Source organism: Mchenga conophoros, linkage group LG20, assembly GCF_057382185.1.
Source record: "Mchenga conophoros isolate Kocher_MC1m ecotype Shallow Benthic linkage group LG20, M_conophoros_male_GT1.1, whole genome shotgun sequence".
Classification (NCBI taxonomy): domain Eukaryota; kingdom Metazoa; phylum Chordata; class Actinopteri; order Cichliformes; family Cichlidae; genus Mchenga; species Mchenga conophoros.
Genome location: NC_140545.1, coordinates 28,185,737 through 28,329,915, shown reverse-complemented (window position 1 = coordinate 28,329,915; position 144,179 = coordinate 28,185,737). Strand labels below are relative to the sequence as shown.

The window sequence follows — 144,179 nt, the reverse complement described above, 5'->3', positions numbered from 1 at the left end:
TGGGAACCCTGAAAATGAATGTAAAATTTAAGTAGTAGTTCAAGTATCACCACATCATAAATTAAGTTTTGGTCATCCTGATACCTGCAATTTTGTGGAATCCCTCTTTGATGAATCTTGTGGGTCTGTGACCGGGGAACACCACAAACGTGTACAGGAGACATTTCAGTGCAACTGTAACATTCCTGACTGCCCGACAGACGGTAGCCTTGGAAACGTGCTCAGCTTCACCAGTATTATACAGAAAGCTCCCGTTTGCAAAAAACCGAAGTGCAATACAAATAATATGTACAGAACTGAGAGCATGTCCGCGATGTGTCACATGCGTAATATATGGCCTGAGGATGTTATCCAAATAAATTATAGATTGTGCTGAGAAACGGTAACGTTCGCACAGACAATCATCAGTAAATGATAAAATGTCCAAACGCGCTCTGATCACTCTCTCCCGGCGGAGAGCTCTGCGGAGAATTTGGGCTTCACGATCTACTGGCTCTTCAAGGAAGGGACACGCCATGTCTGACACTTCCTACAGTCAGGTTTCCGACAAAGGGGCGGAGACAGTCAGGGTTAGTTGTAGTAAACCTGCTAGGGGGCAGGTTAGCTTCACGGCGTGTGTCGTCATAGTGACTCACTCAGGCTTCATCTGAACTCGCTTTGTGAAACCGAAAACCCAGAGTTTTCGTTAACTCAGGGTATACTTACTCAGTTTTTCCACTAAACCGGCTTCCTGAAACAGGGCCCTGGTTAAGAACCAGGTGTAAATGTGGGACTAAGTTAGTTTTAACATTAAGACAAACTATGAATTCCTGCCTGTTGGCTATGATATATAAATATATGGGAAGCTATCTCTCTCTCTCTCTCTCTCTCTCTCTCTCTATATATATATATATATATATATATATATATATATATATATATATATATATATATATATACTAGGGGTGCAACGATACACAAAATTCACGGTTCGGTTCGATACTTTGGTGTCACGGTTCGATATTTTTTCGATACAAAAAAATGTTCATGCATTTTTAATTTGTCATTTATTAAAATTATAAATAGATATTTTAACTCAAAAGTACAGTTTTTAAATTTAACCCTAACCCTTGTGCGTGTTTTTTATTTTGACAGCGAATGCGCACCTGCGGACCACTTATGTGCAGCCCTGGTTATTTAGCTCATCATATTGCAGCCACAGAAATTCTTTTGTCCATGAAACCATAAAGCTGCACTTTCTTTTTGCCTTATAGTCTGATTTGTCATAACTTCTCCGTTTTGTGGTAAGCTTTTCTTTGGCTGTCACTTCTTCACCCCGACCTGTCTTATTTGGCTCAGCAGAACTGAAATGCTTTTACACACGCACTCACATAACGCTCAGCGATTCTCTGCGCGATCAACCTCTCACATGTTTAAGCTTGCTGCGGGAGATTTCACTTGTCATGTTTGCATAGTAAGCTAACGATTAATAAGACGATGTCAGAGGAATTGGTGCACAAATTATCATCACTCACAGATCAGTGCTGTCGCTCTCTATACACAGTTCGCACGATTGCAAAGTGAAAGCAAAAAAACAAGCGCAAATTCAAACGCGACTTCAATATGTCACATATTGACAGTGGCTCACCGATGCCAATGACATAATTACCCAGCTACATTTCTGAAAGAATGCAAAAGCATTGACATATATTTTTCCTACAATAGCCCGACGGGCAGGGAAGAGATAGATTTTGGTAGCCCGACTGAAAAAATCGCTAGCTCCGGGACGTCGGGCTAGCGATATTGCAAGCCCTGTATCTGATTGAGGAATCACTCATCTTTGGAAAAGAGAGTTTACTACAGAGAAATGTCTCTTTCCAAAATAAAAGCTATACTATCCGCTTCTTCTGGGCTATATTCTCAGCAGCATAAGGAGAATCACGTGCTAACAGCTGTCTAAATGACTCGGCTAGTTAGTAGCATGCTTGCTTTTTTTTGTCTGCTTCCACTTGTCTTTGCACTAGGATGATGTCGGCGTGAATGTGCAGTCATATTCGTTGTGTTCCCACTAGTGCTTTCAGGTTAATCTCGTTGAAATGACCTTAACGCCACAACACGGCAAATCTCCGTTAACGAGCTACCGCCGATCGCTCCGTGCATGGGGCTAGACGGCCAACACGTTAACGAGCTAACTGCGCTAACACACTAGTTCACACCAATGTAATTGAGCATTGCATGGCACATCCAACATACTGTTTTACTTTAGTCCATGACTCGCTTACCTTCAGGGTCATACGTCACATGAAAACCAAAATAATTCCAAACGCCAGATCTGAATGAGGTTCAATTTGCCTGTTGCAAGGAGAGCTTAACTTCTGTCTCGCTAGCTTGCCCTGCGCTCTTCCTTCTGACTATGCTGTCTGTGTTGAGCGCTCAGTGGATCTGCGCTCAACACAGACAGCATCATCAGAAGGAAAATTGATAAAATAAATTACAAATGTTGTATTGTTCGATACATATGCGTACCGAACCGAAAGCACTGTATCGAACGGTTTAATATCGATACGAATATTGTTGCACCCCTAATATATACAGGGGGGCAAAAAAGTATTTAGTCAGCCACCGATTGTGCAAGTTCCCCCACTTAAAATGATGACAGAGGTCAGTAATTTGCACCAGAGGTACACTTCAACTGTGAGAGACAGAATGTGAAAAAAAAAATCCATGAATCCACATGGTAGGATTTGTAAAGAATTTATTCGTAAATCAGGGTGGAAAATAAGTATTTGGTCAATAACAAAAATACAACTCAATACTTTGTAACATAACCTTTGTTGGCAATAACAGAGGTCAAACGTTCACTATAGGTCTTTACCAGGTTTGCACACACAGTAGCTGGTATTTTGGCCCATTCCTCCATGTAGATCTTCTCGAGAGCAGTGATGTTTTGGGGCTGTCGCCAAGCAACACGGACTTTCAACTCCCGCCACAGATTTTCTATGGGGTTGAGGTCTGGAGACTGGCTAGGCCACTCCAGGACTTTCAAATGCTTCTTACGGAGCCACTCCTTTGTTGCCCAGGCGGTGTGTTTTGGATCATTGTCATGTTGGAAGACCCAGCCTCGTTTCTGTTGTAATAGTAATTTTACAATGAATGTTGAAGAGATATTACTGCCCTCTGTTGGTGTGTCTGTGCATTACAAGCAATAAAAGGTGTTCGTTAAAAACATCAGGTTATGGGCCCAGAGGTCGCCAAGGGAAGCTGCTAACACGTTTTCTTTTGGGAGTCATAAACAGAATTGTGGGATTCACAATGGAAGATAGACTGTTTATTGACAAGCTGAGCGGACCGGAGAATTGGGCAACGTGGAAATTTCAACTGGAGCACCTGTTGAAGGCAAAAGGACTGTGGGGTATGGTACAGGAGACGGAGCAGTTAGCTGCGGATGCTAATGCCCAAGCGCGAGCTGAATTTGAACGGAAGAAAGAAAAGGCATTTTCAGTGCTGGTACTGAATGTAAGTACACCCCAATTGTACTTGATAACAAACTGTAAGACCCCCAAAGAAGCATGGGAGATGCTAAAAGCACAGTTTGAAAGAGATACTGTTGCTAACAAGCTATTTCTGAAGAAGAAGTACTTCCGGTGTGAAATGAAGGAAGGAGAACATCTCAATGATCATTTAAAGAGGATGAAGGAACTTACTGATCAGCTAGGGGCAATAGGTTCTGTAATTGAAGAGGAAGATCAAATTGTCACCCTTCTAGGTAGTTTGCCACCCAGCTATGCAACTGTTGTTACTGCTTTGGAGACAAAGATGGACAGTCTGACACTACAGTTTGTTCAACAAGCCTTGATAAATGAGGAACAAAAGCGAGTGCTCACTGACAACACCACTGTGTCCAGTAGTGTATCAGCGATGTCATCTCAGATGCATAGAAATGAACAGAGTGGATCAAAAACAGTGGGAGCAAACAGCTCCGACTCATGGAGATGTTACAAATGTGGGAAGGAAGGACATATCAAGCGTGATTGTCCAAGCATTAAAAAGAAATACAAGGCCCACAAGGCTAAAAGCGTGGTGTATAAGGACAAAGAGGACTCATATGAGGGAGCTTTTGTTGTAAATGAGTCATGTAAAAGTGATGCACAACAAGAAGAATGGTTAATTGATTCAGGAGCGTCAAAACACATGACATGGAATAAAGAAGCTCTACAAAACTACCAAGAGTTTTCAGAACCACAAACAGTGAAACTCGGTGATGGCAGAGTAGTTGAGGCTTTAGGTCTGGGCAACATAACAATGAAAATGTCATTCAGAGTTAGTAATGGAAAAGATGTCACAATGTATGATGTGCTGTATGTTCCCAAATTATCAATGAACCTTTTCTCAGTGGGAGCTGCTGCCAAGAAGGGAAACACAGTGAAGTTCAAAAGGACTCATTGCTACATAAGAGGAAAGAATGGAGCTCTCCATGGAATGGGAACACAAAGATCTGACGGATTGTATCAGCTGGATATTGAGGGAAACTGCACAACCTGTCATGGAGCGTCAACTGCTTCAGTTCCAGCAAGTATGTGGCATCAGCGTCTAGGTCACACTACAAATCTGAAAAAAGTCAAAAACTTGGTAAAAGGGGTTAGCTTTACAAATGAAGAGGAGGACATTTTTTGTGAAGCTTGTGTTGAGGGCAAATTATCAAGAAAACCTTACAAATCAGTGGGAGAAATACGAACAAAACGCAAGTTGCAATTAGTGCATAGTGACGTTTGTGGTCCTTTTCAAACTGAGTCACTTGGAGGAAAAAAGTACTTTGTGACTTTCATTGATGACTACTCCAGATATTGTAAAGTGTATTTCATAAGAGAAAAAACGGAAGTCCTGAGCAAGTTCAAAGAGTTTGAAAGAATCTTCTCAAATGAATGTGGACAGGGAGTAATAAGACTCAGAACCAGTGATGCCGGTAACGCGTTGCTTAGTAACGCGTTACTCCGAATATGACCACTTTTTCAGTAACGACTAATCTAACGCGTTACTATTTCCATAACAGTAGTCAGATTAAAGTTACTTGTCCAAACCACTGTGCGTTACTATTTTTTTAAGCAAAAAGATTTGGCTTCTTCTTTTCGTCTCAGCGGATGACAAACGCATACGTGTCGTGAAACGTCACATAAGCGACAGGTCACGTTTCCCGCTCACAAGCAGCCAGCGACGTAAAAAAGTGTAAACAACAATGGAGGGAGAGAGATGTTCGTTCTTTAGCTGGAAATATGGTCACTATTTTGAGTTTCTGTCAACTAAAGATTTAAATATTAAGGTTCGTTGTACACTCTGTGTTGGCGAAAAAGTGTTATCTACCTTCAAAAACACTACGTCAAACTTAAAGAAACATTTGGAGTCGCAGCACAGCACAGTCAAACTCACAGAGAGAGTCCCACCAAGTGGTCCGAAGCAGAGAGCCGTGACTTCCGCAGAAGGTCCTACACCCCCCAAACAACAAAAGTTGGACTTTGGTGCAAAACCAGTAAGTGATGAAGAATTGAAGAAGTTGGTCGCGCAGTATATTGTAGAAGAAATGCTACCTATAAACACTGTTGACTCGCCCTCGTTTCGTGCCATAATAAAAAAGATCCCTACTTCTGTTAATGCCGAGCTGCCTCACCGAACGACTTTTACTTCTTACTTGGAGAAGGAGTTTACAGAAATGGAGAGAAATTTGAAGGCCACACTGAATGAGATTGACTTTGTTTCAACTACCGCGGATATTTGGACTGCTAACAACAGAAGCTATATGGGAGTAACGCTCCACTGGATCAGTAGAACCACATTAGAGCGTCACAAGGTTGCATTAGCATGTAGGCGAATTCGTGGTAGACACACGTATGATGTCATTGGTACAGAAATCGAAAACATCCACTCCTCTTATGGATTACTCAACAAAGTAGTTGCAACAGTTACTGATAATGGATCCAACTTTGTTAAGGCGTTTCAAGTTTATCATCCTGTCACGGAGTCCGATGATGAGACGGAGGAGGAAGAGTCCAGCCCCAAAGACGATGATGTCACTTTTTCTGATCTGTCAGAAATCCTCTCGGCTGAGAATGAAAGTGATGGTCAGCTGTCTCTTCCCCCGCACCGCAGGTGTGCTTCGCACACCATCAACATAATTTGCACACGTGATGTGGAGAAACATTTAACAACCAATGCAGAGAGCAGGGCTGTGTATAGGAGCAGCACAGCAAAATGCACAGCTCTTTGGACCAAATCGAGTAGATCTACACTTGCATCAGAAACAGTGGAAGAAATCAGCAAAAGAAAGCTCCTAATACCAACATCCACAAGGTGGAATTCCTTTTTTGATGCTGTAAAGAGAATTGCAGAAATCCCCATGGGTGAGCTGAATACTCTGTGCACAAAGCTAGGACTGAAGTGCTTCAAAGATCAAGAATACCAGTTCCTGCATGAGTACTGCATGGCCATGAAACCTCTGACTGCAGCACTGGACATTTTACAAGGCGACTGTCCATATGGAACTTTACTACCAACACTTGAAGTTCTGATGCAGAAGACCCAGGCTGTGAAAGATGACCTCTCCAGGATGACTGCAGGCCTTCCAGATGCCATTGTACAGGTACGCTCTATCTTGAAATTAGTCAGATTTTTTGCTTCATACAATTCACAAACATGGAACAGAATATTAATTATCATTGAAAAATAAGATTAAAACAATTAAAATGTTTACAAGTAACCTAAAACAAAATAAATCCATAATACTGATCTCATATTAGGCATGGTTTGCAAATAATTCAATAACATAATAAATTGTAGGCATAAAAATATCAATTATGTTTTTTAGGCTATTCAGACTCGTTTCGCTGGTGTGCTGGATGACAAAGATGCCCTTCTTGCAGCTGCCAGTTGTCCAAAATTCAAACTCTGATGGCTGAGAGATGCAGGAAGGAGGGAGTGAGTAAAACAGCTTCTGACAGCAGAGTGTTGCACCACTGCTCCTCTGGCAAAAAACCCTGCCAGTGTGCCCAGTGCTACTACATCTAGCAGCCAAGGTGAGATGGACTTTTTCACTTTTGAGGCAGAGCCAGAGGAGGAGACCTATTCTGCAGAAAAAGAAGTCATGGACTACCTGATGTCAGGCTACGACCTTCAGATTCTGCATAAATTTTCAAGCATAAAGACAATTTTTTTAAAGTATAACACTCCAACCCCATCAAGTGCTCCTGTGGAGCGACTTTTTAGTCTGGGAGGTTTGGTGCTCACGCCTAAAAGAAATCGACTTTCTGACAAAAGGTTTGAGAAGCTTCTGTTAATGAGGTACAACCACTGGTTTACTCGCTCCACTCTACTGTTTCCCCCATAACATGCGATGACAACATATACTGAAAAAACAGAGAATGGGGAATCCAATTTAAATAACTATTTACAAGTAATTGAATTAAGTTTATCAAAGTCACTTAATAAACTTATTAAAGTTTTCAAGTTGATTAACTTAAAACAATTACCTGCAAGGAAGTAAGGCAATTTAAGTTGGACCTGCAGTCTCTTTTTTTTTTTCTTCATAAGATTAGTCCAAAGTTACAAAAGCGGACAATAGTGCTTACATGTGGATGGTATAAAAAGTATCTTAAGGGAAGTCAAGAAAGACTCTTTGTTTGTTTGTTTGTTTGTTTTTTTATAAAAAGTATTTATGTTAAGTGAAGTAACAAGACTGTCTTTATTTTCATACAAACAAGTATTTCTGTCAGGAAAAAAGTTTTAAGTTCAACTTCAAATGTCAGGAGATATATTGTTGACATTACTGTTAAAATACACTTCCAATAAAGTGAGTATTGGCAAAATCGGTTGATGTTTTTATGTTGAGGCAGTGGGGAGTGTTATTGGCAGCTTCTGAAAGTAACTAATAAAGTAACTAGTAATCTAACTTAGTTACTTTAAAATAAAGTAATCAGTAAAGTAACTAAGTTACTTTTGGAAGGAGTAATCAGTAGTCCGTAATATATTACTTTTTCAAAGTAACTGTGGCAACACTGCTCAGAACTGACAATGGTGGGGAATACACATCTAAAGAGTTTCAAGAATATTTGAAAGCTCAAGGCATCCACCATGAAATTACTGTACCACACACACCACAGCAAAATGGTGTTGCAGAAAGAAAAAACAGAACTCTAGTGGAATCAGCTAGAAGCATGCTATCACATGCAAAGTTGCCAAACACATTCTGGGCAGAAGCTGTTGCTACTGCAGCTTACACACAGAATAGGCTCCCAACATCTGCTTTAAAGAACGAAACACCCTATCAGAGATGGTATGAAAAAAAACCAGACATTAGCCATATGAAAGTATTTGGTTGTGTTGCTTATGCTCATGTTCCAGACACAGAGAGAAAGAAGCTGGACAAAAAGGCAGTGAAAGTCCGTTTCCTGGGATATGCAACCAATGCAAAAGGCTACCGACTGTGGGATGAGGAAAAAGGAAAAATACTGATTCGACGAGATGTGGTCTTCAATGAAACAGAGTTTAAATGCAAACAAAGTGAAAAAGATCTTGGTTTGGGGAATGAGGTGACACTACACACGGGTGAAAGACAAACAAGTACTGAGGAGACTGTCACCAGTGAGGCTGCAAAAGGAGCTCAGCGGATCAGAAGACCTCCAAAGAGATATGGATTTGAGGAGTTTGCTGATGCAGCTACAGTTGATCATTATGCAAACATCTGTTGTGTCACAGAACCAAATACACTAGAAGAGGCTATGTCAAGTCCAAATGCAAAGGAGTGGAAAGAAGCAGCTGATTTGGAATATGAGTCACTGCTAGAAAATGGCACATGGGATTTAGTGGATCTACCAAAGGATCGCAAAGCAGTTGGATCAAAATGGGTCTTTAAAGTTAAGCATCACAGTGATGGACAAGTGGAAAGATACAAGTGCAGACTTGTTGCCAAAGGCTATTCACAGATTTATGGTGCAGACTATGATGAAACATTCTCTCCAGTTGTACGATTTGGTTCAATTCGTACATTGTTGTCATTTGCTGTGCAAAACAATCTAAATGTGCATCAAATGGATGTTGTGACTGCATTCTTGAATGGACACCTGGAAGAGGAAATCTACATGGAGCAGCCAGAGGGTTACATCAAACCTGGGCAGGAACATCTAGTGTGCAAACTAAACAAGTCAATATATGGACTGAAGCAGTCTCCACGTTGCTTGAGCAAAGCTTTTACAGAGTTCATGAAAAGTATTGGTTTTACACAGAGTACTTCAGATCAGTGTGTGTTTTTTAGAACAGGTCAGGAGTTGGAAATATTGGCTGTGTATGTTGATGATCTGACTTTGATTACAGAATCAGCAGAGAGCATGAAGACCTTAAAGGACACTCTGAAGAAACACTACAAAATGAAGGACATGGGTGAGCTATCCTACATTCTGGGCATCTCAGTGGTCCAAGACAAGGACAAAAACCATGTTATGCTTCATCAGAGGCAGTATATTGAAAACATACTACAAAAGTATGGAATGGACAGTGCCAATCCAGTAGCAACTCCAGCTGACACAAATGTCAAATTAAGAAAGAGTGATAATGTCAGTCAACCTGTAAACCCAAGCATGTATCAGTCAATGGTTGGAAGTTTATTGTATGCTGCCATGGCCACACGACCAGATATTGCACAAGCAGTGAGTGTGGTGTCAAGGTTCAATGCAAACCCAAACACTACACACCTGACAGCTGTGAAAAGAATCCTGAGATATTTGAAAGGAACTCTAGGGCTCAAATATCAAAGAACAGAAACAGGAACCTTGGTTGGGTATTCAGATGCTGATTGGGCAGGTGATCAGGACGATCGACGTTCTACAACTGGAAACATCTTTCTATTTGCAGGAGGTGCAGTCAGTTGGCTTAGCAAGAAACAAGCAACAGTTGCACTTTCAACTGCAGAGGCTGAGTATATTGCTTTGAGCCAAGCTGCACAAGAAGGAGTTTGGTTAAGACGACTACTAACTGAGCTTGGAATGGAAACCACAGCAACAGTGATCCTGGAGGACAATCAAGGAGCAATTGCAATCGCAAAAAATCCAGTCGATCATGCAAGAACAAAGCACATAGACATTCGTTACCACTACATTTGTGAATGTGTGCAAAATGGACAAATCCAGCTGAAGTACTGCTGTACAGAAAACATGAAGGCTGATATGTTAACCAAACCGCTGCCTAGACAAAAGTTTGAGTATCTCAGAGGGAAGATTGGACTGTGTTCAGTTTAAAAGGGTTATCATATGCTTAACATGCCTATACTATGCTTATGTTAAGATGGTGAGCATTTAACTGTAATGAAGAATAATAGTTTTGTCTAAGATGGACACAGTACATTTTTTGTGTGAGTTCAAAACAAAAGAGAAAATTTTTATTTTCTAGTAACACCGTGATATAGGTGCATAATGTTGTTTTTTGAAAGAAATAAGCAATGGCAGTCAAGTAAGTGAACTCCATGGTAAAATTAAGTGGGAGTGTTGTAATAGTAATTTTACAATGTATGTTGAAGAGATATTACTGCCCTCTGTTGGTGTGTCTGTGCATTACAAGCAATAAAAGGTGTTCGTTAAAAACATCAGTTTCATCTTCAAAGTTCTCACTGATGGAAGGAGGTTTTGGCTCAAAACCTCACGATACATGGCCCCATTCATTCTGTCCTTAACACGGATCAGTCGTCCTGTCCCCTTGGCAGAAAAACAGCCCCATAGCATGATGTTTCCACCCCCATGCTTCACAGTAGGTATGGTGTTCTTGGGATGCAACTCAGTATTCTTCTTCCTCCAAACACGACGAGTTGAGTTTATACCAAAAAGTTCTACTTTGGTTTCATCTGACCACATGACATTCTCCCAATCCTCTGCTGTATCATCCATGTGCTCTCTGGCAAACTTCAGACGGGCCTGGACATGCACTGGCTTCAGCAGCGGAACACGTCTGGCACTGCGGGATTTGATTCCCTGCCGTTGTAGTGTGTTACTGATGGTGACCTTTGTTACTTTGGTCCCAGCTCTCTGCAGGTCATTCACCAGGTCCCCCCGTGTGGTTCTGGGATCTTTGCTCACCGTTCTCATGATCATTTTGACCCCACGGGATGAGATCTTGCGTGGAGCCCCAGATCGAGGTAGATTATCAGTGGTCTTGTATGTCTTCCATTTTCTGATGATTGCTCCCACAGTTGATTTTTTCACACCAAGCTGCTTGCCTATTGTAGATTCACTCTTCCCAGTCTGGTGCAGGTCTACAATACTTTTCCTGGTGTCCTTCGAAAGCTCTTTGGTCTTGGCCATGGCGGAGTTTGGAGTCTGACTGTTTGAGGCTGTGGACAGGTGTCTTTTATACAGATGATGAGTTCAAACAGGTGCCATTCATACAGGTAACGAGTGGGGGACAGAAAAGCTTCTTACAGAAGACGTTACAGGTCTGTGAGAGCCAGAGATTTTCCTTGTTTGAGGTGACCAAATACTTATTTTCCACCCTGATTTACGAATAAATTCTTTACAAATCCTACCATGTGGATTCATGGATTTTTTTTTTCACATTCTGTCTCTCACAGTTGAAGTGTACCTCTGGTGCAAATTACTGACCTCTGTCATCATTTTAAGTGGGGGAACTTGCACAATCGGTGGCTGACTAAATACTTTTTTGCCCCACTGTATGTGTGTGTGTGTGTGTGTGTGTATACTTTTCTTCCCCTCTTGCCCCTGTGGGCAGTCTATCCTTCAAGCCTGGGTCCTCTACCAGAGGCCTGAGAGCTTGAGTCCTGTGCTATTCTGGACAGAGATCTCCGATGTTGTTCCTATATATATATATATATATATATATATACACACACACACACACACACACACACACACACACACACACACACACACACACACACACACTTTATTTCTTCATATGTTGTCATATTTATGTCAGCTGCTACTTGGACTGTGTAAAATATAAATTAGTGTTAAATAATCACAGAGGCTCACAGAGTTTATTGTGAAATCTAAACTGGCTCTAAGTGGTTATAAATGTATTTGGCAGCCAGATGACTTTAATGTCACAGTGAATTAAAGTCATCTGACTGACCTGGTGGCCTCCATACGGAATGTTTCCGTACTGATAACTCTTTGTCATAAAGTACCCCCTGGTGGCTGAGTGTTTAATGTTCCCTGTTTGGTGGATATAAACCTTCATGTTTTATGGTACAGATATTGTACCAGATGGAGTTGCCAGAAAGGCCATACAAAGAAAAGTACTAGTGAACCGATGGATTTAAACCCATCAACCTGTTGCATAATAACATGGTTGTTGTACCAATGTTTGTCTAAATCCACTCCACAAAAACGAGTTTGAAACAATGAATCCAATTCTTTGTCACCAAAGTGTTTTCAGTTAAAACTACATAAGAATGTAGTTTGACTAAAGAATTTTTTTTTTTTAAATATACCTGTAAAAATGTTTCCGTAATACAGACAAAACAAGACTAAACAAAGCTAAAGACAAACAAAGAAACGTGTTATTAATAGATTTACTTGTTGTTTATCTTTTCTCTCATGTAATTTTGTTCTGTCTATAAAATGGAAATGAGCTGCATTTTTTCATTTGGAAGGAACCGTAACTAATTTTGGATAGTTATCACTGTCGGATCATAAATAAATGATAAATGTTTAGTAAGTGCAGAATAACAGTGACAGCCAACATGTGCCAGTGGTATGATGTACTTTAGACTGAAACAAACATATACAGGGAGTGCAGAATTATTAGGCAAGTTGTATTTTTGAGGAATAATTTTATTATTGAACAACAACCATGTTCTCAATGAACCCAAAAACTCATTAATATCAAAGCTGAATGTTTCTGGAAGTAGTTTTTAGTTTGTTTTTAGTTTTAGCTATTTTAGGGGGATATCTGTGTGTGCAGGTGACTATTACTGTGCATAATTATTAGGCAACTTAACAAAAAACAAATATATACCCATTTCAATTATTTATTTTTACCAGTGAAACCAATATAACATCTCCACATTCATAAATATACATTTCTGACATTCAAAAACAAAACAAAAACAAATCAGCGACCAATATAGCCACCTTTCTTTGCAAGGACACTCAAAAGCCTGCCATCCATGGATTCTGTCAGTGTTTTGATCTGTTCACCATCAACATTGCGTGCAGCAGCAACCACAGCCTCCCAGACACTGTTCAGAGAGGTGTACTGTTTTCCCTCCTTGTAAATCTCACATTTGATGATGGACCACAGGTTCTCAATGGGGTTCAGATCAGGTGAACAAGGTGGCCATGTCATTAGTTTTTCTTCTTTTATACCCTTTCTTGCCAGCCACTCTGTGGAGTACTTGGACGCGTGTGATGGAGCATTGTCCTGCATGAAAATCATGTTTTTCTTAAAGGATGCAGACTTCTTCCTGTACCACTGCTTGAAGAAGGTGTCTTCCAGAAACTGGCAGTAGGACTGGGAGTTGAGCTTGACTCCACCCTCAACCCGAAAAGGCCCCACAAGCTCATCTTTGATGATACCAGCCCAAACCAGTACTCCACCTCCACCTTGCAGGCGTCTGAGTCGGACTGGAGCTCTCTGCCCTTTACCAATCCAGCCACGGGCCCATCCATCTGGCCCATCAAGACTCACTCTCATTTCATCAGTCCATAAAACCTTAGAAAAACCAGTCTTGAGATATTTCTTGGCCCAGTCTTGGTGTTTCAGCTTGTGTGTCTTGTTCAGTGGTGGTCGTCTTTCAGCCTTTCTTACCTTGGCCATGTCTCTGAGTATTGCACACCTTGTGCTTTTGGGCACTCCAGTGATGTTGCAGCTCTGAAATATGGCCAAACTGGTGGCAAGTGGCATCTTGGCAGCTGCACGCTTGACTTTTCTCAGTTCACGGGCAGTTATTTTGCGCCTTGGTTTTTCCACACGCTTCTTGCGACCCTGTTGACTATTTTGAATGAAACGCTTGATTGTTCGATGATCACGCTTCAGAAGCTTTGCAGTTTTGAGACTGCTGCATCCCTCTGCAAGATATCTCACTATTTTTGACTTTTCTGAGCCTGTCAAGTCCTTCTTTTGACCCATTTTGCCAAAGGAAAGGACGTTGCCTAATAATTATGCACACCTGATATAGGGTGTTGATGTCATTAGACCACACCCCTTCTCATTACAGAGATGCACATCACCTAATATGCTTAATTGGTAGTAGGCTTTCGAGCCTATACAGCTTGGAGTAAGACAACATGCATGAAGACGATGATGTGGACAAAATACTCATTTGCCTAATAATTCTGCACTCCCTGTATCACATATATCATATATCCCAGGATCCAAATGCAGGACTCAGAGACAAAAGATAAACTAAAGGAGGCAAATTTAATTCTGTTACTTAGAAACTCAAAAAGAAATATAAAAATACCAAGGGCAGGGCAGGAGGAAACTAGGAGGGGAAATATGGGACTGATGGACTACATTTGAGAGGACAACATGATAAAGAACAGAGGGAAGCTGGGGACTTAAATACATAGACAGGCTAACAAGAGGATGGACAACAGCTGGGACCACAGCTAGGGCTAATTACAGACCAAAGAGACAGAGGAAGCAAACTGAACACAATGCCCACAGGATGAGAGATCAAAGTAAAACAGGAAGTAACAAACACAGAGACCAGGACTACGACGTGAACACTGGGGCTGGGGATGAACAGGCATGGAGACATAACAGACAGGGGACAAACAAAGAGAGACTGGACATACGAAGGCCCCATCATCATGAGCAACCAAGAACTAGAAGTAAAGAAAAACTCAGAAGCACAAAGAGACGATATTATACTGAATACAAAATAATACAGACGGAACATAAATCATTTTTAAAAAAACAATAAGAATGAAATACACACACATCAACAATAGATATTAATATTTGTCTAGTCTCAGCTCAGCCCTTATAACCTGAAATAATTATGTCAACAATAAACTAGCAGGAATAAAATGTTATAAAAACAATAGCTTGTATTATATGTTACAATATAACCAATAAAATTATTATAATCAAACAGAACAGCTTTTTGGTGTTATCAATATATTATTTTAGTAAAATAAATATATTCATAAGTTGTCAGTGACTTCAGTTCTTATAGCCCGACGACTGTACAATCATATTTCTTCTCTCCATAGCCTCAGCCATCAAGAGCCGGAGTCATGTGACTGTGTCCTGGCAGCACCAGCTACAGCTGATTTGGGTCCCTAATTTACTGTTTACAGGTGATGGTATCAGTCTTCTTTATGCACCTCCTCTGCATTTTTCAATTGTGCTTCTTTTGTGTTTTCCTCTTGTGTTACAACTGGGTAATGTCAAGGACACCAGCCAGTGAAGCTCCTGAAGGTTGAATAGAAACTACACAATAGAATGACAGGAAGCTTGGATGGGTTGTGGCACTGGCAGGATCCATCTGGGAACAGGCAGGAGAGGTTGGAGATCTGGGTAGGATGCATTTAAAGCTTCAAATAAAGGTGAAGTCGACAAGATGAAGCCACTGGAGAGATCTGTCTTAGATGGGCCATCCGTGTTAGAGGGGTAGAAGAAAGACACAGGGAGAGCTCAGCTGGAAGTAGGCTCGCTGGGCTCAAGATAGAGCATTGCTCCAGCATGCTCTTGTCATGCTACTTGTTCATGTTTGCAGTATCCAAAAGTATTCTAAATAGTATTTTTTCCCATACAATAGTGTCTTTGGAGTGGCTCTCTGGTGCATTCAGCAAAGTATGAACGAGTGTAAATGTTAGATAGAAAGCACTTACAAAGAAAAAAGTGCTTGTGTGAATGGGTGAATGAGCCAAGTAGTGTAAAGCACTTTGAGTGCTCAGAGTAGGAAAGTGCTATAAAAGAACCAGCCCACTCAGCTCAGAAAATACTACAATAGGTACTCAGTTAGTTATTAACTCACCAGCTAGTGAGGATTGCACTATTCACCACTCGATAGTGGTCTTCTACATGATTTGTTTAAAATGAGGTCCTGGATGTGACGGTATCTTCTGGTCAATGTCAGTTTTAAGAATTGAACTTTATGGTTTTAATGTTACTATTACTGAAAGGCAGCAGTGTAATGAGATAAAATAGCTTATGCTCCATAAAACATACGTACTTCTTTGTACTCTCCACAGTTGTTTTTTAGCCTCCAGTCTGCCTTCCTGTAACTTGGTGGCTTGGAGGGAATCTTTTGACATATTTAGGCTCCCTAAGAGCAATTACATGTGTCTCTTATCTTGACAAGGCATGAGTTTTGCTATTACTACAAATTCATTCTGGAATGTTTATGTTTGAACAACTGTACCATATTTCTGCAGCTACTGTTTATATAGTTGCCTGTTTGATAAAACAGAAAGATATGTTCACAGTGTGTTTTAGACTAAGGGCTAAAAATATTGCAAAATAAACTATAAACCCTGTGTAATCCCAAAAGGACGCGACACGACTGCTGTCATGTTTTGTGGTTTTTATCGTTATCTGCACACAATCTCCTTTGTCACTCTGGCACTTTGCAGGTTATGCTGCCCTGGCTCCGATGCTCTCCTGCAGCAGCAGCCTCCTTCTCCCCGGCCCGGCTGCTACTGAAATAAGGAAGGCATGATTAGAAAATGCTCACCCCTGTCCCGTCTGTAACAACTGAAAATAAAATAAAATAAATAATAACAACAAAGGTCGATCAAATGGACCAATACGGCAAGGCCGTTATGATCCTTTTGGCAAAGTAAATCCATTGGGTATCCTTGTTGGTCTTCAGACAACAATTCTGATGGCTAAAGAACCAAATGGGCCAGGCAAAAAAAAAAGAAAATGCTCACCGGCTGTGAGACACCAGCTTCCCTGACACCACACCCTGAACCCGTTGCTCCATGCCTCCCCTGCAGCCGAGCCACCAACCACACCCTGTTTTCTTTTTTGTTGTTTCTTTTTACACTAGGTCTTGTAATATCGGCAATATTACTTCTCAGTTATATCTTAATGTAAAAGATTGATGTATATGTGGCTGTAGCTCAGGAGGTAGACCAGGTCATAATTGGAAGGTTGGTGGTTCGATTCCTCCAGTCTGCATGCCAAAAATCCTCGGGCTAGACACTGTGAATGTGTGTGAATGTGAGAATGAAGCAAGATGTATAAAGTAGAAAAGCGCTCTAAAAGAATCAGTCCATTTGTAAGGCATTACAATTTGTGTGTCTTTCGACATTAAAATAACAACATACCGCTCTGCATAATAGTATCACGCACAGAGGGTTTAGCTGGTGGTGCTACAGATGTCACAGTGCCTGTCATGGTCCTGAGTCTGGGGACCCAGTGTTTATGTTTTTGGTTAGTAATATTCTTTGATTCAGTTAGTTTCTGGTTATATTTCTGGTGATTTCTCATTCTTTAGTTTTGTCTCTGTGTCTCCTTGTGTTACACGTTTCTTGCCTAGGAGAGCCACCTCCATGGGACAAGACTCAGCAGTCCATCTGTATCTAAAGGTCAAAGGTCACATTTTGGACAGATGGTTTGAAAGAGGAGTGGCGATGCCATATCCTCTGATGGAAGGATTCAGGTTACTGCGTTATACTGAGTTACACTGTGGCAGCCACTGAAGTGCTGTTTAAAACTGTATGCTTTCATTTTGGAAAATGAAGTTTGATGAATTAACTACTGGTTACTTTTTGCTGTGTAGCTGTGGAAATTCTGACAGTTGTCACTGGATTATTTTATAGTTGAAGAAATCTTAGAAACTGGAGGATTCTAAGTTCTAAAGCCTCTGCGCTCGTGCACCATCAGTCTGATTTAATGTGATGCTGTAAAGTTCAGGAGCCACTTTAAGGTCAGGCTCTCTCACACCCCAGCCCGTGCTGGGGGGCAGAATCCCTCACTCCAAATCTGCATCAACAACCGTGAGAATTTCACCACACCCGTGTCTTGCATAGACGACAAAGGATCAAAATTTAAGCATGGATTTTTGTGGTCTGACCTGTGTCCAGCTACTGTCCAGGGATCTCATGTGCAAATCAAACATAAATGTGATCTCCTGTCATAATGGCATCACCAAGCTGTAAACAGATTTGGACTATACAAAGGTGAAATACAGCCCTGCCATCCCAGCTTTTGCTTATGAGTGGAAGCTGGGAGACGGGTCTGTGGCAGAGCACTTTGTGCAGGCGGTGAACCATTGTATGTCTCCAGATCACTGCTTCATGGCTGTTGGAGACCTCCACTGTATGTTGCATTACTCCCCACAAGGCCCTGATGACAGATTTGAGGTAGTATGGTGCAACAGAACCTGCGACTGACAGGCTACAGAGGACCCCACAGTGTTATTCTCCCTAGACTAAATACTTACAAGAAATTTATGTTGTGCACATTTCATTGTGTTTGCTCAGTCGAACTGGTGGACACAACGGCTTCACAATGTTTGGTCCAAACAACACACCCTCCAGACTTTATGCAGTCTCACCCACTGCTGGTAGAGGTCCCAGATGGACTGGGCCTCGTTAAAGTATGATATAGGATTGATTAAGATTACAATGGGCTGAGGAAAAGCCATCTGTGGGAACCTGGGAGTTCCTGTCCAAAAGGATTGCCGCGTGTCAATCCAGACCAAAAATGATAAACAATTGTTTTTTCTTTTCAATTCAATTCAATTCGGTTTTATTTATATAGCGCCAAATCACAACAAAAGTTGCCTCAAGGCGCTTCATTTGAGTGAATGCGTGTGAGTGAGTGAATGTGTGTGACTGGACTGATGATGTGGACTAAAGGTTTGACTGACTTGACACTGAGACAAAGACTGGACCAAGTTTAGGATTAGTAAATGTTGATAAACAATTAACCAAGTCGGGAAGAGAAGGGGGAATGCTTTGCTTTGCTTTGTTTTGCTTTTGGCAGGAGCAGGAGGAGAAGAGAGACCAGAGGGGAAGAGTGTAGTTTCACATGAGTGTGGAGCTGCAGACTTAACCTTTTGGCTGCTAATTTTGGGTTGCTGATGTTTGTTTTAAGAAAATTCTGTTTTATTGACTGGGTTTATATTATGGTATTACATTATATTGTTGGGGAAATGCCAAATGCTAATGGGGAGAAAATTTTTGATATAACTCATGTTACCATTAACCAAAGCAGGCCACTGTAGAAGTCAATGAAATTTTATAGAGGAAAACAGTTAGAACCAAAGCAAAATTTAGGAATTATGTAGGGGATTGGTAGAGTTCTTACACTGAAAATACAGTTAGGGGATAACAAACACTGGTCCAAGGGACCGAGGTTTATTCACTTTAAAAAAGTAAATTATTGAAAAGAGTACAATTGGGAAGGGTATGTGATACTAGCTGGCACTGGAGGAAAACAGGAGCAAAGTAAGGAAAGCAAATTCATTTTGGTAAGCTCCTGATTACCATGACACTCAGAGGATCAATGTGAAATTAAAATACAGGAAATTTTGCATGAAGCACATGACTGATAACTGTTCTGTTTTAAGTTTTGTTTCTTATAGCACAGATTGGATCACAGTGAAAGAAGGACAGCGGGGAAAACTGAGTATGAAATGTGAAGTTCAGGTTAACACACAGGTTTTGTTTTTAGGAAGTTCCAAGGATGCAGGCTCTGGATGGAGCCAGAGCTGCAAAAGATTTGACATGGTGATTAAATTGATTTTATTCCTTAAACACAGGTTTGCAGGCCTGGAGCAAATATACCCGAGAGGAGGATCGCTGAGGTGTTTTGAGAAATAATTTGACTAACCTTTTTCTTTTAATTTCCTAAGAGGTGGTGAAACAAGGTGTCAAAAGGGGGAATTTCAGGTTTAATTTGAAATAAGGGGTTATATGACCATTTTATGACTTTTTAGGTGTTTGATAATTTAGGTATGGTAAAACTCACGCATAAGTAATTGCTTATATGCTTACGCTTAATTGATTGAAAATGTCTGACTTCCCTTTGATCTCTTTCAGTAGAATAAACGTTTATAACCATTTTCATACACACATTGCAATCGTGCTCATAGGAGTTGCTACTCAGTCATGTGGAGGTCAAAAGCTTCGTTCAGTGTGATTGTCTGAACTGATATATTGTAGGAATGGCTTAGAGTACGGATGGGTAAATGCAAACACGCTTACACACACATAAATAATAATTAGGCTAATCCTGTTGATTAGAGAGTCCCGAACGTGATAGTCTGAACTAACTATGAATACCTGAACGAACAATTGATGAACACAGTAGATTATTGAGGTGTAGCAGAGAGAGGCGTTTTGTTTTCTATCCTTTACAGGAGAAGATTCCAGAACCAGAGCAAAACTACAAAGGGGTTGGCGAGAATCCAGGAAGGGTCAGGTTGAACGGATCGGGCCAAGAGAGAGGGACACGGATGTGATCCAAAAGAAGAACAGAGCACAAAGACACCTATCTGAAGAGTAGTTGTTTACATTGCAAAGAAGATCAAAAGCTCGTTAGACACAGGTTATAACGGGAGCATAAAAGTAATGAAGAGTAATGAGAGGGACTTTAGTAATAGTTTGTAGGATTTCTATGTTATGTAAATTGCCCAAACACAGTGTTCAGGCCGGATATGCGCTACCCGTTAAAGGGGGCGAAGAAACCAGGACTAAGTTGAACTCTATAGAGGATGTTTCCAAAGAATGACAAAAGTAATGTAGGACCTGTTGACAGGAAAACTAATTATGTCGGTTTTTAGTTAACAGTAGTTATTGAGCGAGTCAGTTAATTAGGTTAACTAATAAAATTAGTTCTTCTGGAAGATGATTGAATAAAGAATTATAAATGTTTTGATCACTCCTGAGTCCGGTTTTCTCTGTTCTAGCATGGGGATCAAAGAATCGGGTTTGATAGAAACTAGCCTCACGTGGCCAAATGCACTTCCCCTTGTGCTAATGCGCATTAGGGCTGCCACAAACGATTATTTTGATAGTCAACTAGTCACCGATTATTTTTGCAATTAGTCGACTAATCAGATCATCCATCCATTGGACGTACAGCATACAGCTTATTGCACCAGCATGCATCTGCTCTTATATAACTATCATTAGCTTACAGCTTTAAGTGTTTAAGGTATGTGCTAACTAAAAATAAAGACAGGATGATAGTTTATTACATTTTAATGAAATTTTCAGATTGTTTCGGTGAAGTTTAATAAACTCCTTGCTATCTAAAATATAACAGGACACCGGAGTATATTCTCGAGCATCTCACACTTCTGATAATCAGCTGTCTGCTTGACGTTTATTCAGCTGTGTAAAAACTATAACTTTAATCTCAGCCAAACCGATTTACTCAGGAACAAATAAAATACTAAAAAAAAAAGCCAAATAACATTTTTAAGTTATCTAAGTGACTTATATATGTTTAACCTGAGTAGCAAAAGACGGCGGTGGGTTTGAAAACGATTTGCCGGGAGTCCGGTGTTCTCAGAGGCTCTAGTGAGCTTTGCCCCCGGCTAGCTATCGAGCTAGTGGGTAACAGACGTCTCCGAAAACGTCGGAGCGCTTTTGAAAATATGTGGTGTCTTGATAAACTGAGCAGATATTTGAGGTTTACACACCTACATTCTCGCCTGAAAATGTTAAACGTTTATTTTGTGACCCAGAAAGAATAATAAGAGTAATATTAAAACTAACTAGCTGCCACCATTGTTGGAAACTGAGCTGGGCTGCGCTATAAATTCTGGGACACAGCTTCTTCTTCTTCTTTGGGGTTTAACGGCAGCTGGCATCCTTGTACATGCAGTGCTGCCATCTTCTGTTTCAGTCCGTTATTACACTCTTAAATCCTACTACCTGCATCTTTTGGGATCTTACAAAGCTTCAAACGACGCGTCGACTTTTAAATCAGTCGTCGACGATTTTGATAGTCGAGGTAATCGTGACCAGTCGACTAATCGTGGCAGCCCTAATGCACATGCACATGTCAACCAGACCTCCAGCACACCTTAGCCCCTACGGGGTGTTGTATGGACGTCCTGCCAGAATGAGGGCAGAACCCCCACAATGGACAGGCATGTCCACCCAATGGCGTAACAGTGAAAGCAGCCCTGCCCAGACCAGAAGAAGGACCTCTACACCTGTTTAAACCAGGCGACTGGGTTCTGGTGAAGGACTTCAGGCTGAAACACTGGAAGGCGAGGTGCGTCCCTGCTGATACTGCTGGGAGCAGCCCTCTGGTGGATGAATGTGGTAGATCCCAAGCTGCCCACAACACCAGACAACAACGGGCCCAACTCCACACTCACCACACTCACTCCTTTGGAGCCCAGTGGTTGGACAGCAATTCCCAGAGTGGGTTGCTCCTCCACACAAGTGCAGCCGTATTTCTCACTGACCAGAGCTCAGGTGAGACAAGACGCAGCCACAGGAAAGGTAAACCCATTGATTCTAACAATCAAAACTGCAACACAAGTTCGTTTCACGACAGATTGCCAGAACAACGATCGAACCTACTTCATCCTGGGCATGCATTTATTACTTCTAGGTTGGACTACTGTTATTGGTATTATCTGGGTGCCTTGAAAAACTCCCTAAAATGCCTTCAGGTGATCCACAATGTTGCAGCAACAGTACTGATGAAACCTTTGTGTCAGAGCAGTTAGTGTAAATAGATCTTATTGGACATTATTTATCAAGTTCAGATCAGAAAGTTTAATAGGAAAGAATATTTTTTAGGCCTGTATAAAATAAACAGAGCTGTATTTTCCTGCTCTAATCCTTCATGTGTTGGCCTTTATGTCCAGAACACATAAAAATGATGCTTTACATTCATCTGGAGAGACTATAAGCCTTTTTGATTTAGGATGTGGCTAATCTTCTGCAGGGCTCCAACAGCTCCCACAGATGGTATTACTTTATCCTCAACCCAAGAGGATGGAAGGATGTTAGATGTCAGTGTATTAGAGGATGTTATTCTGTTATTTTCAATTACTTAACATAACATAAAATCTTTTGTAAATGTTGATTTTCAGTTTCTGGTGAGAAATCATCTCTTTGTGTTGCCACTGGTAAAGATAATCTCATGAATAGAAATAGCTGTGGCCTTTCTTAATTTTCCTCATGGCATATTATCATGTCAAGGTTTAGCTGTATCACTTTGACACATTCGATCTAACCTGGGAAATTCTGGAAAGAAACTGCATTTTCTCTCCAGTGCTGAGGAGCTCTCCAGTATCAAACACAAAATTATCACTGCAGCATCACCACAAACCTCATACAACGTACAGCTCTGGGGTACGTATGAAGTGTTGGGATACTCACAAAAATCATCTTTGTATTACATGTTAATTGTTAATTTTTAAAAAAGTAATGGATTATATTATACAATTTTTTTACCTTACTTTTTCAATAACGTGGCACATGCATCGTCACATATTTTCTGTTTTTTTCCTTTCAGCTGCTTCCTTTAGAGATTGTCAATTCAACCTAGTTTTATACTAACAGCCAGCCAAACAACATGGCAAAAATGCTGTTTTATTTGGAGCTATGTGAATAAAATTGAATTGACTTGGCTTGAATTGAATTAAAAGTGGTCATAATCGTGTGGAAGGAATCATCCAAGGACCTCCTCAATCCCGCTGACATGAGACTTTGCCTCCTCCTGTGTCTTATGTTTTACGGAGTCGTGGCTCTGCGAGGACATCCTGGACAGCGCGCGCTCAAGCTGGAGGGCTTTCATCTGCTGCGCGCGGACCGGCAGGCCTCTCTCTCTGGTAAGACCAAAGGTGGAGGTGTCTGCTTCTACATTAATAGTGGCTGGTGCACAGATGTGACAGTGATTGCTCAGCACTGCTCTTCCTCTCTGGAATACCTTTTTATTCACTGCAAACCGTTTTATTCTCCGCGGGAGTTTGCTTCATTCATCCTGGCTGCTGTTTACATCCCGCCAGATGCGGATGCGCAGGCAGCTCAGTGCGCACTCGCGGAGCAGATACTCCACATGGAGCGGACATTCCCGGACTCTCTCATCATTGCTCTTGGGGACTTTAACAAAGCCAATCTGAGCCATGAGCTTCCCAAATACAAGCAGTATATTAAATGCCCGACCAGAGAGGAGAGGACATTAGACCACTGTTACAGCACGATCAGCGGGGCCTATCGTGCGGTGCCGCGCGCTTCACTCGGACTTTCTGACCACGTCATGATCCACCTAATCCCTGCGTACAGACAGAGGCTGAAGCTCTCCAAACCTGTCGTGAGGACCAAAAAACTGTGGAGCAACGAGGCTGTGGAGGAGCTTCGCACGTGTTTGGAGTCCACAGACTGGGACACAATGAAGGCTGCTTCTAACAGCTTGGACGAGTTTACGGACACTGTCACCTCCTATATCCACTTCTGTGAGGACAGCATTGTGCCATCACGCACCAGGGTGAGTTATAACAATGACAAACCCTGGTTTACTCCTAAACTCAAAAAGCTGTGGCTGGAAAAGAGAAAGGCGTTCAGAAGCGGAGACAGGGACTGCTACAGAGAGGCCAAGTACAGGTTTACTAAAGAAGTGGACGTTGCTAAACATCAGCACTCTGAGAAGATGCAGCAGCAGATCTCAGAGAATGACTCGGCCTCTGTGTGGAAAGGTTTTAGGAATATCACCAACTACAAGCCTAAAACCCCCCACTCCACTGATGACTTGCTCTTGGCCAACACCCTCAACGACTTTTACTGCCGTTTTGACGAGCCATCAGGCAGCCTTCACACCTCCAACGGCCCCAACAATAGAGACACTTTGGACACTCATTCCCCCACCTCTCCCCCCTCCATAGAGCCATCACCACCTTCAAACACTTCACCTACAACACCCCCCTCCTCACCCCACACAAAAGAGGATTTCACACCACCTCCTCCCACCACAACTCTTCATATTCATGAAGCAGATGTGAGGAAGCAGTTTAAGAGTCTGAATGCTCGGAAAGCTCCCGGCCCAGACGGTGTGTCTCCTGCCACCCTCAGACACTGTGCAAACGAGCTGGCCCCAGTGTTTTCTGGCATTTTCAACTCCTCACTGCAGGCATGTCATGTGCCTGCCTGCTTCAAGTCCTCTACCATAATCCCTGTCCCCAAGAAACCTAGGATCACTGGACTAAATGACTACAGACCCGTGGCTCTGACATCTGTGGTCATGACCCTCACGGCCCCCCTCCTGGACCCCCTGCATTTTGCATACAGAGCCAACAGGTCTGTAGACGACGCCATCAACATGGCCCTACACTTCATCCTGCAGCATCTGGACTCCCCAGGAACCTATGCCAGGATCCTGTTTGTGGACTTCAGCTCTGCCTTCAATACCATCCTTCCAGACCATCTCCGAGACAAGCTTTCCCAGATGAATGTGCCTGATCCCATCTGCCGGTGGATCACTGACTTCCTGACGGACAGGAAACAGCATGTGAGGCTGGGAAAGAATGTCTCGGACTCTCGGACCATCAGCACCGGCTCCCCTCAGGGCTGTGTTCTTTCTCCTCTGCTCTTCTCCCTGTATACCAACTGCTGCACCTCCACCCACCAGTCTGTCAAGCTAATCAAGTTTGCAGATGACACCACCATTATTGGACTCATCTCAGACGGGGATGAGTCTGCCTACAGGAGGGAGGTTGAACGTCTGGTGTCCTGGTGCAGCCACAACAACCTGGTGCTGAACGCCCAGAAGACAGTGGAGATTATTGTGGACTTCAGGAAGCACACAGCCTCACTCCCCCCCATCATCCTGACTGACACCCCCATCACCTCTGTGGACTCATGCCGCTTCCTGGGTACCACCATCACCCAGGACCTGAAGTGGGAGCCCACCATCACCTCCGTCATTAAGAAAGCCCAGCAGAGGATGTACTTCCTGAGGCAGCTGAAGAAATTCAACCTGCCAACACGGACGATGATGCAATTCTACACTGCAATCATCGAGTCCATCCTCACCTCCTCCATCACCGTGTGGTACGCTGGAGCCACTATCAGGGACAAACAGAGACTGCAGCGTGTTGTGCGCTCTGCTGAGAAGGTGATTGGCTGCAGACTCCCATCTCTGCAGGACCTGTACACCTCCAGGACACTGGGGCGTGCAGCTCGGATCTCAGCTGGCCCTTCTCACCCTGGACACAGTCTGTTTGACCTGCTCCCCTCAGGCAGGAGAACCTCTCGCCATAAGAACAGTTTCTTCCCCTCTGCTGTTGGACACATGAACAATAAACGTACGACTGTTCCCACCACTAACACATGACCCTACGCTGTGTTCACTGCATCATTCCATGTTTGGCACTGATCACCACCTGCACTCATGTATATATCTATCTACTTAGCACTTTTAATTCTTATTCTTATTTTTATTTATTTATTTATTTTTCACGTCTATTTAAGCGTAATTTATGACAGTATGTTTGCACTGAAGCACCGCAGCAATTTCCTAATGTTGTAAACCTGCTCAACATTTGGCAATAAAACCCTTTCTGATTCTGATTCTGATGTCTTCTGTAAATGAATCAGAGTCTGGGGACGAGGGGAACGACTCTCCCATCACTAGGAGCGAGGTCACTGAGAATAGAATTAGAATAGAATAGAATAGAATTCAGCTTTATTGTCATTGCACATGCACAGGTACAGGGCAACGAAATGCAGTTTGCATCCATCCAGAAGTGCTTAGTGATATAGATATATTACAATATATATTAGCAATAATATAGATATGTAAGTATATTACAGAAATGGGTCTATTATGTTATAATGTACACGGTATGAAGTATGTTGTGAATATTCTATAACTATAAGTATGTACAGGCTGTAGTGAGTACAAGCTATGTACAGGATATGGACAGGATATAAATATGAAAAACTATACAGAATATGAAATAAATAACTTTACAGGAATCTGAGATATACAGCTATACAGAAATGGGAACTATGCAAGTTGTAAACAGTTGTAGGGTTAAAAATTATCGTATGTACAGAATGATTGTTTACACAGGGCTATACAGTAGTGCAGTTAAGGTAAGTGAGGGTGTGGATAATTTCTACAGAGGCTATATAGGGAGGAGGTCAGCGCCCTGACCCACTGGTGTCAAGACAACCATCTCACCCTCAACGTCGCAAAGACAAAGGAGTTGATAGTGGACTTCCGGAGGTGCAGAGAAGTACACACCCCCATCACCATCAACGGCGCTGCTGTGGAGAGAGTGAGCAGCTTCCGGTTCCTTGGCGTACACCTGGCTGAGGATCTTACGTGGTCAGTACACACAAACAAAACAGTGAAGAAGGCCCAGCAGCGCCTCTTCTTTCTCAGGAGACTGAAAAGATTCGGCATGAGCCCCCGCATCCTCAGAACCTTCTATCACTGTGCCATTGAGAGCATCCTCACTGGATGCATCACCACCTGGTATGGCAACAGCACCGCCTACAACTGCAAAGCTCTCCAGCGAGTAGTGCGGTGCTCTGAACAGATAATTGGAGGTGAGCTTCCCTCCCTCCAAGACATCTACAGGAAGCGGTGCCTGAGGAAAGCGGGGAGGATCATCAAGGACTCCAGTCACCCCAGCCATAAACTGTTCAGACTGCTTCCATCAGGAAGGAGGTTCTGCAGCATCCGGTCCCGTACCAGCAGACTGAGAGACAGCTTTTTCCATCAGGCCATCAGACTGCTGAACACGTCATAGACACCTCAGCTTCACTACTGGAACTTCAACATTATGCACTCCACACTGTATATAAATGCCACTTGTTTTGCACATATTCAACTCTGTATATTTTATATATTTTATTATTATTATTATTATTATTATTTTATTTTATTTTTTTACTATTTAATTTGTAAAAATGTGTATACACACACACACACACACACACACACACACACGTAGGAAAATATTTAGTATACACATCCAGAAATGCATACACTATTATATATTGTACATATATTTATTAGTTTCAGGTTGGCCATTCTTGTATTTTGCTCGTTTGTGTTGTTGTGTTTGCACATCTCTGTTGCTTGTGGGGCTCGCACACAAGAATTTCACTCGCATGTGCTGTGTCAGTGTGCCTGCACATGTGATGTGACAATAAAAAAGTGATTTGATTTGATTTGATTTGATAAAGTGCTAGTGGTTGTGAGTGGTGGTTCACTCCATGTTATTATTGTGTGTTTGAGGGTACAGTTGTCCATTGTGGGTGTGTGTATGTTCAGTCCATGAGTTAACGTGGGTCAGATGTCAGGAGGCAGAGTTCAGGAGTCTGACAGCTGTGGGGAAGAAGCTGTTCCGGTACCTGGTGGTCTTAGTCCGGAGGCTACTGTAGCGCCTCCCAGAGGGCAGGAGGGTGAAGAGTCCATGTGATGGGTGACTGGGGTCTCTGATGATTTTCCCAGCCCTTTTCAGACACCGCTTCCTGTAGATGTCTTTTATGGCAGGAAGTGGTGCTCCGGCGATGCGCTGGGCAGTTTTCACGACCCTCTGCAACGCCTTCCGGTCCGAGGCAGAGCAGTTCCCGTACCAGACTGTTATACAGTTGGTCAGGATGCTCTCGATGGTGCAACGATAGAAGTTCACCAGGATGTCTGAGGACAGGTGGTTCTTCCTCAGAGTCCTCAAGAAGAAGAGGTGCTGGTGAGCCTTCTTGACCAGCTTGGAGCAGTTGGTCGTCCAGGTGAGATCCTCGGAGATGTGGACTCCCAGGAACTTGAAGCTGCTCACACGCTCCACAGCCGTCCCCTTAATGTGGATGGGTGGATGTGGGTCAGCATTCCTCCTGTAGTCCACGATGAGCTCCTTGGTCTTCTCGGTGTTAAGCAGCAGGTTGTTTGTGTCGCACCACTCAGCCAGACGATCCACCTCCTCCCTGTAGGCGGCCTCATCGTTGTCACTGATGAGGCCAATCACCGTGGTGTCATCTGCAAACTTAATGATGGTGTTGGAACCATCAGCAGGTCTGCAGTCGTGGGTGAACTGAGGCAGTTAAATAACTTCTTGGTGCCCAGGGCACTGGGGTAGATGAAGTTCACCCTGTGTTCCTAAAGGCTCTGGATGTTGTAGGGCTCTCCTGGTTAATATATTGCTACAATATTGTCTGGAGATCTTGGTGGTGCCTCTGGACTGGGAGACTGGGATTGTGGTCTCCATCTTTAAGAAGGGGGACCAAAGGGTGTGCCCCAACTACAGGGGGATCACACTCTTCAGCCTCCTTGGGAAGGTCTATGCCAGGCAGTGTTGGGAAGGTTACTTTTAAAATGTATTCCATTACAGAATACAGAATACATGCCCCAAAATGTATTCTGTAACGTATTCCGTTACGTTACTCAATGACAGTAACGTATTCTGAATACTTTGGATTACTTAATATATTATCATGCTTTTTACAACAACGTGAATGTACTATTGCTGTGATTTATTACTATTACTGAAGGTCCGCGACTCCGAACTGTAGTAAAGGGACCTCTGACTAATACGGCGGGGTCCCTGTCGGCTTGTAGCCGAAAAATAGCTTTACTTTGTTGTGTGGGTCAACTTTTCTTGCGAGAGACAGAGAGAGGCATTGAAAAACTGCTCCAACGGAACTTATTGTTTTCGGAGGAAAACACGAACACGGTGTACAGTCGAGTCTTAATAGCTTACTTACAACTGGGCTCGTCAGGCACTCTTCTTGGCTGCAGTGGTTATTATTATATTTATATGCTTCCAGCTCCCGTTTTTCCTCGATGACAACTCGTACCTTTCCACTCCCCTTTTTCTCCCTCCTCGCGCTCACAGACCCATAACGTGTATGGCAGTCCATTCTCCCTGCAACACGGACTACACTGCCCATGATGCTACATTCTTTAGAGCTATGCTTGTAGCATTCTGCCTGTTAGCTTAGCACAACAACAACAACAACAAAAAGGCGCTCTCTCACCCAGGAAACACACAGTCGCAGAGAGAGAGAGAGAGAGCGTCGCCCTGTAACCATGGCAACCGTAACGCTGCCGCCTGGAACAACAGAACGTAGCTGTCAAACAAAACCCAAACAGTCCTGACCCGCGACAAAATGAAACAGGAAAGTACCGCAGTGTAATCCATTTATTTCAACAAAGTAACTGTATTCTAAATACCACCTTTTTAAACGGTAACTGTAACGGAATACAGTTACTCATATTTTGTATTTTAAATACGTAACGGCGGTACATGTATTCCGTTACTCCCCAACACTGATGCCAGGGTACTGGAGAGGAGAGTTAGTCCATTAATTGAACCTTGGACACAGGAGGAGCTCTTTTCACCACTTTTCATCCTGGTTGCAGGGTTTGAGGGTACATGGGAGTTTGCCCCTACATGTGTTTTGTGGACTTGGAGAAGACAACCATGTTCCCCTGAAAATCCTGTGGGTGCTTTGGGAGTATGGGCTGTCTATTGCTAAGATCTATTCAATCCCTGTATAACCATTGCAGGAGGTCTGCACTGCAATAAGCTGGACTCATTCCCAGTGTGTGTTGGACTCTGCCAGGGCTGCCCTTTGTGTTCATAGTTTGTATGGATAAAATTCCTGTGTGTAGCCAGGTGTTTTTTGGTGGCCGCAGAATCTCATCTCTGCTTTTTGCAGATGTTGTGGTTCTGCTGGGTTCATTAGGTGGTGGCCATCAGTCTGTGCTTTTCACAGCCAAGTGTGAAGCAACAGAAATAAGAATTAACACCTCAAGTATGAGGCCATGGTCCTCAGCCATAAAAAGGTGGAGTGCCCACTCTAGATCAGGGACGACATGCTCAAGCGGAAAGTAGCCTGTTGAAGTTGCTCGGGAAACTCACAAGGATGCCTCCTGGGTGAGGTGTTTTGGGCATATCCAACTGGGAGGAGGCCCCCGGGACAGACCAAGAGAGGGATTACTCTTGGCTGACCAGCTGCAGGAGGTGGCTGGAAAGAGGGATGACTGGGCATCCTTATTTAGGCTGCTACCCCCTCAAATAAGCAGAAGACGATGGATGGATGGATGGATGGATGGATGGATGGAAGGTATAAAAATGGTTATAATTTTTAAACAGTAATAGAGTACTTTTGTTAAGTCTCTTGAATTAAAGTTGAAAAATGTGACTTCAAATTTGCTGTGGTGGCGTACAGAAGCAAAGTTCCAAAAAGCTATGGATCTAACTTTAACTACATGACCTGATTTCAGTACTTGCTTCAGTTATAATTAATAAAACTCTAAAACTCCATCTGTTCATCTTGCCCTGGATTAATCCCTCTTTCTATGCAGACGTCTTTGCAAACCCAGAGACCCAAAAAGTGACAGCACATGCGTTTCTGTCCACGGAGTGTCTGCAATACCATACCGTTTGCCTGGAAATATAATTGACTGTGCTATCCTGTTTCTCATTCATTCTCATTCACCAACTTGTAAATAAACTTTCTCTCCATTTATGTCAGAATAGACCTGCTGACACCAGCCACTGTTCTGACCCCATCTCCCCATTGAAAGAAGAGTTGGAAAGCACGAGTCAGTGCTTAGTGGCCTTGCTACAAATCAGTACGTTCTCCTTCCAAAGGTAAGAGGCTCAGCAGAATGCTTCAACTTTGTTTTGGACAATCTCAGCTGCTCCCCACAACGTTGCATGCAGCTTTCTGTTTGCTCGATCTGCTTTGCCTTCTCCTTCACCTCAATTTTCTTCAATGCAGCATCCTAAGTAACTTTACACATACAGTGTGTATGTGGAGGAAAAAGATCTCTATTGGGGTGATAGTGCACTATAAGGTCATTAAGTTCCCCCATGTGTCATTTCAGCAGGTCAGTTTGACTTAAGTTTGTTTGAGATTTTGTTAATTGTTATCTTGAGTTTATTGAGTTGACCTCTTTTATTGGTTTGCCTGTTTAAGTTTTTTGGCTTTGTTAAATATCTTCTCATATTTTGGGGTCAATTAAACCCCTTTTTTAAACACCTGTGTCCTTTATGCCTTACTGCTTGGTCCCTGACAGTCTGGTTAACAAACTGATAAAAAACAATACATGCTTCAGATGAGTCAGTATCTAATCTGTTATGTCTAGTCAAGTGGTCAGGTTTCAAATTAACTGTGGCTATTTACTGTTAAATAAGTTGTTCAGTAACTATGTAGCTGCTGAGGCTAACTGGACGGAGAAGTACTGCAAAGTCAGCAGAATGCCAGGAGTTAAAAGTACTACAACAGTGTGTGCACCTCCCGAATGATTGTAGCTCTAAACAACTGCATAGACAGTTTATGCCAGTGGTTTTTCAATCATATCTATGTAATAGATTCCAGTTTGATCATGTAAATGGAGAGTCCTCTTCACACACTGAGGTTAATTATGGATTTCCACAGGGTGCTAGGAATGATTTGTTTACAATATACATGCAGAGCATACGTTTTCACTGCTATGCAGATGACACACAATTTATTGACCCATTCAGCCAGATAACATACACCAAATATTGAAATTGCAGGAATGATTTAGGATATAAAGATCTGGATGGACTCTAATTTTCTGTTTTAGTTTTACTTGCTTTGCAGGTAAAACTGACGTTATTGTACTCAGCTCTAATAATCTTAGAAATAAGGTGTAACTAGATGCTTACTGTGGATGACATGCAGCAGCATCAGTACTGACAGGGACTACAAAGAGAGAGCAGATTTCTCCCTTATTGGCTTCACTTCATTGGCTCCCTGTTAGATCCTGAACCAAATTTAAAATCCATCTCATCACATACAAGGTTTTGAATAATCAGACCCCATCTTATCTTAATTATGTTTGTAATTTCTCTTGGTCTGTGTGATGGTAAGCTCCACACCTCACCACCAGTTAATTCATTTTAGTTTACTTTGCAGTCACTACTTTAAATATATTCTACTTATTGTTCAATATCGTTTCTTTATTACATTTATTTTTCCATCACACCTTCCAATGTTTGTATGGTGTGCACACATATTAACACTGCAAGTTCTGTTTTATGTTGTATTAATACATCTTTGTTTGAGTTTCCTGGGGTTTGGCTTCTCCTTCCTGTCTGGCAAAGGCTGGGAGAGCTGAAGTACCACCGACTAATTGGATGAAACCACATGCTTTATTGCCTTGGGGGTGTTTCAAGTTGTTTAATTGTTTTGTATTAGTTGGTTATGTGGCAGCCATTTTGTTTCCCCCATGTGTGTCATTTGGTTTAGCTAAGCCGGTATTTAATAACCAAACAACCTTTTTGATTGCCTTTAATGTCTTGCTTTGGTTGTTTGTTGTTGTTTTGCAACTTAGAATTGGTTCTTAATTTTGAACAAATTAAATTGAATAGCCACAGTTTTTTTTTTTTTTTTTTTTTTTTTTTTTACAATTTTCAGCTTTACTTGCTATTTGCTTGCCAAATCAAGGCACAAGAACATCATGTATAATTTAAAATTAGACCTCTGCCTTATGGTTTATGTCTCTGCATTTCTTAGTTGCTGTCTCCACTGTGCCAAGTTCACGTCTCTGTGTCATACTTCCTATTTTACTTTGAAGGTCCGTGTCTTATATGAATGTGTCCTGCTTTGCTTCCTTGTCTCGTCAGTCCTGATTTCTCCCAGCTGTGCCCTCCTGTGTCTCATTCCCCTCGTTACTTCCCAGTGTATTTAAACCCTGTGTTTCTCTGAGTCAGTGTTGCGTCGTCCCTCATGCCGTGTGGATCTCCCTGTGAGTTTAGTGTGTTATTCCCCAGTTTAATTTAATTTCCTTTGTATGCTCGTTTTTCTGCGGCCAGCAAATAAAGCTGTGGTTTTGAGTTCGTCCCTCGAGTCTGTGAGTCCTGCATTTTGAGTCCTCATCTCCTGCCTGCCACACAGCGTTTCATGACAGTACAACGCAACCAGACATGGACTCAGCAGGCTCCTCCCGGGAAAGCTATTTGGCCCGCATCTTCAGCCTGTGGAAGCGCGTTTCCCACGCCTCGGACACTAAAACAATGTCACTGGGATAAATGCCATCGAGGCAATTCTCAAGGGGAATCCCCATCTTCGCGAGCTCAGGATTTTCGGGCCTACTTTCCAATCTGCATAAAGCCAAGGAGGCAGTACGAGCTCGCGAGCTCGCCATGCCGCAGCAACAGTCGCTAATGGAGCTCGTCATACCGCAACAGCGACCGCCACAATCGGAAAACATTTCCACGCCGCTGCCACAGAACTTGTTTCGAAGGAAGGAAGGTTCAGGGCTTAAGCAATCAGCGTCATGGGCTCATCCGGTTAGAATAAGAATAAGCAGCCATCTAATTCAGAATTATTCACAGGGTTCTCCTTTTATTCTCAACTCAAATCAATAAGGCAAAGAAGGAAGGAAAGAAAGACACATGGACTGCTCTCTCTCAGCTGCCGCCCCATGTGGGAGTGAAGAAAGAGTGAGGGGTAGGTGAGTGCAGTCCTTATATAACGAGTGACAGGTGAGTGCAATTAAGGCCAAGCACCACACCCAATCAAAGGTGAGGAAAAGAAACAAGGTGCATCTGGTGAAGTGAATGTGCTAGAAGGTGAGCCTTTACAACAGCTGCCCCCATATTTCTACTGAGAAATATGTTCAAAGGATTAAAGATGCTCCTTTTCACAAAGCGGGGGCAGAGGAATTAGACATGCTACAGGTCTACTATAGGTTCAGGGGGTCGACCTAGAGATCGACAATGCAGGCTAGACAGTTCAGGGGGCCGACCATGTAACCAGCGGTGACGGCAAAGCAGGTCCAAATGCCAACCGCGTGGGATGCAGCGGCAGGCCCAGACCTGCAGACCGTTGGGCAGTTTTGCAGGTGCTGGGGGCAATGTACGGGGCTTGGCTGAGGCAGGACCAGGTGATGCAGGAGCAGGCAGCGCCCTGACCACTGGCGGAATGGCAGCCACAGGTGGTGGAACTGGTGATAGTGGCACTGCCGGTGACGACATAGGTACTGCTGATGGTAGAGTATGAGGTGGCTGAATGAATTCAGAGCCATCAGCGGACACAAGGATGTGCTGGAGCGGTTCTCCTGAACCTGAACTGGAAGATGTGAACAAACATTGGGCATGCGTGGAACTGCTCTGGGGTTGGAAGTCTGTGATTGGACCTTGGAGTGTCCATCCTAAGCGGGTTTTGACTGCTGCAGGAGATCCAAATGGTCCATGTCTAACTGGTGCAATAGGCGTAATAAGGTGGGTATGATCAGAGCCTATGAGCAGTAGTGGAGCTGCTTTGCTAATAAAGGTTAATGGGATACCTTGAAGGTGCTTGTATCTCCGTTGAAGAGAGGATACGGGGTAGGTGTGGTCTGAAAGTGCTAAGTGACTTGTAGTGAAGGCATTGTTAATTGTGTAAGTTTTCTCTGGGTGTGCGATGGGTGAGATTTTGAAACTTACAGAAGAACCTTTAATAGTTTCAACTTCTTGATGGACAGTTCTGAGTGATAATTTTTCTGCTTTCCCAGTGAGGTTGAGATGCTGTGCAGCTGATGTTAGAAGAATGGTACGCTGGGAGCCATCGTCAAGTACTGCATATGTTTCAAGGGTTCTTTTGCCGTTTCGCAGGAGCACTTTCACAACCTTTAAAAGGACACTAGGACAATCACTAGGTCTATCAAAGTACAGTGTCCTCACTACAGGATTAGTTTCAGTTTTAGATCTCTTATTTACATCACATAGGATCTGTAGATGTAGTCCCATACAGGTGGCACATGCTTTCCTCAGGTCACACTTTGCAGCCTGATGAGTCCTAGCACAACGCCAACACCATTTGTTTCTCCTTATCCAGTTTATTTTCTCATCCTTTGTCTTGTTAATGAACTCAGGGCACTTGCTAATGTGGTGTTCAGGTGAGCGGCAATATGCACATGTTGCCTTAGTTATGATCGGTTGTGCTGCCTGTACAGGATCATCAGATGTATTTGCTTCATGTAATATTGTTGTAAGTGGAGAGGTGTACTTACGGGCAGGTCGTGGCTGGTTAAAGGATGAAACAGGACTGTCCTCTCTTGGTTGACACTTGCATTCCATTTGCAACCAGGATGAGAACAAAGGTAAGTCATACATCATATCTCCTTGTTCCCTGTAAATGTGCCGTTTGAAGCGACTGGAATGCTCTGGGGGCAACTTTTCAAGTAGGCGATCGATATGGGAGCCACAATTTAGTTCTGTCCGTCCTTGATCACCCATAGTGCTAAGCAAACCAACTAAAGCTTGCACACGAAGAGCAAAGTTATCCAGAGTCCGACCATCACCTGCTCTGATAGGAGGAAGCTCCAGTATATTCCGTAGCTCTTTCAATGCTAGCTGTCTTGGTTGCCCATAACGCTCATCAAGAGCTTTGATGGCTTGAGTGTATGGGTCAGGAGCGTAGAAAAAGGCAAGAGCTAATCGTTTAGCTTGGTCTACTTTAAGGTGATCAAGAAGGACATGATATTTGAAATGCTCCGTCTCATGAGGGTCAAGCAGGTTAGTAAGGGCCATTCGTAACAGCCTATACTGGATTTCATCTTCTCTGGTAAGGTCTGGGAAAGAAGGACCCTCAAGTTTATACACATGTGTTCTAGTGCTAACAGGGTGACTAGAACTAGCAGTAATGGGTACTGAAGGGTTTTGTGCATGCAAACCATCAGATGTAGCTGGTTGCTGCTTTACAGGAGGGTGCTGCCTTGGTTCTGGAATGCAAACAAGAGGTTGAGCGGGGTCTTCATCTAGAGGAACAGCAGGTTGAACACATGAAAGCTGGTGGGGACCTTGCAGTGGCGTGGCCAGGAAATTAAAAGGAGTCTCGTCTGGTGTAGGAAAAACTGGTCTAGGCAAACCACTTGAAGGAACAGCAGCATCTAATATTGTTGAATTAGGGAAAGGAGGGCTAGCAGCCAGAACTGCACCAGAGTGACGGCTAACCTGGGGGGGCTGAGAGGGTGATTGACATGTTGCTGGATCAATCACTGGGAACTGCTCATGTTGCTGATGTGTTTGGGGAATGGCTTGTAAACCGCAAACAGAGGATTTGCTTTCATCAGAGACAGTGTGAATTGAAGATCTGGGGGAACTGCGAGAATGGGGAGGAGATAACTGAATCATGAGTTGCCTAATCTCCCTCATTGTCATCAGGATTTCCCTCATCACCTCATCTTGATTGGTGGGTAAAGGAGCAGGGGATGTCTCTGGTTGTCTTTCTGACTCTCCGACAGGATCCTGCAGCCCATGTGTGTCTGTGTCACTATGTTGGCATTCTGTTTGGCTCTCTGTCTCACATGTAGCTCTTCTAGCTCCAGGATACTGAACGTCATACTGCTGCAGGTAGGCAGGAGGTTGACTATCACGACTGGATCTTCTCAAACCTTCAGTCAATGGCTGCTTTGAATCCATGACGCTAATACCACTCCGCCTCGGAGGACCATGTTTCGAAGGAAGGAAGGTTCAGGGCTTAAGCAATCAGCGTCATGCGCTCATCCGGTTAGAATAAGAATAAGCAGCCATCTAATTCAGAATTATTCACAGGGTTCTCCTTTTATTCTCAACTCAAATCAATAAGGCAAAGAAGGAAGGAAAGAAAGACACATGGACTGCTCTCTCTCAGCTGCCGCCCCATGTGGGAGTGAAGAAAGAGTGAGGGGTAGGTGAGTGCAGTCCTTATATAACGAGTGACAGGTGAGTGCAATTAAGGCCAAGCACCACACCCAATCAAAGGTGAGGAAAAGAAACAAGGTGCATCTGGTGAAGTGAATGTGCTAGAAGGTGAGCCTTTACAACAGAACTCCTCTCCATCCACCCTCCGCTCTGACTGTCACTCACCCGCTGCTTTTCTCGCAGCAATGTGGTCGGAGGATGAGGAGCCGGCCGTGACCTCTCCGTCTTTGCCAGTTTCCTCCATCCCCGCACCTCCGGCTTCCCGAAGAAAACGGCATTCACGCCACCGACACCCACAGCCGGACCCCGAGACTTCTGAGGTACCAGCTGTGGTGAGTGGAAGGGACAATCAAGATTTTCCTGACTTTGGGACTGTTTATTCTGGGGCTGTGTTTGCTCACTCTGCCCAGCCAGAAGCTCACTTGGCTGCCCAGCCAGAAGCTCACTTGGCTGCCCAGCCAGAAGCTCACTTGGCTGCGTCTCCTGTGTCCCCGCTAGCACAGTCATCAACTCCACTCTCACCACCACCGTTACTACAGACACCAGTTCAGTCCCCTGTGCCAGTGCAGACGCTCTCAGTTCAGTCTCCCGTGCAGTCATCTACTTCACCACCATCAGTAGCTCAGCTCCCCGTGTCTCCAGTGTTTGAGTTTCTTGTTTTCTGTCACTCTGTATTGTGCATTATTTTCTCATGGTTGGTCTTTTGTTACTCCCTCGAGTCTAGTTTCTTGTGTTCAAAGCTTAGTATTTCCCTCTGTGTATTTTGGTTCTTAGACCTCTGCCTTATGGTTTATGTCTCTGCATTTCTTAGTTGCTGTCTCCACTGTGCCAAGTTCACGTCTGTGTCATACTTCCTCTTTTACTTTGAAGGTTCGTGTCTTATGTGAATGTGTCCTGCTTTGCTTCCTTGTCTCGTCAGTCCTGATTTCTCCCAGCTGTGCCCTCCTGTGTCTCATTCCCCTCGTTACTTCCCAGTGTATTTAAACCCTGTGTTTCTCTGAGTCAGTGTTGTGTCGTCCCTCATGCCGTGTGGATCTCGCTGTGAGTTTAGTGTTATTCCCAGTTTAATTTAATTTCCTTTGTATGCTCGTTTTTCTGTGGCCAGCAAATAAAGCTGTGGTTTTGAGTTCGTCCCTCGAGTCTGTGAGTCCTGCGTTTTGAGTCCTCATCTCCTGCCTGCCACACAGCGTTTAATGACAAACCGTGATCGCCTTTCCACAGAGTACTCACTCAAGGTCAGAAAGTCTGGTTGTCTACCTAAAATATTCAGCTCCACACAGAATCTAAAAAAAAAAGTCTCCTCGTTTCATCAGCCCTTTTGAAATCTTGTCTGCTGATTATCCCCTAAACCTTCTGGGTTACAGGACAGAAAAGGCTTTGCACCACATTCCTAGTATATGCTAATGAGTGTCTCATTTCACAGGCGAGGGCATCTTTACTAATTAACTGATGCAAATGTTCTGTCCTCGTCAGTGATTGAGGGTAATGGGCGACTGAGTCACTGTGCCTGTTGTGAGCATTGGCACAGTCTCATCAGCTGGTCTGGTCTGCAGGGGTGAAGGACATTTAAAAGGTCTGATAAGAGGAGACCATCACAACAAAGGCAGAGGACTGCAGATCACAGGACAAAGGGGAACACTCAACGCAGCTCAACTGTAATCTTGACTGAGAGCACATGAAACCAGTAATTAAGACTGCTGTGCATTCACTGGTATTATTAAGGTGGCTAAATATAATTACGATTGGTGAGATGGTGTGGACAGAGGAATATGATATGAAATGAGTTGCAGTGTAAACATGGAAGCAGAGAACGATTACCAACTAGCTGCACAAACAGATATTGTAACTTTTCTGTTAAAAAAAATAAATGAACGTTTCTGGTATTTTTATGGCACCTTTCTACTCCAATTGTGCACTCACAGTTTTCTATTGCAAGTGCTTTGAGTAGACAAGAAAAATGGAGTAGTGGTAATTTTACACTTTGATTGCAGCACTTTCATTAACACGCATTCATTGATATACTTGGTGCAACTGAAGGTTGTGCCTAAACATGAGGACTGGAGGAGTCAGGGCTTGAGCCACTGCCCATATTCCTGACAGATAACCCACTCTACTACCTGAGCCACAGACACGTGGAGCTGATTGAGGCAAATAGGTTTGGAGATTTAAGCTCCGTGCTGATGGCCCTTCTCCACCAGTTCATCAACAACTCTATGTTGGTAACCAGGCCTCATGTTTCATGCTTTCTATCCCAAATGCATTACTTACCTTGTTGTCTTGTGCTCTAGTTTCTTCCGGAAACTCCACGGCTCAGAACTACTCCTCTCTTGGATTCTGGCTTCCTTACCTGCTCTCTGGAAATCTTTCCATACCTCACCTGCCTGCCCTCCTGTAATCTCACAATCTCAGAACAAACAGAACTCACATCAGCCAGTTCACATCGTCAAACTCACCCGGACCTACACCACCTCTCCCTCAACCCTTCTGTCACTCGTCCTGCAAAGTAAGCTGGGAAAAACTATTATCCTCCCCTTTTCTGGAGCTCACTGCTGGTTGCATTCTAATTCCATTCTCCTCTCTCCTCGGTATGTACCCGTCACGCCCTAGTTGCCTTCCCGGTCTTGTTTCTGTTTTGCCACAGCCACGCTACCACGGCATGTTCACCAAGCCACTGTATATTTTGTCACTGCCAAGCGTTAGTTCTGAAATTAAACATTGTTAAATCGTTCCTCCCATCTCTGCTCTGGGTGCACTTCAGTTACCGGCCTCCGGCCTTTTAACAGATATTGCTGTTGTTCTTATTGCACAAATAGACAAGTGTGCAAAGGTAGAATGCATACTGCATCAAGGACAGAAATAACAGCCTTATAATGCTAACACAACTCTCTCCCCTCTTTGCAAGCATCTCTGCAGACTTCATGCTAACAAAAAGCTAGCCAAGTAGTATAGCAAACTACTTTCTTAGGTGAGTTATTATCTGAACATGCGCAACACAATATGATTGTGTTGAGAATATGGCCTCTGGAGTAAGCACAGATCTCAAAGGTGTTCTTTGGACTCTGTATCCTTGTCCAGTGTGTTATGGCATTAGTGATATGCCCAAAGTTAAAATCTGCTTCTGATGCTTTTGTGCCAATGGGAACTACTCTACAAAAACAAAGTAAGAAGAGGTGAGCGGGAAGTTCTGTCCTGAGGCAGCTAAAGAGAAGTGTGAAATGACCGGACCCACACAGCGTACAATTAGCATGGTGTAAGCTTTATTTTTGGCCACAAGCACTCTTATTGAGTTCGACACTGTCTCTCTGCTCTGTCTGTGGCTTCCTCCGGGGCTACATCTGGCCGAACCTACTCACCTTTCCCCTCCCCCGCGAGCATGAGAGGAAATCAGCCACAACCATCTTTGTCCCTGGCCTACAGACCACCTTGAACTTAAAGAGCTGTTGGCATCCTTCATGCGGTGGAACCACTGCAGCGGGGCGTGGTCTGAGCAGAGCGTGAATGAGCACCCTAGGAGGTAATAGCACAGCCAATCAACTGCCCGCTGGATCACCAGAAACTCCTTTTCTATGGTGCTGTATAACAGGTGTGAATAACAGTGGCTCCCCACAGAGAGCCTCTTTGACCCGCACAAATGCTGCCTGGCACTGCCCTGTCCACTAGACCAGATCTGGGGCACCGTTACAGGTGAGATCAATCAATCGACTGGTCAGGTTGACGAATTTTGGCACGAACTGGCGGTAGAACCCTGCCAGCCCCATAAGCCGTCTCACCTCCCTTTTGGTCTTGGGTTCGTAGGCAGGATGTGATTGTTGCTGTTTTCTCCACCTGTGGGTGCACCTGCCCACCCCCCAAGTGGTACCCCAAATACTGTACCTCCCTCCGACCAACTGCAAATGCCCATGGTCTGCGTGCAGCCCGTGTCCACCAAAGCCTGGCGTACACCCCCCTTGACACCTTACCAGAATGCGGTACATCCTTCCTGGGCTGAGGGGAGGGTGAAACACCTTGCCCACCTCCATCAGCGGACACTCCCGCCGCAGTTGTCCTGGTCATCTGCACTTCCAGCACTCCTGTGACTGTGCCGCTCCCAATGGCTCGGGGTGTAGTGCCAGGCGCTTCCAGGGTCTGGAAGGGAGAGAGACAAACTGGTTAGTTGCACTCTCCGTCTGCGTCTGATTGACCGGGGCTGGGCCAGGGGGCTTCCTCTGAGGGTCCAGGCTGCAGCCACCTTGCAGCTTCCGCACCCAGGAGAATGGCTGTTCCTCTCCGGACATCCGACACCACCGATGGTCTTCCATGGAAAGCCCTAGACGATGGAGCACAACACGGCAGATGTCATCAAACTCCCTTCAGGATGCCGGCGGCAGACTCAGGGCTGTCATCTGGGCCTCCCCCCGACAGCAGCCGCGGCAGCCATTCCACCGCCGGCCAGCAACACGCCTCCAGTGTGGCATGGAACGTCTCCAAAAAGACCGCATGGTCAGTGGCGTTGTTTTTGTTTTTTTTTAATTGTCTTGTTGACTTGTAGTAATGTCTTGATGCCTTTTGTTTTAATAAAAGGTTATTGAAAAATCTAAAATCTCTCTGTCCCTTGGCCTCTCTCTCTTTTTCTGTCAGTATTTAGTCAGTCAGGACTTTGTTTACTTTTTGTCTGACAAATAACAAAACCTCTATTAACACACTCACAAATAAGCGCACAGCTTTCTCCATGCCCTTTATTACAATTTATATATATTTATATATATATATGCTGAAATGCAGTTTGTCTGGCCACCTTAAAGTGTGTTCAGTTTCTGTTCAAACACCTATAAAACTGTCATCAAATACAATTTTTCTAAACCATCTTGTAAGTTGACCAAAACCTCCAGAACTTTAAACAATGAAACATATCATAAGAATAGTCAACAGGGTCATACTTACTCCTTCAATAGTGTGTTGACAGACGGCCCCTTCTGATGTAGCCACAAGAATGTGATGTGTGTAGTTGGTGAGTTGCACTTTCAGAAATGTACAGAACAGTTTGCATATAAAGAAAACAATAACAATCCCAAAACGCGATTCCCACAGCCATGTAGACCAAATCAACAGGTGCCAGTAACTAATAATAATAAAGTTTATGTTGACAGTCTCCACAGCCTCTGGGTATGAGCAGCTCTTTATCCGCTTCAACTCTCTGGGAGTTGTTGAGGATGTTACAAGTAATTTCAAATCATTAACACTGTAAGAATTGTGTGTTTGGTATGAAAGACTGGTGAAAATTTCTTTTATCTTTAGTGCTTTGAGATGTTTGTGTTCAAACATTGCTGCAAATTTCAGTGTCTGAAAAAATGGTTTGAACATGAGTTGGCCAACCATAGTTCAAAAACTTATGAAGATACAATTTCACTGCACTTATTATATATGTTTAACATTTGGACCATAAAACCTTTATGCAAACCGATTAAGCAGAAAATGCTCTAAAGTGATGAGAGGTAGAATGATCCGCTCAGTCATGAAGCTCTGAGTGGAAAAAAGCTGTTAGTACTTTTATTTCTGTATGCTGGTGTAAATACTGTTCAATCAAAAAATCAATTTGGTTTCAGTGCTCAGTTTGTTTTTTCCACCACATGTTCTGTCACCCAGGTTTATTGGACCTTTTAAGATCACCCATCCACTTACCTGCTCCATGAATATTCATCTCATCTTTCACGTTTCTCTTCCAGCCCTCACAGTTGGCCTGTTGCATGTGCTCCTTAATCCTACAGGGAGTGCAGAATTATTAGGCAAGTTGTATTTTTGAGGAATAATTTTATTATTGAACAACAACCATGTTCTCAATGAACCCAAAAAACTCATTAATATCAAAGCTGAATGTTTTTGGAAGTAGTTTTTAGTTTGTTTTTAGTTTTAGCTATTTTAGGGGGATATCTGTGTGTGCAGGTGACTATTACTGTGCATAATTATTAGGCAACTTAAAAAACAAATCTATACCCATTTCAATTATTTATTTTTACCAGTGAAACCAATATAACATCTCCACATTCACAAATATACATTTCTGACATTCAAAAACAAAACAAAAACAAATCAGCGACCAATATAGCCACCTTTCTTTGCAAGGACACTCAAAAGCCTGCCATCCATGGATTCTGTCAGTGTTTTGATCTGTTCACCATCAACATTGCGTGCAGCAGCAACCACAGCCTCCCAGACACTGTTCAGAGAGGTGTACTGTTTTCCCTCCTTGTAAATCTCACATTTGATGATGGACCACAGGTTCTCAATTAGAGATGGCACGATACCACTTTTTTATGTCCGATACCGATATCATAAATTTGGATATCTGCCGATACCGATATGAATCCGATATAGTGTTTTTTAATCAACAAAACTGTTTTTTAAAATATCTTGCTGCATTTTGCAAGTCTGCAAGTTCATACTCAAGTTTAAAACAACAACTACACTAAAGCTATTCTGTTATACCTGTATACAAAAAAAATATTTCATAGTTCAGCAATACTGATCAATCTAATAAACTTAAACCTACACCATCCTCCCTATTCTGGTATTTTAAAGAGTACTTAGCGTAAATATTAAGCAACCTAACTAATAGGGTTCCAACTCCCAGCAACAACAAAATTAAATAAATAAAAAATAGGGAACCACCCCTCACGCGCCACCTCATGATGCTTAATCGACGTAATCAACCTTAATTTGATGCAGTGTGAAAAAAAATGCACAGAAATCAATTATTTTTCAAGAAATATTAAATAGATTCAACATCTTTCTTCAACAAAATTGCAGACTGCACAGATGGTACCTTCCCAAAGTAAAAAGTACTATAGCTTACTAGGGTATATATATTAGACTTAATAGTTACTATATACAGTAATTGACTTCTATTCATTTTACATCAAATTAAAACTTTGGGTGTCAGATAATTATTTATTAAAAGCTAGACATTTTAAATGAGAATAAGAAAGAAAAGTATGTCTTTGTGCCCCCTTTTCCCTGTTCATGCCCTATCAGCCCCCCTGGCTAAACTTTGCTAGATCCGCCCCTGCACAGTTACCAGCCGTCAGCTACGTAGAAAAAGATCCTGGTGTAGAAATTAATATTAAATAAATTCTAACAACAGCTTATCAAGCTTAAACGTGCTGCTGTTGTTCAGCCGCTGGTTTCCTCTTTCTGGCGCAAAGTGGACCAAAAACAAACGAGAGACAGACTCGCGACAGAAAAGCCGATCAGCTGATTTAAGCAGTTTCACGATTGAAGTAGCAGCCGGAGAGAGAGAGGCAGTCGCTTGTTAAGCTTAACGCAGGAATGCTTTACAAACATTCAGAGATGGACTTACACACTTGCTTTACTTCTCTCGGGGATAACTTTGTCGGAGATGAAATGCCGGGTTGCTAGCGAAGCTCCACATGCTATCCAGACCACCGACAGGTCCCGCATGCCACAGCTGCTCTATCACGTGATGCATACGTTCTGAGGTGAGTTACGGCGTGTTGCAAGTTTTGTGAGGTGCTTTCGTGATATTTAATGGATCGGATTACATTTTTTATTTTTCTCCGATATCCGATCCAGTAATTTAGGTCAGTATCGGACCGATACCGATACGTAATATCGGATCGGTCCATCTCTATTCTCAATGGGGTTCAGATCAGGTGAACAAGGAGGCCATGTCATTAGTTTTTCTTCTTTTATACCCTTTCATGCCAGCCACGCTGTGGAGTACTTGGACGCGTGTGATGGAGCATTGTCCTGCATGAAAATCATGTTTTTCTTAAAGGATGCAGACTTCTTCCTGTACCACTGCTTGAAGAAGGTGTCTTCCAGAAACTGGCAGTAGGACTGGGAGTTGAGCTTGACTCCATCCTCAACCCGAAAAGGCCCCACAAGCTCATCTTTGATGATACCAGCCCAAACCAGTACTCCACCTCCACCTTGCAGGCGTCTGAGTCGGACTGGAGCTCTCTGCCCTTTACCAATCCAGCCACGGGCCCATCCATCTGGCCCATCAAGACTCACTCTCATTTCATCAGTCCATAAAACCTTAGAAAAACCAGTCTTGAGATATTTCTTGGCCCAGTCTTGACGTTTCAGCTTGTGTGTCTTGTTCAGTGGTGGTCGTCTTTCAGCCTTTCTTACCTTGGCCATGTCTCTGAGTATTGCACACCTTGTGCTTTTGGGCACTCCAGTGATGTTGCAGCTCTGAAATTTGGCCAAACTGGTGGCAAGTGGCATCTTGGCAGCTGCACGCTTGACTTTTCTCAGTTCATGGGCAGTTATTTTGCGCCTTGGTTTTTCCACACGCTTCTTGCGACCCTGTTGACTATTTTGAATGAAACGCTTGATTGTTCGATGATCACGCTTCAGAAGCTTTGCAGTTTTGAGACTGCTGCATCCCTCTGCAAGATATCTCACTATTTTTGACTTTTCTGAGCCTGTCAAGTCCTTCTTTTGACCCATTTTGCCAAAGGAAAGGACGTTGCCTAATAATTATGCACACCTGATATAGGGTGTTGATGTCATTAGACCACACCCCTTCTCATTACAGAGATGCACATCACCTAATATGCTTAATTGGTAGTAGGCTTTCGAGCCTATACAGCTTGGAGTAAGACAGCATGCATGGAGAGGATGATGTGGACAAAATACTCATTTGCCTAATAATTCTGCACTCCCTGTATTTGAGCTTAGACATGACAGTTTCTCCATCACATGAAACATTTAGGTCGCATTACTGAACACCTAAGTACTCTACTACATTTGAACAGGGGGTGGTTGTTCAACCTGCTTTATATCAATTTGTAGAGCAGACTTTTTCATTTCACAACCTACAGCTTTGGTGTGGATGATTTATGTCTGACATATCTGCTGTTTACCAAGTCAGACCCACGTCAGTACAGCCTCCTCCTGTGAGACTGAAATATTGAGATTCAGTCATTTTTTCAGAATTCACATTTCTATCCTAATAACAGGTTTTTGTCTAATTAAAGTCAGAATTCAACTGAAAGCTAAAAACCACATAAGTATAAAGTAGTATTCCTGATAGTGTAAACACTTTCAGAGACTATTCTAAGCCAGTACTCCTCAACCTTCCACTACAAGTTATGAGATTTATTAAAATCCAAAGCACTAATATAATTACATTTTTGAAGGTACCACTAATGCTTGACAGCAGCTACTTAAGCAATTACTTTTTGATTGAAAATTTTCTTTAGTTTGTTCTGTATGTTCAAACAATAAAATAAAATAAAAAATCTTCTTAAGTACAAAATAAGCAGTTGGTGATAAAGGATTTGAAAATGTCCCAAGTATCAAAAAGATCCCTGTTTGAAATAAAGATTTATAAGTTTGCAAGGTGCCATGAATTTAACTCCATCCATTTGCTTCTGCTTATCCTTTTCCAAGGTCGCTGGAGCCTATCCCAGCTGTCATAGGGCGAAAGGCGGGGTACAACCTGGACAGGTCGCCAGTCTGTCGCAGGGCTAACACATAGGGACAGACAACCATTCGCACTCACATTCATTCGCACCTAGTGACAATTTCAATTATCCAATTAACCTATCCCCACAAGCTGCATGTCTTTGGACGGTGGGAGGAAGCCGGAGTGCCCGGAGAGAACCCACGCAAACACGGGGAGAACACGCAAACTCCACACAGAAAGACCCCGGCCTGATGTTGGAATTGAACTCAGGACCTTCTTGCTGTGTGGCAACAGTGCTAACTACCGTGCCACCTGAATTTAACTCATTTAACTAAAAAAGCTAAAACCATCTAAATATTGGGAGGTCTGTTGACTGCCAAAACCCGGAGTTCCTGAAGTCGGCTCTTTAGGCTGACTTCAAAAACAAATTAGTCCTCAGTCTGATGAAAACATTTATTACTCTGCAAGCAACAACTAGCAGGTATCTTTCTGCACTGTGATGGCTAGTCTTAGCTCATAACTTCACCCTCATAATTAAATAGGATTGTTTTTCTAGAGAAGCTGGCATGGCAGTGGACAAATCCTAAATGTCAAAGTGGAAATTAAGTTTAAACAGGCTTTTATTGCAGACTAACAGAAATCTGCTTCCTTGGTCAGCACTAGACTAAGGCTATTCCTGATTTAGCTAAGCTTGTTTCCTGAAGGAAGATTAGAGCTAGTCTAGGCATAAATTAAAGTTTAAATGAAACCTCCCAGCAGGCGGGTTTAACTTCAGATTAATGTTGTTTGCTGAAGAAGACACATGAATCACTTAGAGCACAGGTGTCAAACTCCAGGCCTCGAGGGCCAGTGTCCTGCAGGTTTTAGATGTGTCCTTGATCCAACACAGCTGATTTAAATGTCTGCCTAAGTGCTTTCATGCACACTCCAATAAAGGCATCTCTGTCCTCCTCAGGAATACTGTCATGCAAACTGGAGCAGCGTTATTTAGTGTTGGTTCTGCCAACACTTCAGATTAGCATCACTTGGTTGACTAAATTTAAATTAAAGATATTGAGAGTTAACATGTCACACAGAAGCTCACACTCAAGCCTTTTAATTCAGCTGTATGTTTTTAATGAATACATTATAAATCGATCCATTTGCTTATCCTTTCCCAAGGTCGCTGGAGCCTATCCCAGCTGTCATATGGCAAGAGGCAGGGTACACCCTGGACAGGTCACCAGTCTGTTGCAGGGCTAACACACAGCCACAAACAACCATTCGCACCTATGGGTAATTTGGATGAATCAATCCCTACAAACTGCATGTCTTTGGACGGTGGGAGGAAGCCCGAGTACCTGGAGGGAACCCACGCAAACATAGGGAGAACATGCAAACTCCACACAGAAAGACCCCGGCCTGATGGTGGAATTGAACTCAGGACCTTCTTGCTGTGCAGCAACAGTGCTAACCACCGTGCCACCGTGCTGCCCTACATTGCAGATCTGTATTTCTGAGTTGATTCAGATCTTTTTACTTAGAGAGGGTCCCACATGACTGCATTACTGGAGATTAAACAGAATATAAATTGTTTAAAGTGAGCAGTGAGCAGAAAGATATATAAAGATATAGAAATTGAAATCGATACCCAGCCCCAGGACTTGTCGAAAAAAGTGCTTGTACCATACTTTATACAGTAAAGTTACAGCAGGATACAAATAATATCAGGCTGATCCTGCCACAATTTGTTCCCTGGTTCAAACCACGGACAAACATTATCCCACAGCTGTTTATGTTTTTAAACCTATTTTGCACAGAGAGGCATTTTTTGAAAAATGTATTGATAGCAATGTTGAATATTATTACACAGGAAAAAAAACTCCATGTTAAATAATTACACCTTGACGCCTCTGCCTTTCTAAATGGAGGGACAGTAACTGCCTTTGTGTATGTCAGCTTGTAAAACCTGCAGATAGTCAGATTAACAGTATTTTGTCTCTATCTGCCATTCTGCAATTCATCTCATGTAAACAATAAGGTGGCGCACAGCGTGACGTGAAAAAAAGGCGCATACCTTTGACGTTGCATGATGAACTCTGTATTCCTTGTTCACACATAAACGCAAAAGGAGTTTTAAAAAAATCTCTGTTTTCGGTGATTCAAAAACGCAGTTTCCGTGTGGACGAAACAGCTGCGTTTTCAAAAATATCCGTGTGGGTGTGGACGTAGCATAAAAGAGTCAGTAGTTTATTTTATTACTACCTGCAATTTGCAGATTACTTGTATTTGCTTAATTGTTTACTAAATGTTTGAGGTATGACATAAACCGCAATGGAGCAAAATATGGGTGTGTGTGGTTGGAGGATGTGTCTGTGCGCGCGGGGGGGCGCAACATTTTTCTTGTAAAACAAAGGGGGGCGCAGCAAAAAAGTTTGGGAACCACTGGTCTAAGGTATAGTGCAAAATGTATTGGTCCCAACACAGAAGTCTGTTCAACATGTGATCAGATATGATTGAACCACTGCAGCTCTAAATGTCTTTAAGATAATACGGTGGTCAGTGGTATAAAATGCTGCTCTGACGTCTAGAAGGACAAGCATTAGTCACTAATGCTGTTTAGTAGTACAGCCATACTGGTTATTAACAGGGCAACACATTTAATTTGACCAATGACCATTTGTATAAAGGCAAGGCAAAAATATTTTATGTCTGTTTTTCATTTAGTCATGACAGTAAAATCAGTAGTGTCAGACTGAGGAAAGATGCATGGACACAGGCTGTTGTGATAGAAGAAAAGATTGCACTTTAAGCCTAATTTTTACTACCTCTGGCTTAGATAGCAGCAGAATAAAATGGTCTAGTGAAGTGATGTATCTAACAGCAGTCTGAGGGCTTGTGTCTGTCAGCGTAAATGGAAATGCTCAGTGAGCTGAAACCAGCATCTGTCATGACGACAGTAAATCAACTGATCTGCAGTGTCTGCCTTTTACTCCATGCTTGTTTTTGAGTTGTTCACGTGTGTAGAATGAACCTAGCACTTAAACCTGACATCATGCAAGTGTGTAACAGGCACTCTGGTCCACTGTGTGAATGTCACAGTTTGACTCTATTTGAAGCTTGAAATGTGCACGCGTGCTCAAATCGCAGTAAGCTGCAGTACCAGCAGAGGGTGATATTTTATTTCAAACCAACATGAAACGAGTGATGGGAAAACATTTAAAGGGACGATACAAACACATGTAGATGTATATACACATCAGTCACCTAACTTAATGTTTCTGGCATAGAAGGCCTGTTATTACAATCATTATTGAATTTTCTTATTAATTCTATTGGTTAAACTTACAGATGATTTTATGATCAGTTTGTAAGCAGTTAAGGATAGAATAGAATAGAATAGAATAGAATAGAATAGAATAGAATAGAATAGCCCTTTATTGTCATTGTACATGTACAACGAAAGTATGGGTGCTCCACGCCAACTGTGCAGGAGAAAAGAAATGTATACATATATATATATATATATATGTACACAAAAATAAGACATCCCAGATCTGAATGAATGAAATATTCTTATTAAGTACTTTAAATACTTTGTTTCAAGTCACACAAAAATTATCAATGGAAATCAATTGAAGGTCTGGATTTGGAGTAACACCCAAACTCAAAGTGGAAAAACACACTACAGGCTAATCTAGCTTTGATGTAATGTCCTTAAAACACATCAAAATAAGGCTCAGTAGTGTGTGTGGCCTCCACGTGCCTGTATGACCTCCCTACAACACCTGGGCATGCTCCTGATGAGGTGGCGGATGGTCTCCTGACAGATCTCCTCCCAGACCTGGACTAAAGCATCTGCCAACTCCTGGACAGTCTGTGGTGCAACATGGCGGATGGAGCGAGACATGATGTCCCAGATGTGCTCACTTGGATTCAGGTCTGGACGGGCGGGCCAGTCCATAGCATCGTGTTGCAGGAACTGCTGACACACTCCAGCCACATGAGGTCTAGCATTGTCTTGCATTAGGAGGAACACAGGGCCAACCGCACCAGGATATGGTCTCACAAGGGGTCTGAGGATCTCATCTCGGTACCTAATGGCAGTCAGGCTACCTCTGGCGAGCACATGGAAGGCTGTGCTGCCCCCCAAAGAAATGCCACCCCACACCATTACTGACCCACTGCCAAACTGGTCATGCTGGATGATGCTGCAGGCAGCAGAACGTTCTCCACGGCGTCTCCAGACTCTGTCACATGCACATGTGCTCAGTGTGAATATGCTTTCATCTGTGAAGAGCACAGGGCACCAGTGGCCAAGTTGCCAATCTTGGTGTTCTCTGGCAAATGCCAGCACACTCTCCTCTGAGGAGCAGTAGAAGGCCAGCAGCAACTTCTGGTCCAGTTTATTTTTCCTCAGGACAGGGAGGAAGTGCGGCTGCTGCTGGGTCTTCTTTATCTGAGCGATGTTGTTGTGGGTCCAGGTGAGAACAGCAGAGATGTGAGTGCCCAGAAACCTGAAGGTGGAGACAGATTCCACCCATTTTCCATTTATATTCAGAGGAGAGTGGACCTGTCTGTGCCTCCTGAAGTCCATTATGAGATCTTCTGTTTTAAGAACATTCAGCTTCAGGAGTGGCCTCAAACTGAGCAAAGAAGTTGTTGAGCTCCTCTGCGAGTTTGAGGCTGCTGTTGGAGGGCTACTTTAGTTAGTTAGTGAGAGTCTGGATAACTCTCCACATCTGGCAGGGGTTGTTGTCAGTGAGGAAGCCCTCTATCTGCCTCCTGTAGGCCTCCTTGGCCTGTTCGATGCCCCTCCGCAGGTTGGCTCTGGCAGTGCTATACAGGGAACTGCCTCTCAGCCTGAAGGCTGATTTATGAGTTCTGATCAGAGCCTGTACTTCACTTGTCATCCAAGGTTTTCGGTTAGGAAAAACCTAGATGGTTTTTGTCACTGTCACATTTTCTTAAAACACTTTATGAAGAAAAGGACAGACTGAGTGAACCAATCAGATCAAAACAGTCCTGTAGTAGAAGAGCATTTGCTCTTCTACTACAGGACTACTATTTATCTGGCCATGTTTTAATGACCCAGATGCTTGGAGGGTCTACTGATAGTTAATAGCATGATGAACTATCAGCAGATCCCTCCGAGTGCTTTGAGGGGTCTGCTGCATTGAAATCATTATAAATTATGATTCTGTGTTTAGCATCTACAACAATTTTAATACCATTTTTCTCACTCAGAATTGTGGATAATGCTGGGTGGAGACTCGTACTATCTTATCTTTCACATTCTTGCACTCACACACACACACACACACACACACACACACACACACACACACACACACACACACACACACACACACACACACACACACACACACATCTGCCATTTCTCAAATTGCATTTCTCATTCAACACATTAATTAGATTTATACTTTGATTATATTTTGATTAGAGATGATTTACCTCTAGCAAAAGCACATATAGATGACATCTGTTTTAGCACGCTGTATCATTTCTAACATATAAATAAATGAACTGATTCTTATAAAGCACTTGTCTACTCTCTCAGGGCTCTCAAAGCACTTTGTAACACATGCATCATTCACTCAGGGATATTTGGCCTGCAGACTGGAGCAGATGATTCGTCTCGATGACCTGACCTGAAAGTTTCTATAAACATTTTCTCATGATTATTTCATGTTGGCTTAAAATAAAAATATCTCCCTCTGCTTGTACTGTAAATCCTTGTTAAAAACATACCTGGCAACACAATGGACAATGCCAAACAACAATGCCTTGTGTAACTGGGGCAACTCAGGGTTGAGTATCTTGCCCAAAGACACTTTAAGATGCAGACTGGAGGGACTAATCCAACAACCTTCAGAAAGGTGCACAGCCTGTCATGGCTGGCAGGTACACAGACGTACCTAATTAATTCAATTCAATTCAATTTTATTTATATAGCGCCAAATCACAACATAAGTCGCCTCAAGGCGCTTCATAGATACAGAGAAAAACCCAACAATCATATGACCCCCTATGAGCAGCACTTTGGCAACAGTGGCAAGGAAAAACTCCCTTTTAACAGGAAGAAACCTCCGGCAGAACCAGGCTCAGGGAGGGGCGGCCATCTGCTGCGACCGGTTGGGGTGAGAGAAGGAAGACAGGATAAAAGACATGCTGTGGAAGAGAGACAGAGGTTAATAACAGATATGATTCAATGCAGAGAGGTCTGTTAATACATAGTGAGTGAGAAAGGTGACTGGAAAGGAAAAACTCAATGCATCATGGGAATCCCCCGGCAGCCTACGTCTATTGCAGCATAACTAAGGGAGGATTCAGGGTCACCTGGTCCAGCCCTAACTATATGCTTTAGCAAAAAGGAAAGTTTGAAGCCTAATCTTGAAAGTAGAGATAGTGTCTGTCTCCTGAATCCAAACTGGAAGCTGGTTCCACAGAAGAGGGGCCTGAAAACTGAAGGCTCTGCCTCCCATTCTACTTTTAAATACTCTAGGAACAACAAGTAAGCCTGCAGTGCGAGAGCGAAGTGCTCTAATAGGGTGATATGGTGTCCACAATTTCTCTGATCATTAATGGGAGCACTGCTGTTAATGGGTGAGGCTAGTAACTGTGCTTAAGGCTACTCAGTGAGTGTATAAGCTCAGCTTCAGGACGTAGGCAAATAGAACTAGGCATGCCCCTCTGACATCGGCGTAATTAAGTCCCTAGCAAGTGATATTTAAAGAGTGACTCTTTAAATGGAGAGACGGTCGAGACTTCTCGTACTGGGGTTACTGGGAATTTAACAAGAGCCAGAGAAATTTAAAAAATAAATAAACAATTTTTTTTAGGTGAATTCTTTGAAATAAATAAATACAAAAATCTAAAAATGTAAAACATACATCTCATTGGTTGATTTGGTGTGAAAATTCTGCCTACATGACAAACGGTGTGGGAAAGAATAGGAAGCATAATAATAATAATACGTTTACTTATACTACTACTACTACTACTAATAATAATAATAATAATAATAATAGAGAATTCAGCTGACAGCAACATATAGTGAGATGTATTGCTTTGCAACCAATTACATTTTTTATTTGTTTTTGTTATCACTAGATTGATAATTTCCTGCTTCATCTCTTGTCCTTTTTACAAAAATGTTGCATTTTCCTTTTTATGTTTATCTAGTTTTTTTTTTTTTTACTTTTGCACGATCTCATATTATTTGATAAATTGAGTTGCTTCGGGGATGTAACTGACTTTAAAAATCAAATAAACAAAAAACAAAAAAATAAAAACATTTGTTATGTGTTAGGTAAGTGAATGGATGGATGAGCTGACTGAGCCATGAACAGCACTGCTATTTTGAAGCATGGAAGGCTGATAGTCATGTATGTAGTGATGGGCAGATGAAGCCCCATGAAGCACTGAAGCTTTTCATCCAATTGGTTCACCCCAACGCGAAGCTTCATGAAGCTTCATTTGCTCTAGCAGGACACCTACTGGACGTAAAAATAATAGCTGGCATGAATTTGAAGAGTGTGGCATTTTGCACACAGCCTGTAAATGTCAACAACAAAAGGAGTGTGTAAAACATGTATATTGTAGTGATGGCAGTACACTGTGTATATTTATACTGGCAGTATGGGAAATGATTATTTGGAAATGCTTGAAATGGAAATGATCATTTACTGTGAGGTGAGGTGTGGTTGGGGTGTGGACAGTAGTTGTGCTTTTGTAACGTTGAGGTATGGACAGCTACACACTGAGGCTTTGAGCCTCAGTCCTGCCTGTTCACATTTTATTCTGTAAAAACTAAATTTTCACTGCTTTTACGTCCTTTTTAGTGGGGAGAACATAGCTGGGATTTAATGATTTAACAAATCTTTTGAATCCTTTGTCCTCCACAATGCTAAATGGCTGGGAGTCCTCAATCACCATGCTGACCAGGTCTTCATCTATTTGAGATTGTTCTCCTGAGGAAAGACAATAAAGACAAAGCACAAATATAAATATCACACACGTAACTTATAACAGTTGTATAATATTGTTATATCATTTAGTAACATTACTGCATGCTATATTATCATTGCATTTGATGGCTCACCTGGTCTTGCTCCACAATCGGTGTTCCTCTTATTCTCATGCAAAGCTCTGTAGTGCCTAAGCATGGATGAGGTGTTGTTGTTATATCCCAGCTCCCTGGCACATAGCAAACACTTCACCTTGTACAAAAGTCAAGACAGCTCAACATAAATTGTATTGCACCATCAGTATCATGACAATACATCTTCTGTAGAAATTTACATACCTTGTTGGGAGGAATAAAATCAAAATGTTCCCACACAGGGGAGGACATCCTCCTCTTCTTAGCTGGCTCCATTCTCTCCTGACTTTCTCTCCTCACTCTCATAAACCTCCAAACGGTCTCCAAACTCTCACTAACCGCAACTCTCCATCAAACACCCACATTTTTGAATGAAGTCTGCGGGGTTTATATCGCTGTCATATCTTGCGGCAAAGTTCGAACCACTTCATGAACCAGTCACGTGGTACAGCCGGGCAGCGAGGCTTCGGACGTCATCATTTTCAGCTCCTCCCATAAATGAAGCAAGCCTCGATACGCGCTTCGCGGAAACGCCCCCTCCATTACTCGACACACGCTCCGAAGCCTCGATACAGAACGTCCCATCACTACATGTATGTATGTAATTAGAAATGACCATATGCATACAACGTTTTTTTTTGTTTTTTGTTTTTGTTTTTTGTGGTTCCTGATTTCGTCAGGAATATTTAAAAAATAATGCATCATTTTAAAAAAAAGAAAAAGAAAAATACTGCTACTAAAATAAAATAGTGAGAAACAGCGAGATTAAGTCCGTCCAATCGGCTTCTTCTAGATCCAGAATTAAATTAAGCACTATAAGAAAAAATATACCAGTTTATACGTTTTTAACCAGCATGCTACACAAGCCTTTCAATATTTATTATTTATTTCTAGAATTTAAGGCAGACTACCCAAGAGGCGCTGTTAATCTCTGTCCACGCTGACAGGAAGCTCTCTGGCTGTGGCAGATAAGAAGTACACGCACGTGTTTTTATGACTTCACGAGTTTTGGTAAGAGATAGCTATTTTTAGACAGAATACGTTGTGAAATCTGCTCTCACTCACGCCTGCATTTTACTCACTAGAAAACGTCTCCACTTAAACTATTATTCTGAAAAGCGGAAGTTGTTTTTGTTGTTTGATACACAACGCTAATGATTCGTCTCCCTCGTTCACGGTAACTAAAGATGGAGTCGCCAGAAAACCTGCATGGTCCAGCAGTCGGTGTCGCGCAGGATGCTACACCAACCACCGTGGACGTGGACACCGCAGTGTTTCTGCTGGGAGCGGGTGTAACAACCCTCACACACCCGCTGCTGTACGTCAAGCTGCTAATACAGGTAGCCGATGTAGCTAGCTAACAGTCATCATAGAGGCTGAATATGAATATACAGCTTCCGTGCTGTTTTTGGAAATATGTCAACTCATGCTTCTATTTACTCATTTAGCTTAGCAGTGAAATGTAATCGCTTGCTGTGGGTTACATTTATAACCGCTATGGGCAGAAGAGTCTATAGTGTTGTCTTGTTTTCCTCATCGATACGAAATTGCGTTTGACTTTTAAATCCGAGCCTCACCTCAAAAATACTGTAAATCTAAGCAGTTATTTCTGCTCCGTCGAACCATTTACAAATGTACTGTTTATACAGGTGGAAAGCTGCAGTCAGCTGAGACTGAAGATGCCACTAATGTTTCTCCCACTAAAACGTCCAGATGAACAGAATAAACTTTTTAGGATTTCCTTACCTGGATGATGCATCAAGACATTCTGTTGTGCTCATTCTGTAAAACCCTCCAAACTTAGAATGAACATCCAGCATTGTTTTAAACACTGAAAATGTATTGCAAAAGCTGGATGACAGGAAAAACTATAAGCCCCGAGTCCTGTAGTCAAAGACTGATGGCTCTACTGTGAGGTCCGTTTTCCATTTTCTCCAAATTTTAAACACACTTGACTTGGAACAAGCTACATCTTTATTTTGGGGCCATGCTTTTGTTTACTTAGCCAGATGTTACAACTTGTTAAGGTCTGCAAGCACCCTCTTTTCACTATTTTGAATAATTAGGTACATATATATATATATATATATATATATATATTAGGGGTGCAACGATATTCGTATCGATATTGAACCGTTCGATACAGTGCTTTCGGTTCGGTACGCATATGTATCGAACAATACAACATTTGTAATTTATTTTATCAATTTTCCTTCTGACGATGCTGTCTGTGTTGAGCGCTCAGTGAATCTGCATTCGACTACTCCGCCTAGGCTCGACAGTGCAGCCTAGGCGGAGTAGTCGAATGCAGATTCACTGAGCACTCAACACAGACAGCATAGTCAGAAGGAAGAGCGCAGGGCAAGCTAGCGAGACAGAAGTTAAGCTCTCCTTGTAACAGGCAAATTGAACCTCATTCAGATCTGGCGTTTGGAATTACTTTGGTTTTCATGTGACGTATGACCCTGAAGGTAAGCGAGTCATGGACTAAAGTAAAACAGTATGTTGGATGTGCCATGCAATGCTCAATTACATTGGTGTGAACTAGTGTGTTAGCGCAGTTAGCTCATTAACTTGTTGGCCAGAGATTTGCCATGTTGTGGCGTTAAGGTCATTTCAACGAGATTAACCTGAAAGCACTAGTGGGAACACAACGAATATGACTGCACATTTACGCCGACATCATCCTAGTGCAAAGACAAAAACAACAAGCATGCTACTAACTTTAGCCGAGTCATTTAGACAGCTGTTAGCACATGATTCTCCTTATGCTGCTGAGAATATAGCCCAGAAGAAGCGGATAGTATAGCTTTTATTTTGGAAAGAGACATTTCTCTGTAATAAACTCTCTTTTCCAAAGATGAGTGATTCCTCAATCAGATACAGGGCTTGCAATATCGCTAGCCCGACGTCCCGGAGCTAGCGATTTTTTCAGTCGGGCTACCAAAATCTATCTCTGCCCTGCCCGTCGGGCTATTGTAGGAAAAATATATGTCAATGCTTTTGCATTCTTTCAGAAATGTAGCTGGGTAATTATGTCATTGGCATCGGTGAGCCACTGTCAATATGTGACATATTGAAGTCGCGTTTGAATTTGCGCTTGTTTTTTTGCTTTCACTTTGCAATCTGCGAACTGTGTATAGAGAGCGACAGCACTGATCTGTGAGTGATGATAATTTGTGCACCAATTCCTCTGACATCGTCTTATTAATCGTTAGCTTACTATGCAAACATGACAAGTGAAATCTCCCGCAGCAAGCTTAAACATGTGAGAGGTTGATCGCGCAGAGAATCGCTGAGCTTATGTGAGTGCGTGTGTAAAAGCAGCACGATATATATTTTAGTTCTGCTGAGCCAAATAAGACAGGTCAGGGTGAAGAAGTGACAGCCAAAGAAAAGCTTACCACAAAACGGAGAAGTTATGACAAATGAGACTATAAGGCAAAAAGAAAGTGCAGCTTTATGGTTTCATGGACAAAAGAATCTCCGTGGCTGCAATATGACGAGCTAAATAACCAGGGCTGCACATAAGTGGTCCGCAGGTGCGCATTCGCAGTCAAAATAAAAAACACGCACAAGGGTTAGGGTTAAATTTAAAAACTGTACTTTTGAGTTAAAACATATATATTTATAATTTTAATAAATGACAAATAAAAAATGCATGAACATTTTTTTTGTATCGAAAAAATATCGAACCGTGACACCAAAGTATCGAACCGAACCGAACCGTGAATTTTGTGTATCGTTGCACCCCTAAAAAAAAAAAATATATATATATATATATATATATATATATATATATATATATATATATATATATATATATACATACATACATACATACATACATACATACATACATACATACATATATGTGTGTATAGATAGATGTGTATAACTCCCTGCTCCCCCCTGCGGGTGGTCTATCCTTCAAGCTCGGATCCTCTACCAGAGGCCACTTCCTTTATCTGTTGGTGGTACATACCGTGCTGGGGCCTGTCCTTCCATGATTTTATGAGAGAGATAATCTCTGAATAATACTTAAATCTATTAGCCAGAACTAACCAACCAAGTCGGTGATGCCATGTGGCACAAGATGGCGCTAAACGTGTTCTGCTTTTGAAAGCAGGTCTCCTAAATGAACCTTTACTCTTGTAGTGTTTCATGTTCACTTTAATTAAAGCAATGTGATTTGTTTGGGGCCTCTTTAATGAAGCCAGTTCTTAAACATAAAATAGCTTCGATCCACTGCAGATGCTTGTGATGGACGACCTGTCCAACGTGCACTTTGGGTGTCACTCTGTGACAGCTGGGTTGAACTGCGTGGACTGATAGTTTTGTGTCACATCTGTAGTTTGAGGATGTGCTTTCAGAGTTTTTACTGTGTTTTACTTTATTCAAATCAAGGTTGGTGATTCCATAACTTTTGATAGGACTGTAGACTGTACACCTCACAGTCATTAGATTTCAGCGATCGCCTGTGAAATATTTTTGAACTCATGTGCCCAACAGCTCTCTTCACCATCTGTATTTAAGATTTATTTAAGTTTTTTTCAGTGCAGACTTTAATGTGAACATGCTGTTCTGGCACACTGATGTCCAAAAACGTGGAAATTTTACACTGATTTTTCTTCTAGCTTGTCATCTGTAAACCACATCACTTAACATGATTGGTCCTTTATTGTGATTTTTGCCTCTAAATAACAGCAAAACAAATTTAGTTGTTCTACACTTTATCTAGTTATTGGTGATTCTGCTTTAATCGTCTTTCAGGCGTCAGAGCAGATGACATTGAAGGAGACATGAATCTGCTGGTTCAGGATAAATATAGATTCAGTAAAATCATAATTCATGTTGGCAGTAATGACACTGATCACATCAATTGGAGGTCACTACAATGAATATTGAATTGGTGTGTAACTTTGCAAAGCAGTGTCAAACAGTTTTTTTTCTGATTAAATCCCTTGAATTAGATTATCTAATGAACCCACTCTGAGCTAATGCTGAGTTTTCAGATCTTGTGAGGAAGAAGGTTGGAGAGACAGTGAGCACAACTGGATCTGAAGATGTACTCATCCTTTTGTTCCGTGTTGATTGGAAATCCAGATCCTAACCCAAACCCGGATTCTTTCATCTAACACCGGAAAAATAAGCAAAAGGGTAAAAAACAAAAACAAGCCAGTGTGCAGGTTCACAGTGTGGACAGCATCCCAACATCCCTTTAGTGTCTTTGCTGGAATTTTCAACTGTGAACTGTTCCAGTCAGCTTAACTGCTTATCTTGCAGAAGACAAAGGGATAAACCCTGAATCTCTTCTTCACCTAATTTTTATACCTCTGTTACAGAATGGCACAGCTTCTCAGGTGACATCTGGCCTCACCCATTGTGACATCCAGTCATGTGGTTGACAACTGATCAGCCACCCTTATCATTCTCTCTCTATCTGTTTGACTTTTCCACATAGCTGATATAAACCAAAGTTTAAACCTCCATCCACCCATTTCCTTCTGCTGATCGAGGCAGCAGCCTAAGCAGAGAAGATCGCACACAAACATTTGTACAGAATACACAGCACACTTACACACTGTATTTAAGAAGTCAGACGTCCTTTTAGATTAGTGCCTCGTTGGTGTCACTCACTCCCACACACGTCACATCTTTTCCACACACACATGAACACTTACTTTCCAAGGTTGTTTCTACACAGCTTCTCAGTAAGAGGACTGTGATTGGAATCATTGTTATAGATTATATTTTCTTATTCATGATATTGGTCAAAGCTACACCTGATTAGACTCTGATTAGCTTTAAGCTATAATTAACTATCAGCAAAAACACATGTGTTATGGTTCAACACCTGATTCAGAGTCACACTGCTGCAGTCGTATGCAGACGCTAATCTGCACGGGCCAAATCTGGATCATGTCTGCAAAAATCCAGCCATGAGAATAATTTTCATACTCAACCCATTTCTCATTTGACATATTAGTCAGACGTGTACTTTGTTTTATGTCTTGATTAAGAATAAAGCTGATTTACTATTAGCAAAAGCACATCCAGATAAACTGGTTTTTATTGAGGGCGGCGTTTTTATTCCAAAAGGCAAATTGATGACACGTTGCTGAGATGGTCATCTTTCTTTAATTTCATCTCATTCAGTGTTTACATTTTTTACTCTTTCATTTTGGCTCATTATGTCTGTTTTTCAAAACCTGAATTGTTCTGTCTGTCACTGATTTAAAATAATGATTTAAATGTATTTTGGTCAGTTGTTTAAGTCGTCCAGTCTGTTCTTGGAAAGCAAACACCCGAAGCTGTAGTTGAATAAAAGAAAATGGTCATGTAGAGAATCTGTTTAATTGAAACTGCTGTTGTCTCCAGGTGGGACATGAGCCTCTTCCCCCGACTGTGGGAACAACTATGTTTGGAAGGAGAGTTTTATACCTGCCCGGCTTTCTCTCTTATGGTGAGTGAAGTGGGATTAATGGATGACTTATCGTCCAACTGGACAAAGCATGAACATTTTACAGGACATGAATTTGTTTTCAGCGCAGCATATTGTGAAGGTGGATGGAAAGAGAGGACTTCTTCGTGGCCTCTCACCACGTATTGTATCCAGTGCCATCTCTACTGTGGTGAGGAGCAAAGTTAAACAGGTAAGCAGGAAATGAGATTAAGATGGTACAAAGGGTACAACCCTTCTTGCTAAGATGAATAAGCAGATGTTTCTCTATAGCTGGATCCATCAGAGGTGCCTGTATAAGTCATTTGAATTAGCAGTTCTGACAGTGTGACCTCCATCAAGAATCTCTGTGATTCAACTTGAACTTAACATTAAACTGTTAAAACTGTTAAAAATTCCCTTTGTTATCTTTAGATTTCAACCTGGACAAGCTGGAGTATTGTATTGATTGTAACTCTTTAAAATCTGAAAGATAAAGAACAAAAACGGAGCTGCATATGTTCTATATGTTCTATTGCAAAGGCTTATACAGAAGCACAATGATGATAGCCAATGATGAGGGCACGCTCTGTACTTTACACAGAGTGTGGGAACCAAACTGTTAAACAGCTGATATTAGACTTTCCTTACCAGCCTTCGTATTAAAAACGAATACGTATAAACACTACACTCTGACTTTTCCCATACTGCAGTGTTACTGAATTATTACTTTAACATGCTGCTGAATGTTTCACGTCACAGTGTTTCAGATACAGCACAGGGTCACTGTGCTTATATTTATGTGGCCCCAGCAGGGCCATGCTGCAAATAAGATTTTGCCCTGTGTATTTAAATGCCTCTAAAACAAGAGGCATTTGCCAAGTGTGTGAAGATTACAGGCACTCGTCTGACACTATACTGCACTAACACAAGTACAGTTTTATGAAATGAAATCAAATTGTCATTGTTTTCCAAAAACCTGTGGATGGAATTTAAGATGATTAAAACTCGAGACATGCCTGTGGTCTCAATGATCTGTAATTGGCTGAAACAGCTCGAACAGGAAGTGATTTATTTACTGCCACCTTATTATTAAAGCTAAATTAATAATATTCAGTGTTGAATAGAAACCTTGGGTTTTTATCGTTCTCCTGTATGAATCACTAACAGCAAGCTCTCCCAGCTTTGCAGGCTGCTTTTGTCTGGAGGAAAGTCTCCTGAATCAGTGGGATGCCATTTCCAGTGTTTGTGTTCCCTTTTTGTTGTGATGTCCTGACAGAGGACAAGTTATTTCAGGTTTCATGCCAATGTTGTGCTAATGTTTTGGTTTTTTTTTTCTTTAAATAATATTTTTAATTTGGTTTTTATTGCTGCTCAGTGTTGTTGTCATTACTGGTTCAGTTTTTGACAAAAGCACATTCAAAGCTTTTTCCCATTCAGTGAATTTTCATAATGATAATAATCCTCTGCTGTCACATTGCTGTAACATATGGATTTTCAGCCAGGGCACAGTTTGATAGCAGAAGTGTTACAATAGGAATCAATTTCAATTCCTTTTTATTATCAATTAATTCATTTTTGCCTTTCATGTAAACATGGTCTGTAATTTTCTGTAATCTTGCTGCAGTTTGTAGTCAAAATATTAGTGAAGTTCAAAGGACTTACATGTTGTTTATTTGTTACCAGTTACAAATAAGAACAGCTGATGTGCTTGAATAGGCCTTTGAGAGATGACAGGCAGTAAAGTGTAATCACTGTGCTCACGCATATGATTTTATTTAAAACATGCATAAGAATTTGTGGTTCTGCAAAAATAAACTTGGGTTTTTAAGTGATTGTGCAGGTGGAGCTGTAGATGATTGATGTTGTCGATGAATGTTATGTTCTTTAAATATCTGATTACACAATAGTGTGTTTTGAAGGGTAATCGGAGTTCTTTGTTCAGCAGATAGACGTCCTGTTTAAGAACGGCGACCAGCAGAATTCACTCAGGAAAGTGGTCAAAGAGGTGAGACAACTCTGTGAGGGCTGTTCTTCACTTCTTTCATTTTGAGTGTAGCTGAACTGATGTACAAATGTTTCCTTATTCATAAGTTGTGAAAAAGACAGAATACGATGATTTGAAAATCATTTAAGCCCTAAATTTAAAGGGTAAATGGTTCAATGATGATCAGTATCAAATGCTGTAACTGATAGATTTGGTTTTATTTGAAAACAATATTGGATCCTTTTTGATTAATCAATGTATTTCCAGATAATTGTGAGGGCACAGCGTAAAACCTGAAATGTGGTATCATGCCACAAAATAAAAACCTTGCAAAACATCTTAGAACTAGTTACTACAAGTTTTCCACTACTTCCTACTGGACCTGGTTTTTAAGGTTTCCCATTGGTTTCCCAATTTGCAAATTAATGATCAAGAAAAATGACCTCAACGCCCACTGTCCGTCAGTAGTGCTAATTATAGTCATTATAAAAAAATGTAATATTTATAACTTTATACTGTTTATATATGGGGAAACCTGCCGTCATTTGCAGGACCGTAAATGGACCAAAAGCGAGTTGGACCTCCTTTTGCCTTCAGAATTGTCTTAATTCTTCATGGCAGATTTTCAACCAGGTCCTGAAAGGATTCATCAGAGATTATGTTCCTTAAAAAATGCCAAAAAGTGTCTAAAAACAACCTTCATCCCTAAAATACTTTTTTGAGAAACCAAATGTTGGTAGGGACCAGAAATTGTGCATAATTCCTGTTAGGAAGTTCTTATATTTTCCCTGGAATTTCTCTGGGCAAATTTGAGACAGGCAAGTGGTGATCAAGTGAAAAATCTGGAAAGCAGAGGATATTTGTAGACATTGTCTTGCTATTTCTGGCTTTGAAAAACGTTCTCTTTACATTGCTTTGTCTCCCAGACCTCACATGAGATGATCATCCAGTGCCTGTCCAGAGTAGCCACCCATCCTTTTCATGGTATGTCAGCAACCGGAAATGTTTATTCTGCCATGAAACATTTCTTTTGAGTAAATAAAAAAAGCTAGGCAGAGATTAGTAAAATAAAATAGTGCTGCAGTCACCTTACAGGAAGAGATTTCCTGGTTTGAACTCCAGCTCCTGAGCGTCCAATGGGTTCTGTGGCTCCGCCCACAATCTAAAGAGACGCATGTTTGTGAGTCTAAAGTGAATGTAGGTCTGAGGTAGATAAAGTGCTCAAAGTTTATAGAACAAAGCACTCTGTCAACATATGATTAAAATGTGACTGTATTCTAAATAAATGTGTGTCGTCAGTATAACTAAAAAAAGTACTGTGTTCTTTTTCTGTTGTTTTTAACTACTGATTAAGTATTTTCAGTGTTGGGAAGGTTACTTTTAAAATGTATTCCATTACAGAATACAGAATACATGCCCCAAAATGTATTCTGTAACGTATTCCGTTACGTTACTCAATGACAGTAACGTATTCTGAATACTTTGGATTACTTAATATATTATCATGCTTTTTACAACAACGTGAATGTACTATTGCTGTGATTTATTACTATTACTGAAGGTTCGCGACTCCGAACTGTAGTAAAGGGACCTCTGACTAATACGGCGGGGTCCCTGTCGGCTGGTAGCCGAAAAATAGCTCTACTTTGTTGTGTGGGTCAACTTTTCTTGCAAGAGACAGAGAGAGGCGTTGAAAGACTGCTCCAACGGAACTTATTGTTTTCGGAGGAAAACACGAACACAGTGTACAGTCGAGTCTTAATAGCTTACTTACAACTGGGCTTGTCAGGCACTCTTCTTGGCTGAAGTGGTTATTATTATATTTACATGCTTCCAGCTCCCGTTTTTCCTCGATGACAACTCGTACCTTTCCACTCCCCTTTTTCTCCCTCCTTGCGCTCACAGACCCATAACGTGTATGGCAGTTCATTCTCCCTGCAACACGGACTACACTGCCCATGATGCTACATTCTTTAGAGCTATGCTTGTAGCATTCTGCCTGTTAGCTTAGCACAACAACAACAACAACGAAAAGGCGCTCTCTCACCCAGGAAACACACAGTCGCAGAGAGAGAGAGAGAGAGCGTAACCCTGTAACCATGGCAACCGTAACGCTGCTGCCTGGAACAACAGAACGTAGCTGTCAAACAAAACCCAAACAGTCCTGACCCGCGACAAAATGAAACAGGAAAGTACCGCAGTGTAATCCATTTATTTCAACAAAGTAACTGTATTCTGAATACCACCTTTTTAAACGGTAACTGTAACGGAATACAGTTACTCATATTTTGTATTTTAAATACGTAACGGCGGTACATGTATTCCGTTACTCCCCAACACTGAGTATTTTTAATTGAATTCTGTCTTTACTGCGTGCTTTGAAAATTTGTAACTCCTTTTAATGCCTGATTGTGAACAGTGACCTAAAATGTGAAGGTAGTGATTTGAGTCGTCACATGAAGCAGGAATCTCATGTTGGACTAACAGACTTGTTTACATATTGAACTATTCTGAGGCATCAATCTTTGTTTGCAGTTTACAGTATGTAGCATGTTCCCAGTCCTCATGAAAGTGTTATGTTGTCTGAATGAAATGATCTGATAAACCTTTCTGCGTTGGCAGTTATGTCGGTACGCTGCATGGCTCAGTTTGTTGGCAGAGAAGTCAAGTATGGGTAAGACTTTGGTTTATACATAAATTTCATACAAGTGTTTTGTAGATGAAGAAAGTGGATTAAAAGAAACATTCTACACTCACATCTACATAAAAAAGCAAGATGATATTAAAGGTCTGTCTGATTTTTAGTGGGATGCTCAGCTGTATGGTCAAGATTTTCAAGGAGGAAGGAGTTGCTGGCTTCTATGTGTGAGTCATGCTTTTATTAGTACAGTCTGTCCTGCTCAGATATCGTGATCTTTCACCTCCAACCATCATAGCAGTGTTTGTGTGTTTGCAGTGGTCTCATACCGCATGTCCTGGGAGAGGTTCTGTTTCTGTGGTGTTGTAATCTCCTGGCTCACTTTATTAACACCTATGCTGTGGATGAAAGTGTAAGTCTGTCACCTTTACCTATTTCAACAAGCTTTGACAATAAATATAATTTTATAATAGTACTGTATTTTTATTAGGAAAACTATTGTATGTTCTAGGTGGGCACTTGAAGAGCATGTTCAACACCCGCTCTACCTCCTGAGCCACGCCTACCTTTGAGGTTGTGCCTCAGAAGGTAGAGCGCCCTTATTTTCCACAAAGCAAAAAAACAGAATTTAAAATGTAGTCAAAATGCAAAAATTAGATAACATTAAGTGGCTCAAGTGTAATGGACAGTACAGTGCAGTAAGGGGGATTAAACAATGGGAGGTTGCACACTTGACAGATTAACAGATGAATCTCTGTATTATACGTATTATCCTGTTCATGTGGTATCAAAGATTTCCTGTGTACATTCAAAAACATACCGTAAGAGCTACAATGTGACAAACAAAAGAGCTCTCATGCAACTTTAAAATTCCTGTCATAATTTAAAATCTGTTAATATAATCCAATTTGTATCCCTTCAACAAAATAAGACCAGAAGGCCCGGAAGTACACCGGAATATTATAACACTTAATTTAGAAAGAAATCTAAACTTTATATAAATGATTGCAAATCTTAGAAATCTATTTGGCCAATGCTGCTAATCATACAAAACACAAAATATTTTCTTAAAGTTGACACTGGCTATCCTGATGTGATAATGGACTTGCACTTATATAGTGCTTTTCTGCTCCACTTGGCCCATTTCCACACACACAATCTTACAAGTACATTTTTCTATGTCTGAGTGCTTTCTATAGAAAAATATATTTTTGACATCTGACGTTATTAGCCATTTCAGGGTCAAAACTCTTCTTTAAAGAGTTAAAAATGGTCTTTTATCTTCTATAAAATGATAGGTTTGGCTGTTCTCCCAGATGTTCCAATCAAATTTAACACTGAGGCATCCATGAAAAAGAGGATTCACAAGGTTCAAAGAAAGTTATCTCACTGAAAATGATATGCCATGTTCTGACTGAAGGATTTATAAAAACAGCTAAAAGTTGTAGCTCTGCTATCACTATGAATATAATACAAGAAACAAAACATTCTCATCTTAATGTAACAGTTGAAGTCTTAGTTAGTCGAGTGGTTCAGGGGGTTGGGAAGCTCATCTTGTAATCGGAAGGTTGTAAGTCTTGGTCGTATTGGTCGTTGTGTCCTTGGGCAAGACACTTCACCTACCACCTACTGGTGTTGGCCAGAATGGCCGATGGCGCGATATAGCTGCCTTGCTTCTGCCCCAAGGCAGCTGTGGCTAAAACTGTAGCTTGCCTCCACCAGTGTGTGAATGTGAGAGTGAATGAATAGTGGAATTGTAAAGCGCTTTGAGGATCTCGAAAAGCGCTATATAAATGCAATCCATTATTAGTCTGAGAGTCCTTTTTTTTTTCTTTTCTTTTCTTTTTTTAAAATTTCAACATTCAAATATTTGGCGTCTAGCGGACTGTGAGCCCATGGATTCTAATTACATCGTAAGGTTTTAAAAACTGAGCTTAAAAATGCAGTGCACATGAATAGTGCTAATAAAAAAGCAGAGAGGCCTACAGTGAACATAGATTATTTTTAAGGGTTTTTTTAGTATTGTTTGTATTAAAACAAAATACAAAGCATTACAATACATGAAAAAGACAATAGCATTAAAAAAGGAGGAGTTTGGACCCAGAGGCAGGGTTGTTACATCATCACTTAACAAGTGGATAGTCTCATAGACAAAAAGCTAAGCTAGTGTTTATGGCAGAGGTATTATTATCATCATCACCAGCTAGACAAAAGCCTGGGCTAGGCTAATGACAAAGTTGCCTTATTGCAAATAAACAACATACAGAAGAGGCACACTTGATACATGCAGACCATTAAGCAGTGTTGGAACACACTGTGGTACCATACGCTCGAAAGCATCAGTTGAACAGAAAGTAGTGTGATGGTACAAGAATGGTGAGAAAAAGGTGATTAACAATGGAAGAGAGACAGACCTTCATATAAATGTCGGTCTGTCCTACAGAGAAACTGCAAAGAAAGTCAAGGTGTCAGTGAGTTTAGTTTCCTTCAGCATCCAAAGGCTCAGAAACAAACTGACAGGAAGAGGTCTGCAGACCCAAAGACACGACTCAATCAGAGGACAAGTTTCTGAGAGTTAACAGCTGTGTGATAGGCGGCTGACAGGACAACAGCTTCAAGCAGCTTAATAGTGGTCGTAGTAAGAAAGTCTCAGTTTCAGCTGTGAAGAGAAGACTTTGAGCTTCAGGTTTGACAGGACGAGTTGCAGCAAGAAAGCCAGACGTCAGAATAAGACAAAGAGGCTTGGCTGGGACATGAAATACCACCATTGGACTACTGAAGACTGGAAGAAGGTATTATGGACTGATGGATCAACATTTGAAACCTTGTGTTCATCACACAGGATCTTTGTGGTCGAGTAGGTAAAGGATGGTTCCACAGTGTGTGGTGTCAACCGTCAAACATGGAGGAGGAAGTGTGATGGTCTGGGGCTGTTTGCTGGATCCAGGGTCGGTGACTTGTACAGAGTGAGAGGCTCCCTGAACCAAAACACGTACCACAGCATTGTGCAGCACCATGCAGGACCCTCTGGTATGAGCCTAGTTGGTCAAGGCTTCATCCTACAGCAACATAAAGACCCAAAACATAGATCCAAGCTGTGCCAGAACTACCTCAGGAACAAAGAACAAGGTGGTGAGCTTGAAAACATGGAGTCCAGCACAGTCTCCAGACTTAAACCCCATCGAGCTGGTTTGAACTGGACAGAAGAGTGAAAGCAAAGCAACCTACAAGGTCCACGTTTATGGGAACTTCTGCTACAGATATGGGAGAATATTTGATTTCTATTGTAGAAAGAAGCCACGACTGTCTTCAGCTGTTATATCTGCCAAAGAAGGCTACTCTGATGGGTTAAAGGTTAGAATACACTTTGGTCTATAAACTGATTCCATGATTTCTTTTTTAACTCCAATTACTTATTTGTGCTATGCTTTCATTTCAGAGTGCAATCAGACAATAAACTGCGTAATTTTCAATAAAGAACTTGAAAATGTGGTGTTCTAAAACTTGTTACTGGTAGTTTATGAGGATTGCTGTGAAATTTTAGCTTCATATACTAGTTGTCTTTTGCATTTTACCAGATAGGTTTATTTTTTTAATTACCCATTACTCAGACATTTTTATATATGTCTCCTATAATACATACAGTACATCTGGAAAGTATTCACAGAGCTTCATTTGTTCCACATTTTGTCATGTTACAGCCCTATTCATTGTTCACTGCAAAATGTTAAATACAATAACCTATAAAAGCAATTGCTTGAAATTCTTGCAAATTTATATTCATAAAGAGAAAAATATAACAAGTACTTAAATATTCACAGCCTTTGCTTAATACTTGAAACACCTTTGGCAGCAATTACAGCCTCATGCCTCTTTGAGAGTGATGCTACAAGCTTTGCATACCTATTTTTGGGCAGCTTATTTCCCATTCTCCTTTGTGGAACCTCAGCTGGGGAGCAGCAGTGCACAGCCATTTCTCTCCAGAGGGTTTCAGGCAGATTTCAGTCTGGGCTCTGGCAGGGCCAGACATTCACACAGTAGTCAGGCAGGTTCTCATGTGTCTTTTACTGAGAAGTAGGCTTCACCCTGGCTACTTGGAGTACAGGAATGGTTGTTTCTGAAAGCTTCTCCTCTCTCCACAGAGCAATGCTGGGAGCTCTTTACTAGAGTGCCCATCGGGTACTTGGGCACCTCCCGAATAAGGCCCTTTTACCCAGATCATGTAGATTGACATGGTCAGACAGTTCTGGTGGTTCCAAACGTCTTCCATTTACGGACAATGGAGGCCACTGTGCTCATTAGAACCTTCAGTGCTGCAGAAATCTTTCTGTAGCCACCCTCAGATCTGTGCCATGATACAATCCTGCCCCTGAGGTCAATTCCTTGGTCTTTATTGATTACAAAATCATCCAGTGATCTATAGTGTCCGGGTACCATGCACATGTTCATATGTCTTATCAATATTTCATTCCTCTGCAGCCCATCCTGTGAGAGTGGTGGTCCCACAGTAAACCCACTTAGCTTTTTCATGCTGATCCTTGCCAGGCTGTGAGCTCAGGCTTGGCCAGCAGACGTTCACCCATAAGCCTCTATCCTGTTCCTGGTGACAGGGTAGGATCCCCACTGACCCTGTCCCGAGCAGGCTACATTGAACCTTTATTAGATTTATTATACTGCGTAGGGTGTCTGGCTCCTCACCCAGGACCAGTTTGATTTCGAAGACCCTACCAGTAGCAAATTGCACTTGACAACAAAGCTTCTGGGATTACTGGAGCACACAAACCCATCACCCTCACACACCAAAAACGAAAATGATGAATGAAAGAAAACGTGTAATACCGGTGTTTCAGAGACACTTGTATATGCTTACATGGTAATTTGTTGTTTATTATACAAACGATTGTAACTATTGAACTTTAAGTGCATTAGTTTTAGTTTCTGGAAACATGTAAATTCCTTCAATAACATTTCCCCCTCTCTTTACATTTCTTTGCAGTTCAGTCAGGCCTCTGCAGTGAGAAGCTACACTAAATTTGTGATGGGCGTAAGTTCTCTCTTCAGACCATGAAAGGTTTCTCCTGTATGTCATAATTCAGTAATAATGCAGTGTGCGTTTTGTGCCTCATTAGATTGCAGTAAGTGTCCTTACATATCCATTCATGCTGGTTGCTGATCTTATGGTGGTAAACAATTGTGGGTGAGTCATTAAGCTAAACACAGTTATGAACTTAAAATGTAATATTGATTTAAACCTGATGCCGTAGACTCTTTCAAGGTTTATAATTAGCTTTTTATCGCACTCATATTAAATGGTTTCAGCGATTGTTTTTTTTTTTTTCTCTCACCAACTTGAAACATGATGCTGTGATTGCAGGTCTGTGGAATACAAAAGAATAAAAAGACAAAAGTTGCACAAACCTTCTGGAAAAGGTTAAATTTAGTCAACAAAGATTAGAGAAACTGGAGCTCATATCATTTATAACTTTTTAAGGGTAATTTCAATCAGATGGCAGTTGGATTCCTGATCTCATAGATTTTTTTCATACAATGATTAAGAACAAAGTGGTGAAATTCTAAATGAGGAACTTCCTGTTTTTCATATGACTGCCACATACATGTTTTCTAGCAGCTTAGATTTATATATATATACTACGAAGGAAGGGCTTTAGTATGTGCTTTCCAGGTTATGTCCAATAATTTCAGCAGAACTGAAGTTGTAGAAATATTTCAAGGACCACTGGTAGACAAAGGACAAGCACCAGTGCTCATAACAAAAGTTAAAGTTTTAAATATGTTTACAGATTCCTCCATGAACTGCTCTTGTGTTACCATGTAGGCATTGATTGGAGTCTGACAGCATTTCCAAATCACTAAAGATCTCGAAATCTGACTAATGTGAGGCTCATACAATAAATGGTTCATCATTTTTACACTTGAAGTTTGTCTCCAGAACAGGGGCTTTTTGTGCTACATTAAAGTCTTTATTATGTTTACAGTAAATATGCTTTTAATATTTTTTTGCAAAATAATCGCTGATGCTTCAGTCTGACTGCTGAGCTTTGTCTTGTCAGACTGGCTGCAGGACTTCCTCCTCTGTCGCCCGTCTTTAGCTCCTGGCTGCACTGCTGGAATCACCTGAGCAACAAGGTACACTCACTATGTCACATGGCATTTGATTCCTTAATGCCATTTTATTATTCCATGACCAATTCACTGGAACTCAAAATAGAGGTAATAGAGATGCTGATGGATGCAGAAGCTTTAGGAATGTTCAAATTAACAATCTGTAAAAGAAGGAATGCACTGGCTGGTTCAGCAACACCAAAAGGCCTGAAATACCACAGAAGACAACTGAAGAGGTAGAATTCTTCCTTAGATCAGAAAAAACATTCACAGTATGTAGCCATGTCAAGAAAGGAGGTAGTCGGTCTATCACTGTCAAAATCTATAATCAAGAAACACCTTTGTGAAGATAAATGCAGAGGGTTCACAAAAAAGTGGAAACCACTTGTACACTACAGTAGGATAGTGGAGAGTAAGCAGGACACTGCCTGTCAAATAGGGTGGAGGTAGTGATGCAGCATGTGCATGTATGGATGCCAAGGGAACAGGTCACTTGCTGATAGAAGTAGCAGGGTGAACTGCGACGTGTACAGGCCTATGCTCTCTGCTCAGGCAAAGCATACTGCAAAAGCCAGTCAGAAGACCAGAGCTGGAGTTCCCCAGTGCACTATATATTTTCCTATATTCCTTCTCTTTGTCTCCCTCACGCCAGGGTCACCTCTTTAGAGGATCCAGTTTCTTTTTCCGCCGAGTGCCCTTGACCTCCATCGAGGACTAACATGGTCATTGCCACCACCTGCTGGGATGTTCTTCACCTTTTGCTCAGAAACATTTTCCAAAGATATCGATCCCTTCCTTTGTCATCAGCCTGCTGTATCCATGTCATCAGCCTGCTGTATCCATCCAGACAGCTGGAGCAGCAGAACCTTTTTTGAAGTATGAGAAGCACATTCATTGTTATGATTATACCAGCTTCTACTCCTTTCCTCCCTGCTTCCAAACAATGCACCAACTATGGGCACCGTTTTGTTGCTGAGACTCACAAAGACATTTTAGAAATGATTCTCACATGAAATGATTTATTTGACTGACTTGCAGTGAGAACAGTACTTCCAAATTGCACCAATATGTTTGTTGGTACCTCTGCTATAGTCTGCAGCACTTTAAACATCTCTGGTTGTTTTAAAACTTGTCATTTTGCTTGATTTTAGATGTTATTAATCCACTCCAGTGTTGCAGCTGAACAGATGATCTGTTTTCAGTTTCTTTGCAATTAAAAACCTCTTGTCTTTTTCTTGATGTTGCTCTTGCAAACTGAGTAAAGAGGTAATGCTATTTTTTTAAGTAAAAAATATTTTCTTTAAAAGAGGTTGGAGAAATGTATGAAAGTCAAGAAGCTCAAGATATTATATATGCCAGAGTCTAATAAAACGGAGAAATATGATTTTGAAGTTTGTACAATGTTTTCTTTTTTATCAGTCAGCCTTTAAACCTTTAAACCTGCCAATCGAGTGGTTTAAAAACCTGTTAACAGTCTGTTAGTTCTGAAAGCGTCCATGTTCGCTGATACATGTGACTGATAAATGAATTCTGCTTTATGTGTGTGACTCTAGTAACAACCCCACCTGCCTGTTTTTATTGATAAAAAATAAAATCTTTGCCACAACAGTGTTCACTTCATATTCAAAATGTGAAATATTATATAAGTTGTATACTGATGCTTTAAGATCCAATCTTAAGCAGTAAATAAGAACATATTGAGGGTTACTAGATATAGAATAGTAGATATAGAATAATAGAATAGTAAAGAATAGTTCATTGCCTGGGCCACTTTTTTTAACATGAATAAATAACTCACCGTTTTTCTAAGGTGACAAGTTTACATACTTTTTGAAGTTCTCTGAACTAATGAGGTTTTACAGTGATGAGCAGATAATCCATAGATAAGTTTAAATTAACTATTCATTAGCTTTCTAACAGCCTGATATTCTGAGGCTTTGTAATATAAACACTGTAATAAAGGTTGCGAGCTTGAGTGCTACAGAACATCAGAGCTGATAATAAATTACGCCTGTAGTGTTCCCCCAACACAGGACGGCTCTGTTTAAAAAGTCCCAACCTCTGATCAATCAAGACTTTATTCGCCACATGCAGGTTGCCTTGCAGTGAAATGGGACACCCCCCCACACACACACACACACACACACACAACACACAACACATATCACATGGGGTTACAGGTCGGAGATCGGTAGCGTTACAGAAAAAAACACTGAAATATACACTACAATGGGAAAGTACAAGAGGAAAAAAAGAGACCTCTACTTGTGCTGGGCTCCTGGGAGGACAGCATGAGAACAGGAAACGAAAAAACTCCTCTGCACAAAAAGAAGCACATGAATGTCCACAGCACAACATTATGGAAGACATGACAAGCCACAGGGTTGGGTAGGGGGTGAGGAATAGTTCGAAGCAACGCAGCAGCCATCCTGCCCAGCGCTACCATTCCAGCGCGGGCTCAGACCCGCCATGTTCCCCAAGAGGGAGCAAGCATCGAAGGCGTTTGGAAAGGCAGGGGGATGAGTGTGTCTGCGATCCTGTGGGACTTGAACAGTAAGTAGTATAGAGCCTGATGGAGCCCAACATTTGCTACCTCTGTTGTCCAGTCATCTACCCTGACTCGTCTGTTAAGAAAAGAAAAAGCCAGTAACACCTGTGCACTTGGTAATTAACTGGGCCCAGTTTAGTGGCCTGAACAGCAGGCCCTGAGGTTCTGTAACTTTTAAAAGGCTCCAGTAACCTGTAGGAGCTATTTAAACTGAGGATGAATATTCAGGGTTTGCTGTTTCACAAATGATTAAAAGGAGAATGTCTACAATTTAGACTTTGGTGGATATTACAGGATATTTTATTAAAGCAGTTTGGCATGAGCAGAGCAGAAGCAGAGTCAAATAATAATAAATAATAAGCTGTTTGCATCATGGTGTTTCATATCCATGTTTTTAATCACAAGCTGGAGAATAATACTCAGACGAGACCCAGACACGGACAATGTCAAGGACTGGAGACTAGTTCGTGACATCGGTCATTCGACCATGGTTCTTCTTAGAAAGAAAATAACGACAACAACAGTGTTTAAGGGTTTCAGCACCTTTGTGTTTTTTGCATTTGACAGTGTTGTGATGGCTGCCTTTACAGCAAAACAGCACTCCTGCTTCCCAAGCTCTTCAAATAGCTGCACAAGCTGTCAAATTGTATTGTTTTGGTTTCAAAGAGACATGAAGCGTTCTTTCCAAAGTCTCACCTGCATCACCCCATTGTGTTCAGAGTGAAGGTAGGGCAGGTAGGTGATCTTTCCGATCCTTTTTGGATTTCCAGTGAGCAGTGGATAGGCAGCAGGTGAGTAGTAGCAGATAGCAGACCAGCTTCAGACAATCTGAGGAAGTAACAGGTTAGCGTGGGGAGTGATCCAAAGCACCGGTGACAGGAGACACAAGGAGCAAAACACTTAGCACAGAAAGTTACGAGGAGTTTAAAGCAAGCATAGAGGCCGATTTAGCAGTACAGAACATCTGACGACCTGGCGAACGTCTGAGGAGGTCCTAAATACATCCAGGGTGACTGCTGCAGATGACCAGGACTATGACAGATGTCACTTTGAGACAGATGCCCTCGATCCGTGTGACAATGATTGAAAAGATTTTAAGGTGCCAAATCTATAAAGTTCTAATCTCAACAGGTTTGTCCAATAAGAAAAGATAGTTTCATAAGAAACTAAATTCACTTCCAGCCCTATTTTATTGAACAGGAAGCGTTTTCACAGGGTTACACATCCATAAGATAGGGGGTGTTTGCCGTGTGATGGAGTGATACTGTGGTTTAGTCTCAGGTCATACTGCTCATTGAACAAAAAACACACAAATCAGGTGTTAAAATGCTAAACCTTGGGTTTTACCTCCACTGAGAAGTGAGGAGCAGCAGTTTTGAAAACTGAGCTGAATGTTAGCGGGAACGAACATCTCCAAAAACGTTGGAGCAGTTTTACACATGGAGTCTGTCTTGTTAGACTGACCAGAAGATTAGATCATTAATTTCTAGACTAGAAAATATTCATTAATATGAATTAATAATTAATTAAATGTTTAATAATAAAATTAACTGATATTTATTTAATTATTTATATATACTTTAATTGATGCCATATTTAATTAATACTTCATGATGTATTTATTTAATTCATTTTGGCACACATGGCCCTCTGTATTTGTCAGCCTGGCTAAAGCTCTGAAAACAAAGCCGGGGTTATTCCCATCTTATCTTTTTCAAGATATGTATTTACGAGTTACACCAGGGAGTCAAGTACTTGTGATTTGTGGATTTCTTTGTTAGTATCCAGATGTATGTAACACTAATAACACAACAGCTGACCTCTGTGAGAGCAGAGTTGAGGTGGCTGCTCTGCACTGTGTTGGCACATGAAGAAGATAACACTGGAGGGATTACATCCATACACTCAGTTACAGCACTTTCAAAAAGACATCTCCTATAATGTATTCCCCGCTGCAGTGTAATTCATTATTGTAAATTTAAAGTTATTAAGAAGTGATTATGCAAAAGACGGTTTTCAGGAAACACTGTTAAATATTCAGTTTCTATCAGAACGAGAGCCAGAGTGTGATCGGAGAGGTGGGTGGGCTAATTTACACTTTGAGAGAGGCCAAGTGAGTCACAGTATGTTCAACACTGAGGCTGTCATTTTCAGCATCTACGTGTAACTATTTTATCTGAACTGTTCACTAAATTAGATAAAAGACAGATGGAAGAGTAAAAGAGTTCCTCTGTGTCCACTGTGAGTGTCCATCATTGAACAGCGCGGCGGCTGACCACACCAGCTGTCTGCCACTTACAGTGTAGTTTTGACCTTAATAGGTCACATGACAGGGTGAGGCAAGGTCTCACAGTGTTTTCACCTGAAACCTCAGGTGATCATTACAGACGCCTTTTTCACTCCTTGGCTCAAGTGACGAGGCTCGTGATTAATAGTGGGCCAACAATCCTCTTAAGAGACAACCCCCACTAGGTTTTTTTTTAAAATTTAATTTGTATTTACATTTTTTTAATCATCTATAAGAAGATGTACATTGAAAAAAAATGTGTGAATAATTTCATTTTTTTAACTTATTAAATGCATCTAAGACTAAATCAGTCAGTGAATGTATTACAGCTCTGAGACTTCAGCCCTAGGATGTCAACATCATGATAGTGCTGCTTTGCTGGGACCTCAGCAGCTCATTAAGATCCACTTAGTGCTGACGTCACTAAGCTGCTTACTGCTGCAGGTGAATGGAGGAAGGAACTGAAAAAGATTTGTTTACACTGATGTAGGACTCAAGTCTAGCAGGCAACATCATGAGCACTGTTTTATTGTAGATAGTAAATTACCTGACTGATTACTGACAATCCGGATTTTGGATTTTGTGGGCTGCCATGGAGTGCAGTGGCAAGGTAACTGCTGCTTGATTCATACAGGATGAAGATTTTGTTTGTTGAAAAAAGAAATAGGTCCGGAATACAATTAAAAGGCTCCAGTGTTTAATCCATTATGTGGCAGCACGTTTTCACAGCAGACACCATGTCATAGTGAGTGAAACAATAACTTCAGATATAAAAATTAGGATGTTTTAATGGTGTGTTTGACCTAAATTCAGCAGCACAGTCAGGACTTCTACTCCTTTTCTTACAGCTGTAAGCAGTGCTTCAATTTTCTTATTACACCGTGAGATAGTAGCAACAGAAGATAAATTTAGTCTTTGTCTTACAAATGTTTTGCATAAACACTGTTTTACAACAAGTGATTCAAAATTTATGTAAAATAATAAAGTTTGATCAGTCTTAAACTGTCAGTAAAGAAGTAAAATTGATGCATTAATATGTGGATTAGTAGTTTTTTAAGATGGTCTGCGTTTAAGGATTTAAGTACTTTTATACAGCATGCCATGCAATTTTGTGTAAAGTTGTGTTACACATCATAGGATCTGTGTACATTTGTACTATATATGCTGATGTATTTGACTGTACAGCAGAAGCAGCACTCCTGACATGACAGGGATTAGACTTTAATTTTATTACAGGCTTAGCTATAATAATAGTTAGCTTAGAAGCTATAGCCCTGCAAATGAAAGAGCAAGCACACAAATAAATATAAACTATATAAAACAAACTTTATTATAATTACTATTATTATTAATTTCTTTCCTTCACCCTGTCACATACACAATGATACAATGCTTTCATCTACACTGATAACACTTTGAAAACAAGTCAAGAAACACAGGATGTCATATTGTTAAATGGAAGGTAAAAGTATCAGCCTACAGATGGATGAGATCAGTGAAAACAAATCAAAGTGAAAAGAACAGGGCACCACTGAAGTCACTGGTTGGTGGGAGACATTACTGGCCTTCTGGTGGTCATTTTGTAGGACTATGGCAGCACTCACCCAGTTCCTGCTTGCAGAAAGAGGCAGATACCAGTACTGCTGATGGGTTTTTACCTTCTATGAACATGTCCAGCTCCCCTGTATGCTCTTGAGTCTGTTCAGGGAGACACAGCAAACCTTGTTTGCCTTGTTTGTACCATCCTGGAGGAGGTGAACTGCCTGTTCAACCTCTGTGGGGTCCAGGTTTCCTCATGCTACCAGTGGTTGCACTGACCCTAGGCAAATGTAAAACTAATCAAAAATAGTCAGAGAATATGAAGAGGGACAGATGTATTCATATTTTGGGAGTTGTCTCAGTGCTGCCCCTCTAGTGCACCTGTTGTTAATTTCATTAACACCAAAGTAGCTGAACCTGATTAACCACCCCCTCTGCTACTTAACTAACCAGATCAATAGATATATTTACACATGCCAATCGATGCATCAGGGATTAATCCATCAACGATAAACATCCTGCATCCATCCATTCAAAGTTTACACAATATTTCAATTAGAACTACAGTGCAATTCTTCTGCATTTCTTCTAATAATCCAAAATAACCTCTTTGTTCACCTAAAAAGTCTTGAAGCCATGTCTGAGTGTCAGCATCTAACTGCAATACTTCAGTCCTCCATGAAACACTTCTGTCACTCTGATGTGCTCTCTGGGGTTTGATCAGCTCACTAAGTTTGTCCATTTTGTTAAATATACACCTCACATTCCTGATGATGCTTGCTGAAACAGCTCGATTGAAATCTCATTGTTTGCTATGAAGTTCCTCCAGGATTACGATCCTCATTCTGGGTACCACAACAGTCAGAGCAATCAGCTGTTGCTGATTTCTGTTTCCAAGAGAGTACGGGAAAACGAGTAGCAGCCTGGTAAAACCTGACTTAACCAGTCAAGGTAGTGCAGGTTTTCTTCTAAATGGAAGATTGATGCTTTGATCCCTTGCTCCTGGGCAAGATACTGTACACCATGTTTCCACAATCCATCCATCAGTGAGTGTGTGAATCTTAGACAAAGCAAAGGCATATATTGAAAATGCTGTGCTGATGCATGAACGAGTTTTGCAGCTAGAGAAATAAAGTGCTACATAACTACAAAATATCAAAAGAAAATGTAACTTTTGCATGAATCAAAATGATAGAGAGAAATGAATGTTATCAAGTGATAAAGTTAATAGAATAAAAAATAGCTTCAAGAGAGCTCCAAATTTGATCTTTTTACCCACACACAGTTTTAGGAGGGTTGTAACATGATTAAAAAGGGATTTTTCCTCTTCCAACAGTAATTATCAATCTTCTCTTTCTGTCTTATAACAATAGGTGACGCCCCAGCTGATGATCACAGTAGGGACAGCTGTGATTGGCTCGCTTCAGTTTGGCTACAATACTGGCGTCATCAATGCTCCTCAAAATGTGAGAGTTTCATTGTCTGAATGAAGAATGTAAAGGAGGAAAAAATATACATATTTGAAAATGTGTGAGAACAAATGGAATTAGAATAGCGATACAGTAGTTAGTTTCACTGATGAAGATCAACTCTTTTTTTTTCAGTTAAGGTTTTGAAGCTGAATCCATGTGGTATATTTACTGTTTTCACATGTATTAATTTATGTGGCTTAAACATTCCCATCTCAAACAAACGCGTCAGTGTTAAATGCTGTTAACACATAGTGAAAAGCTCCGATGACTTAAAAGAACATTTTTATGAAATCACAATGCCAGTTGCACTCCACACGATGACTTCAACAGGGTTAGCAGTTGTCCTCTGAGACCCACCACCCTGCAAGTAGATAGCCAGTGGTCACTCCAGCCTCTGCAACTCCGCTGCCTTTAAGCTGTGGCATATCATAGGCCCTGGCCTGCACAGAGAGACAAAATAACACAGCAGTGTTTGTAGTGTGGGCTATAAGTAGACCAGTGTATCAGTGCAATCAATTACACCTGCCTAGTAGTCCAACCACATTACAGCCATTGGCTCACCAGAAATGTGACACACACACACACACACACACACACTCCCAACCCAGTGCAACTTCACACAATAATATGGAGATGAATTAAAACAGGCACATTAGTGTACCATGTTACACTCTGGGTCTCTCCTGAATGACTGAACTTCTCACCTTATCTCTAACGCTGATTGCAGAAAACGAATTTTTACTGTGTGTATCTGCAATCCGATTCTATCGGTCATTACCCAGAGCTTGATGCCATCAGTGAGAGTAGGGACATAGAGTGACCGGTAAATTGACAGCTTTACTAAGCGCTCTTCATCTCAACAGACCAGAAAAGCACTCAAATCTGCAGTGGTGTGGAATCTCATTACCTCCCCCCTTACATGTGACCAAGAACCAGAAATACTTAAACTTCTCCACATGAGCCAACAACTTCCCGACCCTGAGTGGGCATTCTACCCTTTTCCTGCTGAGAACCATGGAGTCACATTTGGAGGTGCTGATTCTCTTTCCCGCTGCTTCAAGCCACCACCTGGTTAAGGCAAGAGAACCATGTCATCTACAAAAAGCAGCCACAAGATCCTGTAGAAGGCGTCTACCAAAGTAGAAGCCTGCTGCCACTTGGCTCCACCTACAAATTCTACCCATAAAAATTCTGAACAAAGTGGTGACAAAGACTCACTGTAAACAAGTCAGACTGAATTCAATCCCAATCATATAGCACCAAAACACAACAGTTGCCCCAAGGTGCTTCATATTGTAAGGTGAAGACCCTACATTAATACAGAGAAAACTGCAATGGTCAGTAAACCCACTTTGAGCAAGCACTTGGCAACAGTGGGAAGGAAAAACGCTCTTTAACAGGAAGAATTCTACAACTGTGCAAGAGAGACAGATAATAAATATAACTAAGGATTAAATGAAGAAGAAGAAGTATTCCTTCCATACCACTGATTTTACTGTACCACTGATCCTCGGTTGAAGTCCGCGGTGCCTATACTATACAGTGTGAGTAGAGCACCCCTCCTGAGTTACCTGACATTTAGCCAGAACTGCTTTAACCTCCTAGAACCCTGCGTCCACATATTTGGACATCACATTTTGGGTTATTTAGACCAAAATACTCAATTTTGCTCTACAATGGCCTGATATCCACTTGCAAGGACATTATACTGCCACTGTTCTATCGAAATTTTAAACGAATATCCTCATTTGTGGCTCTCATTTTTCTTAGAAACAAAAATCAGGTAAAAAAAAAAAAAATCTGGTAATTCTTTGTTTTTACATTTATCGGGCCCCAATATGCCCAAATATCAAAAAGAAATTTAAAATGCATGCTGTGGAAGACTTTGGGTCTTAGGAGGTTAAGGCTGAAGAAAAATCATCTTTAAATTGTCACTGGGTCCCAGTGTTTGTGAGTTTCTTTGTATTTTGTTATTCATTTGTGTTCTTCATTTCAGCTTATCTAGCTAAATTCTGCCACACCTAGGTTACAGTTCATGGTTTTTCAGGTTCCCCTTGTGGCTCACCCCTGTGTTTTAGTCTCCCTTATTGGTTAGTGTATCTAATCTGTCATGTCATGTCTGCGTCTTTTTATGGTTCCTGTTTTACTTTGAGGGGGTCTTGGGGTCCATGTTCATTGTTTTAGTTTCACTTCCACTGTGGCATCATTAGGTTCATTCTTGTCAGCTGTTTTTCCATGTGCCTCCATTTCCCCTAATAACCTTATGTGTGTGTTTAAGTCCTCTGTCTTCCTTTGTTCTGTATCTGTGTTCTGCGTTACCTCCATCATGTCACAGTTCTCATAGTCATTATCTTGTTTCAGTCATAGTAAAAGTCATGGTTTTCCCAGTGTGTGTTTAGATTTTCCCTCATTTTGTTTGTTGTGTTTTATGTTTGTGAGTTTCAACCCCAAAATAAAGGCTCGCTTTTTGTTCAAGTTTAGTTTTGGCTCCTCGTCTGTGTCTGCACCTAGTCCTCCTCACACACTCCACACGGTCTGCCTTTGCAGGCCGTGACATGAATGTAGCTACATACATGCGCATGAGGTATCATGTTCACCAAGTTAGAATGGTATCAGAAGGATAATGACTGACTGTATTACTCTTACATATGACCTGTTGATGAAAGTTCTGGAGAGAAAGTTAAAGACCACCCAAGTCATGAAGTCTGAAAGAGTTGGAAATATTAGACTCTGGAAATTAAATGACAACGCAGTGTATCCAATATTTGTCTTCGTATTTCACCCTGAGCGTAAAGTATTAAATCACCAAGGGTCACTAAGCAAAAGTTGGGATTAAAGTGCTGTTGTGTACATAAGAGCTACTTCACTTTACTTTAATCTGTCTTTATGTGTCTTACAATAAGACTGTTACTGCGTACTGTTTTATGTTTTAGATCATTGAGAGCTTCTACAATGAGACATGGAGCAGCAGGTTTTCAGAGCCCATCCCTCAGACCACTCTAACAGCTCTGTGGTCTCTCTCTGTGGCCATCTTCTCTGTGGGAGGGATGTTTGGCTCCTTTTCTGTCGGTCTCTTTGTTAACCGCTTTGGCAGGTATGACTCTCTCCGTTGCTAACAAGATCTATATACATCCATATTTTTTTTTTAATTAAATTTAAAAATTAATTTTTTTTTTAAAGTTTTCTTATTAAAGAGCATTTATGGTAAATTATTTTTTAAAGGAGGAACTCCATGCTCATGGCCAATGTGCTTGCATTCATTTCTGCAATATTTATGGGATTCTCCAAATTGGCTGCTTCCTTTGAGATGCTCGTTATTGGACGTTTAATTGTGGGTGTCTATTCTGGCCTGTCCACTGGTTTTGTGCCCATGTACATTGAGGAAATCTCACCCACATCTCTCCGGGGAGCATTAGGAACGCTGCATCAGCTTGGTGTAGTGATCGGCATTCTCATGGCACAGGTGAGAGCCTTACATTTTTAACCACAAATACTCCCACCATTTACCAGTTTGAGTAACAGTTGATTAATAATGCGTATAATCACTTTCATAAGTTCCTAGATAATGACACATTTTTTGTGATTTTTGCCTCTGTACACTCTGCACACCACCACAGGAGAGTCCAGTGTTACAGGGCTATACTCTGCTCACATTCAGCTAAATGCTGTAAAAATATTCATTATCCACGTGCATTGTTTCGCAGTGTAGACCGCAAAAGCCACCCAAGTGTTATTCAAGGCAAAGAAACTGTATTCGCTATGACCAAGAGAGTCACCTGATTTCAATCCAATAGATTGTGCTTTCTAGTTAATGAAGACAAAATGAAGGCACAGATGCCAACAAACAAGGCAGCTGCAGTGAAGGCCTGGCAACGCATTGACAACACTGCAGTTTCTACAGGATAAGACACAACTATACTGTAGATAATTTTAGTAACTTCCAGGTAAACAGTAGAACAGCACCACCAAGGTTGGAGATGGGACAATACTGGAAGAGCATATGGGAGAAGGACGCAACACATAGCAGCAATGCTCAGTGGCTAGTGGATCTAAGAGAAGACCACAGCAACCTCCCTGAACAGGGTCCAGTAACCATCACACTGGCAGACACCCAAGATTCTCCAATATGAAGAGTCAGACAGCACCAGGCCCCGACATAGTTCGCGCCTACTGGCTGAAGAAGCTGACTGCACTCCACAAGCGTCTGGCTGCAGAAATGAACCAGCTGCTAGTGGATGAGAGACACCCAGAATGGCTAACCGAAGGCCGGACAGTCCTGATCCTCAAATACCCCCAGAAGAAACCAGTCCCATCCAATTACCAGCCAATAATCTGCCTCAGTACCACATGGGGGTTCTTGTCAGGCATCATAGTGGCTAAGCTGGATAGGCACATGGGTCAATACATTAGCAGGGCAGAGAAAGGAATTGGTAAGAATACCAGAGGCACAAAATACCAGCTACTGGTAGACCGAGCAGTCAGCCAAGACTGCAAGACTGACCAACCTATGCACTGCCAGGATTGATTACAAGAAGCCCTATGACTCGATGCCCCATACCTGGATCCTGGAACTATACAAGATCAACAGGACCCTAAAAGCCTTCATCAGGAACTCAGTGGACAAGCAGAAGAAGACAGCTGTAGTGATAGACGTAGAGATACCAAATGACAGCAAGATTAAGAAGAAGGAACACAAGAAGCTTGAGAAGTACCAAGGGCTCAGAGAAGAGCTGGAGAAGATGTGGTCCCAGTGGTAATCAGAGCACTACATGCAGTCACTCCCGAGCTCGGCGAGTGGCTCCAGCAGATCCCAGGAACAACACTGGAGATCTCTATCCAGAAGAGCACAGACCCAGAAACAGCTAAGATACTGTGCAGGACCCTCAAGCTCCCCGGCCTCTCGTAGAGGACCCGAGTTTGAAGGATAGACCGCCCGCAGGGACGAGAGGGGAATTTAATTTTTAAAAAATATATAAATGCTGACACTTCAAGCATTTGATGTCGTTACTAATTTACTGTTGTGTATATTCCAAGTCTGAAAGGGGCTTTCAAATAAGGAGTCTATTGTATACATTGTTTAGATTTTTGGGCTTGAATCCATCATGGGGAATGCATCCCTATGGCCCCTCCTACTGGGTTTTACTCTGCTACCATCTGTGCTGCAATGTGTCCTGTTGCCTCTCTGTCCTGAGAGCCCCCGATACCTCCTCATCAACTGCAACGAGGAGAACAAAGCCCGCGGCGGTAAGATGAACACACTGTCATGAGAGACGACGAAAAAATCAAATGCAATCAAACAGGAACATTTGGGGATTATAGATTACAGTACAAAGAGGCAGGCATGTTCTCAAATGTCCTGACTCCCAATGTCTAAAACTAAAAATTGCTATTCATTAGAATAAACACAGAAGAATACACACATAGACACTCAAATACACAATAGAGACTCATTGTAAACAACACCTATATCTCAAGTTACACAAATAAATCTTCTTTTATCCACACAATTTCTGCCAAAACCATCTAATATACTGCTAGACAGTTGTAACATAACATCATAGAAATAACTACTGTCTTCCAGTCCTAATTAAACTACGGGGTACTGATGACGTGAGTGAGGAAATGGAGGAGATGAAGGAGGAGAGCCAGCAGATGATGAAGGAAAAGAAGGTGACCATCCCTGAACTTTTCCGCTCCCCCGTGTACCGCCAGCCCATCTTTGTTGCCATCATGCTGCAGCTGTCACAGCAACTGTCTGGTATCAATGCTGTAAGTCAAATGAGCAAAAGAGAACTTGTGCATTCTATTGTAGTGAATGCCATCGAGTATAAAACAAAGGGTATAAGATAAAATGTTTTACATCTCTTAAGCTACATAGATTACAAATGACCTAAACAATAACTTTAACGACCATTAAGTAATGAGATCCTATTTAGTAACATGAACTACTGCTACTACTACTGTACTACTACTACTACTAAAATGATTAGTCATAACTCATGTTCTTGAAATCATTATTCATTAACAGTGCATTCGAGTTGAAGTGCAAGGTGTAGAGAAGAAATTCATGCACAGAAAGATATAAAGTTCAAGTATCGCACCTGTGTCTTGTGTCTGTCATCTTCTGTAGGTGTTCTACTACTCAACTATGATCTTTGAGCGAGCAGGCGTGTCCCAGCCTGTCTATGCAACTATCGGCACAGGAGTGGTCAACACTGCATTCACAGTTGTTTCTGTAAGTTGCAAAAGAACAAGTTGAAACAAAAAAATAAGCTCTATGTATATATACATATATAAATCCTATATATATCCTAGGAACAGCTAAAATACTGCACAAGCTCCCAGGCCTCTGGTAGAGGACCCAGGCCTTAAGGATAGACTGCCTACAGGGACGAGAGGGGAATTTTATATTCCAGAATGAGAGAATCTCGGTCGGAGGGTAGGCGGCTAACAGAGGTGTGCAACAGTATCATTAGAAAACAGGTCCTGTATGAATAAGATACATAACTGTACATAACTGAGGATCTATAAACTGCCAAACAAAATAACAGAGGTCAAAAGAATAAATAGCCTGTCCTCCAAAGACCTATCCAGGGTACAGTCCCAGCTGCATGGGAACAATAGTACAAGAGCAGACCCATGAAGAGCTAATACTGAGCAATGTTGGAAAAACACACAGGAGGAAGGAATTCTCGTGGAAGACCTAAACCAATACCAGGTGGATAGCTGGGAAAAATGATTAAGGAAGAGAAAAGATTTTGGTATACCGCGGTGTTCTTTTTAGCCTCCAGAGCTGTAAACTGGCTACATTTATTAAATGTATCATTTATACTAAGGAAGGCTGAGTACCTAAACATGTAACACACTGAGCAGGAAAGTGCAGCTAGCTAGTTGGTTATGAACTAAGCTAAGCTGACAAATCCCTAAAGTCACAGTGAATGAGTACTGTGAATATTAGATAGATTCAACAGAGAGTGTGCTTTGAATAAGGCACATGAAGATTAAACTATAATAATAACAATAATAATAAAAATACATGTTATTTAAAGGCGCCATCCTCCTGCAAGTCCACCACCCGCAGGAGGCGCCATAGGGGGTCGTGTGCATTGTGTGGTGGGCAGCGGCCAGGAGTGGAGGCCCTGGTGGACTGATCCAAGACTGGCATTTGGGACATGGAATGTCACCTCTCTGGTGGGGAAGGAGCCTGAGTTAGTCCGTGAGGTTGAATGTTCCTGGCTAGATATAGTCAGGCTCACCTCAACGCATGGCTTGGGCTCTGGAACCAGTCCCCTGGTATTTTAATATCTCCTTGGCTTACTGCCTGTATGTTGGGGTTCCTCCCGGTGGATGAGAGGGTTTGTTCCCTGCACCTTTGGGTCGGGGAACAGGTCCTGACTGTCATCTGCGCTTATGCGCTGAGTGGCAGCTCAGAGTACCCAGCCTTTTTAGAGTCCCTGGGTGGGGTGCTGGAAGATGCTCCGCCTGTTGTCCTAATGGGGGACTTCAATGCTCACGTGGGTAACGACAGCGAGAACTGGAGGGGCGTGATCTGAACCCAAGTGATGTTTTGTTATTGCACTTCTGTGCAAACCACAGTTTGGCCATAACGAACACCATGTTCGAACATAAGAGTGTCCAAAGTGCACGTGGCACCAGGACGCTCTAGGCTGCAGGTTGATGATCGATTCTGTAATCATATCACCAGAGCTGCGGCCATATGTTCTCGACACTCGGGTAAAGAGAGGGGCTGATCTGTCAACTGAACACCACCTGGTGGTGAGTTGGATTAGACGACGGGGGAGAACACTGGACAGACCCGGTGCACCTAAACGTATAGTGAGGGTGTGCTGTGAACGCCTAGCAGGCTGTGCTAACTGTGCTGTGGCCGCAAGGTGGTTGGTGCCTGTCGTTGTAACCCCTGAACCAAATGGTGGACACCAGAGGTGAAGGGAGCCACAAGGCTGACGAAGGAGTCCTATTGGGCTTGGCTAGCCCAATAGGACAAGTGGAATGTGGCTCCGGCAGTGGCTGAAGCAAATACTCAGGTGTGGGAGGAGTTCGAAGAGGCCATGGAAAAAGACTTTCAGACTGCCTCGAAGAGATCCTGGCAAACCGTCAGGCGACTCAGGAGGCTGTATGCGGTACTGCGTATAGTGCTGGTGGAGCGCTACTGACTTCGACTGCGAAAATTGTTGGGCGGTGGAAGGACCTCCTCAATCCCACTGACATGTCTTACGAGGAGGAAGCAGAGTCTGGGGATGAGGGAGGTGACCTGCCAATTTTGGGGGGTGAGGTCACTGAGGCAGTTAAACAACTCCTTAGTGGCAGAGCCCCTGGTGTGCATGAGGTCCGCCCTGAGTTCCTGAAGGCTCTGAATGTTGTAGGGCTGTCCTGGCTGACACGCCCCTGCAATGTTGTGTAGAGGTCAGGGGCAGTACCCCTGGACTGCAGACCGGGGTGGTGGTCCCCATTTTTAAGAAGGGAAGAAGGGAACTGGAGATCAACAGATGGATTGGTGCTGCGGCTGCAGTGATGCAGATGCTGTACCGGTCTGTTGTGGTGAAGAGAGAGCTGAGCGTAAAAGCGAAGCCCTCAATTTACCGGTCGATCTACGCCCCTACCCTCACCTATGGTCAGGAGCTGTGGGTAGTGACCGAAAGAATGATATCGCGGATACAAGCAGCGGAAATGAGCTTATTCTGAAGGGTGGCTGACTTCTCCCTTAGGGATAGGGTGAGAAGTTCAGTCACCAGAGAGGGGCCCAGAGTAGAGCCGCTGCTCCTCCACATTGAAAGAAGCCAGTTGAGGTGGTTCAGGCATCTGACAAGGATGCCTCCTGGGCAATGTTTCCTCTAATTTAACTAACTCCCTGAGCGGTCCCTTGGACCACTGTGAGCAACATTAGACGTGTGCACTGTGGACACGCCGCATCGAATCCATCCAAGTTACATGGTTTATTAAAATAATCAAATTACAGCATTTACATTTATGTTAGACTACTTTTAATTAACTGCTTTAGTCCACTTACAATGAGAATTAAAAAAAAATCTTGTTCATGACCTGTGTAGTATGTTAACACTATTACAAGTAAAAATAACTTGAACTCCAATTTTGAAAACAAAACTTTTTCTTTCTTTCTTTCTTTCTTTCTTTCTTTCTTTCTTTCTTTCTTTCTTTCTTTCTTTCTTTATAAAGCTCTGACTTGTATTATGAGTCTGTGGTCTGGGAGAGAGTCCTGTAGCTCTCTGTCTGCAAAATACAGTATATTCAATTCAATTCAATTTTATTTATATAGCGCCAAATCACAACAAACGTCGCCTCAAGGCGCTTCATAGATACAGATATAATGAGCAATGCTGGGCAATTAATTATATAGTTACTTCTTCAAAAAAGTAACTGAGTTATGCAAACAACAAAGTTTTTTGCAGCAGTTTACCTAAAAATGCAGCCAAGGCGTTTTTTAAAATAAACATTTTAAACTATTTACAGAACAATCAGCTGTTCTGCATCAAATTTGATGCCACACAAATTATTTGTGTCACTCCAAAAATAATTTCTGTCCACTATGAGATAAAGGAGAACATCAAAAGCCTGATACCTGCAGGCCTGACAACAGGAGATGTATCACTCCTGTCACTCCTGTAACATTCAGTAGTCGCCGTATTGTTCTGACACACACAACAAAACTATTTACTACACACTAACTGCACAAGATTTTCCCTAAATGTCGCAAATCTCTCACATCTCAAAACACCGCAGTCACTCCTAAAACTTCCCCCTCCCTAAACAACTATGTGCCATGTTGCCATAACATTTTCTGATTGGTCGACATGGTACATTTTACGACCAATAGGAAAGGGTGGGGGTTTTTCTTGGATTTGGCTTTGACCGTTTCTTCCCGCAGTAAATATAAACAATGATAGTATTCAGGAAGAAAACCAAACATTGCATATATTTTTATCTTTGGTTTTACGTGGCCTATCAACACAATTTAAAAACTGGTATAAAGTCAACACATTTTCCGTCAATTGTTCTGTCTGTCCTGCTCACATCTCCAATAGTTGTACACGTTGTCATTTACGTGGCTTCACTCCACATCAGCCACGCCGCTTTGCTAGCTAAAGCACCGGTGTCGGCACATAAGGACGCTGTCATAGACGAAGTTGATTAGCTGCCTATATACAAATGTGAATCGCATAATTGGCTGGACTATGGGATAAGGTGACATCGTTCTAATCCCATACTGGAGCAGCCAGTCACTCACTGACTAACACTGCAAAACAGAATTGTTAAAGTATTAATTTTAATTTCAATTCAGGTTAGATTTTCTGTGCGCAGAGACCGTGCCACCAGTGCGCAATTATGCATGCGCGCAGCTTAGAGGGAACATTGCTCCTGGGCGCCTCCTGGGTGCGGTGTTCCAGGCATGTCTCACCGGGACGGGACCCGGTGCACACCCAAGACACACTGGAGAGATTATATCTCTCGGCTGGCCAGGGAACACCTTAGTGCAGCGGTCCCCAACCTTTTTTGCGCCACGGACCGGTTTATGCCCGACAATATTTTCATGGACCGGCCTTTAAGGTGTCGCGGATAAATACAACAAAATAAAACTAGTACCGGTACCGAAAAAAAAGAAAATTTATTCATAACACACGTGAAAAGACCCAGGAAAACAGAGTAAATGATAAAAACGATAACAAAATAACGCTGAAAACCGATAAAAACCCTGAAAACTATACATTTCATACCTGAGCCTCAACTCTCGCGGCCCGGTACCAAACGACTCACGGACCGGTACCGGTCTGAGGCCCGGGGGTTGGGGACCGCTGCCTTAGTGTTCCACCGGACAAGCTAGAGGAGGTGGCTGGGGTTGAGGGAGGTCTGGGCTTCTCTACTTAGGCTGCTGCCCCGCTACCAAGCCCCGGATAAGTGGAAGAAGATTAATGGATGGATGGATGGATGGATTGATGGATGGATAATATGAAATAAGATGTTATCTAAAAGTTTCAATGAAATGGGCTACACAGATAAACAACACAAAACACCACTGTGCATTGCAACAGGAACAGGAAGTGACACTGTGTCGCAGAGAGAGCCAACACCAAGTGAAACTACCCAATGAATAAGAGAAAGGAAATCTGATTTTATTAAATGAAATATGGCATCACAGAAGTTCTGGCACAATCTTGTGCTTTTAATGTGTAACATTATAACATATAATGGAGTCATTATATGCTGGAGTCAGTGTCCGATGACCTCGAGTCACTGAGCGCAGCACAGGCATGACATGTCCTATCTGTGGTTTGGTGAATTAAGGTTTGCGTGAAGCCCAAGTCCACTTGTGGCTCTCGTGAACCCCCTTGGCATCTTACTAGAACGCTATATATTCCTCTCAGCAACACAGAATACTGGACTGAACGTAGCATCTCAAGCTGGTGCTGGTTCACCACCACCTGCTCTGCTGCATAGAGGCTAGCTCTGCTACCATCTTTGCCAGTGCCTGGACTGGCTGCGTGGGTTGTGGGTACATCATGTTGCACTGAGTTTTATGAGTTTTAAGTTTTATTCCATATATTTTGGGGGATTTTTTAAGTACTGTTGAACAGTAGATGATTATATTACTGTTTTTATGATGGTTTCCTTTGGGCATTTTAAATATTAAATTTTTTATTAATGGATTACAGTTATGATCCATTGATATTACCTCCACTGTGAATACTGGTATTATGTTTGGTTTATGTTGTCATTTTGTAACATCTGTATGTCTTGTAGTTGTTTGTGGTGGAGCGTATGGGCAGGAGACCCCTTCACCTCATTGGTCTGATGGGAATGGCCGTTTCAGCAGTTTTTCTAACCGTGGCCATGGCATTGTTGGTAAGTGTTTGTGGTCACCATTACTGAAAGCAGGCCTTTTGAATTAAAGGGTAGGAGTGCTACAATGTTACTGTAGATCAGGGGTCCCCAATCCCATACCACGAGGGCCGGTGTCCCTGCAGGTTTTAGATGTGTCCCTGATCCATCACAGCTGATTTAAAGGCTAAATTACCTCCTCAACATGTCTTGAAGTTCTCCAGAGGCCTGGTAATTAACTAACCATGTGATTCAGGTGTGTTGACCCAGGGTGAGATCTAAAACCTGCAGGGACACCGGCCCTCGTGGACTGGGATTGGGGACCCCTGCTGTAGATCAAGAGTAATAAAAATCTGACCATGTAAAAAAAATAGACCATGAAACTGATCATTTTCTGTGATATGCTTTGCTCTAAGGACCAGCTAAAGTGGATGTCTTACATTAGCATTGTGGCCATCTTCAGTTTTGTAGCCTTTTTTGAAATTGGCCCTGGCCCCATCCCATGGTTTATTGTGGCTGAACTCTTCAGCCAAGGGCCCCGTCCTGCTGCCATTGCAGTTGCTGGTTTCTCCAATTGGTCTGCCAACTTCTTAGTGGGGATGTGCTTCCAGTACATTGAGGTAAGACAGCTTTTATTTAAAATTTTGTTTGTTTGTTTTGGGGCTCCTATTTTCAGTTGTACAACTGAGTGCTTTTGCTCCATGGATTAGACAACAACAGATTCAGTTGGCTACAGGTATAATCCGGTGAACATAAAAACTCTGTAAATATGCACTCTAACAACAGAAGATCCAATCAGAATTCATAATTCAGTTTGAATTGACTGCCCTTAAAAGACAAAGAGCCAATTTTTTTTTTTTTAAATAAATTTGGTATTCAAGCAATACACTCTCAGCACCGGTCTAGGAAAGTCCTGTTCTGTGAGTGTCTTGCGGACCATTTGTATTTCAATTTCTATAGCTCCAATTCATACACACACACACACACACACACACACACACACACACACACACACACACACACACACATATATATATATATATATATATATAAAATGTATAATGTATAATGTAATTATTAGCTTGTTGTCTGCAACAACAACAGAATTGAGCCTTTCCCTTTAATCCAGCAACTCTGTGGCCCCTACGTCTTCATCATCTTCACCATCTTGCTGCTCGGCTTCTTCGTCTTCACCTACTTCAAGGTTCCAGAAACTAAGGGCTGCACTTTTGATGAGATTGCAGCGGGCTTCCGCCAGACAGCAGGTCAGGGATCTGACAAGTACTCAGCCCCGGAAGAATTCAACACCCTGAGGGGGGATGACCCTGATCTTTGAAAGTTTGTTCATGTAGGGACCACTGTTGTCCATGTTTTAGATATTTCATCCATTAATGTTAGAGCCAGTAATCCACAGTGTAGGGGCTTTCACACAGAGTTACCATGGGCTTGATCTGTAGCACAGCAAACTGTTGGTCACTAGTAAAAATGACATCCCAGTAGGCATTCAAAATGAACCAAGTGTCATTTTGTAACAGAAAAAAGCCGGGTTAAGTATATGGAATCACTATATAGAACCCTCTCCTTATTTATTACAGGAAATAGAGTTTTGAACCTTTTTTTTCTTTTTGCCCACACGTCTCTTTCAGTTTTGGAGTTAATGATATAAAACATTAGATGGACTGTTTCATGTTTGATAGGTGACAGAAAATCTTGGTTGTGTGCTTTTTTATATACATTTGATTTTGTTTAATAATTAAGACTTTAGTCAAACGTAATATGTTAGAACTACAAATGTGTTTACATGTGTGTCAAACAGAGAAAATGAAACTTAACAAAGTTTAATAATTGATTTTTTTTGTCTTTCTGAGTTATTAAATTAATACCTATAAAATGGCACTGGATGTGATGTGACATACATGAAGCTTGACTTCTGCATTGTGTGGCCTCACTGCAAATGCATGTTAGTGTTTCGTCTCCCTGTACGCTCCCGATGTTCCCACTCTGCCTGCAGAATATCTTTGGAGAGTCTCCAATGCTTTTAAATGTTTTTCCTTCAATTCAAGTAAAAAGCATAGACGAAGAATCTTGTTGAAAAGAAGTTAGTCTTCTTAGCCTTTGGTTTATATTGAAAAATGGATTTTACCCTCAACTATAATCTCTGGGAAACCTATCCAATTATTTTGGTGCCTAAATCTAACCACACACATGTTGTTCAGCTCCATGATGACAAAGCTCTAACTATTCCAAACATTAATACTTTAATTAAACATTCAAAAAATAGAAGTGCTAGATCTCCATCACTCATTTTCCAATTCAGTCTTATTTATACAGTGCCAAATCACAGCAACAGTGATCTCAAGCCATTTTGTATCCTAAGGTAAAGACCCTTTATTAATACAGCCAGATGGCCACCTCTGTTCAAGCACCTTTGCAATAGTGGAAAGAAAATCTTCCTTTAAACTAGAAGAAACCTTTAGCTGAACCAGGGTTCAGGGACAGGGTGTCTGTCTCCCGAATCCAAACTGGAAGCTCGTTCCACAGAAGAGGGGGCTGAAAGCTTAAGACTCTGCCTCCCGTTCTGCTTTCAAATATTTAAATAATATCATTAAATATACCATACTAACATTACAGGACCAAAACTTGTGTTTCAGTTTCTCTCCTCTATGTTAAGTACATTGCTCCCTTTATTCAGAAAATAGACATAACAGTGAAAACACCACTTAATGAAAGTTAATGAAATACTGGGAGTACCCGGAATGGGTAGACTGTACAATTCACATTCATCTCTCATTATGACCACAGGGTATGTATCTGTACATGTCTGCATTTTACCCAACTCCTCAGCAAGTGGGCAAACGAAAACCAATTATTTTGTCCTTTTCTATCATGCTCAGCATCCTCATGCAAGGGCGATGTTGGTTTGTCTGTTTGGATTTGTTGAAAGCGTTACATTCAGTGTGTGTCACCTGTATGCAGTTTTTGATACGGGCGACACGGGCGGTTGCCCGGAGCGGCATCGGGGTGGGGGTCGGCATCACGGGCATCGGCAAAAAAAATAAATAAAAAAATGCTCGTACTCATGCTGCCCCGACGTCAGCCAGCACATATTGGGAATGGTACAGGCACCAATCGGTTTTCTATTGCCCATTTGCTGGCAGTAAGGGCGCCCTCCGTTTGCGAGGTGCCTGCTGCTTGCGGCACAGGGAGGAGAGGGCGGGGCGGCGGGGGATTCTCTGACTGGCTGGAGCAGCGTCTAATAACCAACTCGCAAAGTAAACAAAATAAAAACAAAACAACAAACACGAAAACACCAGACATCATGATACAGACTTATAATTTGCTCGGTGCGCCTGCTCGCTGCTGAAGTCAAAGTAAACTTTATTGTCATCTCCGCTACATACAGTCCAGTATATAGAGAGACAAGACGACGAGGCTCCAATTACAGCAAGAAAACAATAAATATAAGAAGAGTAAGAAAATAAATATACACTTTAGGACTCGGGGTAAAGGGATCAATAACAATTTAAAATTTATAATTTACAGTTTGATGATTTAAGGTCTCACACACAACCCGTTGAAAGGGGAGGGGGGGGGGGGCTGCTTTCAAATAGAGCACATTTCATTCATAATGATGTAAATCCAAGCCCATTATGTATTCACGATTTGAATCCTGGGTTGTGTGAAATCCCAGAAATGCACCTTAGACAAAGTGAATCTGTGAACTAAGGTGTAGGTGTGTTAGGTTATGTTGTGGTGATCCTCGAGTTGGGGGATGGCTGTTCATGGAGTGTAAAATTAAAACCAATGGAAGATGGACAGGAAAAGTTCAAAGCCATCAGGTGCTCAGTTTAGAAAAAATAGAAAAGGAGGAGAAACGAGCAAAAGATACAGGTAAGCAGATGTGTCATTGGATTATGGCAGCTCATCCTGAAACAATCAGTCAGAATACTTTATTAATCCCTAAGGAAATTATGTGGGTTACAGTTGCACCAAGAAGAATTGGTAAAAATAGCAACAGTTACAGAATAAACTCCAAAAAAAATACCTTATGTTACAGATTTTAATATTAATTAGTCATTGTTAATTGTTGATTTGTCCTGTTCTCATTGTATGACGAATTATGATGGCTTTTTGGTAGCCGTTTGCATACCATGCATATCTGTCTCTCTTCATATGTGTATGTTTCTCTGGTGAAATACAGTATGGTTCCGACAACAGTTTTATGTTAATGTACAATCCTTAATAAGGTGTGTGTGTGTGTGTGTGTGGGGGGGGGGGGCGCCAGAGGGCGTGTTCGCCCGGGGCGCCAAACAGGCTAGGACCGCCACTGCCTGTATGTTACTGACCAGTCAACATTTATATTTGCAATAGATTTTGAGTAATCACTAAAAATGGAACGTAGATTTAGAAACTACACTGCAAGCTAGTGCTGATTATTCTGACACCCATTCTAACATGTCATAAAAGCTTATACAGATACAAGAACCCAGAAAACTAACTTAAACTGGACTTTTAAATAAAAATAAAAAAAACTCACTGGAAAATACATTTTGCAAAATGATAGAAATTTTAAACTTTAATTGCTTCTTCCATTACTAATATTTTTTGCAGAAATACAAACTATACTTTAAACGTGTCTTCTGCTTGGCTCAACATGATGTAGGTGATCTGGTCAATAAGCTGTGACATGTACATTTACACGTTGAATTACTCAATATGTGGAAAATCCCCACATGCCACTTGGCTGCTGGAGTGTCATGTACTGTATGACCTGGACTTTGAACTTGACGTTAGCACTAGCACCTAATAAAGCCACTTGTCACTACAGACCAGCGTTGATGCCCAGCTCCATACCTCCCACCCACACAGTTACTGGACAAGTTACGTAAGTGAAGGAAAAGTATTTAATAAGTATTATTAATCATGTACATAAGGCAGCAGGTGCTTTAAGTGTGACTCTTGTCATGACATCAAGTTCATCATAAGGTGTAAGATTTGCACACATCTTACATATATTTGATCACTACACTAGGTTCTCACCTATAATAACACATTAATGCTCATTCTTACATGTAGGCCATCTGAACTCTTTGTAAGAGTAAAAGTGAAATGTTCACAATTCATGTTCTGAGGTCATCGTTTGGAGGTTTAGTTGTTTAGCACAAGTTTCCCTTTGAACAAATGATCAGCTCCACATACGTAAAAACAAAACAGGTTAATCTGCCTGACAGTGACATTACTCATCAGGAGCCAACATGACCGCACAATTTCATTGATCATTGTTTCCTATTCACTCAAAGGTTTGAAAAATCAATAAAAACATCTTTACAGTTTGATATTCATACTCTGTAACGTTAATGGCATTTTTAAAAAAAAAAAAAAAAACTCAACTGTTCTTAGTGTTTTCTTTTTTTTTCTTAAAAAAAAAAAAGACTTTATTCAGACAGTTTCTTCACTGTGAAGCTCTGGAGGAGCGTCGAGCAGCTCAAACATGTCATCGATGACTTGCCACAGGCAGTTCTCCAGAGGGAAGTCATTGTCCACCAAATTGACGAGGAAGTAATTGTCATGGATATATTTAATTATCATCCGAGAAGGAGACTCGTCTTCATAGAGTTTGCCCCACTGCTCAATCCACAAGGCAAACGCCTCATCCTGAGAAGATATGAGAACATCTGGGTCAACACAACATGCCAGAGCTTTTACATCACACTGCACTCTGTCTTTAAAGTTAAAGATTATACAAAAATACAGAGAAAACAAACAATCAGATAAGCCCGTATGAGCGAGCAGCTAGTGACAGTGGGAAGGAAAAACTCCCTTTTAACAGGAAGAAACCTCCAGCAGTACCAGCAGCAAGGAGGGGCGGGGCCATCTGCTGCGACCGCTTGGAGCTGGTTCCAGAGCTCCGCCTCCTACTCTACCATTAAACGCAGTCATACTTTATTATTACCCCTTTAAACCTTAAATATTTCAGTCATTTAAAAACACGACACAAGGTTTAACATTCCCCAAACTGTGGACAGAAAGAAGACAGTGTCTCACCTTCCAGTACATGAAACTAACTGGGTCCACTACAGTCGGCTGAACAATCTCCCTTCCGGCGAAGATCCCCCAAGTCACAGCATTTGGTTGCATTTCAGGGGCGTTGGTCAGGTTACGGCCCTGCATGCAAAATGTTCACCATGACCAATGTTTACACACACACACAACCATGGAGTGACTGATGCTTTGTGAACAAACTTACATTCACATTAACAATGTGATAATTCACACGGGGCTCGTACTTCTTCAGTACTTTAAGAAGAGCGGTCACATTTTCACTGGAGGTGAAAAACTCCAGATAGGCCTGTCGGTTGAATAACATCCATATTAACAACAGCAGACTCTGAGTATCCCATCTGAAGGTACTGAAAATACTGTTAGTGTTTGTACCTTCTGGAAGACATAGCCCCCTGGAGGTCCCCAGCCCACAATGGGGTCTGTGGAGGGTTTGCCATTGATGTTGGGCTGAGAATTGATGGTGAGGACTCCTCGCCTGTTCACTTTCTCCAGTTCATCCTTCAGAAGGTTGGTCTCTGGGGCCAGAGGCTCGTCATTCCAAGGCAAACACATCACCTACAGCAGAAGAGAAAGCCTTAGCCTGCTGTTACTGCTGCTATATACAGAAGACTTGCTGTGGAAGAACGAGTGGCTACGTGGGGTATGGTTAAAAACAAAAACCTGTTCTCAGAGTGAGTGTCAGTGTTTCCAGTGCACTCAGGACAGGATTCATTTAAACAGAGTAACAATGGCACACCAGCCAACCACAAGGTTAGTTTTCACACTTGACTTATCTAATTTAGCTGGAACATACAGTAGACAACAGCTTTGTATACTTAAACCAAGGACAGATATAGGAAATCTGTGGTGCCACAGGCTGGGAAAGCTACGAGTGACCGAGCTCCGTGGTTCATCCTGGATACCTTGTGTCCGCAGCGATTTGGCTGAGCTGTAATGTAGCAGGTAAAGACTTCGAAGACGCTCTCCTCATTTTGTAGCTCTTCACCCCACATTTGCAGCAGTGCATCTTTAGATGATTTGCTCTTCAGGTAGAACAGGTAATAGTCATTCAACTCCCCAAAAGCTGGAGACGAGGAATTTCCCCTGAGGACGAAAACAAGACTCTGAGCTAAAGTTCAATAAAAGCTGAACGAGGTTCCAGAAAGTGATTAGATTAAAAAAAAACAAGAAACAATAATAATACAATTTAACGCGTATGCACATTTCATAGTGTCAATGTGAGCGCTCGAGCAGAGTAGGAAACAACCAGTCCATCTGAAGAATGAGTCACATATTTAACCTCCTAGGACCTGGCGTCCACATATGTAGGAATCACATTTTTGGTTGTCTAGACCAAAATACTAAATTTTGCTCTACAAGGGCCTGATATCCACTTACGAGGACATTATACTGCCTCTGTTCTATTGAAATTTTAAACAAGTATCCTCATATGTGGATCTCATTTCTTAGAAACAAAATCAGGTTTATCAGAGTGAAGTTAACTCTTTGTTTTTACATTCATCAGGTCCCAATCAGCCCAAATATCAAAGATAAATTAAAAATGCATGCTATGAAAGCGTTTGTGTCTCAGGAGGTTAAAGGAGAAATGCATAAACAAGCAAGCAACAGGGTCTTCTGATGGTGAGCTTTTGAGCAACAGCGAGCCTAAAACCTGCATCATACTTCCCACGTCTGCCAGTCTGCCAGGGTCCACTCAGCTCAGAGTGATGGCAGTTTTCTTGTTAACACACAGTGAATACAATGGTCATGAGGACATCAGTGTGTTTGCCGGTTTAATACCGAAAAAGAAAAACTGCAGCTACAAGAACACACATTAGAAAACTTATCACATAGAACAGCTGTTAATGTAACTCCAGTATGCACTTAACAGAGTCAAAGGCTGGAGATGAAGGATGATCCCTGTGGACAACAGCACGACTCACAACTCGTATGCAAGTTCTTACATACACTTATGCAATAATTTGCATAAATTGAGGCATTCAACAAGAACAGCCCTCATTTAATGTCTGAAATGCAACAATGAGGACATCGTGATAAATGAACCCTACCATCTGCCATTGGGGAAGTCGTCCCAGTCCTGGGTTCTGTAGATGTAGCTCTTGGGCCTGGAAGCCCAGAAGATGGGTCGAACATCTTCTACCTTCCGTTTGGGATGGGCGCTCACTGCCCAGGGCAGAGGCCGCCTGGCACAGAAAGACACTGTCAGCCTCTACAGCACTCTCTCAGGGCAGGAAAAGAAATAAAGGCCTGCTCTACAAAAGACACTGCTCAGTGAAATGAAGCAAATACTTTGGTCACTACTTTGATCACACATGAGTTCTTGATGAACGAAGCATTCAAGCTGAAATACTTTACTCATGTAACACTGTAATGTAATGATAATAAAATTGTCAGTGGAGATGTAATAATCAACCTTTTAAGCAGATTCAAAATTACACCTAAATTGGAGTTAGAACTTACAGTTTGATTCAACACAGTGTTAGCATGTCAACATGTGTCACGAAAGTTGGTGTGAGGCAGTAATGTTTATGGGAATCTCCTCCCAGACTTTGAAAAAGGCATCAGTGAGCTCCTGAACAGTTAATACAACCATCGGCAGATCTGCAACTTGAGCAAATCTCACTGTGGAATCAAATTCCACCCAAGATGACTGGTATAATATCCTATTAGAGCGATTAGAACATGCTGGTAGGTATTACAGGTACTGCGCTGCAGTGGTTTGTATCATATCTATCTAATAGACTCAGATTTGTTCATGTAAATGGAGAGTCCTCTTCACACACTGAGGTTAATTATGGTGTTCCACAGGGTTCAGTGCTAGGACCAATTCTGTTTATATACATGCTTCCCTTAGGCAGTACTATCAGAAGACATAGCATACATTTTCACTGCTATGCTGATGACACCCAGCTCTATCTGTCCATGAAGCCAGATAACACACACCAATTAGTTAAACTGCAGGAATGTCTTAAAGACATAAAGACCTGGATGGCCGCTAACTTTCTGCTTCTTAATTCAGATAAAACTGAGGTTATTGTACTCGGCCCTGAAAATCTTAGAAATATGGTATCTAACCAGATTCTTACTCTGGATGGCATTACCTTGGCCTCCAGTAACACTGTGAGGAACCTTGGGAGTCATTTTTGACCAGGACATGTCCTTCAATGCACATATTAAAAAAATATGTAAGACTGCGTTCTTCCATTTGCGCAACATCTCTAAAATTAGAAATATCCTGTCTCAGAGTGACGCTGAAAAACTAGTTCATGCATTTATTACTTCCAGGCTGGACTACTGTAATTCATTATTATCAGGATGTCCAAAAAACTCACTGAAAAGCCTTCAGCTAATCCAAAATGCTGCAGCAAGAGTACTGACAGGGACTAGAAAGAGAGAGCATATTTCTCCTGTATTGGCTTCCCTTCATTGGCTCCCTGTTAAATCCAGAATTGAATTCAAAATCCTGCTCCTCACATACAAGGTCTTAAATAATCAGGCCCCATCTTATCTTAATGACCTTGTAGTACCATATCACCCTATTAGAGCACTTCGCTCTCGCTCTGCAGAACTACTTGTTGTTCCTAGAGTATTTAAAAGTAGAATGGGAGGGAGAGCCTTCAGTTTTCAGGCCCCTCTTCTGTGGAACCAGCTTCCAGTTTGGATTCAGGAGACAGACACTATCTCTACTTTCAAGATTAGGCTTAAAACTTGCCTTTTTGCTAAAGCATATAGATAGGGAGGATTCAGGGTCACCTGGCCCAGCCCTTAGTTATGCTGCAATAGACGTAGGCTGCCGGGGATTTCCATGATGCATTGAGTGTTTCCTTTCCAGTCACCTTTCTCACTCACTATGTGTTAATAGACCTCTCTGCACTGAATCATATCTGTTATTAATCCCCGTCTGTCTTCCACAGCATGTCTTTATCCTGTCTTCCTTCTCTCACCCCAACCAATCACAGCAGATGGCCGCCCCTCCCTGAGCCTGGTTCTGCCAGAGGTTTCTTCTTGTTAAAAGGGAGTTTTTCCGTCCCACTGTCGCCAAAGTGCTTGCTCATAGGGGGTCATATGATTGTTGGGTTTTCTCTGTTGTATTATTGTAGGGTCTACCTTACAATATAAAGCGCCTTGAGGCGACTGTTGCTGTGATTTGGTGCTATATAAATAAAACTGAATTGAATTGGTGAACACTGAGGAACCCAGCATGCCATAATCATCATTTTACGTGACTGGAGGCCTCTCACATAAATCATCACTTTAAACAGATGACATCATCTTACACGGTGCAAACCCCGTCTCGGCAATTCTCAACACACCAACTCGATTTGGGAAACTCTCAGGACACAAAATTAATTTTAGTATATTATTATTATTTATTTATTATATTACAGGCCCAAACGTGTCATATCGCATAGACGAGGATCTGTCTGACAGAGGTGAAGTATGGCTGCGAGTCGAAAAGGCAAGATAGTAATGTGCTTTGGGGAGTCTATCGCCATATCCTCTCATTATACCCACATGGTCAGGGTTTGATTTCCAGTCTTTAAAGTAGTAAATGCAGCATCATTCCAGACTCCTTACAAGCACGTGTCAAACTCCAGGCCGAAATCATTTTATACAGATTTATTATTAGTGTTATGCATGGTGATATGAGGTGCTAATAACACAGAAACTACAGATCCCATAATGCAGCGCTGCAGCCTCCTTGCCGAACGCTAGGCTAACTGGGAACATTCCTGCGTCAATCAAGTCAAACTTCTGTTATTACAAAGCTAGCCACTCACAATGGCGAAGCGAAAAGTCGATTCTGAAAGCAGAGCCTTTCAGCACCGGTGGGAGGCTGAATATATGTTTACAGACATTGCTGGTAACCCCGTGTGTCTTATTAGTGGAGCTAATATGCTGTAATTAAAGAATTTAATTTAAGACGGCACTATGACAAAAAACATCAGGATTAGCTGAAAAACCTAAATGCAGAAACTACAGAAGGTAGAAGAGCTAAAGAAGAATCTAACATTTCACCAGAGAAAAATCACAAAGTGAAGCTGTTGTGAAAGCAAGTTTTATTGTAGCAGAGGAGATAGCCAAATCAGCCCGGCCATTTATGACTCTGAAGAGCTGCATGATGAAGCTGTGCGACGTCATGTGTCCAGACAAAACGCAGATTTTGGCAAATGTGAGCCTGAGCAGAAACGTATGTCAAAGTGTAACCGACATTAGGGCTGGGCCATATTATACCGTTCACGGTAATACCGGTATAATGTTAGGCAACGATAGGAAAATGAAATATCGCGATAGAATATGAGTAAAACGCGCATGCGCAGTGCCTTTGTTTTCATACGCACATGGCCGATTGTTGAGTGAAACAGATGAACCAGAATTGGTTTGTAAAAATGGTGCAACTTCAGTGATGTGGAACTGGTTTGGTGTTTGTCCACAAAGCACATTTTTTTGCAGAACATGCAAGCGGCCGTCGGACTAAGATGCCCTTAAATCTGGGAGTAATCTGGGTCCTAAACTCCATCTTTTTCAGGTCAAACGAACACTGCAGCATCACTAAGAGTTAAAAACTGTCTAAATTCTTTCATCTTTAATAAAACGATCAGCATTGCTGCTTTACCAGGTGTAACTATGAAGTTTAACTTCCAGGCATCCATGAAAACAAAATGTATTACATTTAACGGAGTTAGAAGCTAGCAGGAAGCTAGCGGAAGTTAGCTCGCTAGTTACCTAAGCATGATATTGCATGTTCTGACTGAGAGATTTCTGAAAAAAAAATCAAACGTACAGCTCTGCTATCACTTCCAACATAAATGAAGACAGGAAACTAAACAGCAGTGACGTTTGTAGGGTTACTGAAGTTGGGCTAGCTGGTATATAATGATGTGCTACGTGATCGCTAGCGACACAGCTATGTTAGCATAACATAAACAGTGAAGCTGGAGGACGAACACTTAACACTTTTCCACTTATAAAAGTTAACGTTAAGGTTCCTCATGGTTAGAGACAAATGCAATCGCATGGCAGGATGCTGTAAAAGGACCAATCTTCAGTCAGGAGAACAACTGAGATAATCCATCCACAATACGAGGTTAGTCATTAATATACTGCAACAACATGGGAATAGAGCCGCTGCCAGAGAATTCAACATTAATGAATCAATGGTACAGAAGTGGAGGAAGCAAGAAGAATGAGTTTAATAAAGTTTGATTTATCTGACTGCTTTGTTTCGCTTAATGTGCCTTATAATCCCGTGCACCTTATGGTCCGAAAAATACGTACTGCACACTGCAGTTTAATGTTGCAAAGCACCTCTTTTTAACTTCAGTGGATATTATACATGGTTATGCTCAGGATATGTCAGCCCATTTCTACTGGAAATGCCTTTTGGTTAAACTGTCAGCAAGGAATTTGCATTTGCACTGTTACATTTTTATAAAGCTTTAATGTACATAAAAACCAGCTTCTTGTTTAAGTGAAAATAAATGGAAGGTTGTCTTTTTGCGCTAGTAATGTTGTGGAGTTGTATTTTGTCACGCATCAATTATATCGTCAGTTATATCGTTATCGCAAATTTTCAAATATATATCGTGATAAATATTTTTGGCCATATCGCCCTGCTCTAACCGACATGAAACTGCCCCGGGACAAACAACAGATCGAGCGCCGGTGTTGTCGTCAGGATGCGAGTAAAGATGCAGGAGAACTGTATCGGCGAGTTAACAGCATACTGCATCACACACCAGGAAAGGCTGTGTGGTAAAGTCCTAAAAATGGAGCATGTAATGATCACCGTAACGCAAACCGTAAATTTTATCTGAGCTAAAAGTTTAAATCACCGTCAATTTCAGTCTTTTATGTGGGAAATAGATTCAGAGTTTGCTGACATTCCTCATCATACAGAGGTCCGTTGGCTGAGTTGGGGAAAAGTTCTCAATAGAGTTTTTGAGCTCAGCAAGGAAATCTGTCAGTTCATGGACATGTATGATGTGGTGAAGGCATTTCAAGTGAAGCTGTCACAAATGCACCAGTGCAACCTGCCCCACTTTCCCTGTTGCCAAGTAATGTTGAACCAAGTCAGCGGACTTTGCTGATAAACTGAGCGCACTGCGCACGCCCGGCGCTTTGGTGACTTTGAAGCACAAAAAGAGAATTTTGAGCTGCTTCGCAACTCATTTACGTGGAAACTGCACCTGTGCAGATTCAGATGGAGCTGCAGTGTAATGATACACTCAAGGCAAAGTACGACACTGGATGGCCCGCACAGTTTATTAGTTCCATTCCTGAAGCAATGCCCCAGCTCCATCTACATGCGGCTCCAACCTTGTATATGCTTTCATTTATTTTTTCTGTGGTTTTTGGCAGCATGTTCATATTTCTAACTTAGAATCGGAGTTAATATTGTGTGGAGATGGTTGACGAAACTACATTTTCTTATTAAACTCGACTGAATCTCACTTTTGCTCAAAGCACTGGTGTTTGATTGACTGACCTGGGGTCTTCTATCCACAGGCCCAGCTGTCGAAGCACCTCCATGGTCGCAACTTCACGGTTCAGCGTGTAAAAGTGGACACCTGGCACCTTGCCACTATCCAGCAGCACACGGCACATCTCCACTGCTTGCTGTATCCCATAATTACGGATAGCAGCATCGTTGTCTTTGATAGGCTCGATGACTTGGGTGATCTCCTCTGGGACCTCAAGCTTGGAGAGCTTGACAAGCTGACGCAGAGACTGGTAACCCTGAACAACATGAACACACGAAAGTTGAGATCCACTCCTGTGCAGCTCTAACAGAACGTACTGTTATCCAGCAGCTTTACGTGTGGTCAGCACTGCTGTCACTGTGAGACTGCTAATGCTACAATGTCTGTCTGAAACATTAGCTCCATCGAGTCGTCTTTCCCTGTGTGGAAGGCAAAAGGGAAATCTGGACCATGACGAGTACATTTAACACTCTTTAGTATCACTGCAACCAGCTACCCCTTTGACTGCTCCATGGTTCAGATGACGAAAGAGGAAAGCACAATCACAGGGAGTGTAAAGAGTAACAGAACACAACACTATCACTTCAAAGAGGAGAAAATTGCTTTGAAGATAAAGATAAGAGGATTCCTGTTCCTAGAAGAACTTAGTTACCTGAATGGGGAAGATTCCTGGTAAGATGGGACATGTGATGCCAATGGCTCTGCAATCATCCAGGAACTTGAGGAAAGTGTCGGGCCTGAAGAACAGCTGGGTGATGACAAAGTCTGCTCCAGCATCCACTTTCTCCTTCAGGTGCCTGAGATCAGCTTCATAGCTCTCTGCTTCAGGGTGGCCTGTGGGGTAGCCTGGACACACACATTTAAATTAGCGACAATCCACTCAAACTGCATCCTGCTGACCTCGACGGTGAGAACATACCAGCGACGCAGATGTCAAAGTAGTCATCAAACTCTGAGCGGATATGTTTGACAAGGTCGATGGCATAGTTGAAACCATCCTCCTCTTTCTCCCAATCTTCTCCTATTGGGTCTGTGAAGATATTTGGCACATGCCTAAGGTTTAAAAACATGCACAGCTGGATGAGACAGGTCGCATCCTTGTACAACAAACTAGATGAGCTTTGAGCGCCGATTAAAACAAAGAGGGAGATCCATTAGTTTGTATGAATCGGGGAAAGTGCAGCTGAATCGAGGACGTGTTACGGTGAAGGAACGTCTCCACAGATTGGGAAGCATTAGCAGTGGGAATGCATCGATTTTAATTGCCAAAGAAAAACTCGTCCGTCAGCGATCAGATTGTTGACATTCAGCCATCAGCTGATTCAGATGTAGCGTGTGACATCACTCGCTGCATGTAGCATGCCTGCTAACGCAGCATTTAAGTGCTTTTATGGTTGTGACCGATGATTTTAACAAAGTGTCACAGAACATTACAAACAGGACATAAACTGTCCGCCTCTGCAGAGCACTGCTCGTGCATGCGGCGCTGTGTTAACAGTCCATTGTAATGTCTTGATGGATGTTCAGTCATCCAGGTAAAGAAATCCCAAAAGTTGATTCTGTTCATCTGGACGTTTTCAGTGGGAGAAACGTGTCGTCACTCATCCAAGGTGACTTCTTCAGTCTCAGCTGACTGCAGGTTTCCAACCTTATAAACATAATGATCATTTGCCTGAACTGAAACTAGCACCACTGAAGGAACAATGGGCCGGGAGGTCAGTTCCTTAATCATAATTATGCAAATTCTCATGAGCATTGATCAGCAACCATCAGGCCAGGACTCTGCAGTCTATTTACACCTACAGGCCAGAGGACACTCTTTCAATGATGAGGATGAACACATCCTGGACAGGGAGGAATGCTGGTTTGAGGGCGGAGTCAAGAAGGCCATTTACGTGAAAAGGGAAAGACCATCTCTGAATGGAGGAGGGGGTCTAAGGGTACATCTGTCACCATCTTACAATGCTGTGATAGCTGCCATTCACCAACTCTGTGAATCATACTCATGACCACTGATCAGTGGCTGTTGATCAATGGTCATGAGAATTTGCATAATAATGATTAAGGGACTGACCTCACAGCCCATTGTTCCTTCAGTGGGCTGGTTTTAGTCATTATGCAAATGTACTGTTTATAAGATTGGGGAAACCTTCAGCTGAGACTGAAGAAGTCACCTGGATGAGTGATGAAACGTTTCTCCCACTGAAAATGTCCAGATGAACAGAATCAGTGTTTGGAGAGTCCACTGTAACCCACGCCAGTGTGGAGAACACAGTCCACTGTTACACCAAGCAACTTCACGTCACCTGACATTTGTCTTTACTACATTTTTTAAGCCATTCGAAATCATGCTGCTTGTTGATTTTCAAATATTTTTCTTGCTTGCAGTAAGACCAAAGTAAAGGAAAAAGTAGGTCTGACATTGTGTTTCTAATTCTCGTCTCAGAAGCTGAATGATCTGGAATATTTCAGAGCACAAACGCTGCAGCAGGATGTCTCCATCAGGTTTTACATTTGCAGTTTATTAGGAGTTTTTTTTTTCTTTTTTTCCCCTTTTAAATAAATGGTACATCCTGAGAGATTTAGTACATCACAGGCTGTACAGAAAAATGGATGATTCCATTAATAATGCATTTAATTTACGAGTACGAGTGTTGTTGGCGTGCTGCTGTGTGAAGACATGATAAAAATACTCGACAGCCAGTGCTACCCTTCAGTGGGTACGCCTCTCTAAATCCCACATCCTCTTGTTCTCGAGTTATTGCATTCACAGGATGACAATGCCCCATCAACCCTTTATGGCTGCTGAGCTGCTGCAGCCCAGGAAGTACAGCGGATCATCTAATGACTGAAAGGTTGATGGTTTGATCCCTGGCTCATACTAACCCCAAGCTGCTCTCCGGTTTATCTGTTGGAGAGTAAGTGTTAAACAGAAGAGTGCTGGTATGGCTACCATCAGCATTACCTCCTCTTAGTGCCATGATATTCTTCAGGCCCAGGTGCTTTGCTTTTGCCAAGTAGCCAGTGATTTTCTCTTTGCTTTGATTGCAGCAGGTTAGGTGGAGGATGCTCTCCAGGCCACAATAGTTGACAGCTGTGCTAGCAATCATCATGGATGAAGTTTCCTTGTCTGAACCCGGGTCGCCTGCTGGGTGCCAGGTAATGTCGATGAACAGGGGCCCACCAGAGCCCATACGGTCAAACCTGTAGAAAAAACACAGAGGCACACTCAAACCAGGGGTGGGAGTGAGGTAGTAAAGATGAACACATACATAACAACTACAATCTGGACTTGAGGGCTGGGAGCCAAACCGGGACACGTTTTCCCAGATGGGCTCAGTAAGGTGTTTTCAGTTTTGCAGATAAGATCATAGTGTGTACAGTGTTATGTTTCATGAAGCTTTTATGGTCACACATTTGAGGACGTCTGCTGTGGAAAATTCATATCAATGTTTGTACTTTTTTGGTGGATTGTTAATTAGTCTGTGTTGGTCTGCGTGTTGGGTTTATTAGTCTACCAAGAACTGGATGTGCTCCAGACAGTGAAGAACACTGTTTTGTGTCTTAGAGTTCCCTGGATACATATCAGAGAGATCACATACTTCATAACAGAACAGCTGTCAAATTGCAACCTTCTGTTGATTTTGCTCATAAAAAGGATTTTTGTGATTAAGTTAAAGAAGGCGTGAAAAGGTCCCAATCGCGAAATCGGTCAATTTTATAAGCATTAGAATAAACATCCTGAGATAGTGGATGCTGCCTGTGGACCAAAACATGAGTTAAAATAAATAAATAAATAAATAAAAGCAGGACTGACCGCCATCATGACTTTTTGGGATATGTTACTGCCAGAGTCTGTCACTTCTACTGGATCCCCCCCCCCGACACACACACACTATCATCTCTCCTGTTGCTATACATAGCCCTACTAGCACACTCCTGCCTTTCCTTGTCCCTCTTCAGTTCCCATCTGCACCACCAACAGCCCCACCAGCGGTCGCTGTTAACCCAGGCACGTCTCATTCTTGATGCGTCCCGTTTAAGTTCACATACCGTGATATGAGGTTAACAGCCCCACTGGCTGTGCGTGGAGGGAAGAACTCCAACGAGAACCAGCGGTCTCCGGACTCCATCCTTCTGCGCATCTTGTCCCGCAATCTGTCCGACCGGTACGCATCCAGCACCGGCGTGGAGCACCGGGAGCTCTCCTTGGAGCTGTCCCCGCCACTGTTGCTGGCCCCGCTGGAGTCGCTCTTGCACTGGCAGGTGCCATCCCCTCGCTGAACCTGGTTCACCATGACTGTAACTTACACTGGGAAGAAGAACAGATACGGCGGTGTGTTCAGATTTAATGTTGCCTGCATGAGAAAACGTGTTACAGCACAACTTTAGCTAAATGTTCTCCACGAAACGTTTCCACATCCCGCATATAACAGCTGTTTCGGACTTACCACTATAGCAGGCAGCACGGCACTCACACACTCCTACCTCTGACCCTTTACATCACGGGTTAATTATGGTCTGACTGAATGGTGACCGACGGCTGTGATAACGTCGGTTGCTTAACAGCGACGCGAGCGGCTCGTTATAACTCTTGCGCGCACGCGCTGCTTAAGCTAGCTGTCCGGGCTCAGCACGTGCTCAGGCTGCATTCACACGTAAACGCAGAATCGACACATCGAGTCAACCGAGTGCGCCTAACGCCATCGTGCTGGACTGATTTACACTGGTGCAATGTGCAGATAGTTTATACCACCTCCTCGGTCCTGCTGCCTTTATGCCCCTGAGCTCCCATTCGTCCACAGCCACAAAAATAAGCACTGCTACAGCTGCTGCGAACTTTACGCTAAACTGCTTCCTCTTTGGAGTTTTCCAACAGTTTGCATCCTTTACAGTTGCAATACTGCCCCCTTCTGTTCTTAGTGCTCATTCTCCAAATGGTCTGCAACACAAAGCGCTCTTCTGAATCAGAATTCTGCTACACGAGTTGGTCTTTCGTGTAATTATCAGCTTTATGTTGATCTTTCCAGATTCTGCTGCCTCCTTTCTTTTGATCCCATCCTCCTCCTCCTCTGACGCACAAACTCTCCACATGCCCTCCTTCACTACATCCGAACTTTCAGAGGTCTTCCTCTGTCCCTCCTGCCTGGCAGCTGTCACGTATCCTCTCTGCACGTGTCCAAACAATCTCAGCCTTGCATCTCTAACGTTGTCTCCACTGGCAGCTAAGGAGAAGAGGCTGAGGAAGAATCAGTAAGGGCCAGCTCGTCAGTTAAGGACTGAGTGAGACACGGGTGGAGTGGAGGATTTACCCAGAGGACAGGTGCATTATTACAAATGATCCCACTGCATAAACTAGAATGTGTGACACCTGACCGTGGGCTGTGTGGAAGCACACCAAACATCATTTCCTATCCCGAGCCCTCTGTGCTTAAACGCGCGTGTTATTTATGGTCCTGTCACATCATCAGCTGTGGCATGTAGGCTCAGACACGGAGAAGCTCATAATCGCTGTGTACTGAGAAAAGACGTACATACCTGCAGAGACGCCACAAGAACCCGAAACACACTTCCTCCTGCTGGGCTTCAATACAACACGGGAGGCCTGTGACCCTTTACTGGGATCAGTGAATCTCCTTTTATTACCACGTTAACGTCCCCACAGTGCCGTTGGGACTGCGGCCACTCCTGCTGCACCTCTCCATGGCTGATGGGCTCAGCCTATCAGGCCTGGTTGTTGCTGGTACTGCTGTCCACGGTGCAGCAGCAGCCACCCGACAGCGAAAGTGGCGCTTAATTGGACACATACAAACAAACAAATGTGTGTGTGCTTTTTTTCAGGTTCTGCCGTTAATAATCTTATAAATCGCCCTGGTGTGTTTCATTGTAATATTCTCCTCCCGAATAATATCCGTGTCTGCGCCTCTCTGTCGTAAAACTGACGCTGCGTGTCTTCTTAAACCCGAGCGGGAGTTTTTAAAAAGGCTCCCGCTGTTGTGTTAGTAACAGCAGATGACGCCATTATAGATTAGAGTCACAGGAGAGCCACAGCAGGCAACCAAGACACTTTTAAAGTGAGCCTATGAAGCTGCAGCGTTTAGTTTAAATCTGTGCCGTTCGACTCTGAAGTCTGTCGCAAATCCATCACACGGCTACCACAGACGAACAGTCGCAAAACGTTCATATTCAGTATGGCCAGTTCTGTGTACTGTCTGTTACAGAGCAGACATCAAATATCCGAGGTTGGCACTTTAGGAGGAACTGTCACTTTCTAATTTTCTACGGGAAGCAAACGCAACATCGTCCTCACGCGAGACTTGCGTTGTTGCGTTTACTTGTCATCGGAAATCCGCAACTCAAACTTACTTGGAACGTTATTTGTTATGAATACATTTTAAAAATGTAAAACGTTAGAATTCAGCTATATTCAGATATGTTCGGTTATTTTCTCCGTTCTTTGTTTTACATTGTTTATTCTACTGTATTTTCAAAGTCGTCTAAAACAACCTTTACTTTTTATGACAGCCCCTGAATACAGCATGACACAACAACGAAAATGGCGTGCTGTGGAAGATGTTTTTGTTGCCAGTGTTGTTGTAGAGAGGGAGAGACACGGACCCCAGAAGAACTGGTAAAGAAAGACGTGATAACAAGCACAGGAAGCATCATCTGCTTATGTTGTGTTTACTTTGGGGTTCTTAGGATTTCCTCTGAGCTATTCTAAGCGCTTTATTCTGGCTGAGCTGCTCCACCCCGCTGCTCACTATGTTCTCTTGTCTTGGTTCTTTTGCAGGAAAGCGAGGAATACTTATTAATGCACATTATGAATGTATAGTCGTTAAGTCAGCTGTAATATTGCTGCTTACAGAAGAGAGAGCTTCCCGTTTTTCCGTGTGACGATATAGTCCGTGGACCAAACTCCATTTATAATTTCCTCAGATTAAGCAATCTTCTTATTTTAATCAATTTAATCTCTGCCTCATTTCATATGGTTTTAATCTTTCAGTAGGTGTGGGAAGCTATTGTGCAATGCGGCGTGTTTGTCGCGTGGAAAATAACCTCTTTCTATTTATTTCCCCACATTTTGAATGTTGTGATTACACCAAGCAAAGGCGTAGTCTTACAGGACCTCCGAGAAGTATACTGCGAAGGCAGTATGGACATAGCCCGGCTTTATTTGCGTTAGTTAAACATGTAACCTGGAGTTTGTGCATTGAATTGAACGCTGCTCTTAAGTAAAGCTGTGTAATTCTAACGGGACAGCTTGACATGAAAGCTCTGAAACTTTCAACTACATACATTTAAAAAGTAAAGGTTACTAATCGCTGTAGTTTGTAACCACAGCAGAGTAAATGGAGTTTATTGATGGACTAGGAGACCTACTGTGGAGACAATTACCTTCCAACTGTAACTGTTCTAGTTCCACAATGTAAAACAGATTTAGATCAGATTACAACCAAATATAAAAACTTTCATTGATTTTCTGTATTGACAGTTTAATATATGCAAATTCCAGCAACAGTGCTGCTTATGTCTTCATTTTGTGGTTTCACTGAGGCACAGCTTCACATGTTGCACATATAAAACATATTCCATGTCTAAGAATCTGTGAACAAACTGTTGCTTCTCGCTGGTTTTAAACCATAAGTCTGAGCATCACTTCCTACAGGAACTAAGTGTGTCCAGTGTTGGATGCTTTGGATGGTGGTGCAGGAGTCAAGTACTAATTCCACACTCATTTCTTTGTTTATTTCCTCTATTTATTTGTTATTTATTATTTTTTCCAACATGCAGGCGCACACATTTAGCTGAACTTTTAGTAGGAAGCTTAATTTGTGGTCAAATATCCTTGTGTGTATATGTAAATACATACATAATTATTATTGTTATTTGTTTGTTTGTGTGTTTGTTTGTTTACCCCCCAGACAATCCTTGGGGAAATCCCAGACGAGGAACAGATTCTACCCAGGAAAGACTATGAGGTGAGACTTGCTGGAGAAAGCCTTCAAAGAGATATTATATTATGTGTTTAGAGCAGAAATGCCAGAGCAGATTAATTTTTTTCAGTACTGGACACAATCGATGTGTGAGGCAGGAAATAGTCACACAGTGTTTTGTGTCCACAGAGCTTGGATTATGACCGCTGCATCAGTGAGCCTTATGTGGAGGTACTGGAGGGGATGGACAACAAGGTAAGACAGGTTAAATGTGTCATCTGCTCCTGTGTGGATGACGCCTGTGCAAAGGCTGTCACCGATGCACGTTTATTGTTTTACATCACATGATGAGATCACTGATAGTAGGACTTGTGCCAGCAGCTGATCTGTTAAACTGTATGTGATCTGTATTAAAGTTGATGTTCCACAAAGCTCTGTGTTTTTAATCTTGATCAGTGTTACTAATCAGCTTTTCATATTTGATTGCACAGACACACAGAAACCACTCTATTATAAATATTGAGCTAGCTCAAATATTTTAATATTCATTTGAACAAACCTCCTTTTAAAAATGTTTCCTATTTTCTAAAAGTTGTGAATGATTCATTATCAGATTAAGGAAACATTTTCTATGCAGTGTTATGTTAGAACAGGTCACGTGGGATCTGTCCACTTTATTGGGGCAGATCTCAAAATCCAAAGAAATATGACTGTAACAGTAGTTTGAATCTAGAAGTCACGTGGATCGTTGATGGATTTAAACTTAGACAGCATCACGATCTTTTAGCCTCCATTTAATCAAAGTTTCTGTAACATGTCACGGTCACTGCAGTGATAATAACAGTGTTCCAGGAATTAGGAAACACAGCAGAGAACAGCACTCACCTACAGCTGGGAGGAGGTCAGGGATGAAAGCAGCAGGGCCGTTAGGATACTGTCAGACAGTACTGCTACACATGGCCACAAGAATATCAATGAAGACTCTGAAGAATTACTGTGAATTATTTGTCAGCATTACGTTTCCATTTATCCAGTCATAGAGATATTGATGCGACTGCCCTGGAGTGCCACTGTTACGCCACCATACCTGCAAACGTTCTAGAGCTACGTCATTGTCACCAAGCTTTATTCTTCGGCCCTACATTCGATGTATGAGGCATATACAGATGGCAGCATTTGTATACAGATCATTGAAAGTCCTGCGGGCTGTACTACGAAGCACGATTAGCATGGTTAGCTAAAGTTAGAGGGGTTTTCTGTATCACTACAGTGGCTCTCTTTTTACCTGCTAAACCACTATAGTAGCTTATGCTGAACACAGCCTGGTGACAGGGAGGTTCTGTTCCACGTCTCCATCACTTTTATTTACAGCATTTTTAATCCTGTATAGATTCAATGCTGGGGGAATACATTTAGTATGTGGAGCTTGTGAACTCTCACTAAAACCACAGAATAAAGCACAAACTGTGCGACTGGGAACGTGTGTGTATTATTCATCCAACGCAGAAATGTTTTTAGACTCTTTTTAGTCTCTTATATATGAGAGAAAAAAACTGTTTTTTATTTTCTTGTCTGCCAACAGAAAGCCAAAAAATATGAGGCGGTGCATTGGATGATGGTGTTTGCGATCGGGGTCACAGTGGGCCTGGTAAGGTGCATTCTGGGTCTTCTTTTTGTTTTGCTGGATTTCAGCTGCTCAATAAGAAACGTTGCTCTCTTTCAGCTGGGCCTGTTTGTGGATTTTTTCGTACGCCTCTTCAACAAACTAAAGTTTACTGTGGTTGGTGATTGTATCCTTTAACATGACTCTGTACGTGGAGGATGGGCAGATACCAAAGCAGCTAAATATTGGGCAGAAATGTTGTGCCTTAGAAGATCCTCGCACAGAAGGAGAGCGTTTGTAAAGTTGCACAAAATATTGCATTATTTCCTTCAGAGATTGCTGACAGCAGGTGCGCATTTTTATGCCCTTTTTCTTTTGTGTTTGTTTGAACATTGTCCAGAGTTAGACCTGACATTTGTTTGGACCATCTTTTTGTTCTAGAAAGAATTCAGAGTGCGTTCATATGATGCAGATGCTGTAATAATAGTGTGAAGTAATGTTTGGTTCATCCTGTGCTGTATATGTGTGTTTTCATGCCTGGGTTTGATCCCTTCGCTAGTATCTGTCATATGGTTTCTATTTACTGCCTGACTCTTCATCTAAAGAGTGTTACTGTGTGTAACCACACTTTGTTTGTTGATGTGGTGATTCTACTTTAACTGAAGCCTCCAGCTATAGAGAAGTGCAGTGACAAAGGCTGTCTGTCTTTGTCCTTGCTGGAGCTCCTGGCGTTCAACATGACCTTCGTCTTCATTGCCAGTGTACTCGTCCTCATCGAGGTAAACATCTCAGCTGCAGCTGACAAACTCAGGAAAGAACTCCTGCTTTAACAGTTAAAGTGTGCAAATTCTGCGGTCCTTGCATTTGAGACCTGTCTACCTGCATCTCTACCTGTCCAAGTTTGTTAACTGGTTGTAGCATGTTGTTTCATTCTGGTATGTTTGTGATAGTAGATTACACACTGACCTGCAGTATCGTGTTTTCAGCCTGTGGCTGCAGGATCAGGGATTCCAGAAATCAAAAGTTACTTGAACGGAGTGAAGATTCCTGGAATTGTTCGACTACGAACTTTTCTCTGCAAGGCTGCTGGAGTCCTGTTCAGTGTAGCTGGAGGTAAAGTGCGTTTGACTCCCTGACATTTACTGTACGGGGCGATCGTGGCTCAAGAGTTGGGAGTTCGCCTTGTAATCGGAAGGTTGCCGGTTCGAGCCCCGGCTCTGACAGTCTCGGTCGTTGTGTCCTTGGGCAAGACACTTCACCCGTTGCCTACTGGTGGTGGTCAGAGGGCCCGGTGGCGCCAGTGTCCGGCAGCCTCGCCTCTGTCAGTGCGCCCCAGGGTGGCTGTGGCTACAATGTAGCTTGCCATCACCAGTGTGTGAATGTGTGTGTGAATGGGTGGATGACTGGATATGTAAAGTGCTTTGGGGTCCTTAGGGACTAGTAAAGCGCTATATAAATACAGGCCATTTACCATTTACCCAATAATAATATTATCAACAACCCAGGGTAGATGCACACACACAACCTCCTCCTCCTCCTCCCTGGCTACTACTGTTGTTTCCTTCCTGGAGGCGCAGGGTAGACTCTGTGTAGAGTTTTCATGTTCTTGGGCTTGTTTCTGAAAGTTGTGTAAAATATGGACGTCACAGATGCCCTGCGGTATTCCCTGCGTGATACTTGTTAAGCATCTACTTTTGTAACCTGCAGACACCACAGGCAGTCCTGTACTCTGACAGCAAAGCACTTTATTGGAATATTTTGTGTTGTGATCATAATGACTTCATATGGGAGGTGCAGAATTGGGAGCAAACATAGAAGAAATATCTTTGTGCTCCCGGTGGTGTTTTAGGTTAACTAAGGCAAAACAAGATCACTAATGAGGTTTTATACTTTGAGTCAAGCAGTGTCAGCTTCTGCTAACTTTAGAGCAAAATGATGTTGATGATGAATGATGAGCCAGGGTCAGAAGGCTGATGGACTGACTCTGTGTGCTCAGGTCTCTTTGTGGGGAAGGAAGGTCCAATGATCCACAGTGGAGCCATCGTGGGAGCCGGCCTTCCTCAAGTACCCCAAAGCTTATTCTAGTTTGCTTAGTTCTAGTTGTTGTTGTTGTTTTGTGAAACATTTTGGACACTAAAAATAGCACTGGTGTTATTCTTGTGATTTGTCTGGTCGTACTTGTGGATATCAGACCTTTTCTCTCTCCATCAGTTTCAGAGCATTACTTTCAGGAAGATCAAATTTGACTTTCCCTACTTCCGCAGCGACAGGTATGTGACAGTAACGATCCTGAGTCAAACTAAAGTTGGAATATGGTGTAAATGTAAATAAAAACAGAATACTAGGATTTGCTCAGTGCTGTGTGATACACAGCAGACCTTGATATCCTGAAAACCTCAGGGACCTGCTGGGGACCTACAGATGTAAATCTTTACTGATCTGTGCTGCATAATTGCCCAAAGTTAAACCAGACTCTTAAACTGGACCCTGACACTGACTGGGAGCCAGTATAACTGCTTTTGCAAGGGTGTGACATAAGTTTACTTAGAAGCCTTGTAAGTGACGAACTTGCAGATTGTGGTCCGTGGCTCAGCTGCAGGAGGCGTGGAGCAGTGGACGCATCGTTGGAAGAAGCTGACCGACACAGCTTCATTCAAGGAGAGTCTGTTGAGAAAAAAGAACAAGGGATTAATAATCTGGATAAGATGAAACATGGGAATGATTTCTAATACAGAGCATGGTGTGAATTCACAGCTGCACTCTTGTCCTCCTTACTAATCCTCTGCAGTTCCTGATTCACTGACTTTGCTCCATCCGTCCTCTCTCTTCATTCCTGAGCCCCTCACAGCACTCCTACCATCTTCTCAACACACTCTCTCCACTTGTTAGTAGATTTCAGTTGTTATTGTTAACCACACTAACCTGCTGTGCATCCTTTCCTTTCCAGCTCATTTTCTCTTTGTAGACAATCAGTACAAGTCCTTTTGTCCTTCGTTATCATCCAGCCTCGCATCCACATCCTAACCTCGCCTGTGCTCCCGGCTGCTTTGTTCATCTTTCTGCCTAGGCCACATGTTCTTTGACTATTTCCTCATCTTTCTCTTCTGACTTCTTCACTCACCTCTTTTCACTCTCAGTTTGTTTATGCAAACCACTTTGCATGTAATCATTAGTTACTACTAAGCTTTGACTCTTTTCCCCTGCTCGTCTTGGGCCCTGTCTCCTTCCCTTCACCCCCAGCTGGTCGCTGCCCCTCCCTGAGCCTGGTTCTGCTGGAGGTTTCTTCCTGTTAAACAGGAAAAACTTAACAGGAGGCCAAGTGCTTGCTCACAGGGGATCTTCTGAGTGTTGCGTTATTATACTTTCTTTACTGTACAATATAAAATGCTTTGAAGCAACTGTTTTTGTGATTTGGCACTAAATAAAACAGCATTCAACACCACCCCTTTAATTTCCAGCTTCAGGCTCATGATCCTGTATGACGCTGTCTTCACCTTCGCATTATTTATGTGTCCTCTCTTAAAGATTATCCCTACTCTGGTATAACAGAGACTCTCCAATATTATCGACCAGCTCTCTCTCTGTACTATACAAAGTCTATTTTTAGTTGTTCAAAGAGTTTGAATAATCTCCAAAGCAACGAATTTTCTTGTAATTTGTAGTTTACACAATGTTCCAACTTTTTGGCACAAACACTGTTACTGCCTCCTAGCAGTGTAGCATGTGTGACATGTGACTGACAGTTTTCTTACCTGTTCTTTAGGGACAAGCGAGACTTTGTGTCAGCTGGTGCTGCTGCTGGAGTAGCTGCTGCCTTTGGTGCGCCAATCGGTGGCACCCTCTTCAGTCTGGAGGAGGGCTCGTCATTCTGGAACCAAGCCCTTACATGGAAAGTGGTAGGTCACCCTTTATAGTTACTTCACCACAATTTCTTTGATAAAGATGCACGGATACCTCTTTGGATATCATATTTAGGAGTTACACTGAAATGCTATAAAATAAAAATTCATTCTATTCTTCTATTTCTATTTTACCTGCTTCATTTGTCATCAAATAACAAGAGAACAAGCTTTACTTGCTCGTCAGTCAATTGTAAAATTGAGCTCTGAAAATGTGCAAAAACGTCTTTAAACCTAAACAGTTGATGGTTTTGACCTAAAGCTGAAAGTTTGCACGACAGATTAATGTTTGCTTTGGATCAGAAGTACACCAAGAGGATAAAAGTACATGAAATTTGATCCTGTCATTTTTCCCTTATTTGCAACAACAATCCATCTGCTTTATAGATATAGCCAGGTAGACCAGGACACAGTGCACCATCCAATCTCTCTGACCTTTACTGACCAATGAGTGTGATTAAATGTTCCTCTTGTCTATCTACTGTTTTAGCTCTTCTGTTCCATGTCGGCCACTTTTACTCTCAACTTCTTCCGTTCGGGAATCAACTTCAGCAAGTGGGGCTCCTTCCAGCTGCCTGGCCTCCTGAACTTTGGAGAGTTCAAGGTTAAGAGTTTCTTATCTTGTTATTCCATGTGGTACAAAATGTATCTTCAAAGATTATATATAGTATTTTATTTTTTATATAAAGTATGATGCTGAAATAACAGACTTTAGGTCTACACAGTGACTCATTGTATTGATTGACTCATTGATTTGATTTTGAGGACGGCTCCAAAAGCAACATGCCAACCCTGTGGGTAGGGAAACACTGATCTGGGGTGACTAAACTTTACCATATGGTACTTTTTTATGTGGTTTCTTCCTTTAAAAAGGGAGTTTTTCTTGTCGCCATATGCTGTTCACAGGGGCTCACGATTGTTGGATTGTAGGGCTTTACCTTACCGTATAAAGTGCCTTGAGGCACCTGTTTTTGTGAGTAGGTGATATGTAAATAAAACTGACACAAATGAAGTTAAAACATCTGAATCTCAACTAATCTGTTCTGACATGTTTACATATGGATTTAAAAAACAGAGTCTGTGGGGTCACCATTAGCCCAACTGTTCCACCATCTCACCTCATATCTGCTCCTCACATCATCGTTACTGCCTCTTCCTGTCTGTGATATCTCTTGCAACCGACCCAGTTAATACCCGCTGTGCAGAGCTTTCCAGTACTCGATAACAAAGTTGATGTTGAACTGATGTGACAGCTGCTGACATGACTAAAGATCTGCAGGTCATGCACCACTCAATTTATGTAACCTGGCAGCTGTGTTGAAGACGCGAGTGTCGGATTTCGCAGGTCTTTAGCCCAATTTTAATGATGTGTCAGTATAGATGTGCAGAGATTGACAGATTCTACAGAGGGAGATGTTGCAACACTTTGCAAAGATTAGACTTTGTAGAAAAAAACTTGGAAAAAGAAGCTTGGTGATTCGTTTGCTTCCAGTTTTGACTTTTCCTTCTGTACCCACATGATGGCACCGGTTCTGACATAAACGGTAGTAACCAGACCGAAAAGCAGCGCACATTTCGGTGCATTATTTCGGTGCTTTTTTTTTCCTGAGCTGTGATACACTTTAGATTCTAGCCAATCGTTTTACGTTTCCGAGGATAGTAGGCGGGGCCAGGTACGTACGTTCTGTTAGAGCAGAGCTACAGATTAAAAATGCCCAAGGCAAAGCGGTCAAAAGTCTGGCTGTACTTCACAGCAAAAGATGCAAACTCAGCAGCAACAAGAGCTTTAAGGTGATACTGTGATACTGTCAAAAGAGGTAACACCTCAAATCCGATGAAACACCTGGTGACGCATAGCGGGGGTTTTTAAAGCCGAGAAATGCACCGTATTTGATAGCTTGCTGCGAGACCTCACACCAAGCACATCTACTGCGGGTGGGTTGCCTGTTATCGGACCCGGATTTAGCAACATCCCCCAAAAACACGGGTCAGTGTAGCAGAAATGATGAGGATGATGATGCAGCAGCAGCCGTTCTTCTCTGCGTGAGTAGCTTAATGTTGTTCGTGTGTAATTTACGTTGAGTAGGCTAACCACGTTATTACATGAATGCATGTAAGGTGAACTAGCAAACACCGTCGTAGTTACATGCAGCTGTCTTCTTGTTTGATGGCAGATACTCCCTTCACCCTGGCCAATAAGGCTAAAATGACCAAAGAAAAAGTGGAAAACAGTTAAACATGAGAGGTTTTTGGACAAAGTTTGTGTTTTTTCCATTGTTTAAGCACTGCTTCCAGCCAAGAGTGATAACATATATGCCCCATAGCTGCAGAAAAGGCTAACATTGTTATCTTTTTACAAAAAACAGCTGAACATGAGAGGTTTTTGGACCATTCTTTAAGCACCGTTTAAGCACCGGCACCGTTTCAAACGCACCGGTTTGGCACCGGTATCGGATAAAACCTAAACGATACCCATCCCTAAATATCAGCCTGATGTAAATATTATTATGGTTTTATTCCTCTTGCTGACCAGTGTCCAGATGGAGACAAGAACTGCCACCTGTGGACAGCTGTGGATCTTGCCTTCTTTGTCCTGATGGGTGTGGTGGGCGGCCTTCTGGGGGCGCTCTTTAACTGCATGAACAAGAACCTGGCCAAGTATCGCATAAGACACATTCATCCTAAGGCCAAGTTTATCAGGTGAACTGTTTGACCATCTTTGATCCCATCTGTGCTTTTCATGTTCATCAGACTGTGACACTAGGACGCGAGCAGTTTGGTGTAAGACAAACATGAACTGAAGTGAAAGGTTTTTAAAGTGATCAACTGATAATGCATAAATGTGTGAACAGCATCTACAATTCAATTTTATTTATATAGCACCAAATCACAACAAGAGTCTCAAGCTGCTTTATATTGTAAGGCAGACCCGACAATAATAATGTTATCTCAGAGCCAAGCTGCTGTTCACAGTTGGAACAAACATAACAGGGAACGTTCAGAGCAGGACAAACGTTAGAAAGGCAAAGGCTTTATTACAAACAATTCCTCAGTAAATTCCTGAAATCTGTGTATAACAAGCTGGTAGATGTGTGGTTGGTCAACACCCAGAATATTACCTGAACGTTCCTGTGTTACATCATAGCATAAATAAGCATACCACTGTCATTTTGTTGCATGGAGTATAAAGCTGCATGCAAAGGAATGGAAGAAGTCTCACATACTGACATCTGTAGAGAAACAAACAAGGAAGCCTAGAATGGGCCATAAAGCCTAGATACGAGACCTGTGTGGCGCACACACACTGTTCCCTGTGTGCCTGCACGGTTCCTCTCCAGGTATTCCAGTTTTCTCTCACAGTCCATGCAGCATGTGTAATAGAGTCATTGTTCAGTCTAATTTGACCATGCATCAGTAAGTGGATCGAATAAAACTCTGTATGAATGTATGATTAGATGTAAAGAGGACAAGATAATATATCGTCTGAAGCACTTGGTCACATGGTCAGTAAGACTAGAAAAGTGCTTTATAAGTACCAGTACAATGATCTCCATGGTAACATATACAAAAACCTGGAAAGTAGAGCAGGGCGATATGACCAAAAATATTTATCACGATATATACATTTGAAAATTTGCGATAACGATATAACTGATGATATAATTGATGTGAGACAAAATACTTTACAACTCCACAACTTTATTAGTGCAAAAAAACCCATCAATGTATTTTCACTTAAACAAGCAGCTGTTTTTATGTGCATTAAAGTTATATAAAAATTAACAGTGCAAATGCAAATTCCTTGCTGACAGTTTAACCAAAAGGCATTTCCAGTGGAAACTGGCCGATATAGCCTCAGCATAACCATGTATAATATCCACAAAACTTAAAAAGAGGTTATACACACACAATACAGTAATATTATGTTGAAGCGCAGTGCGTATCACTCTGCGAGGCTCCTGCCTACGATAGTCGTAATGCTCCGACAATCCATCAAGCGGTGCGGCTTCGTAGCTTAGCAAAGTTGTACTAAAACATTTGACAGATTTTCGAGCACCGTGTGCCACATAAAATCGTTTCGAGGTCAGTAAACACAACCAGAATTCATACATAAGGCACACGGGATTATAAGGGGCACTGTTGATTTTCAGAAAAATCAAAGGATTGATTTTAAGTGTGCCGTATTTTCCAAAAAAAGGTAATAACGACGGCCCGCTAGCATGCGCTACCAAAAATAGTGCTTTGTTGTGTATCTGATGGACGAAATCTAAACCAGTTCTACACCACTGGAGTTCCAGCATTTTTTAAAACCAATTCTGGTTCATCCGTTTCATTTAACGATCCGCTTTTGCCCTTCACATTCTCCGTCGCCGCCATGCTTTTTCCGCCATGTGCGTATGAAAACAAAGGCACTGCGCATGCACGTTTTTACGGAGCCCCGCAGGGGACATGGGAGAAAAAAAAAAATTAAGACGGACTTTTGCGAGATCTCGCAAAAGTTTTAGCCACATTCTTCGGATGCCGGCTCGAAGCCGACCGGGAGGTCGAGGCACGATGTGCGGTGTTCCTCCCGGCTGTAGTAGGTCTCGACGCTAACGGGAGGTTGAAGGCCAAAGAATGCAGCTAAAACTTTTGCAAGATCTCGCAAAACTTTTGCGAGATCCCGAGTTTGTTTTGCGAGATCTCACAAAAGTCCATCGTAATTTTTTTTTCTCCCATGTCCCCTGCGGGGCTCCGTACGTTTTACCCATATTCTATTGCGGTATTTCTTTTTCTTATCGTAGCCCAATATTATACCGGTATTACCGTGAACGGTATGATATGGCCCAGCCCTACTGGAAAGTCACAAACCGCTCTGTTCATTATGGAAAGTAACTGAGTTGTGTTTAGAAACTCCTTCTGGTGATCCATGTTATGTATCAGGACCAGGAACATGCAGAACGGGTCTGTAAACATTTGGACCAAAGATTTCACTGTTGTTTCACTGCCACAGTGGTTAGAGTGACACTGCCCTCAAAGCTGTGATACATCCACATTTTCCACTGGAAAATACATTTCTGTTCTCAGTAGAAGCTGGCACAGATATGTCAGACTCAAACGAGATTCGTCTCCTTTACAAACAGCACTGTTAGTAATGAATGAGCTCCCGTCCCAGTTTTCTATCATTTGTTTAAATAGATTCTTCCCTAAAATCTGCGCACTGAGAGAAAGATGATGTATTCTGCTGAATAAATTAACGAGGCGCTCCTTTTAATTGATAATTTTCCAATCAGTTACTGTAATTGTGTTTCTTTTTATAAAGGTGCAAACTGTCGTTAAATATGTGCCTAACTTTGTTAACCAGAGGATAATAAACGATTGTTCTAATGTTCCAGAGTTTTAGAGAGTCTGCTGGTTACCATGGTGACAACAATTGTGATTTTTGCGGCTTCCATGCTGGGTGAATGTCGTGACCTGTCCACTCCCACAGCTCACAACACCACGGTAAGAATTTTAATAATCTTTGCATTACTCAACAAAAACACCACAGGTGTGTTTTCACTGGTCTAAACGTTAAACGTATGTTATGATTACTGTGATATTTTAGCTTCAAATACTCTTTAAGATATATTTGTGTGAAAAACAATCTGTCAGCCCACTTTCAGGCCTTTTTTTTCCTCAGATTGAAATCTGTCACACCATTTGAATGGGAATAATTCAGAAACTATTAATGACAAAAGCCTGACATTTCCATGAGCCTTTCTTACCATTAAAATGAACCAGGATCTGTAATCTGGGGCCGATGTATCAAAAAGACACTGGCTAATTAAAATATCAAAACTAATTCAAGAAGTCTTGCAAAGTTAGCATTAAACTACATGACAGTTTTTATTTAATATTGTACTGACGTCTTAATGGTGCATAGTTAAATTTACTTTACATTTCAATGTTCTTGCTGGATTGAGCAAATATGAAAAGTTGTACCACAAAAATAAGACTGTCCTGTTCAAACAGAGCAGGATTCTTGAGTTTTCAGATGCTTTGCTAACAGAAAATACTTTAGTTCAATATGTTTTCCTTTTTCATTCCATCTGTAATCATCAAAGTTTCAGAATATTTTCTGCTCAAATATTTACTTAAATATTTATGAACATGTACCGTGAATACCATCTTCAATTCATTGGCCAACATGGTAAATGGACTGGTTCTTGTGGCACTGGTCTACTGTGCTGGAGCATGTAAGTGCTTTCTATCCAAAAGTCTCACACATTCATCAGAGAGTATCTTGGCCCAGGATATTTGGCATGCAGACAGGGATCAAACCTCTGATTAGTAGGTGACCTGCTCTACCTCCTGAGCTGATGCCACCCCCAGCACAGCTGCTTGCTGTTGGCTAGAGAGAAGCCTCAAACCATCAGACGGCCTTTTCAGCTTTAGACTGAGACTCACACACGCATCAAGAGAAGTTCCCAAACCATATGACACCAACCTCATTGAGGCCAGATATGGTACTTACAGCTATTTCTCCCTGAAAGAGTCCTTGTAGTTAAGCTTACAGTTCCCTGTGAGGATCGTGCTGGAAGAAGCAAACAAATGCAAACATCCAAAGTACCGAGAACTTGTAGATCAGTGCCGGTGGAGAGGCTGAGTACATGTGAGTGAGTGACTATAAGTCCATAGAAGCGGGATCCCGAGGTTTTCCTGCCTGCTCCCTGTGTACGACCTACGACCTTTCTTGGACTACAAGTGTTTCTACCATTAAAATAAATGAGGATCTGCAATTTGGCACAGATGCATCACAAAATATGAGTATTGGCCCACTAAAATATGGAAATTATTTCAAGCTGTCTGGTAAAGACCCATACAGTATTAAACTTCACATTTTAATCAGTGATGATGTCTGAATGATATATAAGCTTATTAATTTTTTATTTATATGTTTAAACTTTAAATCATAAAAGTTTTATACAAATCAGGTGGTCAAGCAGAACATCTCCTAAAAATGTGCTGATTTATGACAGAACGATATATTAAAAATGACAACACAGCATTTCATCTGTTATTAGACTCAGTTGGCTTCTGTCAAAATGTAAAAGAACCCACCCACCACTTTAACCACACTCCACATCTTGTGTTAACATATGGCATAGAAACTGAACATTTAACAGTGTTTCCTGAAAACCCTCTCCTGTCTGATCATTTCCTGATAACATTTACATTTACAATAATTGATTACACAGCAGTGGGGAGTAGACTTTATCACAGTAGATGTCTTTCTGAAAGCGCTGTGACTAAGTTTAAGAATATAATCCACCCACTGTTATCATCTTCAATGCCCTGTACCAACACAGAGCAGAGCAGCTACCTGAACGCTAGTCCAACAGAGGTCGATCATCTTGTTAATAATTTTACCTCCTCACTACGTACGACTCTGGATACTGGAGCTCCGGTGAAAAATAGAGCCTCACTATGTGACCATGTTAACCTGTGATGTATGTTTTTTAGCTGGCTGGCAGTGAGGACATCAACTCAACCATTCGACAGTTCTTCTGCTCAAACAAGACCTACAATGACATGGCAACACTGTTCTTCAACCCACAGGAGGCAGCCATCCACCAGCTCTTCCATCAGGATGGTTAGATGAGTTCACACATGATTCATTCCATGCATTACTCATGTACCCCGTACAGTGAAGTGGCATTTTAGGCCATTTTTCAAAAATCAAGTTCAATTCTATCAATAAACTGGTTTCTAACTCTCCCCCTCAGGTACCTTCAGCCCTGTGACTCTGTCAGTGTTCTTCTTCTTATACTTCCTGCTGGCCTGTTGGACATATGGTGTGTCTGTCCCCAGTGGCCTTTTTGTCCCCTCACTGCTGTGTGGGGCAGCTTTTGGACGCTTGGTTGCCAACGTGCTCAAAGTGTAAGAACTAATTAGAATATGCTTTTTCTCACTTTTTCTCTGTCACAGCCTTGTGTTGAGCTGAACTGAGAGCAGTCACTGTTGATACAAGCACTTTTTTCTGCTCAAGTGTTTTCTATCTAAGGCTACGTTCACACTGCAGGTGAAAGCACATCAAATCTGACTTTTTTGACCCTATGCGACCCATATCCGATCATGGTATGACAATGTGAACAGCACAAATCCGATATCTCAAATCCAATCTGGGTCACTTTCATATGTGGTACTGAATCCGATACATATCTGATGTTTTAGAAAGCGACTGCTGTTTGAATGGTCATGTCGCATTATATCCGTCTTTTACGTCACTGACACAAGACAGACGCCAATTATCAGCGCCGGAGAAGACAAACGAGAAAGCATGGCGGCCATTGTTAAAGCACGGCTCTCTGTTTTCTCAGTGTCCTTCTTTCTCTAATTAATTTGTCAAAATTCTGTCGGTTACGACTGTGCAGAAATTGATAGACTGCTGCAACAACACCTACTCACTCTGTAGCCGCCATTTTTACTTCCGTAAACAGAGCGCGTTGTCTGTGACGTCTTCTTTTGCGCATGCGGCCGCTTTGAGGGCCGTGAACCGTTCACACTAGAGCGCGTTTGCTGTCACATTTTATTTGTAGTGTGAACAAGCAGAGAAAAAAAAATCGGATTTGATCAAAAAATCGGAATTGAGCATTAAGACCTGCAGTGTGAACGTAGCCTAACATTCACATCTATGGGTGGATGCACCAGAGAGCACCTTGGGGTTAGTGTATGGCCCAAGGATATTTAGCAGGTGTGATATTTAGGTATCAAACCGCCCAGCTTCCAGTTAGTTGGTGCCCCTACACTTTATATTACACCCCAGCCTAAGACAGCCAGAGAATACCATAGAAGTAACTCCTTGTTCCTCACTCCCAGTGCTGCGGCAAGATTTGCACTCCAAACATTTTGGTGTATTTTCCACTTACAAAAGGTCAGGGTGGGTACAGCTGAAACTCACAGTGTTCTCAGGGGAATTACCCCAAAAATAAACAAAAGCAATGCAGGACTCTTACATCCTTCGCTAACAGAAACAGGAGAAATGTGTTTACCTGGGCTATTTGTAGAGAACTGACAGTACATACAAAGCTGCTAATCCAGCTCTTCTAGATTCAGACATTTCTTGATTCAGAAACACGACACAATCTGTCTGGGAGTCAGGAAGAAGGTGGAGCCAAACTGGTCTGGATGGGTATCAATTAAAAGGTGGTGCATCCAATCTCCAACAAGCTGCCACCTGCAGCTTACATGATAGAAAAGACTGAACAAAATGAACAGACATTATCGACCTTATCAGAGTAAAAACAAAGCAAACTGAGTCGTAACACTTTCAGTTGTCACATTCTCTCATAGTGGTTATACTGGTTCTTAATGAGTCTGTCCTCTGTTAGGAAACTGGGAATGGACATCTACTCAGGAACCTTTGCTCTCATTGGAGCTGCTGCCTTCCTTGGAGGTGTGGTCAGAATGACCATCAGCCTCACTGTCATCCTCATTGAATCCACCAATGAAATCACATACGGGCTGCCCATCATGATTACGCTAATGGTACACAACCATGTGTTTTTGCACTTTGCACTGTTCGCCACTGTGACCTGAGTTCATGTGCAAATTCTTTTGTGTTGACTGTCAGGTTGCCAAGTGGACTGGTGATTTCTTCAACAAGGGCATCTATGATATACACATCCAGCTGAGAGGAGTGCCTCTGCTCGAGTGGGAGACTGAGGTAGAGATGGACAGGTAAGAATTGTTGTTGGCAACAAAAAAGGACAGTTGGCCCTTGTGGTGGATGAACTGTGTTGTCAGCATTGTCAGTAGGCGTTGGTATCCCTCCTTAGCCCAGAGCAGTTCAACTCTCCAGATCAATGCAGCTGCCAACCTCAAGTATCTATTCGTTTTTTTTCTTCTGTTGCCTACATCATTGAACTTCTACAGCCTTATGTTCCTTATGTTCCTAGCAGGTCTCTGAGGTCATGTGATCAGGGTCTTCTTGTCATTCATCATACAAAGCTGAGAACTAAGGGAGACAGCTTTTGCCACTGTGGCTCCCAGACTGTGGAACTCTGTCCCACTGAGCATAAGATCTCTGGACTCAGTAGCTTCTTTCAAAAAACAACTAAATCACACTTTTTAGAATTGCATTTTGCTAACTGTTGTCTGTTTGTTTTATGCTTTGTTATCCTTGTGTGAAGCACAAGAAAGGTCTAGAAAGGTGCTATATAAATAAAGTTTTACTTACTTACTTGCTTACACAAAGCACAGGTCTGATACTTCATTGTTCCATTCAATGCTCGTCTGGGGCCGGATTGTGGAGCTAGCACCCTAAAAGCAAGAATGCCCAGAGCTCCAGCTTATCTGCGGGAACCACAATCTCATTCTTTCGATCGCTACCCAGAGCTTGTGACCACAGGTCATGTAGGGATGTAAATCGATCAGAAAAGCTTTACTTTTATGCTTCGCTCTTTATTTACCAAGACGAATCGGTACTGTAGACGCAGCATCAACCCATGTGTTAATCTGCCTCTCTTCTCACTTGTGAAAAACACCCTGTTATGACCCGGCTTGAAAGCCGCAACATAAATATGGAGACGAACACCAGAATTTCAACAAGAATAGTTTTTTCTAAAATTACATGGCAAGTTGGCTAAAGTAGCTGGCACCACCAAGGCAAAGACTAGTGATCCTCCCTGAAAGCCTGCCTCAGGTATGCCTTTATCCACACCTGACTAGGTGTGGTCAATTAGCAACAGCTGAACACTCTTGCACTGTCACTGCAAAGAGATTAGGGACTGCAGAGGGGCGTAACACACCCTGAGACCCCGAGACACAATGCTCGGACCTTTATGGCGCCTCCTGCAGGTGGTGGGTCTACAGAAGAGAGACGGGCTGAGTCCGGCCAAACCCCATGGGCTAAAGCCCACCCACCAGGCACTCTCCATCGAGCTACCTCCCCAGGCCTGACTCGAGGGTGTGGCCCCAGTAATCCTGTCCCGGGGAGGGTACAAAACGAGCCTCCTCAACCTAGCATCACTGGAGCACACAAACCCCTCCACCATGGTGGGCAGCTGAAGGGTTAAGGTGGAAATTGAAAAATGAGGTGGTTTATGACAAGACTTTATATTGCAGAGCTGATCTGTCAGGGGATTTGATGTTGCCTTTCATCGGTGAATACACGCCTCAAACGGTTTAGATGCTTGAGATTTTTGCAAATAGTTGAAAAAAATGTAGGTGAAAAATGAATTTAGTCCATTTTGGTGAAAGGCTGAAGCAGTGTCAAAGCTTCCTCGATGCACTTCATCAAAAAGACAAAGCTGTCAGTCTCAGCATTAGCATGAGAGGCTCTGTCTTGTTTTCTGCCTTTACAGATTCTAGGAACCCCATGATAGGGGCAGGGATAGCTCAGTAGGTAAAGTGGTCGCCCCATGATCGGAAGGTCGGCGGTTCGAATCCACTTAACGGCTACCCTGAGGTACCCCTGAGCAAGGTACCGTCCGTACACACTGCTCCCCGGGCGCCTGCTTAGTGGGCTGCCCACTGCTTCACAGAGTGAATGGGTCAAATGCAGAGAAAAACAAGTAATTTCCCCATGGGGATCAATAAAGTATCCATTATTATTATTATTATTATTATTATTATTATAAGCCTGCAGTGTGAGGGTGAGGTTAAAAACTGTGTGATTCGAGCATGGTCGCTCTTCCTGTGGACTCAGGTTGTCTTTATCTCTCATTTCTTCAAGGCTGACAGCCAGTGATATCATGGAGACCAACTTGACTTACGTGTACCCCCACACCCGAGTCCAGTCTCTAGTCAGCATTCTGCGCACCACGGTCTACCATGCCTTCCCCGTAGTTACTGAAAACCGTCAGAATGAGAGGGATTTCATGAAGGGCAACATCCTGATCAGCAACAATATCCACTTCAAGGTATGTCCTGCTCTTTTACAGAGGTCAAGCTCAAGCTTCCCGTCCAAATGGAGGTGATTAAGGCTCCCCCCACCAGGGGCAGCAGTGACTTTGAAACATTTCTTTAGTGACACTGTAGCCCCTCCAGCAATGTCCTTCAGGTTGCTTCTGCTTTTTTCTTCGTTTTTTCTAATTCCTCATTGCTCGTCCCATAATATAGTTTTGATACAGACACGTCATCGATTTAACAAAGAGCATGCAGACTTTTACAGCAGTCAGTAATTTGTATAATTCTGAAAAGAATGTGGATTTGTTTCCCTTCCAAGATTAAGAATTAAACAACAGTAGAAACTATGATTGATTTGGTCAGCTCTATTTTGCCGTGTCATTCATGCAAATTGATCCTCACAGTGTAAACCTTTGGTGTATCAGTCTGTCCAGTAAGGAAGCAGAAACCAACATGCATCAGTTTCATCTGCTTGGGTGCAAATGAAAGTGTGAACATGAAGAGAACGGGGAGCCACCGGTGGTCTCCACATATGTATGTGCAGCCTGAGTGTGTCTGCAGTGCACTTGTTGTCACTTGTGAAGCAGATCAAATGGATTCATACGGTTTGTGCTTCCTAACAGGTCAGACTGTGATGATCGAGTTTTCTGTCACTGGTTCTATCACTTCGATGGTCTGTGTTGAAGTAGTGTTTAACAAAACCTAGAGGCAGCAGGAAATGTTACTGAGCTAAATAAAGTATAAAAACCAAAGTAACATCAGCTACCGAGCTTGTATTTTTGTCTCCAGGGAGAATCAGTGGGTTTGAAAGTGCGAGCCCATAGGTTTGGCTCTGTAGTGAGCAAAGCTTTGCAATATGTTGATGTGCAGATAATTATTTAAGAATTTCATGTTTCTTTATTTTTGGATGAAATCATTGTTGTGGTTTTTGAAGGCTGTGTTTTCTTCTAACCCTTGACTGTTACATGTAGAAATCCAGTGTTGTGTCACGTGCGGGCGAACAGCGACGGCGCTGCCAGTCCATGAAGTCGTACCCATCGAGCGAGCTGAGGAATGTTTGCGATGAGCAAAGTGCTGCAGTCGAACCTTCAGAAGAGGGAGAAGACCTGCTGCAGCAGATGTTAGAGAGGAGGTAGGCCAGATAAACACATCCAGACAGTCTCTGAAGTTTTACCTCTAAATTTGATCTCAGTGGATTTTAAATCAAACAATCAAGTTGTGATTAAAGTGCAGACATCAAGCTCTAATTCAGGATGTCTGATAACAATACGGCAGTAACTATTAATACTTAGACATTTATAGTTTCAGAGGGCCAGAAGTAATTAGACAGCTGACTGACGAGCACTCGGCCTAGTGTAGCATAGCAATAACAGAGTTCAGGGTCACCTGATCCAGCCCTAACTATGTGTTTTATGAAAAAGGAACGTTTTTAGACTAATCTTAAAAGTACAGACAGTGTCTGTGTCCCAAATAAAAACTGGGAGATCCACAGACGAGGGGCTTGAAAGCTGAAACCTGGATAAAATGGGGCCTAATTATTTAAGGTTTTGTATTTGGTAAATGGACCGAAAACACAAACATTTATACCGGAGTTGGTCAGGCTTAGCATCTTGCCCAAGGTATGTATTTGTCATGCAGACTGGTGCAGCCAGGGAATCAAACCACCTCCCGATTAGGAGATGACCCGCTGAGCTACAGCTACAGCCACCCCTTGAGAGGAAAGATTTAAAATTCAGAGAAGTTTGAATGTTACAGATTTGATTACAATCTCTTGTCATCATCAGTGTCAGAGGTTTGTTTTTTGTTTTTTGAAGTTTGTCCGAAATAATTCTTTAGACCAAGAGGAGGCAGTATAACCAAGGGGACCCAGAAGCAGCGCTCAGGAGCAGGGGTGGGAACTCCAGGGGCCGCTGTCCTGCAGGTTTTAGATGTGTCAGCTGATTTAACCCTCTCAGGCTCAAATTAAGTTTTTGTTGCTAATGCACAAAAGAATACCTGCAGTGGTACTTCTGAGTAAAAAAAACCTCATAAAATATGTATGTGGGGTAATCAGGTTGTTAGCTTTTAACTGTTGCAAATCTGCAACGCCTGCCTTGAGAGGGTTAAATGGCTAAATTACCTCCTCAACATGTCCTGAAGTTCTCCAGAGGCCTGGTAATGAACTGAACATTTGATTCAGGTGTGTTGAACCAGGGTGATACCCAAAACCTGCAGGACACCGGCCCTCAAGTCCTGGAGTTCCCACCCCTGCTCCAGACAGATGACAAATGACCAGAGAAGCTGATGTCGAATGGCGTAGTATAATGAGTTGAACTGCTAATATTTACCACAAGTTTTTGAATTTACTCCTGATGCTGTCAGTGCACATAGTAACTACAAGTATTTGTAACACTGCCTTTCATTCTGTCTGTGTTTTCTTTGTGGTGCATAATAACTGCAAATAAATCTGGCACTCCTGTGATTTCTGTGCTGCAGGCATGCTCCCTACCCTAACCTGTACCCAGACCAGTCTCCCAGTGAGGAGTGGACCATGGAGGAGCGCTTCAGGCCGCTAACCTTTCACGGTCTCATCCTTCGCTCCCAGCTGGTTAACCTGCTCATACGAGGGGTGTGCTACGCCGAGAACCAGTCGGTCAGTCATTGACACACATGTGTAGATAATAAATGAGATGACTTTTTCTTATACGAGCAGTTTCTCTGTACCCTCTGACGCAGAGCACCAATCAGCCTAGGTTGTCGTATGCAGAGATGACTGAAGATTACCCACGCTACCCTGACATCCATGACCTCGACCTCACCCTGCTCAGCCCTCGCATGATAGTGGTACGTTCGATTTACCCGACTGAGACAGAAAATAATCAAGCAGAAAACTCAGATTCATTAACAGGCCGTCCTTTCTGTGTACCCAGGATGTCACCCCCTACATGAACCCGTGTCCCTACACTGTTTCACCCAATGCCCGCATCTCCCAGGTGTTTAACCTCTTCAGGACTATGGGCCTGCGACACTTACCCGTGGTTAATGCTGTTGGAGAAGTAAGTGATTTGGGCTTTCATGCCTCTAGTAAACGTGTGAGGAAGCCACAGAGTTGTTGTGTTATGTTGTCCTCACCAACTCAACTCAACTCTTTTTTTTTTTTTTTTTTTAGATTGTGGGAATAATCACACGACACAATTTAACCCACGAGTTCCTGATGGCCAAACTGCGACAGCACTACATCACCATTTGACCCAGCTGCCTCCCCTCAAACCTCCTCCATCCCTGATAGCGTTCTGACACACACACATGCACATACATCCTCTGTACAGTAGGGGGCGTCGTTATCCAGGTAACGAAACCTTTCAGCTGTCAATCACTGCAGTCTTTTTGGTCTTCTTCACACACACACACACACACACAATAAACCATAAACCACAGATATCGATGCTGATTATTCAAGAACACTTGCTGTGCATTCAAGCTGTGAGCCGCAGAGAGTCATCCTGCCATCTGATGAAACAGCTGCAGAATGATTGATAGCATTAAAAGCATTACACACGTTAATGTGAGATTCTCACTAGTATTCCGATAATTCTCAAGGACATTATGTGTTCCCAGAGGAGGAACAGGTCCATGCACGTCCACCTTCCTACAAATATTTAACTCTAGAAGTGACGGCAAGGATTTTTCTGTCATATATAAACATGAAGCAGCTTGTTTATCCAGTGAGAATGCACCATTAACCCTGTCGTCAGTACATTTGGTGAACATTGTATCATCTTAATTTGTCTTTTGTTTTGCTGAGCTTCCAACGTGTCTCCACTGGTTAAAGAGTTGATACTAAAAAGAAAGAAAAACTCAAAGACCCTACAGTACTAGAGGGAGAACCCCAGCAGTCAGCAGCAGCAATGGTAAGAAGGAAGAGCCCCCTTTAAACGGGAGAGATCTTCGTGTGGTTTGAGGGGGAAACCAACTGAACAGCTCTTAGACAGAAGGAAGATCTGCATCTTATAATAAATTCAAACTAGCATGTCCGTCTCACTCTAATCATCTAAAAGCAGCAGTGGCTTCAGTGCGTTGCTGATTGTTTTTCTCGCAGTTTGACGCACAGGACACAAACTTCCAAAATGAAATGTCATCTACTGAGGATTCCCGAATGGCTTCATGACTGAATGTTGCTTTTGATGTTTTGATTTTGCTTTATCACTATAGCACTTTTATTTTTGTCTGTATATTATTTGAATCTTTGTGATGAACTGGATATGTGCACTAAAAGCAGGCGGATGTCCCCACGGTCTGACACTAACCCAGAGCTCAGCAGTAACGTTGTGACCTTGTTGCACATGCCGTACTGTAACATTTGTAACCACTTGAGCTGTCTGTAAATCCATGTTTGTGTTCACAGAGTTCAGTGTTGGACTTGTGAGGGCTGTGATGATCAGGTTTCACTGACCAACGTGTTATGTCATTTAAATATTTTTTAATGCAGAGCCATATTTTAGAAAAACAAATGTCTATTATGTATTTTGTTTCTCATACTATTACTTTTTTCAACAATATGTTTCTAATCTGATTTTCCGGTACATCATTTCACTGTCATTCCTAAAAGGGACTAAAGATGTGAGTAAAGGCAAGTCAAAGAGATGAAATTCCTTTATGTGTATGGTTATTTTATTATTGGCAAGCACAACAGCACACGTGTACGTCAAACATTTCTTATTTTAGTGTAGCCTCTGCGCTGTGGTTTATTTTTATACAGTTTTATCTTTATGATTTACTGACTCTAGTCAGTGAGCCCATCAGTGAGCGATTCGCTCACTGATGGGCCGAGGCTGCCCTGGATCGTGGTCACATACTAGAGAACGCGCGATGTAAAACCATTCTTATGTTGCCCTCTGTTCTATGACTTAAATAAAGATCCTTGTTTTGTGTGTTTGTGTTTGTTTTGGTTTAAATAAGATGTACGGTCCGTCCTTTCTGAAAGCATTGGGGCGGTGTGTAAAACAGAATGTAGTGATTAGCAATAAAGGCATCGTTTATTCAAAACAGAATAAAATCAGAGTTTAAAGTGAGGAAATGTACCATGATGGCAGCAACATGTCTCACTGGACGTTTACTGCCGTGAAGCATCTTCTCTTGTTTTCATTTTTATAGTTCATCTTGTTTCACATTGTGCCAGCTGTCTTTAATTGGTGAAAGATCTGCATTGCAGCCAGGCAATTTCAACACTTTTTTTTACTATTGTACTACGAAGCCATGCTGTTATAATAGATGCAGTGTTCCATGTAGTTCAGTTCAATTCTATTTATATGCCACCAAATCACAACAACAGTTGCCTCAGGAAGCTTTATGTTGTGAAGTAAAGACCCAACAATCAAACATCCCCCTTGGAGCAAGCACTTGGCAACAGTGGGAAAGAAAAACTGTTTCAGCATGAGAAAACCTCCAATATGCAGACAGTTTATGGAAGTGAACTTTATGCTATGGACAACAATGCAAAGTGGGGATGAAAGGTGGTTTTACAGTAACATTTGTAGTGCAGAGAACTAACATGGTCCATATAGAGCTTTGTATTTTGCCTGAGAAGCAGTTCTTAAACGGTACCGTTGTTTTTGTTGTAAAATATGCGTGGTTTCTTAATTTCGTGTTCATTTTGGGATCTAAATGGGTAAATCATTTTATTCAGTAATCACAGAAGCTGCACTTTACACAAGAGGGCTTGGAGGGAATCTGGAGGCAACCACTCCAGTGCTGCATGGGCTGTTTTTGTGGGGGGATTATACATCTGTGGGGCAGCTTGGAGGGATGAGGGAGGTGCCTGGTGTTATATATTTCTCCTAGTTCAGTGTTTTATTAGGAGGAGATCTTATTTCAAGTTGTTCACATTTATTTTTGGTTTTGTTTTACTGTATGACATTGATTGTGGCACAATTTATTTTGATAACCCTTATTTTGTATGGCAGTGGAAATCAATCAGAGACATACATTTACATGACTAATTATATAAGATTTCTCTCCAGGGCGCTGGACCTGGGGTGAAACACTCCATGCATAGTCAGGAGCTTCCTGGTCTTGATATCAGTGGGTTCTATCTCTTCCTTTGGCCAGCTTATTATCCCAGCAGGTTACCTGATCAGGTGTTGATAGCCCGGATCTTGTTCTTACCGTTCAGCTGACTCCTCAGGACTTGCCTGACCCTCTGCAGGTACTTGGTGGTTGCAGCTTTTCTAGCAGCCTCTTCATGGTTCCCATTTGCCTGTGGGATCCCCAGGTACCTGGAGCTGTCCTCTATGTCTGCAATGTTGCCTTCTGGTAGTTCAGTCCCTCAGTTCTGACTACCTTCCCTCTCTTTGTTACCATCCAACTACACTTCTCCAGTCCGAACAACATTCCGATGTCCTTGCTGTAGATCCTGGTGGTGTGGATCAGTGACTCTCGTTCATTCTTGGCATACAGCTTGATGTCATCCATGTATCCGTAGAGTGTCTTGTCAATGATCTGAGGGGGTTCGGGCCTATGCAGAACAGCATAATTTGCGCTTTGGCACAGTACTACTGTTTGCTCTTGACTGAGTAACTTTGTTGGCATGTTTGTATGTCTCCATTTTGGCCAAAGTTATAATGTTATACCATAACGATGCACACATCCTATCCTGTTTCTCGTTATGATGCTTCAGCACTAAAGTAATCCAGTGGCAGTTGTCAGTATTGCACTGCTACAAACCATAACTGTGGATAGTTAGCAGTTAGCCAAACGTCATTTCCCAAACAGATACAGTTTAAAAAGGCATTTATGTTGCTATTGTGGTGTAACATGTATGTGTCATTATGGTTTGTTGTTTGTAACACTGTCATCCTAGATCAGCCGAGGCTGATGGCTAACCTCTGAGTCCAATTCTGAGGTTTTTACCTGGTAAAACTTTTTTCATCATGGAGATTTCAAATAAAATCACTAGCAAATAATAAAAACATAATATGTCAGTCTCTTCGATGCTATAATGACGATGTGACACTTTATACTCTAACAGACCCTTCACACTTGAACATGATGATGAGAGGTGATGGTATTTATGAGAGGCTCTTTCCATCTGACCTGAGCTGATTGAATACAATCCTGTCATTTACCTCCAGCCATTAAAAAGCGTCACCCGTAACCAGCAGGGTAATCAAAGGATGGCTTATGTAACAGACTTTTTAATAGGAGAAATACAGATTATTATGATGGATTATTAAAATAAGACTAGAAAAATCCTCGTACTGCATGAAAAATGTAGCCAGACTGCTAATGGTGATGATGTGGCTGTAAGCTCTTGTAGAAGAAGAAATCTGGTGCTATGCATCATGTTTGCTTTAACAGATTATTCTGTTTTACATAGATACGGAAAGTGGACTAAAAGAGCATCTTAACCAAATAAATCACTAAATCTGACAGGCTTTCACCATGTAATGACTTGATTCATAAGAACTTCTCCATGAGTGACATTTAATAATTGTTACATTCAAAGATTATTTTAATGTCCTAATTCATGTTAGACCCTGGGTTTCTACATTAAGTGTTGCTGATGTTATCAGGTTATTTTATATTGGAAAATATGTTGAAAAACATATTCTGATTAATTTTAGTGTTTATTAAATGTTGTGTGAAATAACTAGGCAGCTTAGAGCAGATGAAACTGTTTAGTATCATGGTGCAGAAACAATAACTCGTGCTGCTGTCCTCTCAGGGTGAATCACAGACCATGTGTCATGGCTGAAGAATTTCTAGCAGCCTGAGACGGTGCGTAGCACAATTACGAGCTTTGCTTTTGACAACATAAATAAGGCAAAACAAGGAGGGAGAATCACAGCTGACACTACACGTAGCACTGGCAGTCAGGGAGCGTCTGCAGAGGAGAGGCAGGATTAGTGTGGACAGGAAGAGTTGGCTAAGGTTACGGCAGCTAGTGACTCTTACGGACTTCTGAGAACCGGGGAAGAATTTCCTGTAGGAGACTTGTGAGGATGACTTGGCAGGAGCCGTGGAGAGCTGGGAGGCAAACCCTGCCCATCAATCCACCTGGTGATGAAAGAAGAGGGAAAAACATCCAGTCTGCCCCGATCCTGACACCAAACTAGTCTCATATTGGTTTCTTGAACACCACAATGAGGTCATCACATCCAAAAGCCAGTGTGGAGTCTATGCCACAGATAAAGCAGCTCTAAAGGCTGAAAGAAAAACTTCAGACACAGAAATATAGATAGAGTATAACAACAAAAACCTAAACCCATTACCAAGGCAACAACTTTTATTTATCTATTCTACTTATTGCGGTCAGGCAGGAAGTCTCCCCCGTCTTTGTTTCTACCTTCAGATCCATGTATTTTTTTCTCTTTCTGTTTGCTCAGCTGCATGTTTTTCTTATTTTTATCAATCTAATCTTTCCAGAGTTAAACATGGCTTCTCTCTCTGTACTCAGTGAGCTGTGAACTGCATCTGGACATACAGCACCAGTTATGATAACTTTACAATACTAGTTGTTGACAGTGTTACAGTATATCAGATAAACACTTCTGTGTTTACATCATTCACTCTCATCTCATTAATGCTGCCGTTCTAACAGGTGTCTTTGTTGGCTCACTTTCATACATGACTATTTTTTTTCCATCTTTCGTCCTTTTCGTATATGTATTATCCTCCTCTGCTGCCCTCCCCTCTTCCACACTCATGTCAGCCACACTCACTTGTCCTGAGGTGTGGAAGGTGGCTGAGATCGTTAGGGGAAATGACTCTTGTGCTGCATTCCAGCTCTGATAATAAAACTGCCACAAGGGGGGACAGCGTGATGACTGCAACACTGCAGTGATTAGAGCGAACACGCTCTCTGTCTGACTCGTTTGCTGCTTCTTTCAGTTGCTCTGTGTCAGTCGGTTGGTTTTTCCTGCCTTGCTTATATAAGCTTTTTAATGATGTCAAAAGAGAAGCATCACTTTCTGAAATATCACAGTAGCTGAAACTTGCATAATTTGACCACTAATACGTCTCACAAAGGCTTTCAAAGAGCAGGTCAATCATTTCATTTCTTCAAGAACAGAGGCAGCAGCCATTTAGCCTGCTTGTATTATATTCATATTTATGTAACATGTAGTTCAGAGTTTAAATGTGTCATTTCAGGTTGTGTTTACCTGTTATAAATACAACTGTGCCTTTCAGATGCACATTAGTTACTAAAGTAGCATGCACACACTAGCAGTGGCGTGTTCATCCAAGACTGCGAAACGAACTTTGTTGAGTGTGATGACAGTTAGTCCCTAAGAACCCACAGTCTGGAATGTCCAGAGTGATGGGTGACCCGTGCTCGCGCACTGGAATTAACCACGCCATCACGCAGTCATCATGTCAAGCTTTGTTCACTGTGGCTTAAAACAGCAGCTTTACCACACATACAACATTTATTAAACAATAGTTATTAATATCAGCTGATGTTTTATCAAAACACTTTCAAATTTACTTCTGCCTACTCCTTTTCAAACAACTGTATGGAATGATTTTATGAAACGTTGGTGAATGTATATGTTTGAAATAAAAAAGAACAGAACTGCACTGAAATTTGCAGTCAGCTTCAAGTCTCTGTTTGTTAAGTCCAGTTACGCACACACCTCACCAGTGGCTCACAGTTCTCATACATGTCTGCCACCAACCTCACATACTTCTTATCAGAGGTGGCAAAAGTACACGCTTTCTTTACTTAAGTAGAAGTACAGATACCCGTGTTTAAAAAATCTCCAGTAAATGTTGAAGTACTGAAGAAACAGAGAGTGAAAAAGTACCAGCTCTGAAATGTACTCATTATTATTATATTCTATAGTCTACATATTATTCAAATCTAAATTCTGAGTCCCGTGTGGACTTTTATGTTTTTAAATATGTGTGAATATGCTAAATGATTGCATTGTAAACATTACTGGAATCTGCTCCAGTGCTCTAGATCTCAGAATGGTAGCAAGAGAAGGTCTTGAAAATCTCTACGTGCCTGTATGGGAATATGACCCAGAGCAAGGTGAGATTCCTGATGAACAGTCACAATGTTACACAATGCACACTGTTTCATGGAATATCACTAATCATTTCCCAAATGACTTTAAGTGCACCTATTTATTTTTCTGCCAGGAGAGCCAAGGGCATCTATTACTCATTACACAATAACACGCCCAGTTTCACCAAACTTCACAAAGCGGTAAAGTTTGGGCAAATGCAGAAGCTTCATAAAGATCTGGGAAAGAGAAAAAACAAAACAACAGTGTGAACATTACTATGAAATCATGATAATAAATCATTTTTACAAACTTTAATATCATGTGCACTTTCCTGAATGCTGTACAGTCCTGCGTTTTACGTCTGCGTCTCTAAACCTGAACTCTAAAAGAGACACAAGCATACTTGATTTTAATTTCTAGTAATGTGATATTTTATTTGTTAAAACTTTGTGATGAAAACATCATGTAAACAGTGTCTGCCTGAGGTAATGCTATCTGGGTTAGTTACATGCGGGCAGTGTCAAAGTAGGAAGTGGGAGTGGCTGAAACAGAGACAATGTAAAAATAATCACACAGCTCGAGGAATGATGGAGGCGCCACACAAGTCGAGCAGAACAGTCCTGTTTGCACTGGAGTAAATGAAATACTACATACACAATCCACTGGAGCTCGTCACACAATTGTCTGATAATTTTGATACAGCATCAACTGTATCAGCATCAACGAGTCTGTGTGTTACATGTATGCACTCACAGACATACTGTAAATCTGAATATTAGACTTAATGGCGCATGTTTATGATTGAAACAAGGAGAGTTACATACATTTATACAGCGGTGACGGTTCCAGGGATTCCAAGGGAGGGTCCGGGGCAGGGGATACACGCTCCTCTTCCTACAGCCCGTGACAAGAAACACACTTGCACTCATCCAGGTTGGGTCTAAGGGAAACAGGCAAAGGTCCAGGAACATCTGTACATGGAGACAGAGGCAGCCTTTGGGAGAGAAGAACCAGGAAACACAAGGAGGTACGCTAGAGACAGCCGGGGCTACACTTACAAAGGTAAGTACAACGATCCAGTGAGGAGCCACGATCCACTGAGGTCTTGACTATTGTCTGGATCATTCAGCAGTGATGAGCAGCAGGTGAACAGTGCGTGGGTGTGGGGATCAGTAGGAAACTGGGGCCCCGATGCCGCCCTGGCGGAGTAGGTGAAAAACAGCACACCAGAGAAAGCAATGGAGGACCATGAGAGTTAGTGAGTGTGACCAGATTGTTGTGTTGTCTTCTTTTCTTTGTATGTTGTAACCAGTCCATTAGGAACTGTTGGAGTCCTGGAAGCCGGAGGTAATGCCATCAATATCTGTCAGCACGCAATAGGAGGTCAGCAGTAGGGTGTGTGTGTGTGTGTGTGTGTGTGTGTGTGTGTGTGTGTGTGCAGGGAAGGGGGGGGGGGTTAGAGGTTTAATGACATTGTAAAAAGCTCTTTTTCTCATTTTTGTCAAATCTGTGTCTGACATGCAAATGTAACAGACTCTGAGTGTGTTTTGTTGCCTTGAGGAAACACTAAATGGAAAGAAGGAGCTCTGTGTACCACTGTTATATGGGGCTTTATAAAACACACTTTTGTTTTCTTTCATCTTTTTATATTTTCCACATATGAATGTATTTCCACTGTACGTGTAGTAAGACACTCAAATGCAAATTGTCTTGTTCTTTGGCTATTTCCAGAGCGAGCTGACTGAGCCAGCTTCTGATTTGGTTTCTCCTCCAATGCTACTGGTATAAAACCAGTCTTTGCTACTTCCACCTTCGTAACATTTATAGACTTTGCCCTTTTCCTGCTCTGGTCACCTCTCACTTGGATTACTGTAATGTCATTCTCTCTGTCTAAATGGAACACTACTGACCATATTACACTATTCCCATCCAGCTTCACTGGCTCCCAATTCCTCAGATTTCTCAATAAAAGATTCTGCTTCTTACTTTCAAAGTCCTTAATGATTTGGCACCTCCCTATCAGTCAGACCACCTTCAGCCTTACACCTCTTGACATGCTTTATGCTCAGCATCATCCTGAGTGCTCCTAGCTTCAAACCAAACATCATGGCGACACCTTCATCAGTTTGATAATTTTACAAAGTTCAAGTCTCAACTCAGAATCCATCTCCTTTGTTCAGCATGTCAGCTATACCCATCCTGCTTTACGATTGGATTATTTCTGGATTTCAAATCTCTTTTATTAATATTATTATTATGATGCTTCCTTCAATCTGAAACATCGTGCTTTGAAAATTCAAAAGGTTCAACGGGTCTATCGATTACTTAATAATAAGCTCAAATGGTATGCTAATAATCTTTATAAAAGATTTAATTTAAATATAGCTTATAACAAAGTTCTATCTCTCTACAGGTGAAAAGAAAAAAGATAACAATAATAATGAAATCTGTTAACTGATAGAAATCCAGAGTTAATTAGAGGCCACGATAAAGTTTCCAGCAGCTGCTACAGTGAAGCATTTTAATAACTCAATAAAGTAAATCTACAACACCAATCTATATAAAGGCCTGGTGTAGTTAAATCAGACTGTTAGGGAAATATTTAAACTGCATGTAACACCTGATTTTTTATGTGAACAGTAAGAAAGACCGGTAGTGACAAAAAGTACTTCCTTGCTGTATTTAGGCCATTTGTGTTAAAAATAACATGAACTAATGCTAAATATATGCATTCCCACTCCTGTTGTGTGAAAATAGCCTTATCTGTTCAAAGGTTGCACTAGAGAGGTCACATTTACAACATGTGTATGCTAGTCTTTCCAGAGCCAGAGGGAAGGGGAAGGTATGAGGTGTCATGTGCATCTGGGATCAGTTTAGGACAGAAATATACAAGGATTGTTCACTGAAGGTTAGAACAGAATTTGCTATAATTTCAGAAAGGTGTGCCTACTGACAATGAATTACAGTTAGTTTTTAGGTTTTTTAAAGCAGACTAACAAAGTGCACGTGTATGGAGCTACCAGGAAGTCAGCAGGAGGCTTTCTTACACATACTGCAAAGACTGCAGCATCTGAGTCCCTCAGAGAAGAGGGGCATAAAGATGATGTATATTTGATCAAGTTGAAATATTTGAGCTGTCATTTTGTCATCCGATATTGACTCATAAATGAATCCATGAATAGCCACAGTGAGCCAGGTATCACAGCTCACTAACTGAGGACACATGGCCTCCACATGCATTTAGATTTTGCATGTTCTTTCTTTTATTGTCATGCTTAACTTATATGCGCATCTTGAAAAAGAAAACATGGTTCATAGTAGGTGGGTTGTTCCTTTGTTTAGGATTGATGCTAACGTGGCATCGATTGCA

At 42.0% G+C, this 144,179-nt stretch overlaps 5 protein-coding genes across 12 annotated transcripts; 4 read left to right on the top strand and 1 right to left on the bottom strand.

Moving 5' to 3' along the window:
• Positions 1-5,016: 5,016 nt before the first annotated feature.
• LOC146551011 (uncharacterized) lies at positions 5,017-7,886 on the top strand. Its single transcript, XM_085259947.1, has 2 exons — positions 5,017-6,610; positions 6,836-7,886. Exons 1-2 carry the CDS (start codon positions 5,213-5,215, stop codon positions 6,917-6,919), a joined length of 1,482 nt encoding a protein of 493 aa, XP_085116073.1. The 5' UTR covers positions 5,017-5,212; the 3' UTR covers positions 6,920-7,886.
• A 47,737-nt stretch (positions 7,887-55,623) lies between these two features.
• On the top strand, positions 55,624-73,867 carry LOC146551010 (mitochondrial carrier homolog 1-like). Of its 5 annotated transcripts, none has more exons than XM_085259231.1 (14): positions 55,624-55,664; positions 55,966-56,082; positions 56,259-56,411; positions 61,453-61,537; positions 61,621-61,727; positions 63,462-63,521; positions 64,427-64,484; positions 66,123-66,174; positions 66,306-66,365; positions 66,457-66,550; positions 71,135-71,182; positions 71,268-71,335; positions 72,210-72,285; positions 72,914-73,867. In XM_085259231.1, exons 2-14 carry the CDS (start codon positions 56,065-56,067, stop codon positions 72,977-72,979), a joined length of 945 nt encoding a protein of 314 aa, XP_085115357.1. In that variant the 5' UTR covers positions 55,624-55,664; positions 55,966-56,064; the 3' UTR covers positions 72,980-73,867. The 5 variants fall into 5 exon arrangements, with proteins under 5 accessions (XP_085115357.1, XP_085115355.1, XP_085115358.1 ...); XM_085259229.1 differs by having other exon boundaries at positions 63,459-63,521; XM_085259232.1 differs by lacking the exons at positions 55,624-55,664; positions 55,966-56,082 and having other exon boundaries at positions 56,112-56,411; positions 63,459-63,521.
• A 3,685-nt stretch (positions 73,868-77,552) lies between these two features.
• LOC146551009 (solute carrier family 2, facilitated glucose transporter member 1-like) lies at positions 77,553-93,856 on the top strand. Its single transcript, XM_085259228.1, has 10 exons — positions 77,553-77,706; positions 80,009-80,101; positions 83,041-83,201; positions 83,330-83,570; positions 85,189-85,351; positions 85,689-85,876; positions 86,238-86,342; positions 91,883-91,984; positions 92,377-92,580; positions 93,090-93,856. Exons 1-10 carry the CDS (start codon positions 77,689-77,691, stop codon positions 93,294-93,296), a joined length of 1,482 nt encoding a protein of 493 aa, XP_085115354.1. The 5' UTR covers positions 77,553-77,688; the 3' UTR covers positions 93,297-93,856.
• A 744-nt stretch (positions 93,857-94,600) lies between these two features.
• On the bottom strand, positions 94,601-111,742 carry mthfr (methylenetetrahydrofolate reductase (NAD(P)H)). Of its 3 annotated transcripts, none has more exons than XM_085259227.1 (12): positions 111,046-111,742; positions 109,561-109,819; positions 108,473-108,711; positions 106,427-106,537; positions 106,160-106,353; positions 105,513-105,763; positions 100,072-100,206; positions 98,926-99,106; positions 98,396-98,578; positions 98,208-98,309; positions 98,006-98,125; positions 94,601-97,615 (listed from the first exon to the last, which is right to left on the bottom strand). In XM_085259227.1, exons 2-12 carry the CDS (start codon positions 109,803-109,805, stop codon positions 97,400-97,402), a joined length of 1,977 nt encoding a protein of 658 aa, XP_085115353.1. In that variant the 5' UTR covers positions 109,806-109,819; positions 111,046-111,742; the 3' UTR covers positions 94,601-97,399. The 3 variants fall into 3 exon arrangements, with proteins under 3 accessions (XP_085115353.1, XP_085115352.1, XP_085115351.1); XM_085259226.1 differs by lacking the exon at positions 111,046-111,742 and adding an exon at positions 110,264-110,399; XM_085259225.1 differs by lacking the exon at positions 111,046-111,742 and adding an exon at positions 109,959-110,378.
• Positions 111,743-111,966: 224 nt separating this feature from the next.
• Positions 111,967-135,445, top strand: clcn6 (Cl-/H+ antiporter 6). 2 transcript variants are annotated; one of them, XM_085259366.1, is made up of 23 exons: positions 111,970-112,138; positions 113,433-113,489; positions 113,634-113,699; positions 115,027-115,092; positions 115,168-115,234; positions 115,720-115,826; positions 116,034-116,160; positions 117,044-117,111; positions 117,259-117,317; positions 118,811-118,943; positions 119,437-119,550; positions 121,480-121,646; positions 124,322-124,430; positions 126,432-126,561; positions 126,695-126,848; positions 128,300-128,456; positions 128,542-128,648; positions 130,645-130,831; positions 131,789-131,949; positions 133,293-133,449; positions 133,533-133,640; positions 133,727-133,852; positions 133,966-135,445. In XM_085259366.1, exons 1-23 carry the CDS (start codon positions 112,064-112,066, stop codon positions 134,044-134,046), a joined length of 2,583 nt encoding a protein of 860 aa, XP_085115492.1. In that variant the 5' UTR covers positions 111,970-112,063; the 3' UTR covers positions 134,047-135,445. The 2 variants fall into 2 exon arrangements, with proteins under 2 accessions (XP_085115493.1, XP_085115492.1); XM_085259367.1 differs by lacking the exons at positions 133,727-133,852; positions 133,966-135,445 and having other exon boundaries at positions 111,967-112,138; positions 133,510-133,630.
• The last annotated feature ends 8,734 nt before the right edge of the window (positions 135,446-144,179 follow it).

What these genes read in the sequence shown, in the direction of transcription:
- LOC146551011 (XM_085259947.1), top strand. Translation starts at nt 5,213, where the DNA reads ATGGAGGGAGAGAGATGTTCGTTCTTTAGCTGGAAATATGGTCACTAT. An exon ending in TTCCAGATGCCATTGTACAG is followed by an intron (nt 6,611 to 6,835) that starts GTACGCTCTATC and finishes TATGTTTTTTAG; the next exon opens with GCTATTCAGACTCGTTTCGC.
- LOC146551010 (XM_085259229.1), top strand. An exon ending in GGCAGAGAAGTCAAGTATGG is followed by an intron (nt 66,175 to 66,305) that starts GTAAGACTTTGG and finishes TCTGATTTTTAG; the next exon opens with TGGGATGCTCAGCTGTATGG. An exon ending in CCTATGCTGTGGATGAAAGT is followed by an intron (nt 66,551 to 71,134) that starts GTAAGTCTGTCA and finishes ATTTCTTTGCAG; the next exon opens with TTCAGTCAGGCCTCTGCAGT.
- LOC146551009 (XM_085259228.1), top strand. An exon ending in GGAGAACAAAGCCCGCGGCG is followed by an intron (nt 85,352 to 85,688) that starts GTAAGATGAACA and finishes ACTGTCTTCCAG; the next exon opens with TCCTAATTAAACTACGGGGT. An exon ending in CCGTGGCCATGGCATTGTTG is followed by an intron (nt 91,985 to 92,376) that starts GTAAGTGTTTGT and finishes CTTTGCTCTAAG; the next exon opens with GACCAGCTAAAGTGGATGTC.
- mthfr (XM_085259227.1), bottom strand. Translation starts at nt 109,805, where the DNA reads ATGGTGAACCAGGTTCAGCGAGGGGATGGCACCTGCCAGTGCAAGAGC. An exon ending in CTTTGACATCTGCGTCGCTG is followed by an intron (nt 106,354 to 106,426) that starts GTATGTTCTCAC and finishes GTGTGTGTCCAG; the next exon opens with GCTACCCCACAGGCCACCCT. An exon ending in CAGGAATCTTCCCCATTCAG is followed by an intron (nt 105,764 to 106,159) that starts GTAACTAAGTTC and finishes CATGTTGTTCAG; the next exon opens with GGTTACCAGTCTCTGCGTCA.
- clcn6 (XM_085259366.1), top strand. Translation starts at nt 112,064, where the DNA reads ATGGCGTGCTGTGGAAGATGTTTTTGTTGCCAGTGTTGTTGTAGAGAG. An exon ending in CCAGCTCTTCCATCAGGATG is followed by an intron (nt 126,562 to 126,694) that starts GTTAGATGAGTT and finishes TCTCCCCCTCAG; the next exon opens with GTACCTTCAGCCCTGTGACT. An exon ending in ACTGAGGTAGAGATGGACAG is followed by an intron (nt 128,649 to 130,644) that starts GTAAGAATTGTT and finishes CATTTCTTCAAG; the next exon opens with GCTGACAGCCAGTGATATCA.